Below are 121896 nucleotides of genomic sequence, written 5' to 3'. Positions count from 1 at the left end.
GGAAGGCAGCCCCTGGCAGTCCTGCTCCGTGCCACTGGAAATCCTGCAGGTTCCTGCTGCCATATGCTGCAGGTTGCTCGGGGAGGGAAGGCTCTCTTGTGCCTCTCAGGTTAGCCTTTTATTCCTCGTAACAAGTTCGGGACTGGTGATGACAGCTTTGCTCCTAAGGGTGAGACAGTTAATTTAGATTGGGCACCTGTTGCTTCCTTGTCCTCTCTGGCTGAGGATACATCTCCTTTAAATACCGTATCCGTTAACTACTCCGTGCACAAGAAATCAGACTGTGCAAAGGAGGTGAAGAGGTACAACATGTAAAAAACATGTCCTCCCACTCTCCCTTTTCCACAGGATAGGCGATGTTTGACTTCGCACTCCAGGAAGCAGCTGAGAAATCCTTCAGATGGTTAAACATTTCAAATGGTTTGGATGGCTAAATGTCCTAGATTTTTAAAATTTCACAGAAGTACTTGAGTTACAAAGTGGACCATGAAATATTTATGGAGATGTTCTTACCCTCCCACTACTGGCATCAGAACAAATAATGGAGTAAGGAACAGGAGGTGGGAATTTTAGGGTAACAGGATAGTAAATGAGTGATGCTAGGTTTCAAAATTAATTTCCTATCCTTATAAAGGAAAGGCTACGCTTGTCCAGTTTTACTTTCCTTTGTTTCAGAAAATATTTTATTTCTGTGAAAATTTGTCCTTTTGATTTAATAGCATTTGTATTTCAAGTGAAGCTTTCTCTCTTAGGGGGCTGAGGTTCTGGTGACCCTGGCCTGAGCCTTGGACTAATCAACGGTCACCAGGGGATCCAAAAGGGAATATTGCCAGTGCTGGGAAATTACCATTTACTAAGAGGCAAATGTGTATTCTGGAAATAGAGCTTCTCATTCGGCAGCATGAAGTGAGCGATTTTTCTTTCACTCTGCAGTGAATATGATGTTGGTGAAAGGTCCTGGCCTGAGCACCCTGGGAATTGAGCCGTGTGTAAGCCCTCAGCAGAGAGGCAAAGGATCCTGGCTACAGGCTGCTCTTCTCATCCGGTTTCAATGATGGAAGAGGAAACTGAGTTTATACAAAACCTAGCCCAACCCCCAGAAACATCTAGCTTTGTTTATGTTCAGAGCTAAGCCTGCGACTCACTGTTTGGAAGAGCTATCCAGACATTTCTCCATCTGACTGACTTCACATCTATTCCTTGATCTCATCGAGAGATCTGGCTTTTAGCTCCCGTTCATGACGTCCCACTTTTCTCTTTCTCTCTCTCTTTCTCCCTCTCTCTCTCTCTCTGCTCTCCAGAGTCTGAAAGATCCCTGTATAACGTGATTATGCAACCATGCAAATGGACACGGTTCTTTTCATTTACTGCAAACCCTGCTCCGTGTCTCCCGTTAGGAAAATAAAATCCTCTGTGAGAGATACGCCGCAGAAGGTAGCAGGAAGGGAGTTTTGTGTGTCTGGGTCTGAATGCTTGAAGGAGGTATTAGAGATGGAAACAGACTATTTGAAGTAAACCGGTGTGCCACCATCTCTCCACAGGAACCAGCATCAGTTAATAGACTCAGACAGTTCTCCTCTGAATCCTTCCCCCCTAGGAAATGGCAGATACTCGCCTTCCTGGTTGTTTTCCTCAGCTGGAGGTCTCCCCCCTCTCCCGCCCAAGCCGAGCTGCAGGGAAATGCGCGGTGCGGCTCTCCCCGAAGGCCAATTTGCACCCTCCCACTGTAAACAGGCAGCTGCTTCTCCACTTTGCGCCCAGGCGGGAGGGCCCCGGGGGGCACTTAAACACTCCCCGCTGCCGCCGCTGCTGCTGCGCCCGGCGCTCGGCCAAGGGCTCCCAGCGCCCGGCCCAGGCTGCCGGAAGACGAGGAGGAATGTGGCAGTCCCTTACACACGGAGGGAAGGGAAAAAAGGCCCGAAGCTTGTACTACTTGGTTAAAGATTCAAGACGCCTCCATGGCCACCCCGTGTTATCCTCAGAAGTGAGGATGTCCCTCTCCACAAGCTGTTCGGTTCTGGTGGCCTTTCGCAGCACAGTGCCCCAGTCCCTTTGCCAGGGTTCTGCGACCCTTATCCCACGGGAGGATCCCATGGGTTGTGCTTGGATTACATGTGCTAAGAGCAAAGGTACGGGGCAGGCTGAGGTCTGCCACTGCTGTGGGCTGCAAGCTTGTGCCTGTCTTTCTCCGGCAGCATCTTCCTCACTGCCTGGCGGTGGTGCAGGGCACATATCAGCTCTCCCCGAGTTTCTCCTCAAAAGCTGTTTCTCCGTCTCACTGCCACTTGAGGAGGGTCCCATCTATCCAGAGAGCTCCTCTTATGGAGGAGACAGGGCTCCCTCGCAGACTGGGGCAGCAGCTAGCAGCTACAGCGTTCTGACAAGCGGCGGGAGGGAGGGAGGAAGGAAAGGCTGCAGGAGCGGGGCCGCCAGGCTCACAGAAGGCACTGAGCAGCGGTCCCCGGCAGGGAGGGGCGGCGGCCTCGGAGAGACCTCCGGGAGGAGAGGGCTCGGAGGGACCCCCGGGGTGGTGGAGGGACCCCCGGGCTGGGGGAGGGTCCGGAGGGACCCCCGGGATGGAGGAGAGTTCGGAGGGACCCCGGGCTGGGGGGGCTCGGCGGTGCCGCCCTGCAGGGGGAGCCCCGCCCGCAGTTCCGCGCCCGGCCCGCAGGGGGCGATGGCGGGCTGGGGCTCCCGCGCCGCCCGAGCGCGCGTCCCTTCCTTCCCTTCCTTCCCTTCCTTCCCTTCCTTCCCTTCCCTCCCTCCCACCTTTTTCCGCCTTTTCCTCTTTATTTTCATTCCAATTACACCCACTCCCCTTTTTTCCCCCCCTCGTTTCCCTCGGGGGTGCGTGTCGTTGTTGCTGTCTCTCCCCTCGAGTTGCATGCGTCTCTCGCTGCCCTGCTCTCCCTCCCGTCCTGCTGCCTCTGTCAGCTCTGTGTAGCCTGGCGTGTTTCTCTGTTCCTCTCCCCGGCACTCAGCCCTCCCCCTGTGCAGCTCTCTCCATGAAATGGAGCTGAACAATTGCACCGGAGCAGCTTTTTCTGTTCCTGCCATATGTCCGTGTGCCGAGGCACCATTGCTCTTGTGGTATTTTGGATGCATTCGTGCTGGAAATACTAGGACAATAACAAAACTGTGGATCTCTGCCTGTGCCTTTTTGGATCATAATGAGATTTGAAATCCAGCGTGAATGAGATGTGATGGATGGCTGTACTGATATTTTGAGCCGGTTTAGTTCAGAGTCATCTGAGATGCCCAGGCTGGATAAAGGGGAGCATGGCCCTGGAGATTACCTGCCATCCAAGCACCAAGAGGACAAACCAAGTCGCTGAAGTGACATTATCCTTTCTCTTTTTTTTTTTTTTTTTTCCCTTTTCCTTTTGGAGATAAATATGGTTCTGCCATATTTATCAAAGAACTAATCAAAGAGCCTCTAGTAATTGCCCAATTCCTTAAATATGAAAAGATGATGCCTGAAATGACAGTCTCTGCCATCAGTGCACACTGCCCCATTCTGTTAGCTGAGGCTGCCTCTGCAGCACCAGACTGTCTCCCCTTGTGCCCTGATCTTCCCCCTTGAAATCAATCCTTCCTGGAGCACCTCATAGTTCCGACCCCTCTCACACACTGGGAAGCACAGCCTTGGTTCCTTCTTCTGTTAAAAAAGGAGCTTTGAGGCTGGGAGCTGTGCTGCCCTGTAATTAATGTACACTCAGCCTCAAATATGCAGTGACAACAACTTAAATGTCAACATTCCTAGTTAATCCCTTGCTAACAAAATGTGCCTGGAAAGAGGATGGTTCTGCATAATCTCCACTGAACAAGATCTTATTTTAGCAGTACAAGCACTTGGGAGATTTCCCCAGTTTGACCAATGAGACCAAAAGATTGGCTTTGATAACCACAGCTGTAAATGATGCGTTTGATCCTCTCAAGGAAGGGAATGGCTGCATGTGGCAGAGCACACAAACCCTGCTCTGCCCAAGCCCTCCTCCAGAGCAGCGGCAGGCTGGCCTTCCTGGGTTGGTGTCTGTGTGACAAGGGATGTGATTCCTGTTCTCTGATGTTCAGGGAGATGTCCACAGCCTCTTCCTGAGTCACGTTTTCCAGGCTGAGCAGCCAGCAGTGTTAAAAGGGAAGCTACAGGGAAAATCTTATTTTAATACATAAAATGCTCCTTGTTAGAGCATTGAAGCAGGGACCACGGCCACAGACACAGTGTTTGGATTCCTCTCTGTGTGCTGAGACCAGCCTCACGTTTATCCTGGGGAGCCCAGGCAGTCCCTGAGAGTGTTGGTGTTGTCTCCCTGTGGCTATTTTAAGCCTTCAGTGTAGGAAAAGGCAGAGCACCCAAGGTGAGGAGATGAACCTCCTTATTGTTCCAGGCAGCCTGATGGTTTCAGCACCCTGGCTCCCTGCAGGCAGGATTCCTGGGCTTCCAAGGCTGGCATCCCCAGACACGGATCAGTAGGTTCCTCCCCAGCAGGCTGTGGAAGCAGGGGGACACTGACACAGGATTTCTTGCCTGGGGTGGATTGCTGCCTGAGCTCTAGGCCCAGCCCAGAAACACAGTAGGAAAGGTGGTGGGCCATTCTTCTGGGCATCAGCCCAATTTAACAGGCAGTCCTTGCATCCCCAGGTTATCTGTGACTGTGGTGTGCAAGCACATGTAGAGGAATTTGCCATTCTGCCTGTGCTTTTCAATCACTGGGTTCCTGCACACCAGCATCACCTCATGCTCAGTGATAAAATACCCACTTCTTCCCTTTGCATTTTATGGGTTTTGTTTTTCCTTTTTCACTTTGTCACCTCCTTTCTGAAGGATGTCTGAGGGGTGCTCTCCCCACCATTATTTCAGTCTCTCATTTCAGCCTGACTGTGTTCACGCTCTCTTCCTTACACCGCCTCTCTTTTATTCTGCTTTGTTCTTCCACCACCACCTGTCACCAAAGCCTCTTCCTTCCCTACTGTGTTATCTTCTGGAGACCTAACCATCCCCTCTTTCTCCATTCCTCATCAATCCCCTCCATTATTTTCTAAAGTATCTTCATTGTCTCCCTCTTTTCCACTGCCTGGCACTTGCCCGTGACTTCGCCACCCCTCCCCAGCTCCCCTCCATGGAAACACTGCTCACCAAAGTCGCAATTCCCCTGTGCCTGTTGAACCTGCAGCAGCACTGCCTTCCACAGCCCTGCTCGTGCCCACTTGGTGCTCTGCGTGGACAGGCTGTGCACCCACTGCCACCCCTGTGCTGGCCAGCTCAGCCCAGGATAGGAGGATTGTCCCTGGGGAGGCTGCTCTTGTCCTCCAGCACCTCCTCCCGTGGCACTTGGAGACAGGTTAGAGGGCTGCCAGAGCTTTGAGCTGGCCCAGCACAGCTGTGCTTATGGGTGGAGCTGCCCTCTTTTCTGAGTTCCCCCCCTGTCACCTCTCTTTCCCTAAAAGGAATCCTTCCCCAAGGATATATTTGCCCCGGTGCTCCTCATCACTCCTCCACGGGGCTCTGGGGGCTGCAGCTGTTGTCCCTCTGCACTGCCCCTGCTCGAAGCTGCCTCCCTCTGCCTTGTCTGCTCCTCACCTCTGGGGCCCTGAGCACTGCTAAGGCCACCACGCTGCTGGTCCCCCTGATCCCAGTGGGATGATCCCACAAGGGCCTCGTTCAGCTTCAGCCAATGTGGCAAGATGTGACCTCTGGGCTAGGATGGGCTCCCTAATTATTGAGTAATGGGTCTAAGGTGTTTGAATCCCAGTAACTGTTAGAGATGGCTTTGTGTAGCCCTGAGCCACCCTCTTTACCATCTTGCTGAAACAAGTGTGCTGCAGGCAGATTCTGGAGATAATTGGGCATTTTCAAAACCTCCATTCTTCTGCAGAACTTGTAGTGCTTCCATCTTTCCCTGCCCTTGCCTTATTCCTGTCTCTTTCCATCTACTGTGACTGTTTTCTATTTTTACTCTTGACAAAGGGTTGTGGGCTTAGAGGCTGCTCTTGTAGCTGTAGATGTAAAATGCCTGCTGTGTGGTGTTTGTCATGAAAGAACCGCTCCTGGAAATTAACTAATTCACAGACCTAACTCATTAACTCTGCAGCCCCACGGAGCTGTGGAGGAGTGTCTGTGTGGTTTCTGTGCCGAGGGCACTGGGCTGGAGGAGAGGGACAGAAGGGAGCTGGAGAGACCCATGTCTGTAATCCCAGCTCTTCTCCTGGCCCGTGCCATGGTTAGCAAGTCATTTCCCACCTCTGTCCCCCTTTCCCGTGCCCTTGGTCTCTTCTGCAGTTCAGCTGATCAGGGCAGGAGCTGTTTCTCATTGAGCCTGTCCGGTGCCTCGTACAGGGAGGCCTTGACCTTGGTGGGGGCACTAATCACTCCTGTTGTGGAAACAATAAGTACTGGAGAGACAGAGAGTTATGGAGGCAGAAAGCTCCAGATGTCAGTTTGTTCCCGTCTGGATGTCCTCCCTTTACTACCCCTGCCTCCAGGAGGATGGCTGCATGGCTTTGAGAAGCACAGGTTGATTGCTCCTCTATCTCTTCTCCTTCCCTCAGGCCCAAACCCAGTCCCACCTGGAGACAGTGGCAATATTCCTAGAATATTCCAGAAACACACTGGAAGTGGACCAGGTTTTCCTACGCTAAGCAGCATAGTTTTAGCATCAACCCACGTGCTTGGAGTACACTGGGAGCCAGATGAGGTCACTCAGACTATTTCAGGCTAGATGTTTGATAGGAGAGGTTTCCCTCTGTGCATCGTCCCACAGAGTGCACACTGCCTGCCCTGGCCACTCGTCCTTCCGTGCATGTCACTGGAAATCCCTTGGGAGCTCTGCTGGCCATCTCTGCACCTGTGGATGGGATGAGTCCTCTGCCCGGGGGCCTGCTGAGAGACTGCCAGGAGCTTCCCTGAGCCACAGGAGAGTCACCCCTCCTTCTGCCAGCAGCCTGTCCCCAAGCAGCAGCACAGTGACTACGGCCTCTCCTTGTTGGCATGGTGGTTTGGACTGGGGCTTGCTGAGCATTACTGGGTGGGTTTCTGAGGCTTGGGGCTGGCAGAATGTGCACACTAGAAGTCCCAGTGGGCTGAGGTGGTGACAGCTGGTGCTGTTTGGGATCAGGGATCACGCCTGATGTTGTGGCTGCGTGCGCTCCCAGCTGACACTCGGGGCTGAGCGCTGCTGGGAGCGCATCCAGCGTGCGCCGAGGCAGAGGCACTCAGGCTGGGGACCTGGAATGAGGAAAGGAAGCAGAATAATTGCTGGACGAGGAAGGAGATATATTCAGCTCCTCTATATAAGCGTGCCTTCCCGCAGGATTGCTGGGCTCTGCTTGCCAAATGTGAGCTCTGGCCACCAGGGACAAGAGAGAGGGAGCTTTTCTGGCAGTTGATGGAAACTCAAGGAGAAGGCTCCGAGCCAGGCAGTGCCCACTGAGAGGAGGGTGATGATGGCTGCTGGGCTGGGGTTATGGGGGTGTGAGTACTGAGGCATACCTGGCACTGGGGCAGGTGACAAAGCACACCTGAGAGCACCTTGGGATGAACTCTCCGGATTCCCCAGCCAGAGGCAGATCTCCTGATGTCACCCATTCCTCCTTTTGCTCCCCCTGGACACTGCAAACATCTTCACACAGCGAAAGGTGGTGCAAGGATGTCCTGCCAGTGAAGACCCGAGTCACTGTGCCCGTGCAGCACCAGGGAGCCCTGCAGACTTCAAAGCTCTGGCCTCAATCCCATCAAGTCATGGCACCTTTTTGGAGCCACGCACAAATAATAAGGGCGAGGCTCGTTGCAGAAGGCACACTGCTGAACCGAGGAAGCAGGACTAGTACTGGACCCAAGCCAGCTCATGTCCCATGAGCTCTGCTATGCCTGCACGCTCTGGTACAGATTTAGCAGCAGCAGAACCCCGTGCTCTGTACTGCATAGGTGTCAGTGTCACCAAGGTGGCAAACACTGTGGGACCATGCAGACTGGCTCTGCAGGGCAGTAGCTGACCTGCCAGATGCGTGAGGTGCTTTCATAAGGGCAGCCTTGTTGCCAGGTGTCATCCCCATCACTGTAGAGATGTATCCAACTGTGATTCCCAAGTACCTTCAGATCTGACCCTGCTTTTGGCAATGCCGCCTTGCTTCATAAGGATCACTCTGGTTATTGCTGTAGCTGGTGACTGTGAACCTGTAGAGAATCCAAAGACAAATGAAAGTTATTGGAGTGTTGAAAGTCTCCTCTTTGTAACTTCATCCTGCAAGAATTTAGGGTTCTGTCAGAGCAGATGGTCAGATGTCAACTGTGAGGCAGAGCCAGAGCCAGAGATGAGAAGATGTAAGGATTAACCTGGCAAAACCACTATCTGTGGTTCAAGACTTGTGCTTTCAAGTCCTGCCAGGCTACCTCCAAGGCTGGAGGTGATGTCTGTCTCCTGTACGTGGCTGGCACATGACCTGGAGGCTGCACTCCTCTGCACACCGCATCTGCCAGAGGTCTGGAGAACCAGCCACACACTGGTCCTTCCCATGCCCACTCAGACAAGCTCTTTCTTTTGTCCAGTGCTCAGAACTGTGCATTATGTCAGTCTGAGCTTGCCCCACAGCACCTCTGCAGTCACCCAGATGGTCTGGCTACAGCTCATGCTCAGTCTGGAGAAGGTAGTTCAGAAGCACAACAGCAGAGAGCCTTTACTGCAGCAGAGGTTTTTTTTCCAGCAGCTGCCGTTGTTAATTTGCCTGATACTTGGTCGGGAAAAAGTGAACAAACACCAATTAGCAGGAAAAACAGTAGATATAACCTTTTTGGACTTCAGCATAGCTTTTGATAGTGCTTCTCACAGTCTCCTTCTGGACAAAGTGTCTGGCACACAGATGGATAACTGTGTTACACAGTGGGTGAGCAACTGGCTCACAGGCTGGGGACAAGTTATAGCAAATGGGGGGGACATCAGGCTGGTTCCATCCTGGGACCAGTGATCTTCAATATTGTCATTAACAACTTGGACACAGGACTGGCAGGAATACTGAATAAATTCACTGACAACACTTAATTGGGAGGAGCTGCTGACTCCCTCAAGTGTATACAGGGCCTGCAGAGAGACCTTGAGAAATTAGAGATGGGTGATCACCAACTGTATGAAGATTTACAAGGGCAAGGGCTGTGTACCTGGGACAGGACAGCCCTTGTTGTGTGCATAGCCTGGGGAATGAGAGGCTGGAGAGCAGTGCCATGGAAAGGGCCCTGGGGGTCCTGGTTGATGGTAAATTGGATCTGAGTCAGCAGTGCCCTGGCAGCCAGGAGGGACATCCCTGTCCTGGGGGCACCAGGCCCAGCATGGCCAGCCGGGCAAGGGAGGGGATTGTCCCGCTCTGCTCGGGGCTGGGGCAGCCTCACTTCCAGTCCCGGGGGCAGCTTTGGGTGCCACAATATAAAAAAGACATGAAGCTGTTGGAGAGTGTCCAAAGGAGGCCACGAGGATGGTGAAGGGACTGGAGGGGAAGCCTTCTGACAAATGGCTGAGGTCACTTGGTTTGTTCAGCCTGGAGGAGACTGAGAGGTCTCGAGACCTCACTGTGGTCTTCAACACCCTCATGAGGGGAAGCACAGGGGCAGGCACTGAGCTCTTTCTCTGTGACCAGTGACAGGACCCAAGGGAATGGCATGAAGATGAATCAGGGGAGGTTTAGGTGGGATGTCAGGAAAATGTTTTTTGCCCAGAGGGTGGTTGGGCACTGAACAGGCTCCGCAGGGAAGTGGTCACAGCACCAGGCCTGACAGAGTTCAAGAAGTGTTTGGACACTTCTCTCAGGCACGTGGTGTCACTCCTGGGGTGTCCTGCCCAGGGCCAGGAACTGGACTTGATGGTCCTGATAGGTCCCTTCCAATCCAGCATTTTCTATGGTTCTTTGATTCTATGATTCTGTGAAGTTTCAATCCCCACACTGTCCCCACTTGTGGCACCCAGGCTCTCTGCTCTCTGACTCTGGGTCCTATCTGCCTGCTCTAGGTTTCTATGGACCAACACACATATGTACACACCATTCCCCTGCCTCATCCCAGTCCCTGATCTGTTTTGCTGGCTTGATGTGTGCCCTTGAGCTTGCCCTGCAGCACTGTAGCTTCTTGGGAGCTTCTGTGTGAAATGTGGGGCTGGGGATCACTGGGACCAGCCAGAGGGGACATGAGGGACCCTCCTGCAGCACAAAGCATTCATTCACAGGTGACTTTGGGGCACTGAGAGTGACTGGCTTAGCCTTTGAGCGTGACTGCTGCAGAAGCAGTCTGTCTCTGTGCTCACCAGGTGTAATCGAGCTCCATCCACCTGAACCCAAGCGAAAAGCTGCTGCTGTGCAGGACGAGCAGCTGGCACAGCACAGGAGCCCAGCACCTCACCCGACAGCCCTGGCACGCCCCTGCCTGGCAGAGCCGGGCTGGGGCGCTGTGTCCGGGCTGGGTGCAGGCAGGGGAAGGCTGTGTCCCTGAGCTGAGTGAGGGCTGGGAGCCGGAGCACTCTCAGCTCCAGCCCTGGTTCCACCGGCGGCGAGAGGGGCGGGTGGGTGTGTGTGTGCAGCTGCAGCATTGGGCAAGAGATGCTAATGGGAAACAGAATCAATTCAAACTGCCTGGTGGTGGGAGAAACACTAACAACATTATGGCTTGGAGCTTGTAACAGTCCTGCTAGTGAAACAACTGCCGGTGAAATTACGGGGTTTTTTCCCTTTCTTTTTTTCATTAGGACACAGAAGTTTTCCAGCTCGTTGTGCCAGGGCCAGCAATATTCTTCAGTGTCAACGGGGGCTCGGGTGAGCCAACATATTTTCTGCCAAGGAAGAAGAGCAGTACGTTGTATCCCTTTCCAATGTGCTCGTCACTAGGAGCACTCCATGTCTCCTGAGGCCATGGGCAGGCAGAGGTGCAGGGGTGTCCCTGGCAGGGCACCAGCGGCTCTCAAGGGCGTGCTGTCCCCCTTTCCCAGCAGATGCCTGCAAGGCAAGCACATTGCAAATGCCACCCTTTGGAGAGAGAGGCTGTGAGGGCTGGGGCGAGTCCTTTTTCTCCTCTGGGAGGTGGCAGAGCACATTCTGGATAATCATTTCATGCTGCTTGGGAGTGGTGCATAGTTTGGTTTCTCTTTGGTTGTGTTAATTGTGTGGTAAGGTGCCTAGAGCCTTCTATTGGCATCTTTATTTATTTAAATACAAATGAAGAAGGCATTAAATCAATTGTTCTTTTTTCTTCACTCTCTCTTGCCTTATCATTGTTTCTATCACGTACACTTAGCTGTACAGGGCTTTTGCTTTTTCAGCTGAATCAGTGAGATCATTAAGTGAGAGTCCCGGGCTGAATTTCCTGCAGACTCAGGGAGGCTGCCCTGAGGAAGCACACCTTACATCCCTGGCTTTCCCCTACTGCTATTTCACCTACATTACAGGACATTTCTTAACTTTACTTGCTGACCAAGGCTTCATTCTGTGATCCTCTGCAAGCCCTAACCGTCCTGCAATGCAAAAATAAAGAAAAGAGCTGCACAGTATGGCAACAATTGAGACTAGAATACATTTCTCTTACTCCTTCAGCTACTCTGCCTTTCATCTGGATGGGCCAATTTACATGACTGGATCGACCCCTTTACTGTTTTAACCTCTAGCTCCTATAGCTAGGAGCAGAACCCAGTATTCCTGGATTTGATAATTCTCCTGCTATTTAGCAAGTAGTTTGTAACCAAATGGTAAACTATGAGTTGAGGCCTTCTCTTCTCGCCAAACTCCATAAAATTTAATTACTCCTGGAGTTCAAGTGGTGGCATGTTTTGTGAGAGATCTGGAAGCCTAGTATGCAGCTTTCAGATAGACACTGAAATTGAGCTTCTGATGTTTTCCCCTCCTTTTTTGTTCCCAACAATTTATTAAATTCACACATTGCAACCTTGCTGGAAAACTCTTGCGTATGTCAGCAATCTGCTCATCATGGTCTGCCAGAGATTAAAATACCTGTATGCTGATTTGAGGGCATTTGCTATGAGTATGGACTAGTGAAATCAGAAGTGTGGGGTTCTGAGGTGTCTGCCTCTCTGGTTACATGGCAGGAACAGGATGAAGGCAGCCTTGGTCCTTCCCAAAAATCCAATTCAGACTGCACCATGCAGAGGTCAGAGCAAGGGAGGCTCTTCATTAAGGACTGAGCTCCCTCTGCTTAGAGTCTTGTTTGCTTTTAAACTTTGACTCTTCTTTGTCTCTGGCCAAATCTACTGCAGAGGGATGCTGGCCTCATTGCTTGCCCTAAATTCTGTTGTACTTACCTCATTACTCTCCTAATGACAAGCTGACAAATGCCTTTGCTTGATTTACTGGCAGTGTTACAGGTGTGTGGAACACTTGTCAGTACCTTGCTACTACATGCCTAATTTTTCAAACGGCTGGGTGTGCTAGCTTCCTTTGCAAGCTGTCTCTGCACACTTACCTGGTATAATTCCCCTGCCATGGCTTTATCACATACTTGCACCCAAAGCTTCCAGAGCTATGCCCTAAGATTTCACAGAATCGTTTGGCTTGGAAGAGACCTTAAAGATCATCCATTTCCAAGCCCTCTTTCCATGGTTCCAAAGCCTCCTTTCCACTAGACCAGATTGCTCAAAGCCCCATCCAACCTGGCCTTGAACACTTCCAGGGATGAGATATCCACAGCTGCTTTGAACAATTTGTTTCAGCGCCTCACCAGCCTCACTTCACACGTCCAAGAAAACAAATCAGACCCTACCTGCAGGTTTTGATGTAACTGGCCTTATGGTAAGAAGTGAACAGTGAAATGGCACAGTGCAGCAGCCCTCCAGCTGCTTGTGGGTATTTATGGGTGTCCTGGATCAAGGAAGGTCCAGCACCCACCCTGGGACCGGCAGCAGGGCAGAGGTGTCCCTGCTCAAGCCCTTCCCAGGAGCTCCCATCTGCGGCAGCCCAAGGGCGAGGTTTGCACCCCACCTTTTCACCCTCATCTCCTGGTCGTTTTAAACCGGGCAAGGACATTTTCAGTGATGAAACCCCAGGCAACAGAGCTGGCCACCACCTGCACGAGACCAAACCGAGGTTTTGGAGCGAGGGAGAGCGGCAGGTGAGCGGGCTCCAGGCCCCGCACAGCGATGGAGCGGCAACTGCTCGGGAAGGGAAGAGCACCGACGTTTCGCACACACATTTCTCCACCAGTTGGGCAGAGCTCCTCTGCTCTTCTCCTGGCTGTGTTGCTAGGAGAGGAGCGCTCTGCCCTCCTCATGGCTATGAATAGCTCTCGCTTGTTTATCCAGCCCAGCTCCGCCTGCTGGTTACAACCACAGCCGGCACCACCTCACGGCGTGACACCACCGGCAAACAATGCACTGCCAGGGAACGGCCCCCTCCGGCTCAGGACGCTTCGGGATCCCTCTGCTGCAGCCACCCTTGTCCTCCTCTCGCCACACTCCTGGGCGCATCCTCTGCCTCCAGCAGAACGGGCTAAACCCGGCCCAGCCGCGCAGTGTCACCCCCCGAGAGCGACGCTGAGAGCCAGGACCTGAAAATCAGGGCATCGGCTCAGAAATCTGGCTTGGAAACACACACACATGATCACTTCAGGGCCCTTTTCTGCTATTCCAGTGTCAGAGCCTTTCACGAGCTACAAAAGTTACTTTTCCTTTTTTTTTAGTGAAGGCTGATCTTGAACAAGCCCATGAATTGAAAACCAGGGACTTCAAGAAAAGTAACAGATGGCTTGAAAATTGGCAATAATGGGATTCCTGAGATTTTCTTGAGAATATTTTGTCTGAGGTCTGACCAGGAATGAAACATCTCTAGCAGTGATATTAGATGGTCTGTATTGACAAGGGGAAATACTGATGGGGCTGAGCAAAAGACTCTCCGGAGCGCTGCAAAATGTCACTTCAGGACATTTACTCCAAGGGACGGAGGGACAAAAACGAGCAATCTGCACATTATGAGACAGGATGTGTGTGCACAGGCAACCACAGAAAGCCGTGCAAGTTCAGGGTAGCAGAGCAAACACAAAACTGCAGCTTTTGGAACAGCCTGGGAACTCAATGAGAAGAAAAGTGCTGGGCAAGGCAGAGCAGCACAGATCAGAAGAGATATGGATGTTTGCTGCACAGGTACAGGTGAACCACCCCTTCTTTTTCAGCATTTTGGGTTTCCCCATGTGCCTATTTCCTTGGACATCTCGTCTTTCTCCACCTGGGAATTTGCTTGGGATGAAATCTCAATACTGCATATGCTCATCCAGAATTTCCACATGCCCATCAGGCCTTTCAGATAGTTGGACTGCTGAACATCCAGAAATTCAGGATAGGTTGACTGCACACTGGGGAGGTGAACTGTACAGCATTCACACACTATGTCTAATGAATCCAAAAATTGTCAGACCTGCTGTGCATGTGCTGTGCAGATGATCTGCATATGTACAGTTTGCCCAGCGTGCTCTGAAGGTGTCTGCTCTACCCTGTACTCACAGAACATCTATATGGTGCAGGTGTATGTATTCCTGCTTGGAAAACAGGACAAACATTGGGGTTTTTTACACATCCTTCAGTGCAGCAGGCAAGGAAACCTTGGTATATTCCCTGTGTGTGGGGGTCAGACTCTCCCATGCCATGCTGCTTGTTTTACAGCAGTCACCCATACAGAGCTGGGGTTGGGGTCCTGTTATTTAAGACATTGTACATGCACACAGTGAAAAAGGGTTCTTTTGCCTGCTGCCCCCTAAATCTTCCAACATGATTTGAACTTAGAGATGTGCAAGAAAGGGACATCACAATTCTTACTTGAGAGATCAGCCAAATAAAGGGAAGCTCCCAGTCTCCTAAAGCAGGACCCAAGTGGAGTTTAGACACCTCAGTGCAAAATGTGATCCTTTAAATCCTTGCTTAAATCCCCATGTGCTGGGGATGCCCAGACCCCTCACACCCACCAGATTTGACAATGAAGCCCCATGGCTCTGCTCCGCACCTACCTGGGAAAGGCTCCCACCTGACAAGGCTAAGCACAACAGCAGCAGTAGGAAAAGGCCAGACATGAAATTCCTCTTTGTTAGGGGACCATAACTCCAGGATGGGCTCTCAGTGAGCCCCCAGAGAGGCTGACCCTTCTTTTTTAGGTGCAGTGTCCAAAGTATCCTCCCCATGGAGGATATATGGAAGACCCAGCCTGCTCTTCCTTCTCTCCTGCAGGGCTTTCCTGTCTGCATGTCCCATGGATGTGCTCCAGCTCCCAAGGTGCTGGCTGTTTTGGAGAGGGCATGCTCACCTCTTCTGCCACAGGCATTATGATTTTCCTAAAAGCGTTGTGGCTTCCCTGGGCACACACACACCCGGGAGAGGAAGCACCCGCAGGAATCAGCAGCCCGGCTGTTTGAACTTTCAGCAGAGAGGAGGGAGAAGCCCATGCTTCAGTCCACCTTCTAACTTTTTATCTCATGTCTCTTTAACAAAAAATTCATCCAGGAGCTGGGCAAAGGGACCCACGTTTTCCTTCGTACACGGAGTGCCACGAGATCAATGAGATTAAACATGTGCTTACATGCTGTCCTGAACTGCGGCCATGAGGAGAGCAATGGGAAAGTAAACAGAAGGGAAACGTTATGGAAATGAAGGAAGAGGGAAAATCCACCCTGCCAAGAGCAGCAGCTCTCAGCTAGAGAGCTGAAGATATGGCCTCACCCAGAGCTGATTAGGCATTAGGAAGTCCAGGGACTGGAAAGGAAGACCAAGTCATCTTCATCAAGGTTGAAAAGCGACTCAAAAGAGTGAGATTTGGAGCAGTGGAGAAAGGCTATCCACTGGGTGAAACCATTCCCAGAGAAGGTAAACTTAGCTTAAGTTGTTTCACCCCATTAGCAGAATGTGGATTCTTGAAACAATCAGGCTTCAACCTGTGACAATACAGGGAGGCTTTTTTTCCCTTTAAAGACTCCAAAACCTGGAGATGAATGTCAGGCTCTGCAGAAGCCTGTGCACCAGCGGGCACAGGCTGTGTCCTGCTGTGGAGACTGGGAGATGAAGCTGGACATGATGACTACTCTGTCCATACTCTGGCTGTGCTCCCAACAGGCTGAGTGTGGCAGTCATCCTCTCTGGAGGACCTGCAGTGCCAGCTCCCAGCACCTGCCAAGGCGAGAGTGCTTGAGCAGCCTGTTTGGGGCTGACACCTTGGCCTGTTTCACCGATACCTTGGCCAAGGCTTTGGTGTGAGTGCACCCCACCAACTCTCAAGTGCCCGACTGCGAGTGGTTGATTTGGTTTTCCTTTTTATACTCTTCACATAGCCTTCGAACCTTTCGCCCAGATCTCTTGGAGCTATACTGCTCTTCCAGCTGGGAAATTTGTAGGTGTGTCTCTGATTTTCCAGCCTTCTCTTCTGTCTTTACTCTTCCCCTTCTCTTTTCTCCTCAGTCAACCTTGGTTGTAGTCTTCCTTCACCACTTGACCTCTATTTCTCTTTCCTGGGAAGAAACCTCATTTGCATCTGCCCTAGTATCCAAGCTACAAATTAGACCTGGTTAAAATTTCTTTCAGCAAAACTGCGACTTGAATAAAACTTTTTTCAGTTTTGGGGGAATTGTAGGGGGTGAATCTGTTTTTGGGAAGTGTCTTTTCTGTTGAGCACTTGAGTTCAAAAATTCTCCCTTCTGTTACAGGTTCAGAAGAAGACCTTGAGTAGGTCACTTCATCTGCCCAAATGTTTTACCACTTGTTAAATTTAGATAAAAATACTTGTCTGGGTTAGTAAAATGTCTTTGAGATCATTGGACAACAAAAGCTATCCAACTGGTGATTATTATGATTATTATAATTACTTTTATTAAATGAAACCAGCTGATTCTTGTGCAACACTCTTCTGGGCTCCACCAGACCTTTACTGGTGAGACTCGGAGAAAAAAAAAAAAAATCTTTTGTTATCCCTGGACAGGGATGTGTTTTTTGAGATTGAGTTTTGTGGTTTTGTTACGAAACTTATGACAGTCGGTCATGTGGTTTGCTTTCTGGGCTGACTGAACCCTGCTGAACCCGTACGCAGGGCAGCAGAGTTTAATGATTCACAGGGGCTATGTTTTGGGTTGGCTTTTGCTGGACGGAAGCCGTGCAAACCTGCATGGCCGGGGAACTCTCTCGGCTGAAGTCACTGAAAAAACTTCGCTCAAATCTCTGCAAGCCTGGACCCAACATGGCCCCGCCATTGGGCCAGGCCTTTTTTGGGCGTCTTGGGTTCAAGAGCCGACCGTGCCTTGTGACACCTAGACTTTCTCCCTGAAAAAAATGGGCTTTCCCTCTGTTTACAGTAATGGGCAGCTGCAAAATTTTTTGGGAGTCCACGAGGGCTTGGTTTTTTGTGATTTCTTCCTCGCCTTTTCCCCTTGCCTCCCACCAGCGCGCTGCTGCGGGATGAAATTGACCCCGCGGCCCTTGGCGCTGGGTCTCCGGCCGTTTGGCGTGCCCGGTTATTCGCACGACCTTGGCAGGGGGAAAGCGGGGCGAATTCCTGGCCGGCTCCTCGGCAGATCCTCGAGGAGCCGGAGCGCTGGGAGCCATGGTTCGTGGCGGCGCTGCCGAGGGTGGGACGCGGCGGACCTGTGCTCTTTACTCGGCGGGTTTAGCGCTGCCTTTGCTGCCGGAGGGAGCCTGGAATGCCCCGATCCCTCCCGGCCAGGGGGAAAAGCGGGCTCCTGCCATGTTCGCGGGGAGGCGGCGGGCGCCCTTCTCCCTGCCCCGCGCCTGTCACCGGAGTTGGAGTTCGCATGGAGGAGGCCGGCGGAGGAGGAGGAGGGAGGCGGGAGGAGGAGGAGGAGGAGGAGGAGGGAGGGGGCCGCCTTGTTTGTGGCTTGTCAGCAGCCGCTGGAGACAAGCCTCCATGTGTGAAAGCCGCTTGGCATGAATGCCTGGGCCGTACCAAGCGCCGCGGCGCCCGCGGGGGGAGGCGGCCCCGCCGCCCCGCCGCCCCGCGCAGACAAAAGGCCCGGCACGGCTTCCCCGTGAGTTGCCCCGATGCTGCCGTAGCGCCCGCCCGGCGCAGCGCCCGCTCCCCGCCGCCCCCGCCATGCCGCCCCGCGCCCTGGCCGCCTGAGACAGGTAAGCGCCGGCCGCGGGCGGGGGTTCCGAGCCGGCGCCGCCGCCCCCGGGGCCGCTCCCCGCCCGCCGCCGCTCCCCCGGCGGCGCGGGGCGGCTGCGGGCGCGGGGCGGCCGCGTGTGCCGCAGTCAGCCCCCGGCCGCTGCCCGGCGCCCCCCGGCTCGGCGGAGGAAAGTTTTGCGGCGGCGCCGTGCCTCAGTTTCCCCCCCCCCCCCCCCCGTCTCGGTTTGCCCCCGCCGGCGGAGCGTGGGGTGGGACCGCGCCGGCCGGGGGGGATCCCGGGACCGGGCGCGGAAGGGACAAAAAGCGCCTTCCACCTGTTGGCTTCTGTTCCGGCGGCTTTTATGGGGGCGGCGAGCCGAGGAAGGGCCGGGGGGAGAGCCCGGGGCGGCCGCCGGCCCCGCTGCCCCGCGCCGGGGAGAAGCCCCGCGGGGGAGGGTGGAAAGCGGGGTCTTTTGTCAGCCCTCCATCCCGCTGCCTCCGGAGCCAGGCAGATCGCCGCGGGGATGGGAGATGTTTTTTTTTTTCCCTCCTGGATGTCGGGAAATTAGATGAGATGTATTTACAGTTGCCGTTTATCAGCAAGTAAATATCGAGCTCGGCGTGAGAGCAGCAACGTGAAGCCTGCTTGCTTGCTCTCTTGCCGGAGGTTTTGTAGCTGTTATCCTACTGTTGGTGAGGTGATAATGTGCAAGAGCCAAAAAAAAAAACCCAAAAAACAGCAAAGCGGGGTGAATCCCTGCTCCTCACTCACACCCGGGCTTATCACAGTGTCTGTACCGGCTTTGGTTAAATTTGGAGGGATATTTTTTTCATTGTGGCATGAGACACAGGAAGCCTCCTGAAATGCTAGGTGCATCCTCACAACGTCTTTTAAGTTTGTCGTGTACCATCGTTCAGGTTTCATTGATTCTAGTTGTTTTGTTAAAAAATAACCGACAAGATTCTGAGCTGCACAAATGTTCGTCATCCTAATGTCCTGGCACAACCTATGCGAGGCAGGAGCTGGAAGAGGGGGAGAGAGTGAGGATATGTGCTTTCCCAGTCAACGCTGGGAGGAGAGCATCATGTGTTGAAGAATATGAGCAGGAATGGGAGATGGGGGAGGGAGTCTAAATTGTCCTGAGACCCTATTCAATCCAGCAAGGAAGATGGAGGATCTTGCTGCTGCAAAAAAATGTACGGCAGAAATCTCAGCCAGCTTCTCTCTGACTTGTTACCTCCCTTCAAAAAATAAATAAATAAGCAGGAAAAGAATCAAAGCAAAAACCTGTGATTTGCTGTAGCGTTTTCCACGATACCTTTATCCCACATGCCTTACAGTCAGTCCAGTGATGGAGATATGTGAGAAGCAGGGAGAGAGACTCTGATTTTTATCGTCACAGGAGGGGGAGAAGTATCAGATCATGTTTGAAAGGAGACTTGTCAGGGAATGAGGTAGGGAGGAAAAATGCCTGTTCTAGGCGGCTGGACCTGGGGAGAAGAAGGAGGTGGCTCCAGCACCTATGGTTCTGAAGCTGGGTGGAAAATCCATGGAGAGGGGATGTAGACAGATGGGAGAGAGGGGAGGAGAGATGTCTAAGGAAGACCTTGGACCGTCTCCTTGGAGGGCTTTAAAAAGAGGGGAAATTTTGAACTGAATCAGGGCACAGGCAAGGCTAAAGCACAGCTAAGCTAAGTGTGATGTAGCAGGACTTTCCAGTGTGGAAGAACACAGAGGCTGAGTTTTCTAACTTGGCAGAGTTTGGGGCATTTGGTGAAGGGAAGAGATTTTTGTAGCTGGAGTGATTGTGACTTGGGCAAGAATTACATTTGAGAGAATGAGAAGAGAGCATGTGGCTTGCCTTTTCCATAGGTGGCTTCTCTGGTAGAGAGGCCTTCTGTTGAAATATCTTCGTAAATTTCTGTTTATTTTGCTGGAATCTGACAGTAGCAAGGAGAAAGTCATCTGTCCCTTGTGAAGTGTGGGGATGAAATAAGCCTTTATTGCTTTATCGATGTTTCCATGCACCCTGCACCTCCACACACATGGAAACAACAAGTTTGTGCAAACACACCTGCTTGTGTTGCACATCCTTCCTCTTGAGGGGCAATGTGCACGTGTTGTGAGCGTGGTTCCTGCACGGACATGGCCCAGCTCTCGTGTTTTCCTCAGTTTACAGGATAGCTTCTTCCCTCAGCCTGCTAGCAGTAGTATATGACAGCCGACTTTGCGATAGCACCAACTGCACATGAGGTGGCTGAGACTTAAAACCAGTGTGTGACGTGTTTTGGCTTTTCCATTCATGGCAGCATTCCCATGATGGTGCAGGGACATACCACAGGCGTCTCGCATGCACAAACGAAATGTTACACACATGCACATGCAGAGGACAGATCTCAGGTCACATGTACCCCAAGTCACTCTCTTTGAGAAGAAGCTGAAGCAGCAGCAGCTCGTTGCAGGCAGAGCTCACACGCTGCTCCCACACACGCAGATCGCACGCGTGCACGCTCCACCTTTCCTCTCCAGGATCACCTGTTTGAATTCCAGGTGGGCTGGCGGCACAGGGAAGTTTTGCACCCTCCTGGATGGGGATTTGATGGCCTTTCTGTTCCAGCTTGGCGCTGGACAGGCTTGAACTGCAAAAGCTTAACAACAGGGAACGCTAATGAGCCCCTGCTTGGCATGCTGAGAAGAAAGGCCAAGGGCTGAGTGGGCATAAAAACAGTGGCATGGAGCCCCTTGGCCAGAGTCTGAGCCTCAGCATGAAGGCTGGGGAGGGAGCAGAGTCTCTGGAGTCGGGAACAAGACGGCAGCGCTGCAGCAAAGGCAGGAGAGGAGACCATGTTGGGGGGAGGAGAGCAGGCTGCTGTTTCCACATCATCTGAAAACTCAACCTGCTGTCAGGACAGAAGGAAGGCTTGTGCATATTTTATGTCACTTTTCTCCTTCTAGGACAAGCTGCTGATCTGATCAGCTATGCACTTTAAAATCCTTGACGCGCCAATCAGCAAGTACGACTCGAGGCCAATAACCAGCCTTGGCCTCCTGCCTCCGCTCCTTTGTGGACATCCCATGCCGCCCTTCCCCGGAGAACGTGTGCACAATTAAACCCTGCGCGGCGTTCCTCAACTGCGGCATGGGATGTGACGAGCTGCATGGAGACGGGGACAGAAAATGGCAACGTGTCAGGGCTGGGGGGGGTGGAGGCGGGGAGGGGAGTTGGCCATTTCTTATGCTGTTTGCTGATGTCTGGAAGGAGACTAAATGGGTAAATCGGTTTTCCTTTGAGCTGGTGGTGTGCTGTTCCAGTCAGCTGCTCTTGCTTCAGAGGTCTTCAGTGGCAGCTCTGGAGTTGGTGGGGCTGGCAGTAAACAATTGTGTTTCAGTCCTTCAGCCTGAATTTTGTTGGGGGCTGTGAGACAAGAGATTCCTCCTCAGCAATTAGTTATTCAGTGCTGCTTCTGCATGGCAGAGCCACTTGAGCCACTGTGGATGGGAGCACCACTGGTGCTCCCTGCCCTATGCCTAAGGGTGCAGGGAGCCCAGGCACCGTAGTTTTGAGTGCAGTCTCTCACACACAAACATGTAACTCCTGTGTCCCATAAGCCAACTCACTGCCCTAAACACCATTTTGGGACACGTGGGGAAGCAAATATTTTTTCTATGTGATGCAGGGTTGTGACCCTAACTGAGGCCCTGCTTTATCCTTCACTTGTCCCGTGTCGGACGTGGAGGTCTCACAGAACTTGAGGTCCTGGCACTGATCTAATGGTCAGCCTTAGGCAAATTGCCTTAAAGCTGGCGTGGAGCTTCCTGCTGCAATCTGTGAGATGGGGTGATGCTTGCCCAGCACCCCAAAGGGCTGTGTGTGCCTGTGCAGACACCGTGGCGGGCTCGCACACCAGCCCACGGACAGAGCGTGTGGTTTTGCACCGAGCGTGACTCACGCGACGGTGACTTCTGCTCGAAGTACACGCGCACTCTGTTGGACGGTGAATTCTGTTTTGTCCTTCCAGCAGAAAACAGCACAACTTGCCAGTGACATGGACTGGACATGTATTCCCATAACAACAATATTATAAACATATGGCAAACCTGGTGTAACAACTGCTGTCCGTGTCTCCACGCAAAACAAGGAGCTGGTTAACAAAATCTTGAGGCTGTCTGAGGCTTTATCTCCCCAGACTGTGATCTCATCAGCTTTCCCAAGCTAACCTCAACCTGGTCACTGCTGGGATTGTAAACTTGGGATGGGTGGTGGGGGTGAGAGCAGTTAGCAGGAATGGCTATTTGTGATTCAGTCCACTTCCCTGTGACTCAGAACTGAGCCATCCCTCAGCAGAGTATTTGGGGATAGTACTCTTCAGATGTTGAACATCAGCCTAGTTCTTAGAAGTTCTGCAGTACCTGGGCTTGCCTGCTTGCTTGCAACTGGGTTTTTCTCAGCATCTTTTGTGAAAACAAAACCCTAAAAACTACTTCTGACTATTAAAGAAAGACGCCATGGTAATTTTTGCCAAAAGAAGAAGGGGGAGTGGTCTTAGCCCTGGGCACTTTGCCAGATTCGAGCTCAGGAAATTGCAGTCTATCTAGGTAAAACTCCCTATAGTTCAAATGAAAAAAAGTATTCATCTCTTACTGTCTTAAAGGGTAAGCACTGTGTTCTCTGGAGCCTTAAACAGACAGTACATTCTGGCTGGAGAGGTGGTTACAGTTGCTTGCTGGGAGAAGAATTTTTTATGCAAAAACTGGGGCCTTTTTTGCATTTTTGGGATGCTTCTAATTGCAAAATACTGTATACATTTTAGGTTATTGCAAAGCTTGAATGAATATGTGGCTCAACATACAAATGCAAGGAAATATGCTGGTGTGCTGTTTGCACAGGGAGCAGGCACAGCCAGCAAATACACGTCTTTTCTGTGGCAGAAAAATAAGGACCAGTTTTTTAGTCTTGCGCGTGTGCATCTGGGGGCTGGATTTTGTATGTTTAGCAGCAATTGCTTTTGTAAGCTGCTGCTGAGGCACGTAACTGGCTGTGTGCAATTGCAGTAATGGAATGTGAAAATGCAACTACACACAGACCTGTAATCTTGCATGCAAAACACTGCTGGTCTAGTTCTCCAGGTACCAAAAAATGGTCTGAGATTGTACTTGCCTTTGCATTTAACTGTGTTCACCTGCTTGTTTCAGGTGACAGCTGTGTGTATGGAGTGCTGAATGATTATCCTTTCTATTTTTGCTCCAAGAAGAAGGAAATTAAACCTTTACTAGTGATCATGGCAGTGCATGTGTCGTGATAAGTCCAGGATGGAAGTGGCTGGGGGGTTGCAATGAAAATTCCATAACGCTTTGAAATCCTGGGGAAATGCACAGGTGAAGGAGAGAAGAGTGAGCTCTTGTTCCTCCTACAGATGAAGAGTATTGAACTGCTGAGTTTGTCAGTGCTGTCAGGATCTGACCTTACCTTCTTCCAAATCCAGTACTTTCAGGGCCCCCCAAAACAGAATGTGCATTAGGGCACAGATGGATGCAAGGCTGAATATCCACGCTGGGAAGCATCCATATCCTCGGATATTCCAGCCCAGAACCCCCAAAGTGTGAAGCACATCTCCTCCTCCTCACTCAGTGATGTGTCTCAGCCCTGCCCCAGCGAGATGCAGGCAGCTGGGGGGGGACGACACAGTAGAACAGCTCACTTTCTCTGCACTTCACTCTCCAGCTTCTCTGGTGACAGTGATAACAAAGGGCTGCTCAGCATTAGGTGATATGGATCTCTCTCAGCCCACTAAACTTGAGTCCTGCAGGCTTCTCACTAGCCCTCGGGGCTTGGGTGTCACTGAAGCTCCCAGCCTGGGGTGGCCTGGGACAGTACCCCTGGGGACTGACAGCTGAACTTTCTCCACGAGTTCTGGAAGCATGGATTTCTCCTTACTGAAACCCGTGATTTTATTTTGAGGTTATTTCTTGCCATCCTGGGTCGTTGACTGCAATCACTTCCATTTTGCATGCTGCTCTTTGTAATTGAATCTATCGATGTATATTTAATCCACTTGGCACCGTGGTTGGTAACTAGGCACTGCTTCCCAGCCTTCTGTCACTTGTTTTCACAATTACTGTCTGAAGTTGGGGTGGGTGCCTGTCGCTCAGCTCTTTGCCCAATTGCTAGACTGCCTGGGAAGACCTGTGCTTGACAGTCAGGTGCACAGCTGGTACAGCTCCTGTCCTTCCATCTGGATGTCAGCCAGGTGTGTAGGACTTGGGTCATGGAATCTAAGCCTGTTGGGTTTAATTCTCTTCTCTGCCACTGATTTGCTTTGTGTGATCATGGGCAAGTCCTTTAACCTCAGATGGCCTCAACTGGGTTATCTGCTTCAGAAAGGTGTTGTAATGCTTAATTATTGCCAGCTCTTCAGAAACCCCTGGTGGGAAAAAAATGCATTTTATTCATAAATATCGCTGACCTTCCTAGCCTTTCTAAGCCACCTTGGTAGTGTTAAGAGATATTATTTTTCCAACCTCAATAATGTTTCTTCAATTTTTCATCTGTACATTCACCCACTCTCTCAGCTGCATGTAAAAATGCCAAGCTGTCTGAAGCCATGGAAATATTTTTATAGACTTGACAGCCACGGCAAACATTCCTCCTTGGCAATAAACAAACAAAGTACACAGCCTGCCATTAACATCAATTTATAGCAGAGAGACCTTTGTCACTCATTGATGAGGGAATCCTAGACAATTCTTGTGCTAGCAAGCCATAAAGTAGTATTGTCTGAGATTAGGAAAATGCTGGATCCTTTGGGTTCCTGTGTGCTGGGAGTAACTGGGAAAGCTCTGTTTGCCCAAGTGCATGTGGGAGTTCAAGCAGGCACCAGGTATTTGGTTTATTCAAGGCTCTTACAAACTCTGTTTGGCTTGGGTGTACGTGTGCTTGGTGTCTGTTTGTAGGCAAAAAAAGCCTGTTTTCCATAGTGGCAGCTGAAACACAAAAGTGGTACAAAATAAACTGGATAAATTTTAGACACCTAAAAAAAAAACCCCTGCAAACAAAGGACATCAGTCCGTGTTGCAGGAGCAGAGCCCCTGCCATGCAGCTTCCCGTGCACCCTCCTTCCATTTTCCTTGCAGCTGGCTGTGGGCTGGGAGGGTTGGCAAGTACCTGAACCCACACTGCAACATCTCCCTGTGGGCAGCTCCCCACGTAAGCACTCAGACAGTGCTCATTTTGGTGTGTTCTAGGTTAATTTACCCTGAATACATCTAAACACAGATCTTCAGAGACGTTGGTGGTGCTGGCAAAAAAAAAAAAAAAAAAGCAGGTACCCCTCTTTTTCTCTCATTACTTTGGGTTATCTCTTACTTTTCTAGCAGGCTCTCTTCCTGCCATCTTTGAGTAGTGGATTCTCTGTGGTGTGCTCAGGAGAAGAAAGTCTAGACTGTTCTTCACCTGTGTCTTTGATGGAAGGCTTACTTAAAGTAGGGAGCCAGGCTTCTTTCTACCACCTCACTCATTCACTGCCCCTCTGTCTCTGTGCCGTAGTTCTTCCCTTCTTCAAATGAGGATGACAAGTCTTCACTCTGCTTCCACAAAACCTTTGAAAACTAAGGAGAAAAACATGCAGGGCATTTGTCTTCCCTCTCCAGGAAATCATAAATCCCTCCCCTCTCCCCTCACCCCTCTCCCTTCTCCTTTCTACCTTTTTTCCTCTCTCCTCTCCTCTCTCCCCTTTTCCTCTCATTTTAAGAGTTGTTATTATTATATTCTGTCCCTTTAGGTCTCCTCTACTTCCACTGCTCTTGCAATCTGTCTCTCTCTGCTGTTTCCATATCCCCTTCTATTTGCAGCTCTCTTCCTTCTGTTCATGTCATTTTCTTCTCTCACCCTGTATCTCCTACCCTCCCCCACTATTCATGCGCCTCACACTCCTATCGCTTCCCTCTAGTTTATCCTCCAAATTCCTCCCTGATGTGTGTCTCCACCGCGGACCCCTTTTTGTTGCTGCTGGCTGTGTGTCCCTGCGGCCTGGGTGCCTGGGAGCTGCGGGCAGGGCTGGCTGGCCAGGCCTGGGGGAGAAGGACAGGGTGTGGGATCAGCTGGACAGCCCCCTGTTGCAGCCCTGGCCGGCCAGGCAGGGTGGGGGTTGCCCTCTGAGGGAGCAAGGTGAGATTCCCTCCATGTGTGTGCTCCTGGCTCTGGATGGAGCTGCCTCGAGTCTCGTTCTGAGCTGCAGCATGGTTGTCACTTTAATGTCCGAGCACTTTGTTTCTGCCTGGAAGCTTGATGAAGTCTGTAGTCTCAAATGTTGTCTCCTTACGTCACCTTACCTCCTTGGGCATGACCTTTTGACTTTTGCTGGTCCCGCTGTCCTATTCCCATTCCCCTGACTTCTCCCTGGCTCTAGACACTCTGTCCTGAAAACATGGGTTGTGTTGTGCCTGGCTGCCTGTTGATGTCTCTGGTTGTTGAGAGGATGACTGTCCCATGTGTCACTTCCAGCTGAGTTCAGGGCCCTGTGCATCTTGATGGAGAGTTGCATTGAGCCCACAAGCCAGTGCCCAGCAGGTCAAGACAGCTGTGCTGTGTTCCTGGGAGACCCCTGCTTAGTGTCCTGCTCTTGTAACAGGACAGGAACAACAGGGTCACTGCATTAGGGAGAACCCCTCTCCCATCTGCCTGAGAGAGCCACCTGATCCCACGAGGAGGCTATCCCACTATCTGATGTGGGATGGAGTTTCCTCCAAGTCAGCCAGGGTGGTGGGGGTGTATTTAACCACCTCTCTTCAGGGACAGCGTTTTGGCTGCAAGGATCAAGTCCAGCGGCAGCAATTAGAAAGTGGTGGGCTCTTTTTATATCCCCTCATGGACTCTATTTTCTTCCCACATAGAGGACATATGGCATGGAGAAGTCCCTTTCTCAGGGCAGGGAGAGAGGTGGCTGCCTCTAGGCTGGTGGGAGAGACAGCCAAACCAGGACTCGTGAGGTGCTCCTGACAGCAAGGCACAAAGAGGTCAAGGAGATGGCCACGTGCTGAAGTTCATCCAGTGTCCTACAGGACAGGGCATGGTGACGTTTTGGCCTCCAGTGGAGTTTAGCTCTACTCCTGGGTAGCACATTTCCCCCTACCAGGTGTCACTCAGTCCCAGGCTCATTAAAGTCATGAGCCTCAGTTTCCCTGACCAGACAGTTCCTGATTTCTCCCCTCTGTCTCTGCAATACTCCGACCCTTCCTTAACGTGCTGGATGATCTCCCTCATGCTTCATGTGAGGTGCTGTGCACCTTTTCCTTTTCCCATTTTTCCCACAGCCGTTTTTCTCCCTCTCCATACCTGCTTCACCTGTTTTACCTGCTTTTTCCCTCCTTCTCTGCCTCTGGGCTAGGTCTCTCTCCAGACTGTGTCTAAAACCCTCAACCTCATTTGCCTTCCCATCTGGCTTCCTTGTCTCTGTGGTCATGCCCTGAGCTGTCAGAAGCCAGGGGAGGAGGAACCATTGCAAGAGCAGGGCAGAGACTGGAGGGTGTGAGGGAGAGCAGAGCAGGAAGGCAGATTCCTAAACCAGAGTCCATCATTTGCTGGTCTTTGGCCTCTCCCAGGTATGTGCTCTTAGCTACATGGCAGAAGTCCCCTTTTCCCAGAAGTGTGATTTTCCCGTTGCTTCTACTTCACTATTGGCAAGCTCCTGAAAGGTTAATGAAGTCATTCACTGCAAAAGGAAAAAGCACATCTTCCCATGTTTTGCATAAATTAATCTTGGAGATTACGGAGCAGCCGGTGCACAGGGCACAGGATATGCAGCTATGTCCTTGAATCTTGTCACCCAAAATGCAGCTCTGGGAGTATCACGTAGGTGATACTGTGCTCTCCAGTCCTTGATATCAGCTGAGGCTAAAATGTAGGTAAAAAGCTGTGGCCTCCTCAGTCATCTTTATTCATGTTTCATTGTGTGTAACGGAGACTGGGGAGGAGGTACCAGGAATGCCCACAAGCCCTTCCTCCCATTGCGGTGGATCCTTGTTTCCCACAGATCCTCTTTAGAAAATGCCCTGTATCAGGTTTCATTCCCCCTGGATTTTTTTTTTTTCTGCCTGAGAAGTATGCAGAAAATCATTCAATTGGTTTTGAACCACATGAGTGGGAGCAGGAACCAACCCCAGAAGATAAGTGTTCTGACCTTTACCGCACTCAGATAACTGAAAATAATAACAAATAAATACATCTTGTTTCTAAACCTCAGACTTAGGTATGTGTCCCTAACTTATTCAACAAGAACCTGAGCTCCTGGGAGGGCTGAGGTTATGAACCTGGTAGCTGCCTGCAGTAAGCAGCAGCCCCTTTGCTTTCCTTTTGTAAAAGGAGCTGGAACCAGTCCAAATATTCAGGATGTAAGGGGACAGGGCCAACATCCCCACACTCCTGCCATCTTGCTGCTGGGACCCTGCATGTTTTCCCATGGTTAGTGTGCTGGGAGAATGAGAATTTGTTTATTTCTTGCCTGTGTGTGTTTCTTTGTGCATTTTGCCTCTTGTTTTCAAATATAGGGTTGACCATTTCGGGCTATGCAGGGCTGGCTACCAACTCTGCATGTATGCAGACACTGGATAAGATTATGGGATTTGCTCAGAAAAAAAAAAGTGCTACAACCTCCAAATCAGCGAGTGTTTGAAAAAAAGGGAACCTGTCTAGAAGGAGGACATGCTGAACTGTTACTTGCAGCGAGCTCCCCAGGTCTGGGTCTTAGGTCACTGACTCAGACTTCCATCATCTCTGCAGATGCCCCTGGGGAGGTCCATCTGAGACAGCCTCTCTCTGCAGGCCGCTGGTGACAGTAAATATTTGTACACTGCATGCTGAAGTGCTGATATGGGGCTGGAGTCCCATTGTGCAGTGTGCTGTCCAGACCCTGGAAAGAGACAGTCCGTGTCCTGAAGGATTTACTGCAATCCCAAATTAGAGCTGGAAAACGGGCTTTTTGTGCCTACAAACAGACACCAAGCACCAAATTCATGGTGCTTTCTGTCGTGGCTGTGGCTTGATGTTCCTTCAGCAGGATGTTGCTTCCCTTCCCTTCTCTGCTACATGGGAAGATTGTTTGCTTGGTTTCTGCCATCCAAACCACCAGCGACTGTAGAGATGCCTGTATGCAGACGGTGGGGAGGATGTAGGGAGGTTTCTGGCATTCAGTCAGTGTAAAGCACCTTATTTATTAGAGTCTAATGCCTGTTTGGGATGTACTTCTGATCTAAAGCTCCTGAATTCCTCCCTTTTAACGTTAAAGAAGCCATTCAGAGGCCCCCTGGGCCCAATGTGTGCTTCTGCTGAAGACTGCCCTGATCATATATCTGCCACTGTCTTGCCCAGACTTTGGGTTCAGTGATTTTGTTTTCATTAGAAGATCTCCTCCAACTCACCTCTTCCTTCAGGGGTTCCAGTGGATACCCAAATAAATATGATATTCAGTGGGCTGTGCACGTGTTTCCATACACTACTTCAGTGTATGGAAATGTGCATTTTCAACATGCAACCTGAGACGTGCCCGGATGTTTGCATTTGTGTTGTGCATTTGTGTGGACGCTTGCATTCATGTCTGCCAGTGTATTTGGGCTGGAGGAGGTAGCAGCGAAGCCTCTGGCAGCTGGGAAGAAAGGAATGACAGGCTTGCTAGGGGGAGGGAGGAGAGAGTTTGGTAGCTAAGATGAGGATTGGGTAACAACTGGAGGGGGAGATCAGATTTAGGATCCATGTTGCTCACTTCAGAAAACAGGAGAAGAAGCAGTACATTGTTTATTGGGGATTGTGTTATTCCTGTGCATTATTTATTAGACTTCTGCTAATGGTACTGCATAAAGAAGTGGCACTTCTACAGAAATTTCACAGACAGCTGGAGGATCAGTTCCAGGAGGTATTGTAACCAGGTCAGGTTGGTGTAGGGAATCCTGCTGGGCTCAGTTTTGACAGGCTTTGGAAAAGAGAAGATTGTTCAGGAGGCATTTGGAGGGGAGAAAGGGGGGGGGGTGTCTGTGACTCACCAGGGAACAATGATTGCTGTGAGGATAAAGGGGCAGGCTGGAAGAAGACCTGGAGACAATGGTGAATTCCTGGGTTCAGTAGCTTCAGGATTCCAGCCTGAGGTACAAGAAAGCGTGAGAAAATGATGTGTTTAGGATGAAGCTTTAGGAGTAATAAAGGCAGTTGGTGCGAAAAGCCAGAAGTAAGGAGGAAGCAATGCTGCACCTTGAAGTGGGTCCTGTAAGGCTTGATTTTGAGGCAGGAGCTGGAAGAATGGATGTGCAGTGACTGTAGCTGAACCCTTCCTGAGTTACCTGTCGTATCTGTTAGCACAGACCTGCTGGTTTGCAGCCTCTGCAGATGCAACAGGCAAAGCAGAGGTGTTGAGGTACCCAGGGACAGGAGACTATGTAGGTTTGTGAGTTCATAGTGCAGACAGATGGGTGCCCCCAGCTAGTTTTTGGATACTGGTCCTTCTTTTCATTTGCAAGATGTCCGGTCACTTAGGGAGGTGGGACTGTGTTTGGATAGGTGGCATTCTTCTTTCCCTCAGCCATGAATCTGAAATCAGCCAATACTGGAGGAGGAAATCGTGCCGTTGGTGCAAACTGTCTTTGGGTGAGAAGCTAACTCATAGTTACCAAAATACCCAGACAAAATGTAAAGGTTTTATTTTTAAGGTTTGTTTTACCTCACCACGTTCAACCATTGGGTGGGGAACACCCTCCTTACTGCTTGTGACTTGTTACCATGAGCCAAGAGCAGGTCTAAATGGAAGTTGCCTTGGTGACACTTCAACCTGAGAATCTCGGTGCTTAGCTGGTGCAGAATTTTGGGGCTGGAGGGGAGGAGGAGAAACTGCAACATAAACACAGCTCCATGGGCTGTCCTTTATTTTTCTGACTGCAGTATGAAGCCTACTTTGTTAGATACAATCGCACTGTGAACATGGGAATTCCTGTAGCACAAACAGTAACTCCATTAGCCAGTCAGCCCCTGCCCTCAGCCATCACATACTGCACAGCTGAGCTACCATTACTGAGTGGTATTTTATCTAATTTTAAGCAGGATTGATGCAAATAGTTCAATGAGCACCTGTGACCTTTGGCGTGTTGAAGAGTTCTTTTGGGTTTTATTTTTCTTTAAAAAATATTGTTATTGTTTTAACACTGCACTGCACCCTACAGCAAACCTCCTTATTGTGTGCAGCTATCCTGGGGGTGTGCGTAGTGCTAAGTGCACTGAGAACTGTAACAATAACTGTGTGAGAGTGGCCTGGAGGTTTGGAATTAACCAGGCCATGATGGGACACGATTCTGTTAATCTACTGTGTCATTTGGAATAGAAGGTGACTTGGGCCAACCAACTGAAATGCCTTCAGAGAGTGTTTCTTCACTTTGGGAGAATGTGTCATCATCTGAGATCTGGGACTCGAGTTCTAGCGGAGATTATCCATTGGGAAAGGACAGTCCATTTTGAAAGTGAAGTGCTGATGGGTCCAGGAATGATAAAATCACCCTTGGACTTTTTTTGTGTGTGTGTGAACTCCTAGAAGTCATCTATGTTGGTATAAATGAGATCATTTGGCCTAATTAGTTCCAAGCTTAATTAGCAGTAATTATCCCAACATGGGAGTAATACTCGAGTAGGAAGTACTGAGTCCTCGATTAGATAGATCTCTAATTGGTGTTACAATATTGTAATTAAAGCATGCTTGTACGCCTCTGCCTCTGCAAGTGATTTGTTTTATGTCTGATTAAGCAGGGAGTCCGGCAGCCTCAAGGAGGCCAGGACATCACCACTGATTGAAACAGTGTATTATTCTTTGTTATAGGAAAGAAATGATGAATCACATGTACTAGGAAACACTGTGGGCCAAATTAGTCCTTTGAGTAATTGCTACTGGAGTTAGGGAAATTACAACAGGGGTAAATTTGGCCTCAAGTGTATCAGCTCTATCTGTGTATCACACAGTTAAACAAATACTCATTTGAATGTGCAGTCTGGCAATTACACCATCAGACAAATGCAAGTGAGTTAATCTGCATTTGCGATCACTGGATTGCAGGGGTGAGTTTACTGCTGGGTGATGGTTATTAGGTTGCACATTCTGCTCAGATTTTGTGGGAAGTGGTGCTGTAGGTCCCAGGATGCAGCTGGCATAGTTTCAGATGACCACTGCTGGCTGCAGTGGCCTCTCCTTGTTGAGGTGAGACCTGGGAGGTACCGCTAGGGCCACCAGGAGCACCTGGCAACTGGAGGAGATGGACAGACAAGAGTCCTCTTCCAGCAGTGTTACCTTCAGACTGGCTGGTCTGATCTTCCCTAGCAGAAGACCCTTCAGAATATCAGGTAAACATGTTTTTAAAGAAGTTTAAAATGAAGAGAGTGATAATGGCAACTTTCTGAAATTAGTCAGCATCAAAACACGAAAGCTTCCTATGTCTTTTTAAGAAACCACCTCCTTAGGAGTTGGCAAGTGTGCTGCTTTATTACTTATCTGTTCGCTACATGAGTGGGCGACTGTACTTCCTGATTTGGTTCTCCAACATAGAGAGATCATCAGCATAGGTCTGTAGAGGACAGTAACTCCTCGCCTACAGAAAGTAACAAATAGGAATGCATGTATCCTCTGGCTGTCACAAAGGATTTCTAAGCACATTCGAGTCACATCCGAAGTAACACGTCATCTTATTTCCATTTTGCAGCTGCAGAAACTGAGGCACAGATCAGTTACTTCTCTTGCTGCAGCTCATGGAGCTGGTGTATGTGGCAGCACCAGGTCTCATCACCTTCTGCTTCACCCACAAAAAAATCTTTCTTTTCCAGGAGGGAGAGTCCTCCCAGAAGGAAGGAGATGACTTGAGCGAATAAAGTACACCGAATTCTGTTAAAGCAATATTAGGGATAAGAATTTAAACACCCCATACACAGGAATTCAAAGCAAGGGTTTCCATAGCAGCATTGCTTGGCCATATTGTATATACACTGTTTTGCATTGTGCTGGTGATGTCAAAGGCATATTCTAATATCTGTGTGTGCAATATGTCTGAATCAGAGTTGCTATGAAACTTAAGGGAGAATTACACCATGGAGGCATATTCTTGTATGATGTTGGGAGGAAATAACAGAACTAGGTTTTGCTAGGATTTTTCTCCAGAGATATTTTTTCTTAGAAAATTGCTGATTTGCCAGAATTGTTGCTATTTTCAGGAAAAGGTGACTCCAGTTTTGTGTTTCATCTTGGAAAAAAAAAATGAAGAAAAAATTTAAAGCTGTCAAAATGAAACATTTCAATAAGGTAAAATGAAGGTTTGCATTTAATTCATTTAGTCAGTTTCTAGGTAGAAATTTTGAAAACTACTTTTTCGGTGTTTTTTTTTTTTTTTAACCTGATCAGCTGTAGAACAGTTATTTGAAATTTCTGAAAATCTGGAAGGAATAAAAAGCTTGTCTTTTCACACTACATAGCCCTGAACTGTCCTGGGAGTGGCAGGTGGCAAGGGAGTGACTGCATCACCCAGCACCGTGTGTGCCTGCCCGGTTGTGTGTTGCAATGGGAGCTGTGGGAGAGGTTTCCCACTGAATACCTCTCTAACTACCTGGTAAAGGCACGTAGCAAAAAATGCCTGCTCCAAAAACTGCTCCAATCTTTCACAAGGCTCAACTGTCTCTAAAAGCCCCCGGTATCACCTGGGTATCATAAGGTTAAGCCTCTGGACCCGGGAGTGTTTTGGGTGGGAGCCACTGTTTGTCACATCGTTAAACCTCGATTCAGCAGGTGATGGGATCTCCGAGGGGGAGCTGCTGCCTTTCCCTGCCCCACACTGGGGGTCATGGGGCCTGTTCTTCTCACCTCCCCATGCATGGACAAAGAGAGGGCCTCCCGAGTGGCACCACAGCTCTTCCCTGTGCTCATCTCTCTCTGCCCTTCCATGCTCTGAAGCTCTCCTGGGAAGCAGGAGGGATGTTGCACCCTGGGCTGGGAAGGAGTGCTTGCACTCATGGAAAAGCCCTGTGAGTTATTTTGGCATCAGTCTTCCTGCTGGCAGCAATGTTTCCTCACTGCCAGCATTCCCAAATGTTGGTGTAGCCTGTATGCCAACGTCTCCTTTCTCCCTGCCCCCTCATGTTGCAATTGCTAATTTCTGTGCCTGTGCCTGAAGAGCTGTAGTTTAGACTTGCTTTCCCATGCATTGAAGCCATTCTTGTTTAGGGAAGAAACTGCAAAAGGGGTGTGGGAGAGAGAAAAAAAGAAGAGAGATGGTTGTTTTTTTTTTTCCTATGTGGCAGTGACGAATGCTGGGTATTAGAGAGACAAGCTGACAAACATCTGAATGAGTGGAAGAGACTTCTAACCCAAAGGGAGGAGTTGTGGTTTAGGTTAAAGCCACAAAGGAAGTGAAGGAGGTTACCACTTTCCTGTCTGTGGGCAGGAGGTTCTCCTTGTGCTCGTTTGAAGGCTTAGCTGTAGCTTATTCTTCCCTAGGAACATGCTCATCTGTGTACTTCTTGAAAGGCATTCGAGCTGGCGTCTGATCTTGGGAGTGACAAACATCCCCTTTATACTCAGAAATCAGCAGGAGCTGGGAGCTAAAGATCTGGGAATCACAGTCTAATTTATGGAGCCAGATATTCTAAAGCATCTTGTTAGGCCATGTGTCTTGGTTGGTGCTAGATCATGTAGTGTTTTTCTCTGTGCTTCTTCCTCTTGCTGATTCCACTTGGATTTTTTGTTGTAAATATCTGTATGTACCTCTGGGGCTTGTTGGCTCCCCACAGGCCTCACTTGTCTCATGTTCCTGAATGATTGGCAAATTGTGTCTCCATTCTGCCTGGATCCAGCAGTCTAGCATGCTGATACAGGACAGATTCGGAATGTCATTGGGTTCCTACCAGCATTGCCTGTGATCAGGATTTTCCTTGATTTTTCTGAGCTTGCTTTTCTTTTAACAGTGCAGAGGCTTTAGCTGTATGCGGTTGCAAAGTTTGTTGTCTCAGCTCTGCAGCTTCACTCTTCATCTGAGAGAAGAGGGTGAGTGGTTTTAACCCTGGTGTGCTGCAGAAGGCATGCCAGGAGGGAGATGAAAGAATACAGGATTGCTCTTACAAGAGCATGAGCCTTCTCCTGAGTCAGAGGAGCATGGGCACATGAGCCGGCAATCTTAATCCGAGCTATCAAGTGGTGACTGCACAGTTAGAGCCACTGTCAGTGACAGTGGCTTCAGTGTGTGCTGCCACTGCCTTCTGATTACTGTGCACTGCTGTACATGAAAAGAGCATCTGAAAGGTGGTCCCTGAAGAGCTGTTTTGTGGTCTCTAACCTTCCATTAATAGCTCATCTTAGACCCTAACTCTGGCCTTGGGATGCAGCAGAGTTATTTCATTTACCAGGTGTGAAAATCATATTTTGCCATGTGAGGTTGGTTGCTCTCTCAGGTGTATTACAGCAACTGGGGTTTCTTTTTTTTGTTTGTTTGGGTTTTTTAATGCTTTGTTAAAACTACAAGATATCATTAAAGATTTATATGTGGCAAATGTGCCCTTTTTTGCGGAGTGTTTCCTTTTAGAGACCTTCACGGTATTGATTTCAAGTAGATTTTCCTCCTCTGTTTTAAAACGTTTCCTTTGCCTATGGATTTTCAGCATTACTCACTGGAGCTGTGTGCAGTACATTCCCCAGACTATACTGTCAAGCCAGAGTCCCCTACTGCTGCTCTTCAGGGACCACTTCTGAAGCTGGAAAGACCATTCATTTGCTGTGTTCACTCAGTCCTGCGCCACTTTCCCGCATCACATCCTTATTAGTCCAGGATGTGCATTGTCATCTAACTGAGCCATGGGTCTGCTTTCACTGTGTGCCAGTGGATCCCACACCTAATCTGGCAAGAGCCTTGAGCTGGCCCTTCCTTGGACTGAGCGGTGTTTGTTTGGATGTTTTAGATGTAAAGGGAAAACAAGCTGTACGATGGGGAGATGAAGAGACCAGAGTGGTAAGCAGCTGATACTGTAAGATCATTTGTTTTTGGTGTCAGCATTTCATTTCTCAAACTCATCCTTGTGGCCACTAGAGTGGGGAACGGGGATTTCTGTTTGGAGAGGGCAGAGGACTCAGCAGGAAGGCTGAGAGTGCTGGCCCAGCACAGATCCTAGAGGAGCAAGGTTCCACTGCCCTTTCGAGGAGTGGGGTGATGTCCACCAGCCATTTCTGTGCCCCAGGATAAGGCCTCGGGATCCATGTTCTGCTGGTGGCTGAAACATCTCAGTGAGATCCATCTTTTGGTGGATCGTATCTGTAAGATGCTGAAGACTTGGATTCAGACCTTAAAGCATCTGGCTTATGGAATTTGGCTTTGTTTACTGTAGTGTTATAGCCTTAGGGCCACAGAAAGTGCAGCTTTATTGAAATCATTGGAGTTGTGCTTGCTTATGGCAGCAGGGAGCTGGGGACACGTTTTTTGGGAACATGTTGCCAGGAACATAAACCCTTTTCCTTGGGAGATGCTTTGTAAGGATGACTCAAGTAAATGCCTAGGAAACATTGTCCTAATGGAAACAAGACATTGGAGTGATCAGGTCTCAGAACAACCCTTATTTCTTCCTCACATCTGTGACTTTCAGCACCACCATCCTAAGGCTCAGTTCTTCTCTCCTTCCTCATTATCATCATAGTTTTGAACATCATATACACCGCCAAGAGCAGGAATACCCAGGGGAGACTTCAATCTCTGCATATGGGGGAAATAAGGACTTGGAAGAGGAAGCCAGCTGACTTGCATGGGATCCAGGCAGGCTGAAGTTGTGTCACTGGACAGAGCAGCAACAATCTGTGATCGGATTCTAAAGTGGAAGGTATCTGTGTTTCAGCATTTAAATATCTACAGGAGATTCTTGCTACACTCTTTGATGCTGGATGCTCAAATAAAACCAATTACCAAAAATACACGTGATTTCTAAGGACAGTGCACACAGTATTACCTGCATTTCTTGCATGCTGGATGGACTGCTGGCATTAATTTTCTCTTGGTTTGACAGAGAGGGCAGGCAAAAGATGCAGGTTGTGTGTAGGAACAGCCCATGTTGTAAGCAAGTCAAGGCACAGGGAGTGTCCCATCAGAGCTCCGTTACCAAGGCTGGTCCCTTGTACAGTACCAGCTCACATGTTAAATGGATGCTCTGAAATAAAAGGGTATAGGTGGAAAGAAGCATGCTGTCCTAGGCATCTCTCAGGACCTGCAAGGCAGGTATTGTCAGCAGATGTATTCCTGCTGGGGAATAGCCCGGTATGATTTAAAATAAGCTGGCAGATTTTGTGCTCAGATGGATGAGGAACATTCACGCAGTCTGTTATTGCAGTTCAGCTGTGAGAGGCCGGCACCACTAATGGAGAGGGACTAGCAAAATGTTTGGGGAGGAGTATGTCCAGTCATGACATCTGTTGCTAAAGTGGTCCACAGTTTGCACCATAAAAGTGCATAAGTAAAAATGGAAAAGAAAAAAACGAAGCATTTATATAGCTAAGCCAAAACTCTCAAGTGCCCTCTAATAATGAAGAGTCTTGGGTTTGCTGGTGTTGTCCTCTATCATCTAAGACCTTGCAGATCTGAAAGCTGATGATTACTGCAGGAGAAAGTCAGCACCATACTGATGATAAGCCAATGCCTAATCTAAAGAGCAAGGGGGGAAATCTTCGTGTTTTCTTTGGAGGCATCTCTCTGTTTTATGTAATTTTGGTACAACACCTGAAAATCTGTGGCTGGTACTTTTGAAATGTATTTCTTTCATCAAAAGCTATTTGAAACAACAGGTTGCACCTATCCATTCAGTCTAAGCTCCCTTGACATTTTTAAATGACAGATAATGAAAACTGTCTTCATTATAACTCAAGCAATTTCATCAGACTGTCACAAGCAAACAATGGCAAACTAAAGACTGAACAACCCTCAGCTCTACTCTCCTAGGTACTTGTGTTAGAGTACCTGGAGTCTTTTCAGCTTCTAGGAAATATAAGAGGTGATATGTCTGCTGGGAAGGGTTCTGTGTTGCAAGGCATTAGAGGTCAACAGGAATATGTTAAAATCTGTCTGGGAGCCAGCGGTCAGATGGCATTAAAATGGAGCACAAATGTGAGAATGATCGTGGGTGAGAGACATGGCTTATCTAACTGAGCGCTGAATTCTGCACTGCCTTCAGTTTATGAATGGATTTAAAGCATGGTGCCAAACAGACCATATTGCAGTTGTCTAATCCTTAGGTGACAGAGGCAGGCATGATTGTAGGCAGAGCTGCATCCAAGAGGACTCATCAGAACAGCCCAGTCAGCCTGGCATTATTGCTACCTGATCTGTGGGAATCGGTCCAGGCCCTGGATCTGAACTGCCGCAGGGAAACCTGGTTGAAGGAGCAGCTGTTGAGGTATGGTACTGGCTTGTCTTCCCCTGCCTGTCTCTCCCCAGACAACATTGCTGCAGGCTTGCCTGGGCTGAGCATCAGTCACCCAGGTCCTTCCCCCCTTGCCCAACCCCCCACTCCCCAAATGTATAAACTTAACCAAGCTACCCCCCACAGTTAGATTAGAGGGAGAGTGGGAGCAGAAAGGGCATTTCACAGTAAAACATAATTTCTACAAGATGGCCACAGTACAGGAGACGCCAGCACCAGGGAGTGAATTATAGGGGTCCGGAGAAGAGAGAGGCTGTGGCAGAAAGAGGGTTGTTATTGGAGGACACAGGGAGGAAAATGATGGAGATAGAGGGTGTAGATAAATAGTTAGAAATGGCTGCAGCAGTGTGATTTGGAAGGAAAATCAGTCACTACTTCAGTCACCAGTGGTGATCAGTTTAGGGAGCTGAGTGGTAAATTACAGGCAGGTTAGGACTCCAAGAACACCCGTGACCCTGTGAAATGCCGGAGAGAAAAAAGTTGCAGTAACAGTGAGTAAGACTCAGATCTCATCTAACTGAGCATGAGTATCTCAAGGTGAAATAGCAGAAGGAGAGGAGGCGGGAATATTGATTTCTGCCTTGCAAAACAGACAACAACGCCTACTTTTTCATAGCAAGAATTTAACCATTCGCTTTAATGGGCCAGTCTGCAGTACAGTGGGGGCTTGGTTTCTTTGTGCACAGTCTAGAGGGGAATTCACGCCGAAGTTGTTTATATTTTTTGTAGCCTTGAAGGAGAGACATAAGCAAAATTTTACCGTCAAACAACTCTGTGCTGCCTGTAAGGGCAGCCTGAGTGGAATCTGTCCATGTTGCTGGCCTGTTGTGCAGCAGGCGGGTACCCTGAGCAGCTGGATGCTGGAGGAGCAGTGCTGGAAGGCACAAAAAGCCCGTTATGTCAGGAGAGCTGTTGTATGTGTTGGCGACAGATGACTTCTTCTGTCTGTCTGAGGGCAGACTTAGCCTCCTATTTATCCTGTGAGAAGGATGCTTCTAATGAGAGGTGCTTTCTTCATCTGGTCCTGGCTTTCTCAGAAATGTTGCTTTGGGAATGAAATTTTGTTTGCTCGGTTTTACACCATGGAGGTGCACATGCATGCCCCAGTGCTGTGGGCAGGCAGCACAGAGAACGTGGCTGTGTAAGGGGGCTTGATGGCTTGTACCAGGCTCAGCAGGTGGCTGAAAGGAAGCAGGAGGTGAGTTTGGCAATTTTGTGAGCTGCTGCCATGTCTGTTCTCATTGATGTCAAAGATGGCCATACACATACAAAGGGAATGTAAAGTCATGGCTGAGAATCTTAAAAGGTTCAAGGGTCAGGCAATTCCAAAGGCAAATTCTCCTGGCAGCACCACAGCACTCGGTGTGTGTTAGCAGTTCCCTGTAAAGCATGGGGACCATGTGGTGGAAGCAGTATTCCTGTGCAATCATTGGTTCTGAAGTCTTCTCTGTGCCAAAATTTCCCACCTTTGTTTGGTATGAATTCATATTTTTCCATGTGTTGCATGAGCATATGCTCCCCCAGATTCTGTTTACCTGATTTCCCTTCTGAATCAGTATCTGTTCTCTCCCTCGTTTTCTTCTACCTGTGTTTTTTTAATCATAGGAGATAGAGATGAGCATTTATCTCTATGGCTGCATGATATTTGCCTCATACCTGCTTATTGACTTGAGAAAAGACTTTCTAAATAGGGCAAGAGCGTCCTGCAACTGGAATCTTTTAATACACGGGATTTGTTCATCGCATCAGAGTTTTTGATGGGAGATAATGTCTTCAAGTGGGGCAGATCAACTAGAAGTCTCTGTGGATGTCCAGAAGAATATTTTAACCACAGGCACAGTCCCATGTTCCAGCCCAAACCTGATTAAAGCTCAGATTGTTTGGGTGTTCGCGTGAACAGGAAAACACCACATCAACTGTTTCTCTCTTTTCAGTGCAGACAGGAAAGCGAGAGCAGGGCCTTTCTTGCCCAGGTGAATTTGCCTTCATCTGCACACTGTTGCCTTGGGGTGATGTGCAGCCAGTGCTGGTCAAATCCATCAGCCAGTCTCATTCCCAGCTCAGCTCCATGCCCTGTGCAGCCAGCCGGATAGTAGTCATTGCTGTAGGTGACTTACAGGTAGTTTTTTTCACCAACACTGGGAACAGAGGTGGGGTTTGCATATGTGTGTGTTTTGGGGGGATGTGTGTGACTATATGTGGATATTGACATTGGTATAGGTAGAGAGGCATTTCCCTCCTCTGGGAGGCTGTGAAGTCCCACCCACGATGGGATGCAGAGGGACTGTCCACATGAAATATGTTAAAAATATTCTCTGGTGGTTTGCAGGATGGAGGCTCAGCAAAACTGGAGACTCGGGTTAATGTCTAATACTAAAAGAAACTGAACAAGAAAGAAAGCCACAACAATCTCTCCCCCTCCCCCAGGCCTGATTTCCTAATCTTTTAGGAATGATTTACAATAAATAAAAGATTTTTTGAAAGAAGTTTTTTTTTTCCAAGTTAACAATAGATGTTAAAGTACCCCTCCCTGTGGTCCTTTCCCATTTCTTTCACACTGTCCAGCTTTAGACTTCATCCTGCAGCAAGATTCATGAAGGCAACTCCCCTGTGCCCATGCAGAGAGATCACGGCGGTATGCAAACCATAATCACCTGGATTCCTTACAGAAATGGGTTGTTTCCTTTCGAGAAGGCTCATTAGAGCATGCAGCAGTGTAAACCTGAAAGCTTGTAAGAAAATGGTTTCATAGAGACTGATCTCTCTTGTCCCACAGCTCCTCTGATCATTTACACGGGAGCACAAAAGAGGGCAAAAACCCGCCAAACCTAAAGCAAACAAACAAAGCAAAACATCCACCTAATGGTGTGTGTTCTAATTTCCAACAGTGATGGTGTTTTACACCCACTTTGTGCAGGTGTACACGAATGCGGGGTCGGGAAGCAGTGTAGAGAGCAAAGCTCTGAAGGAGTTAGTGGAGCTTCCCTGCTGGAAGGTTATAATCGCACTGAAAGAGGGAAATCTTGCCTCGGTAGACGGGAAATATGTGATGCAATTTCAGCACAGAGTTGCTAGAGATAGAATAGCCCATAAACTAAAAAAAAAAAAAAACTGTAGGGAACACGTTGCATGGCCCAAATGTGCCATGTCGAAGCTAATAGCAAGGGATCCCGTGACTGCAGGAGCAACAATGTACTGGCTACATGATGCATGGTGTTGACATCCTTTACCTGCAAGGAGAAGTGCCCGTCCATGATTCTGGGAGTAGGGACTGTTGGCATATTCTTCCTACTGCTGACAGCTTTCCTTGAGGCAAGGTTTTTTAAACAGTATTGATTGAAAAGGCCCAACCTACTGTTGTATTTGAGGTGAAAGTGTTTCACGTGGAATGACTGTGTGTGTGGCTGGAGAAGGCTCCACTTTGGAGAGTTGATGGTGAGGAGCAGGGTGTGACTTCAGAAAAGGGTAATGTCTCCAGCCTTGACATGCTGAGGATCCATGTCTCCATTTCACCTTCCCTCAGTCCCATCTTCAAAAGTTCCTGTTTCTCAGATGTTTCCACCTCCTCCAGTTGTGCCAGTTCAGCTGCTTGTGGGGATGAAATCTACATCAGGGCTGGTCTGGTGTTAAGGTTTTTTTCTTGTTAGTAGGGCTTTTAAAAAAAAGTTGGGTCATTTAAACAGCTCACCTATGCATGTAGCTACATAAATAGTTTAACTGGCACAAGTGAGCGGCAATAACTGAGAGAGCATGGCAGGATCCTCTGAAACTGGGTCTGCTGCAGATGGAACAGTGAAACAGAGCCACAGCCCTACACGCTCTCAATGTTATTTGCATGAGTAGCTCCATTGTGCTTCAGTGGGACTCTACTTACACATGTAAAATTAAGTGTTTGCAGGGCCAGGCCCTTGAAGAGAATAAAAGCCGCGATCGGGGTGTGCCATGCTCTGAACCATGTACAGAAAGTGTCATGCAAATGTATTTTGCTGGCTGGGCTATCTTGTCTGGTCTGTCTGCTCTGAAGAACCAGAGCTCCTGTGGCAGCTTTCCTTAGGCTTGGTTTGCTCTAATGGAAGAGGGCCCTGCTTTTGAATAGACGGGCTGATCTCCTGCCCTCGCTGCAGACAGGGAGTTGTGAGGAAAGCGTACACAGTGTGGTGAGAGCTGTAATGCTTCCAAGATGTTCTTGGATTTGCCGGAGTGCTCTAAAGAGTCGGGACAGCTGGTTTCTCTGGGGCAGCTTTTATGCGCTTGGTCAAGGAGGGCAAGGCCCCAATACAGGGGGCTGTTCTCGAGGCTGGTGGGGACAGTCCCACCACATCTGGGGCTCTGCTACCTGAAATCCCGACTTACAACCAGTTAGGATCGTTTTGGAGACTGTTGTTGTCAGTTCCCATGGTAAAACCCTTCAAGGACAGCCTTGGGAATTCACTGCTGTGGCAGATTCCCAAAGGTGGTGGGTGAAGCTGCAACTTAACTCTTGCGAGTGAAGCAAATCACCTTGATCGCTGCTCTCTGGAGCCCCAAAGAGAGGAAGGAAGAGACTTAAAGCCGTTGAAGGGGAGAGGCTTGGTGTGGTTATTTGAGACCGCTGCCTGCAGAGTTGCACAGTCATTTATAACTGTTTGAAATGTGGGGGGATGGGGTCGGGGGGATGGGAGGGGAGTCGAGGAACCACAGCATCTGCAAACTAGTAGCATTTTGCGCTCGTTTTACCCGGTCTAACTCCTAAAGGGACCAGACAGCGAAGTACTGGGTCGGAGGAGGGAGAACAAAAAAGGCAGTTCGCTAACTCCTTGTATTTTATCACCGCTGTTGCATGTGTCGGGATTTGAGGCACAGGGCAGGATTTTCAAAGGTACATTTGGAAAACGGAAGTTGGGTGCCTGGCTTCCTTAGGCTCCTTAGAAAAATCCCAGCCTCTGCTGCCCAGGGCAAACAACTTCCTTTTAAGCAAAGCACGATGGGTTCCTGGTGTCGGTGAGAGTGGGACTGGGTCTTCTGTCGGAAGCACTGTGAGGTACATTCTCTTCCTTGCACCATGCTGGGCTGCCTGGCCGGCATGGTGGGATGCGTGAAGGACAGGAGGAATTGCGGGTGTTGCATTAAAAGAGACACGTATCAATGTATAAATGGGCGAAGTTTAAACATCGCTTAAAGGAGCATGTGGAACCGATGGCAGCAAAGGTGGTGGTTCCAGTTTCACGGACACTTCAGCTGTAGAAGGTGCTGGCCGCCATCACTGGAAAGATGCAGGTGGGGCTGGCGACATTGGGTGGAAGGACTTGTCAGGGATCAGATTTCCACCTTCGGGTCGGGTCGTGGATCCTGGGAACTTGTAGCCCCAGGGACTTGTCTAGAAAAGGTGTCAGTGGGCTGAAAGTCTGTCCAGCGGGAAGTGCTTCGGATCTCGGGTCTGCAAACCAGAAGGGACTGAAACCCCACTATTAAGAAGTATCTCCCTGAAGGAAGAGTATCTATTTGGGGTAAGAGGTGATAATTAGATACTGTTGCAATGCTCAGGAAGCTGTGAAGAGTTCTCCAGCAGTATTTGCGAGTGACCAAGGACAAGGGAAGGAGAAGAGAGGGACAAAAAGAGAAAAAGGGATTGAGGGCTGAGCAAAGAGAGGAGGTGGTTTTATCTGCCAAGAGCAACGCCCAGCGTGAATGTTGCGCTAAAAGGGTCTTCTTCCAAAGACTTGAGTTACTTAAAAGTGGGAGTTGGACAAAGAATGGGTCGTTTGAGGATAAAAGGGGAGGGAGGACACTGCATTTCTGTTCCCTGATGTTGTATTGGCTAAACAGGTTATTCAGGCAGCGCGGATAAGCAAAACTGATCCGCTGACTTTCTCTGTTCGGCTGCATCGGTGTGCCACCGGTGGCTTGGAAACCTCTTCCTTACGGCCACGAGATCGCCCATTTTAAGAACATTTTGTGGAAGGTGAAGGATTAGTGGATTTTGAAAGCCGTCTTTTCACAGAGTAAGTCTCAGACTGAAAAGGGCGGGGGATTGCTAAAAATTTTCAAAACTCTTCACTGCCAGTTTGAAACCAAACTACATTGATGTCTAATCCCCCAAACACGGAGCATTTGTCCAGGATGGGGCCCTTGAGCATTTTTAGGAGTTGATAGGTTGTGTCTGTTTGCCATTACTGCCTGGTCCCTCCCTGTTCAGTTCCAGGCTTCTGCTTATCCCGGCGCTTTCTCTCATCAGAATAAAGCCCCCAGGTCACTCGGCGGGTGGGCAGTCGGGGTGCTCAGCCCCCGGGCAGGAGGGACGCTCTTCTCCTCCGCAAACTCCCTCCGCTCTCATCCCGCATTCTTCAGAAACGTGCGGAAGGGACATGTGCCAGCGGCCCGGGCCGCTCCACGATGGTCCAGCGGCTCCCCCGGCCGTGCCATCGGGCTGGCGGCGATTCCCGGTGGCCGCCTGGGGTCCCCAGGGCGCGTGGACTGCCCCTCGCCGGGGGGGGGGAGGCTGAGGCGGGGGTACCACGGCACCGGGGTGGGCCTGGGCAGGCCGGTGCCGAGGAGGGCGGGCAGGGCAGCAGACTGGGGCCGGGCGGCGCCATCCCCTATCCCGCATCCCGTATCCCGCATCCCCTCCGGGGCGCCGCGCGCGCTGCCCCTCAGGGGCCCCGCGCGCCGTTTCCGTTAAGGGGGTGCCGCCGTTGGGGGGGGGGGGGGGGGCAGGGTGAGGGCGGGCCCCCCGCGCGCGCCGCCTCAGGGGGGAGCGGCAGGGCCCCTCCCCGGCCCCACCGGGGGCGCCTCCCCTGCGGTACCTGGCGGGCACCCGGGAGCGCGGGGAGAGCCCTTCCCGCCGCCCGGGGAACCGGGGGAACGGAGGGCGACTCTCGGCGCCCGACTCGGCGGAGGGGGAGTTTGGGGTGGAGGGGGGGGGATGGCGGAGGGGAGGCGGCCCCTTTAAGAAGAGCCCAGGGCGCGCGGTCTCTTTAAAAGGGGAGAAGGGGCGTGGCCGCCGCGGGGCGGGGGCAGGGCTATGTTAATGAAGGGGCGGGGCCGCGAGGGCGAGGGGAGCCTGTCTCTTTAAGAGCCCGGCTGGTACCACCGTGCGGCGAAGGGGGAAGGGCCGCAGTCCCCTCCCTCCGGCCGGGGAGAGGCGGGGCGGGGGGGCCGGGCGAGACCACTGCGCGGCGCGGGGAGCGAGAGGCGGTCCCGCCGCCGGCCGAGTGAGTAGCGGACGGTACCATTGCCGGGGCGGGGCGCGCGCGACGGGCGGTACCATTCCCCTCTCCGCGGGCTGCGGGACGAGGCGGGAGGGGGGCGCGGGGGGGGGGGGGTGGGGGGGGGGAAGAGCCGGTGTGGGGAAAAGGCGGGGGGGGGGGGGCGGGGGAGCGGGCGGGGGGAGCGGGCGCGAGGGGCTGCGCTGGGCGGTACCATGTGCGCGGGGAGCGGGGGGGGGGGGGGGGGAGGCGCCGGCGGACAATGGAGCCTGTGTGTGTGTGCGGGAGGGGGACGGAGGCGCCGCGCCGCCCCCGCCGGCCCCGGGCTGAGCGCGGTGAGTGCGGGGCGGGCACCGGGCGCCGGCACCCCGCACCGCCCGCCCCCCAAGTTCGGGAGGTGGGGGTGTCCCAAAGGAGGCGGCGAGGGGAGCCCAGGGGTTGCACGGGGTGCCTGGCGGGGGGCTGTGTTCCATGGAGGGATGTGTGGGGAGCAGGGGATGCTCTGGGAACTGCGCTTCCCTGAGGGATGTGCTCCGCGGAGGGATGCGTGGGGAGCAGCGGGTGCTGCGGGAGCTGCGCTCCACGGAATGTGTGGGGAGCAGGGGATGCTCCGGGAGCTGTGCTCCGTGGAGGGAGGTGTGTGGGGCATGGGGATATTCTGGAAGCTGTGCTCCGTGGGGAGCAGGGGATGCCTGGAGGATCCGTGCTCCGTGGAGGGACGTGTTGGGAGCAGGGGGTGCTCCAGGAGCTGTGCTCCATGGAAGGAGGTGTGGGGCATAGGGAATACTGTGGGAGCTGTGCTCCTTGGGGTGTGTGGGGTGCACTGGGAGCCCTGGGGGCTGTGCTGTATGGAGCGGCACATGGAATGCTGTGACTCGCGCCGTGGTGCAGGGGATGCCCCGGGGGCTGTGATGTATGGAGGAATGTATGGGATGCCATAGGGGATGTGCTGGGAGGAGGCATGTGTGGGCTGTCCTGGGCCGCAGTGTGGTGCATGGGATGCTCCAAGAGCTGTGCTTGGTGGAGGGATGTGTGGGATGCTCGGTGGTGCGGGGGATGCGCTGGGGCTCTCTGCCGTGTTGAGGCGTGTGTGGGGTGCTCGGGGCTGTGCTGGGGCACCGGCGCTGTGGGGTGCAGCACTGGGGTGATCTGTGCTGCCCTGAGGCGGGTGGAAGTGCCTTCGGGCCGTGCTGTGGGAGAGGACAGTGTTGGGTGGACTAGGGAGGTGGTGGTGAGATTCCAATCTCAGTGAGGGGCTGGGACACAGGATGGGAGGGGCTGTTGGATTGGGAGTGGGGACTGCCCTGGGAGAAAGAAGCTGCTGTAAAAGTGGGGCGGGGGCTGTGTGTGTGAACGCTCTGGTTGAGCTGAAGTGAGGGGCTGGGGCACAGGGATCCACAGCAGGGATGCAGGGAGTGGGATACACGGTGAGACGTGCAGTGAGAGGGTGGGAGATGGTGTGTGGGATATTAGATCACCTGGGACGTGCCGTGAGGAAGGGATGGGAGGCTGTGGTGCAGGAAGTACTGAACTATGGGACACTACAGGAAAAAATGTGGAGAGCTGGGTGAAGAAATGAGTATGAGGTTGGCTGGGGAGAGTGGTACATGAAGGGAAGCATGTGAGGAGTTGGGACTTGAGTCATTGTAAGAAAGAGATATGGGAGTGGGATTGGGGAAGCACTGGGAGCCAGAATATGAGATAGGAGGTGCTTTCAGCAGGATGGAGGTGGTGCACATGGTCATGAGGGAAATTTTAGGGCTCCAAAGCTGGGAAGCAATGTAGATAGATCAGGGGAGCAGGAATCCAAGGAAGCTAAGCCTGTAGTATCAAACTAGTAGGTGGGATACTAAGTGTGGGAGGGGATCTTGTACATGGGGATTGAGGGGAAGAGCAGTATCTGACAAGGCAGGGGAAATGTGTTTATTTGGAAGGATTCCTACTAGGTAGAGGAGAGGCTCTGCGTGTGTATACATGAGAGGGAGTCTGTGCTCTGGCTGGCTGCAAAGGGGGATGAGAGGCTAAATCTAAAGTTTCATGAGGTAATGACTTAGATAATAAGGAAAAAAAAAAGAATAGTGGAGACCCCAAATGCTTAGGGAAGTAATGGGACAGGTAGATGCATGCAGGCAGCAAGGCTCCACTTCTAGGATGAGAGAGAACCCTGTATTTCTGTGTTGTCCAGCCGCCTGTCCCTGTTCTCAGTGTAGGTGATGGGTCTAAAAAGGCCTCTGAAGATGGAGTGTTTGGGATGTGGAAGATGGATTTTGCTCAGGGAGGGTAGGCAAGGCATGAGGAGACAGATGGGAAGAATCTGATGTGACAGTCAATTGTGGGTTGCTATTTGGGTGTAAAATATTAAGGTGGGATGATTACATGATTAGTGCTTTAATAGTAAACTACATGAGAAATCAGAAAATTATCATGTAGCAAAGAAAGAATGAAGTAAGTGTCAGATGGGAGCTGCTTGTGGAGTGATTCAAAGCCCACCAAGGTGAAAGGAAAGATGCTTTTATTCTTCAGATGTCAGACCTGACATGGACTCTGAAGCTGGTCTGGAAATAACCATGAACCTCATTTTTGGGAGAGTGACATCAAGTCTTGTAGCCCTTACCTGGTAACGTAACACCTCCTTGGTCTGGGCAGAGAAGAAAGGGTTGTGCCAAGTCAAGTTTGTCTCCATAAGCCTCCTTGTTGGTGATTGGTTGCTTTTCTGTCAAAACACAGTTGGAGGAAGCGGGGGAGACAGCTCTTTCTGTTTTTAGGGGTTCCAGTGACATTTTTATTTTCCTTGAAAGTATTTTGTCCTTAGTTTCTCTGTGAAAAGCCCACACAGACATTGGATGCTCTGAAGGATCCTTACATGTATCAAGCTTTAAAAGCATGAGGAAAAAAAGCGATGCAGATTTTTTTTTCCTGTTTTGTTGGAGTATTTGATCAGTGATTGCTCGAGATATTACAATAAAAACCGTTGGAAAGCTAGGCAAGGCATTATCTGGAATCAAATGAAAGAATTAACATACTTAAACAGCTGTATTCCCACTTCTTTTTGTTTTCCTCTCTCCTGCTTTGTATGAGGTCTGTCATGGCCAGTTTCTGGCTGAGGTGGGGTGTTACAGGTGTGGAACCGGGAAGTTGGTCGGGGCACACACACAGAGTCGTTTTGTGTCCATCCCGCGGCAGAGGAGCTGTGCTTGCAGGAGTGCACACGCCTGCATCCCATGGCACAGGGATCTGCTTTCTTGCCTGAACTGCAGGGGTTGTTTTCCTGAGGTTTTATAGCCATTTTGGACAAGTTGGCATGATGGCTCTGTTACACAGTGTGGATTTTTTTTTTTTTCTTTTAACAGTGATCTCCAAAGAGATTATTTTTAATGAATGTGTCCTTTTTTTCTTACTCAGTGCATAAAAATGGCTCAAGGGCTCATATTCTTTCCCTGTCTCCCTTGCTGGCCTCTCCTCAAACAACAAAAGAAAGGCATCTTTCTTTTTTTGACTTGGAGTTAGCAACGATGTTAGTTTTGGGATTTTGGAATTTTCTCAGTGGGGCAATTGCGTTTTTGTTTTGTTTTGTTTTTTAATCTGTTTTTTTTGGGTCGGGGTTTTATTGTGGAGAGGGGTCTGGGGATCTTGGATCTCACTGCACTTGTGTGAACTCTTAACACCTTAATTGAAGGGGTGGAGATGCTGAATCACTAACAAAGACCTCCTTTATCCAAAATGTTAATCAATCATTGACGTTAAATAAGTGTGAACAAAACCAAGCAAAAAAAAACCCCACCCTAAACAAGTTTTTGTGTAAGTCCCCCTCCCATTCAGCTGCTCATCTTTGGTCAGGTTAACGTGATAAATTCTTTTGGAGATGTATTTTGTGCCTGTGCACTTGGTTTTTGCAGTGTTTGGTAAAAGTTCTGTTTATGACTTGCCAGTGTAGTTTTCCCAATACAGATTATTTATCTCCTAGATGTCTAAAGATGTTCTGGGAGAAATTGTGATTTGCTCTGGTGTGGGGGAGTAGCTGGACTATGATAGTAGTGTTGTGACCATCTTTTTGTATGCTAGGTTTTTTTTTTTTTTCTTTGTTTGTTTTGGGGAGGTATTTTGCTTTTCTCTCTTGTGATGAGTTAATTTGTTTATTGGTCAACACAATCTTCTAAGCTAGGCAGGACCTGAATTTTAATGTGGAAGAAAATAAATGGGTTCCTGGTCCTACAACCAGAAACTTTGTAGATCTCTTCTGGATATTATGAATACAAAGGGTGTGGACTCTTTCTTCCCTGTGCTTTCCCCCTCCTTCCCCCCCCATCTTACATTTCATCTTTACAGTTCATGTGCTTGGATTGTTTTCAGTTAGGGTTAGTCCACAGCCAAACTGCGTTTGTCACCAAATATCCAAATATAGAAACTGAGGCGACTGTAAGCCACAGGGCTAAAATATTCATATACTAGAGCTTTTCTGAGCAGTTTATATGTTTGATGTGGATAAGAATGGAGTACCTTTGATCCATATTTCCCAGCTATTCAAAGGCTTGCTACACTGCAGCACATTGACTTCCCATACCTATTTCTACATGTTTCTTCCTAGGTGCTGTTTCTTCCTCTGAATTCTTGACATGCTGTGTCAATCTCTTGCCTCACAAACTCTGCCTATGGCTTAAGAATTTTGCTGGTCTTTCATAAATTCAATAGGAAAAAACCCCAACCCCAAACAGCAACAACAACTTTATCCTGTGAAGCAATTACAGTCAAATGAGTATTCAAATTAATTCCTATCTTAAATGTGAGCTGTGCTACCTTGCAGGGCTTTTTCTCTTCTGTTTTGTAGAAGTTTGTCAGAATTTCTTCATAGCAATGCAGGCAGCCTTCATAAAATCCTTCTAACTCGTTTGTGTGGCCTTGGACTTCACAGAAATCTCTGTGCCTCCCTAAGGTCTGTGGTCTGTTTACATAGATATGAAGTCCTTTAACCCAGCAAGTTTTGCTGTGGGCTTGGATTTCCTGCTTACAAGCTCTGCTGGAGTCCCTCTAGTCTTCCTGCTGGCAAAATAAAGGTGTTAACTCAGTTCTTCAGAGCAATTTCTGAATGGAATGAGATTTCATTGCTGAATTTTTGTTCAAGCAGTGCTCTGCCTATTGTATTGAATTTAAAAGAGCTTTCCCCTATGAACCCTTACTTGTCTGTTAGGTTGTTTTTTTTTTTTTGGTTTTTTTTTTTTTTACTGCTTTAAAAGTTTAATTGTTTTGGAGCTTGACCTCTTTGGAGTAGGGACTATACAAGTCCAGAAGAACAGGAACTTTATTCATAATTAGGAAGTCCAGATAATCTTGAAGAACTTGAACAAAAAAAAAAATCAATCTGTTGGGAAATTTCTGAAGGGTTGCCTTTAAGACCATGCAGGCTCATAAACACTGGTTGGCAACAATAGGTGACATTTAATGTGCTAAATCCAAGTGAACTGTTCCATTCTTAACTTTTGATTTATATTTTTGAAGAAGCAGGGGTGTGCTTTGTGACTGCACCCTTACCTGCGGGCTGAGCTGCCCTCTCTTCCTATTCCTGTGAGCACTTCCTTCAGTGCTAGAGTTGGTTTTTGAGGAGTCCTTGGTGCTCATCTGTTTTGACTCTGCACCACCCCGCTGTGTGTGCTGGTGCTGCTGTTTTGGAGCAGCTGGATGCTGGAATGGATCAGGGAGCTGATCTGGATTAGAAGTAGCCTGGCAAAGAAATGATGATACTTAGCCTGCATCAGTTTGCCAAACTGGTTTGCTGTTTGGCCACGGGCATATCAGACAGTGTGGTGCAGGGGTGGGAGTAAATATTGGTACCAGCAGTTCTCTAAGCTGGTATCGCTGCCAAAAGGAATGTTGAGCTAACTATATCCCTAAGAGTCTGCTAAACTTGCTAAATGTTTTTTACACCTGTTTGTTGCAGCTTCCCTTGCCTGAGAACAGTTCCTCCAGCTTACCTTGTTCTTTTTGCCAAAAATCATCTCTGAACGTATATGCAAGGTGTCAAAAGAGAAGCCCTCTTTAAGAAGCTTTAAGCAGGGCCAACAGAAGAGTGTGGTGGCTTTGCTATGGAAGAGTTTCTGCTGCCTCAAGACTTTCTGATGATACAGAACATGTACTGTAAATTGACGATAGACTATTTAGTATGGTTGCAATTAAGCAGTGAAACTCATGCTGTGAGAATCTTGCTGAGGAGCAAGATTTCAACAAGAGTTAAAAAGCATCAGATGTCTTTAAGAATATGAAGAATATTCGTAATCAGTGGCAGTAGAAATTTTGGAAGAGGTATTAAGCCTGTGGTCTAAACCTTCTTTTTTACTTTGCTCTAGCAGTTGTGCTTCTATATTGGGAAAGGGAGGGATGGAATAGCCTGTTGTGCCTGGATTTGCTGCAGGCTTCTCACACTCCTCTCTGGAAACTTAATTGAGAACCAGGGTATGAGATGTGCCATATCTGGTTGGATCCTGGTGAACCATCCTGAAATCTGGTCTGAGTTACTAAATTCTGGCTATCGTGAAGTGAACTGCTGCTTCACAACTTTTTGCATTTTCTTTATTCCTACTTTTATGGGTTGTTCTTACTTACTCTTTTGCAGAGTTGAATCTGAGCACTCTGGTTTTGATCTACTTTGACAACACTAATTGAATTTATTTTAAATACTGTTATGAAATCGCAGTTAACTATAGCTGAAGAATGAATGTTATCTCTTTAGAGAGATCCCTTTTTTTTCAGACAGACTTAAAAGCAGAAGTGGGATTTTCCTTGTTTGGCCTCCAAGAAGGTGCTTGTGGAATAGGGAAGGGAGATGAACAGTGCACCTGTAAGGTGTTTGGCCTGTTTGTTTTTTAAAGCCTAGGCAGAAGCGATGAAATCCTTTTGAAGGAAGGAAAAAGTGCCTTTTACCATTGACATGATTTCTTTCAACAAAGAAAGATGGAGCAATGTCCTCTGAGATTTCACTGAAAATTGGGTGCTGTAGTCTTGAAAACAATGCTGGTTTTACGTGCTCCTTAGTGGTACAGTCAATGGCATAAAGAGTGGATGATATACACAATAATTTAGCTGCATGTGGAATCGAGGGAGAGCTTGCTGTTTTCTGCATTGAGTTCAGAGCAGTTGTTGTTCAGGCACAGATAGCCACACAGCTGCCTGTTCAGCTCCTAGCACTGGCAATTACTCTGAGCTGGGTGTCTTGTTTTCATGGCTGTTTGGCCTCTTAAGAAAGCAGTGTCTCTGTGTTTTTCCTCCTCGGCTTTCTGGTGAGGCTCTGCCTGCATAGTAGCAGAGCAAGAGAGCTTTAAATCACTGACCCACCCAGTCAGTGGATGGTCTCCGTGTGCCTGTGGTTGTCCTCTCTGCCTTCTGAACAAAGGGTGCAGATATCTGTTTTACCTTATCAGCGGGGTGGCTGGGGCCCATGGGCTCTTTTAAAGCCAGGGTTGCTTGGATTTGGTGGCAAACTTGGGAACAGAGGTTGGCTCTTAACGTGCCTGTGATTTATCTACTCGACCATGTTACTTACGCTCTACAAATTGCTTTAAGTCTGTGAGTCTGCCTGTGTATGTTGTGTCAAGCTATCTTTGCCACCTTTGCAGTGTGTACAGAGTTGTGAAGACCTGAACAAAAATTTGGTTTAGTGGTTCACTGATAAAAACACTGGGTTAGATCAAGCAGTGCAGACTGTTTTCAGGTTGCTCAGAGCTCTGCTTTCTGCATTTTGCTAAACTGACTTCTTCAGGTGTCTTTTATCACTGTTCCACTGCCTGTGAAATGGCAATGTTTTATCTATGTACCAATCTGGATTTGTTTGAGGATTGATTAGAAATGTATTTGCAGTGTAATATAAAACCCAAGTTGTAGCCTGTTGAGGTGAGCAGCCACAGCCTCAACAGGAACAGCTGGTACAATGGACAGTTGATAGTTCTATGTATGGAGAAACTCTTTTCAGGACTTCTGGTGGTGGAATGGAAGTTTTCTGCCACATTTTATATGTGCGTATGAGAAAAGAAGTAAAAAAACTTCAGGTCAAAATGATTTGACAGCTTGTTAGCAAGAAAACGATTTCTTCTGCCTCTTGAAAATAATAATTTTATATATATATGCATATATACAAAAAATATTTAACCTTCTTGTAGTTGGAGGATAGAAGGTTGAAACTGTCAGGCAAATAGCCACCATCCAGCAGAAATGCTTCTGAATGCTTTAGTGAAAGCCAGCTTTGATTTGACAGTTATGAGGCTTTGAAAATAGCGCTGTGTTTATACAGCACAGTAAATACTTTGAAGTGCGTTAGGCTGTGCTGTACATGCGTGGCTAACTAGAGGAATATTAAATGCCTACATCTTGTGTTGAGTGAGGGAGGATCCTGCAGCAATTGGAATTGCATGCTCCTCGTACTTTTATAAGATCGTGTCAAAGCAGTAGATTTGATAATAGACCTGATTATACAATTGCTTAATTTCTTGTCAAAATAACATTTTTACATGCAGCGTTCTGAGATCTTTGAGGTGACCTCATGTTATTTATCAAATGTCAGTTTTTCATCCCAGCAGCTTTGATATAATCATGTAGCATCGTAGAGTACCATGTACATGCAGTTTTTGCTTGCTGGAGTTCTTTGAAGTGCCTTACTCCTTAGAAGAGTCATTGCTGTGTGGAAGATCCTGCATTTAATAACTGGGAAGCCAGTATGGAACCACTGCACTGTGTCACTGAGGGTCGTGCTGCCTCTCACATGCCTAATGTGGGGCTAAAAGCAAAGGAATGAGAGATTCAGTGCACCAGGGACAAGCACACCCTGGCACACATTTTACTCAGCAGTAAGCTGCAGGGGATGTAGTAACTCTTCAGCTCTGCTCCCGTGGGAATGCTGGATTTGTGGTGTTGAGCTCCCCAGGTGCCTGAGAACAGCAGGAGGGCTCCTGTAAAGGAGCAAAGCAGAGGGATGGCTGGTGGTGACAGTCCTGAATGAAAACTGGTCTGGCAGGCACTGCTGGAAGGTAGTGATGCTCAGGGGAGCCTTGGAAAAGGGCTCATTTGGGAGGAGAGAGACCAGAGAGCTGTAAAGGTGAAGGTTAACAAGAAGGAAGGTGTATGGCTTGCCCCCAGCAATTCTGACTGGTGTCCTGTGTCATGTCCCCTTGCAGCAGGGTGGGGAATTACTGCTTGCTGTAGCACTGGGTTTTTCTCAGAGGAGCTCTGTCCTGTACTGACCCATCCCAGCCCCACTTAGCTTATGAAAACTGACAAGATTGCAGCCCAAGGAGTTACGCCTGAGGATTGCTTCTTATCTTTCATTCTGGAAGCCTGTTGAAGGGATGCCGAAAGGGAAGGAAAAAGCACTTGGGTTTTTTTCTGTGCTGAACTGATTAGTGACTTGTTTTTTCTAAGCCTTTTGTTTAAGCAGTGTGGTGTTAATACTTGTAGAAGAACAAACTGCTGTCTCCTTCATCCTGTCTCCCTATCCAGTATTTCAGCATATTTCCCCCCAGCACCTTTCAACAGATTAGTTTGTAGAGAATGGCCTGCTGGCAGGCTTGACACAGGTGTCTTTTACCTGCTGATGTCCCTATTTAAATTTTTGAAAAAATAAACCCAGAGAAGTAAGGGGAAGGAGATTGCCTGTGGCTTCTCCTAACTCCTGAAAAGTAGATGTAGTTTTGACAGAAGCCAAAGCTATGAAAGCAGACCATAGAGAACTCTCATTACCTACTGGACTCCTGCATGCAATGCTGACTGATGCTAAGGCTATTAACTGCTAATGTGATAATATGTAGAAGCCTGTCATATATTAGGGAAATACTGTTAAAATGTTTTTTGATAAATCCCTTATTGCTCGAGCTTTTGATCTTTATCGATGTTTACAATAGCTGGGACTCCATGGCAGCCCGGCTGCTGCTCAGGTAAGCGACGCTCCACGTAGGGAGCTCCAAACTCCACTTGTAAAGTACATAGACTGCTCCCAGCACTGCTAACAGAGGTGGAGCTGAAGTGATGTTGGCAGCTGTGCTGGAGTGTGCCAGGGCTGAGCTGAGGTCAGCGCGATGTCGTGACAGGGTGCGCGACGGTGTCCCCGACGCCCCGGTTGACCCGCACCTGCCAGTGCCACTGCTGCTGGTGAGGCTGAAATGGCAGGAACACTGAGGGGAAGTGTTCATAATGTTCCTGTACAGAAGCAGATAGCTGTAGCTTAGGCTTTGAGGGGTTTTTTAAAGAATTTTTCTTTTGGCTTTTTCCCCAGACTGATTTCTGGAACTGTGTCAGAATCTGCCAAGAGCTTGTTCCAGTCCCAAGTGAACCAAGTAGTTCAAGTGTTTTTTCCATAATAGCAGATGGGAAATCGAAAAGCTCTCAGTGTTTGTCTGTGTACACCTTGAATTTGATCACTGGTGTCCGTAAGTGTCTGTCTCCTCCACTGCTTTGGGGAAGGAGTTGTACAGAGTCAGAAGCTGTCTACGACAGCCATGCATCCCCACGGGATTAATAATGCACTGAAGTGTTATTAAAGACATCAAAAATAAAGTTTAACGGACATATAGTTGTCTGTTTGACAAGAAGTGTTAGTGTTATTCACAACTCTTGAAAGTTATGCTTGTGAGAGTAGCGGGCAACATGTCTGTTGCAAAAGACTGTTTTAGAATGATTTTTAAAGTACCTAAAAAGAGTGATTACTTATACAGCCTTTATATCATGGCTACTGTTGGTTATCCATGTACTTGTCAGAAGGAAGAGAATAGTTGCTAGAGATACCACTTTCTCAGAAAAGGGGATAGTGACATGAGAAACTCATAAAACACTTAATTCTCCGAGCCTTTGAGTTTGTATTGTGTTTGTCAGTGATTGTCTTCGTTGCACATTTTAAGGATGTAGAGCAAAAGGTTGGATTTTCTGTGGCCTTTGTTGTTTTGAATGGACTTCAGGAGAGATGTGTTCTTTGGGAAAGGTCCACGTGTGTGGTTATAGGGTGTGGGGGGAAGTATGGGAGGAAAGGTGTCTGTACTGTCTTATTTGAGAGGTGTGGATGGGCAGGCACAGGTGGGCTCAGCAGAGCTGCATTGTGTGACCACACTGTACTGCATTTGCATGGGCCTCATTAAATATTCTTAGTGTTTCTGGGAGGCTTATCCTGTGGTGCTAATTTCTTACATTAAATGAAGCAACTCAAGGAAACTTCTCTCCATGTAAAGGCATAGAATCTTGCATGCCCTTTCCCTATCTGTGTCTGTTGATCTTCAAGGTGCTAATTTTAGGTGAGCCTGTCTTTGCTCAGACCCTTTCTCTGTGCTTCAGGGCTGGAGGTAGTTGTGGGCAATAATCTACTCATTTAGAGTTCAACAGAGATGCTTACACACTACATGTGCAGGAGAAGGTATTTTCCCTGTGGAGGTTGCAATACTGCCTGATAGAGATTGTGTAGCCCTTACATTCATGTCACCTAAACTTATTTTGCTACAAGTTCTTGATTATTCTGTTTATTGAGAGTAATTTCTGGTATAAAACTATGAGCAGAGAGATAATACTGTGCAGAATTTGGAATAGCAGTGATTTCTCTGTGGTAAGATGGAATTATCTGGGAGACTGTGAGAACTTTGTGTATCATTTTTTATGTTATGACATAAACATAGGAAAGTCCATACTGTTTCAAGATAAGTTAGGACCATCTAGAAACTGATGACTTGGCTGTGAGTTGCTATCTAATCACCTTAGATGAACAACTTATCTCTACCTACCCTTAGGTATCCAAGTTACCTATCTGAAGGTACCTGAGATATTTTCTGCCCTTGTTTAAGAAAAAGGGCAGAGGGACCTGGCAGAAGATGGGCACAAATGTATTTCAATAAGCATATATCTATCCATGCCTTTGCCACCAGTCAGCACTGCCTCCTTTGTGCCAGTGAGCACATGGACACCTTGTGGGGTGAAACAGGAAAGTTGTCTCCTGAATGTTATTCATATCTTATCTGGAGTTAGTTTTCAGCTGTATCACAAGTGCTGGAAGGGGTAGAGTTGGATAGGCTTATTCTGGTTAAGTTGCTTTCCTGGGTCCAGTACCGAGCTGGTGTGCAGAAGGTAAGCTTGCATTTTTGACAGACCTATTTGAATGATGATGGGGGTCAATCCTAGTAGTGTGACAGGCATGTGCTTTATCCATTCCTGGGAAAGGATGAGGAGGACAGTTTTTGCTAGGAGGCAGAGACAGATTTAAAGCTGTATTTATTAGGGTAGGGAGCCCTGTCTAAAAATTAGGACTGCTTCGAGTGATTGAAGTGTCTTGTGTCCCTATATCCTCAAGTGTCATAGGGAGATGTATGGGGTGTAGAATATTCATGTGATTTTATCTATTTGCTTTTACATGATCTTAAGGAAGTTGGACAGTTCAATAAAAGCTTTGAATAACACTTCCTGTGTCCTCCTTGTTTGCCAGTCACTCTCCTTATCAATGAGGTGTGTAATCAAGTACTTTATTAAACAGCAGCTTATTAAAAAGTAATGTGCAGCTCAGCTGCAAGTGTGGAAAATACGCAAATGCTCAACAAAACTGCTAAGTGCAGCACGTGATGAAAACCAGTGGCAGCTCTTGGGTGTAGTGGAGTCACCTTTTGCCAGTGCAGCTATTCTCCCTCTCATGTGGTTGAATGAGGGTCGGAGAAATTGGAGGTGCCCTTCCCAGTAAAAATGTGCTGAAGGAGCGCGTTGGCTGATTCATTGCCTTGCCCCACCTCTCAGGTCACACAGGGAGTCCACTGGTGGATGCACTTGCAGAAGTTTGTTTCCTGGTGGCTGTCAGGATCAGCAGTTGCTCATATACCTCCTGCTGCTGTTATTCTTGGTTCTTTCTAAAGCTTCTGTTCTTCCCTGAGCAATCTCTTATTCCACTCTCTCTCCTTCCTTACCCACTCCACTGTCACAGATACAATTCAGGGTGCAGGCTCAGCTTGCATTCAAAGTTATCATTTGTTTTCTGCAGCAGCAGGTCTCCAGCCTTTTTTCTTTTTCCGTGCTGATTTTGAGCTCTCACCACCCTCAGTCCAGCTCAGACTGACAGTCTCAGAAAGGCCAAGGGGAAAATAGCAGTGTGCTCTTTCTTGTATGCAGAGAAAGGTTTCTTGCCTTTAATGCTTCATGTCACAGTCAGCCACAAGTCTGATACTTTTATCTACTTGGTATGCCCTTATTTCATCTCTCCACATTCTCCTCCTCAAAGAGGGAGAAAAGACTGAAGTGAATCAGTGATAACTGATTCAGCTGTTCCTGCTGGAATAGCCATAATGCTGCATACTTCCAAGTATTTGACCACTTTTCACTATCAAGCTTCTTCAGCTTAAGGCCATAAAGTAGGAATTAGCCATTTTGAATTTTTTTAAACCTTCTATTTGCAGTACTGTAATATGGTGGCTGGTTTGTAGAAGTAGAGGGGTGGCCAAAATATTTAACTGAAAAGTAAAGTGAGATGTGCATTTGCATCTTGTTAGTTACTCTGTGGTAGCTGCTTTGTGTGCATGCTCTCAGCCTTTTGCTCTTAAATTCACTGAAGCAAACTGCCTTGTGCTGACAGGGCTAAGACCATGCAGGTGAGCAGCAGAGATGGGACACTAGGGAATGGAATTGCAGTGCAGTAACTGGGTAGCCTAAAAGATGGATAGTGCCCCTCTTGCAGTCCTCAGCTATGGTCTGCAAGGCTGTCCTTCCCTGCCAGGCTGGGACTGAATGTTTCAAGGAATAGAGCTCTGAGCAGTGTTTGTGATAGATTCTTTCCATCCTGATGTGTGCTGGTGTTCACACGCTTTCCTCTTCAAGGGAAAAGGTGATTTCTGTCCCTGCTCTGGTAGAGGTGTGTCAGTATTGGCACTGGCATGGCTTAGCCAGTATTGTTTCATTGGGTGGGGTGGGGGAAAGAGGAGAGGAGATATAACTGGGTAATTGGATTCAGGGATGATAGTGCTGCTGTGGTGAGTTTTACTGGATGAAGCAGCTTGTTGCGATAGGTGTTTGTTTCAGCTTCTGTCTGCAGGTGTGACTTGGCTAGATAAGGATGGTCTATCACGTTGATGATTTCATTGTTTGATTTGGCTGGACTGGGTGGAGAATGTAGCTGCATTGTTTGGGACTAGCTTTGTAGTTTGGTTTTGTGAAGTGGATTACATGGCAGCACATTGCTACATTATTAAGGTGAAGCTGCAGTAGATAATAGTTGGAGAATGTTGGAGGAAAGAGAATATTTACAGGCTTTCACAACGCATAACTAGTTGAGCCTCCAGCTCCTGTGTTTCTGTTAGGAGATCTGGTCAGCAGAATGCATTGGGATTACACAGAAAAAATTGGTAGTGATTTCAATATGCAATTGTACTTTCAACTGCAAGGCTGTCCATGCTGTGTAAATAGCTGAGAGTGCTCTGAGACCACACTGGCCCTGACAGTGTGAATGTTATCTGGATTCATACTGTCTTGCAGCCTCTACAGTTTTCACAGTGGGTGAGGGAGAAGCTGGCAGGTCACTGCTGGTTTTTTTACTAACCTCAAATTTACCAGTAAGCCAGTCTTCAGAGCCTGTGTTTCCTTGTATTGCTGAAATTTCAGGCACTTAAACTTGCTTTGGATTCCCTTCCTCCTGTAGGGTGTGCACTGAAGTGAAGTAGGAGCTGCCAGAGCAGTAGATAGTGCTTCTTCCTTCTAAAACCTACCTGGTTTTCCCTTAGATGTGATTGCCTGGCTTTACCTGATACTTGATGTTTCTGTTTATACATTGTCTGGCTGTGGAGGAGGTTGCATATATGAAGCAGAAGGGTTTGGCAGGAGTTGCTGGGCACATTGTGAGGGGAAGGTGAGCCTTTGAAGAGAGATGGGTGCAGAGAAGGGAAGGTGACATGTCCAAGCTTTGTGCCAGCTTCTATAAGCACAGATGAGCTCATGGGAATCCAGCTGGCTAAACTTGGGAGTGTTAAAGCAGGTCTGCTCTATTTCCCCTCATGGGCAGCCTGAATCTTCAGTGTCTTCCAGTCTGATGGTGGCTTCTTGGGTGCTGATAAATCTTTCCAGGCTGAGCAGAGGCTTCCCCTTGGTGGTTCAGAGCAACTTTTGATTCCTCTGCTTCTGTGGTTGAATGCATGGAAGGGGTGCACAGCTTGGCTGTGAGTTCTTGTTGATGAAATTTTTCTCTCTTTTTTTCCAGGTGACTGTTTTTTGTGAGACAAGTGGTTTGCAACTCATGGCCTCCATGATGAGTACTGCAGTGTCGTGACACCAGGGGTCTTGGTAAGCTACTTGTTGGAAAAACAAGGATCTATAATATCTCCACAAATGCAGATCCATATGTTTTGTCTTTGCAGTTAAAGTTTGAATTAATTTAAAGCCATGTAAATTGTAGGCTGCAAGCAAGTGGGATGGGGCTACATTTTCACCTGTTCTCACCTCCTCTTCTGAGCTTGTAATGATAGTGATGTGGTTACATGATCAACCAGGTCAAGGGGAAAATCCAGCTGAATAGAAATTTCTATTGTTCCCCTTGGATTAGTTCCCATTCAGATATTTCCCTGATGTGGTGAGAATGAGTAGCCAGCTGAACCATCCCATTTCTCTGCAACCTTTGCCTGCCATACCTTAAAGCCATCCTGAAAATACAGCCTTGGATGTAGCTTTCCAAAGTGTCTTGAAAAGTGGTTTGACCATTCACTGTCACTGACCCTACCTCTAATTTTAAAGCAATGATACAGGCTTTGCTATGGCAGGCAGACTCCAGCTGCAAAAATACATTTCTCTGTGCATGGAGAAAAATCATGAGACATGCCATTTCACGTTATAGAAGATGGTACATTCCCTGTGTGCAGAAATAAGAAGCTGAGGAAGTTGAGTTGCTGTTGTTCCTCCAATGAATATATTGATGTATCCTTTATAGCTCTCTCTAGTAAGAATAAATTTAAACTGAGATTGGAAAACACAGTTCCCTTGCACAGCGCATCACTTTTAATATATGGAATATATGTGTATAGAATAATAAAAAAAGTAAGGTTAAAAAATTGCAGCATTCTCCTCCCACCCCTGGGTGAAGTACTTGAAAGTTTGGTGATGTCAGGAATACTGTGTAGCCAGGGTGATTGTGATTATTCATGTTTTTTCTTTGCACTGTGCAAGACTGGGAGCCTTGAGACGATTTTCATCTTGTAGTAAAAGGTAACATAATGTATAAATATCCAAATGGAAAAGCAGAGGATTAAACAACCAGAATACTTAAGTTCATCATGCAGGCATCTACATCCTGCTGTAAGCATCAAGCTCTGCTCACTTTTATGCTGTTACTCCTGTTCTCATTTTTTTTTTAAGCTGGAAGTCACTGTATTTTCAGTCATATCTTCACCTTAAGTGAGGGTGCAGAAGTTTCACAGAGTTCCACTGACTTTTACAGATGTGTCAGTCTCTTGGAAAGCAAGAGTTGGGTGCTGTTGATAATGTTACAGTTTTATTTAACAAAACAGACATAGGAGCCAAATTTGCATGCAAAGATGATGCAATTTAGATATGTGTGAAGAGGTTCTCTCTCCTCTTTAATGTATCTGTGTAGAACCAGCTGTAATTGCAACATGATAGTAGGAACAATAGGGATAGGGTAACTCCAACATTGTTCCCAAAATCAGTGGGATAACCAACTAATAGCCCCAGAGAGGCATGTGGGTCCTCTGGAGTGTGTGGCTCAGACTAGAGTTCATCTGACTGCCTGATAAGAGGCCTTCAAAATGAGACATTTGCTGCAGAAACGTTCCCCACATTAATAGGTTTGTGCAGCACAGTGGAGGTGAGAACAGGCAGTAGGATGACTTCTCTGGCTTATGAAGGAGATGTGTGGTAGAGAACAATTTTTGTAGGTGATGCAGAATTTCACATGACTACTGCAGAGTGGATCACTCTCATATTAAAGTAGAGCAGTGCAAAGTCACTAAAATGTGTAACAGCACAACCTCACACCTGTACAGATTTGGGGAACTGAAAAACCATGGTGCTCAGTACTACAAGTTGCTGATAACTCTACTTGGCCAGAGGTGGTCATAGAGTGCCCATGTCTTTTAATCCTCTGGTGTCATCAGCACATAAACCAATTTTTTGTTTTGAAATGCAGTTATGCAGTTTGAGCAGTAATTTCTTAATAAAATTCAAGACACTTCCATCCTAGTAATATTTATTTTGTTTAATTTGGTATATATAGGAAGAAACTACTTCTTTGGTGCTGAAAAGGAATATCGGGAATATTTACATTTGAATAATATTTAGCTAGCAATGCTTAATACATTAACAATAAATCTTGGTTAGATTCTAAATTAAGTGGATTTGCATCTGAGTAGGTGAGATGAACAGGAGAGATTTTGTTGAAACATAAACAAGACAGAAATTTGTTCCAAAGTAATTTAGCCCAAAGCACATAAACAGTAATGTTCAATAGCTTCCACCTCCAGAAACAGCTTTATGTGCCTTATTGCCTGCGTCATGCATATTGTTTCTTAGAAAGAAGCTGAAAAAGCAGCTGCTTTTCTTGTGCCTTTTTTTAAAGCCTCAATAATGTGTAGTGTGTTGCTGAGCAAATTTAGATGAGTATTACTCCAGTGCTTTTTTTGACCTTTCTAATAGATATGATGAGTAACTAATCCCTCATGTTTTCAGAGTAATCACACAGAGCAGTAACTTACAAGTGGTCAGGAAGGCATTTTGTTTTATTTTTCTCCCTTTGTGTAACCCTTAGCACACATCATTGATCTAGGTATATTGGGCCAAAGAGACAAAAGATTTAAACAGAATTTGTGTTCTTAAGAAATATCAGATTACTGCCATCCACAGGGGAATTTTGGATAGATAAGTCATGTTGGGGATTTGTACTTTTGTCTTCCTACTGACTGCTGTGAGGTGTCTTTAAGTTGAGCACGGATGCAAAATCTAAGTGTTCAGACACAAGGTGCTTCTCTGTTTTGTTGACTCCAGAATGATTTGCTTTGGACAAAGGGAAGATGGCCTCACTGCCTGTAAACTGAATGGCCAGCCAGGGCTATCTAATGTCTGAAATTCACGTCTGTCTGAAAGCTCTTCTCTGTCTTCTTGGGAATGGGGGAAGAATTGCCATGCATTGCTCCACACCAGACACATCTGCTTGGGAAGTTCCTCATTGGTTTTCTGTTCTCTCCTTGTTGGGGTGGTTTGCAGTGTGCCCTGGAGATGCGAGACTTCCCCTGGGCAGCAGGAGGCACGCATCTAGAGAATGCTGCAGCTGCAGGAGGGAAGTGCCCAGTGCAAAAGCAGCGAGGAGCAAAGAGAAAAAAGGCAAGCAGGCAGCCAGCACTGAGAGAAGCGGGTGGCAGAAAGTGCTTCGACGCTGCCTCTGGCGGCACGCTCCCCAGAGGAACTTGACGAGAACCCATCTGCGTGTGTGTGAGACTGTGAGCTCAGGATTTCTGTCAATGCATTCCAGTAACCCCAAAGTGAGGAACTCCCCGTCAGGCAACACACAGAGGTAAGGAGAAGAGCCTGCAGTCAGCTGCTGTGGGTTGGTGCACACTGCCATCCCTGCTCTGCTGCTGGATTAGCTCAAGGACGGTGGCAATGTTGCTTCCTGGTCCCTCTGTGCTCCCATTGGACCTGCTGAGGCTGAACAGTAGCTGCACAGTGCTGGTGGTCTCCATGTTTGCAAGGCTCAGGATGAACTGAAAGCTGTAGACCCATGAGGTGTGGATTCTCTGTTCCTTGTGCTCTCCTCCCTTCTACCAGGTGCCTGGATTGGCTATAGGAGAGTAAACCTGCTGTTTCTCTCTTGTTTTTTTCCCCTTCCTCCTCTTCTAATTATCTATTTCCCAAGGGGTAGTTGGGCAGCAGAAGGTCTCTCTGTCTGTACTTTCACACAAAATGCTTTCTCCATATTATTGGCTTGAACAGCCTGGAGAACTGATCAGCTGAGTACTGAGATCCTCTGTGTCAGTCACCTGCCGGTGCAGCAGGTCAGCATTTCTTCTCCACTAATTTGGAAGGGGAAAAACATGAAAGCAAAACAGTGTCCAGGGACTTAGGATGGTTCTGATTGACAGCATACTTGAGTTTGATTATTTACTCCTAGAGGTCATCTGGAGCTTAACAGTATTTCAGAGGGAATGCTTCTGAGTCCGATGTCTGTCCAAAGGAAGAAACAGCTTGTGTGAGTCCCACAGTGAGGATGCTAGCAAGCACTGCCTGTTGGAAGTGATAGTGAGGATGGCAAAACACAATGCAGAAGATCTGATAGCAATGGAGTAAGTGGAGGGTGAGGAGGGAAGGGGTGCCTAATATCCGTAGAACCCAGAGGAGCAAAATACTTTCAGGATGCAATTTGCTGGATGGAAGAGGAATGAAAGACTCTGAGTCTCCTTTGGCAAATTGAGGAGGAGTTATCTGCCCCATTTTGCAGGAGTGTTCTTGGAGATGGTATCCTTCTCTTTCCTTATTCAGGGGCAGGTTGTAGCTGGTTTAATTGTTTTCACGGTCAGAGGTTTGTGTTTCTCTGGCAGCTCGCCCCAATGGATGACGAATGCTGCAGTAATGCTGGGTTTTCCTTGTGCTCCCTGTAGAACTGGATAGGGAGGTGCAAGGGAGGGGGTGTGGGGGGGTCTGCTCTGATCAGAGCTGCAGCATAGTTGGGATCCAGGAGAATGGTGAGGGGAACTTTACTGTGCCTCGTTTGTTTACTCTGAGCTAGTCTTGGTGTGAGGTGCTTCTCTGTGCACATAGAAACCGTTGTCTTTATTGACAGAGGCGCCAGAGGTGGCTCCTCATGTGACAGTAGTTTCTGGGATCTGGCAGGTCTGTGGTTTGCCCTGGTGCCTTCTTGAGCAATGAGATCCCATCTTGGATAATAACCCTTTCAGGGCATGTTCAAAAAAGCACCTGCATGACTCTAAGCTTGCAGGCATTTTTTATTTGTCAGCAATTGTCTTAGCTTGTAAAGGTGACAGTGGTTGTTTCTACTTCACTCTAATCTGTTCCTACAGGGCTGAATGAATCAATGGTGTGATTTGTCACTTTTTCCTTTTTCTTTCTTTTTTTTTCTCTCTCCCCAGTAGCCCCAAATCAAAGCAGGAGGTGATGGTCCGTCCCCCTACAGTGATGTCCCCGTCTGGCAACCCTCAGCTGGATTCCAAATTTTCCAACCAAGGCAAACAAGGGGGCTCCACCAGCCAATCCCAGCCCTCTCCCTGTGACCCCAAAAGTGGAGGTCACACCCCCAAAGTGCTCCCGGGCCCGGGTGGGAGTATGGGGCTGAAGAACGGGGCTGGAAATGGTGCCAAGGGGAAGGGGAAGAGAGAGAGGAGCATTTCGGCAGACTCTTTTGAACAGAGGGAAGCTGGGACTCCTAATGATGACCCAGAAATCAAAGGTATGTTTGCTAGGGTTCATGTGCAAGTGCAGACAATCAGTCTGAATCCTCTGTGAGATGGAGAATTGCTCTGCAAGTATTAGTGAAACATTTGTTTGTCTGAGGTTCTGCAAGTTCCAGCCAATGAAGTCTAAAGGTCTTGAAAGCAGGCGAAGAGGAGAGGTTGTCATAGCTGGCATTGGTAAATGTCTTGTTCACGCTTGGTTAGAGCCCAGACCTGACTCTGGTGGGAAAGTTCCTTTGTAACTCTTAAACTCCCCCAGAGGATTTAAAAGTACAAATGCAACCTGTTGGTCTCCTTCTGGCCTTTGGCCTTTCAGGAACTGTTCTGTTGTAACTGGGGTTTTAACAATATTCAGGTCTGTTTTGTCAACACAGATACATAACCCCCGTAGCACCCTGACTGGTAACACAACCCAGAGAGTTAGTTGGGATTTCTGTGTTCTATTCCTTGCTCCAACATTGCCTCTGTGAGGCAATGCAAAACCAGACCACGTGTTCAGTTGTCCATCTTTGTTGTCCATTTGCGAGGTCACCTAGCTAAGGTGGCTGAGCAGAAGAAAAAGTAAAGTTTTGCAGGAGTGTTTTCTTGAGGCAGACATATTTATCTTTGTTCCTACATAAAAGTGTCGTTTTCATGCTTTTTTATGTGGTCATTAGAGAATTCAAAGAGATCATTTGTGGGAACTGCCACTTTCATTGGAAATGGACACAAGAGGAGCTTTCTCCCAGTGTTACTTGAAGGACACCAAGGCTTTAGAGGAAAGATGTGTGGTGTAATAGAATTGCCTTTAGTGGTGCTTGAGGAAGATGCAGGAAATTTCAGAAGAAAGAAAGCTCTGATCAGTTTCCAGAATTGATTTCCAAAGAGATCCCAAGATAGTGATTCCCTTCTTTACCCCTTTGTCCCTTTCCAGACTGCAATTCTGCTGATCATGTGAAGTCCCAGGAGTCTCAGCACACACCACACTCCATGACTCCTTCAAATGCTTCAGCCCCAAGGTCTTCCACACCTTCCCATGGTCTGACTGCCACTTTGGAACCAGCAAGTGGGCAGAAGACTCCATCCAAAGTGGTTTACGTCTTTTCTACTGAGATGGCCAACAAGTAAGTAGGTAGCTGCTTGAATGTCTTCTGGGAGCAGGAATTACATTTGTGCTCATCTTTTAAGAGATTATCAAAGGCACTTTCTGCATCAAGTAGCAAAAAGTCATTGCTTGTTTTGGGGATGCTGAAGAGGTTGGAGTGGACCATGTCCCTAACTTCTTTGCTCTGGGGAATGATTTTTTACTTCTCTGAGGTATGGGTATTTTTTTTTTTTTTGGCAAATACTGTTGGATATTGTTTTGCAATCCATGCAGTGAATAGCAGCCAGGATGGCTTAAACTGAGACATGAACCCTGAATGCTGATGAGTTTGTAGACATAAGCATTTTTCTTTTGCTACTCATCTAGAATGAAATATGTGTGGCTGAGTTTTTCTCCCTTTTGCCAGCTGAAAGATAGAAAGGAGGCCAGTTAAGAAAAATTGATTCTTGGCTTCAACTGGATATGTGCATCTGCCTGTCTGTCTTTGCAGGGCTGCAGAAGCTGTGCTGAAGGGACAGGTGGAAACCATCGTGTCCTTTCATATCCAGAACATCTCAAACAGCAAGGCGGAACGAAACACTGTACCCTTGGTAGGGAATACTTGCATGGGGGTGAGAAGGGGAAATGGTAAATGTGCCTCTGTGTGGTTCAGAGAGAAGGATGATTATTTACACTCTGAAATAAGTTTTAGGAAGACAGACAGTTGTCATTCAGACCGTCTGCAAATAAATGTCTTGGGTTATCCAAAGAAGAGCTAGAGTCTTGCAGTGTTTGGGTAGTGTATTTCCAACCTCATATGGCCAAGGTCATATAGAGCTTCCAAGGTCATATAGAGCTAGCACAGACAAAAGGGGTCCCTGCAGTAATGCCTTGAGCAAAGTAGTTTTCTGCATTGCCAGGAGGCCACTGTGTAATTGCTGCATGAAGGCTACCCTTCCCTGCCAATTTTGGGCTGGTGGGATTGAGATTGGGTATTTTGTTTGCACTGCTGCTTATGTGACGTGGCTGTAAGAAGAGCAAGTGACTGAGTGTGGCTTTCTCTTGCAGAATCCTCAGATCACTGCACTTCGGACTGAACCCAAGCCCCTGCCACAGCCCCAGCCCCCTGCTGCCCAGGACCAGAACCCTCCCCAGAACGCCAAAATGCAGCCGACTCCACCCGTGTCAGCGCCAGTATCCAAACCCACTGGCCCCCCATGTCCCATAGATCAGGACAGTCCCAGTGTGGAAAGCAAAGTGATGTCTGTGGGCAGCCCTGCCAACTCTACCCCGTTGCAGACAGAAGGATTCGGGCAGAGTTCAACCCCCAATAATCGAGCAGTTAGCCCAGTTTCCCAAGGTAGCAATAGCTCTGCTGCGGACCCCAAAGGTCCTCCCCAGCAGGGGTCTGGTGGGGACCCATCCAGTTTGGGTGAGAATCCCGATGGACTGTCACAGGAGCAGCTGGAGCACCGAGAGCGCTCGTTGCAGACCCTGAGAGACATCCAGCGCATGCTCTTCCCTGATGAGAAGGAGTTTGCAGGAGGACAAAGTGGAGGGCCACCCCCAAATGCTGGGGTGCTGGATGGTCCCCAAAAGAAACCTGAAGGGCCGATACAGGCTATGATGGCTCAATCCCAAAGTTTAGGCAAAGGGTCGGGGTCTCGGACAGATGGAGGGGCTCCGTTTGGCCCTCAAGGACACAGGGACATGCCTTTTTCCCCAGATGAAATGGGGCCACCACCAATGAACTCCCAGTCAGGAGCCATAGGTCCAGACCACCTGGACCATATGACTCCTGAGCAGGTGGCCTGGCTCAAGCTGCAGCAGGAGTTTTACGAGGAGAAGAGAAGGAAGCAAGAGCAGGTGGTTGTGCAGCAGTGTTCCCTGCAGGACATGATGGTCCACCAGCATGGTCCTCGTGGGGTGGTCCGAGGTCCTCCCCCTCCCTACCAGATGACGCCTGGTGAGGGTTGGGGACCTGGGGGTCCAGAGCCCTTCCCTGAAGGCATGAACATGTCACACTCTTTGCCCCCCAGGGGCATGGCCCCTCATCCCAACGTGCCCGGGAGCCAGATGCGCCTGCCTGGTTTTGCAGGAATGATGAACCCTGACATGGAAGGCCCCAATGTCCCGAATCCCGCCTCACGGCCTGGGCTTTCAGGAGTTAGTTGGCCAGATGATGTGCCAAAAATCCCAGATGGGCGAAACTTCCCTCCTGGTCAGGGTGTCTTCAGTGGCCCTGGCCGAGGGGAGCGGTTCCCAAATCCGCAGGGCCTGCCTGAAGAGCTCTATCAGCAGCAGCTGGCTGAGAAACAGATGGGCCTTCCTCCTGGTCTGAACATGGAAGGCATCAGGCCTGGCATGGAGATCAACAGAATGATGCCCTCCCAGAGACACATGGAGCCTGGGAACAACCCCATCTTCCCTCGCATGCCGGTAGAAGGACCGATGAGCCCCTCTAGGGGGGACTTCCCAAAAGGAATACCCCCACAAATGGCTTCTAGCAGGGAGCTGGAGTTTGGGATGGGCCCCGGCAGCATGAAGGGGGACATGAGCATGAATGTCAGCATGGGCTCCAACCCACCCCTGGTCCCTCAGAAGCTGAGGGAGGCAGGAGTCGGGCCGGAAGAGATGATGAAGCTGCGCCCTGGTGTCTCGGAGATGCTCTCCTCTCAGCAGAAAATGGTGCCGCTGCCGTTCGGGGAGCACCCGCAGCAGGAGTATGGCATGGGTCCCAGGCCTTTCCTTCCCATGTCTCAGGGCCCAGGAGTCGGTCTCCGGAATCTCAGAGAACAGATTGGGCCCGACCAAAGGACTAACAACCGGCTCAGCCACATGCCGCCACTACCTCTCAATCCCACCAGTAACCCGAATAGCCTCAACACTGCTCCCCCTGCGCAGCGCAGCCTCGGCCGCAAGCCCTTGGATATCTCTGCAGCCGGTCAGGTGCATTCGCCAGGAATCAACCCCCTGAAGTCCCCCACGATGCGCCAGGTCCAGTCTCCCATGATGGGGTCTCCCTCGGGGAACCTCAAGTCCCCTCAGACGCCCTCCCAGCTGGCAGGAATGCTCGCGGGCCCCACTGCTGCAGCTGCTGCTGCCTCCATTAAATCCCCCCCTGTCTTGGGGTCTGCTGCTGCTTCTCCTGTCCACCTCAAGTCTCCGTCTCTCCCCGCACCTTCTCCTGGATGGACTTCATCTCCAAAGCCTCCTTTGCAGAGCCCTGGGATTCCCCCGAACCACAAGGCGTCTCTAACCATGTCTTCTCCAGCCATGCTGGGGAACGTGGAGTCGGGTGAGTGCTGCCTCCGCTAGCCAGATTTGGTGCTTTGGTTCGTGTCGGGTCATCCAAGATGTGCAGCAAAGGGAGGGAGGCAGGTTCCTGCAGCAGGACAAGAGCTGGATGGCCCTTTCCCTATTTGAGGGAGGCTGTGCCAAGGGTCTGGTGGGTGGCCGTGCAAGTGGAGGGTGATGGCTTCTCCTCCTCCTGTTGTATTTGTGGGTTTGCACTCTGCCTCTCACGTGTTGAGCTGAGGGCTGATCACACTTGAGGATGTAAAAGCAAAAGGATGGGGTTAGGAGGTATGAAAAGGTGTGGAGGATTGATGGGAGAAATCTCTCCTTGGAAGGGTCTTGTGCTGTTCTTCCATAGCTCATTGTAGCTTTTATAGTCATTGTAGCTTAATGGAGAAGATCCCGTTGATGTTATTAAAGCACTTTGGTATAAAAGGCTCCTACAAAGTCATGCTGAGCAGTTGACCAGCTGTGTATCTAGGCATGGGTCAGGAATGGTTGGTCCTTTCTAGGTTTACATTGCAGACAGGAAATTGTGATTCAGTTGTTCAGGCTTCAAGCATTTTGATCTAACCACCACTGTACATAACATTTGGTTGTGTGCTGAGCCGTGCTGTGACTGGGACCTCGGGGTCCCGCTGCTGGCTCATTTCTGCTCTCACCTTCTCAAAGCTCTCCCGCCCTTCAGTCCAGGCTTCCACAGCTCTGGGCAGCCTTCCCGCCCGGGAAATTCTCCTGGCTGGGAAAGTGGAGCCCTTTGCCCACGTTGCCCTCTAGTGCTGCCGCGGATAACAGCGGGGACCAGAACCGGGATGTGCCTGTGGGGTCGGCGGCTCGGGAGGGCACCCAAGTGCTTCAGTCTGTGCCTTACTTAGTGCTTAATGAATGCTTTGACATGCAGCTCTTCCAAAGCATGGATCTTTTGGCATTGCACTATTTTTTATATTCCCTATTCTCATTTCCTCTTTTGGTTGGGAGGGGCTGAGGAACGTGCAATGAATTTTCAGTGAGAGTACAGCTTCAGTTTAGCATCTGTACATTGGTCTGGGTGGCATAAAATTAATCAAAAAGAAGATTGGAAGCGCAGTTAAGTTACTTCTAATTTTGTGAGAGGAAAGGATGACATTAAGCTAATAGGTGCAGAGAATGTTTCTTTGTCTGGAATAAGCAGCTAATATCTATATGAAACAAGAAATACAATGTAAACAGGGAGTTTTACTTGTAGCTCCTGATGAAGCTGGTCAGAAATGTGCTCGCATGTCTCAGCATATCTGCTACAGCTTTCCTTGTGCTGCCTGTGTCTTTTTTGATTTTAGATTTTAATTTTTATGGCTAGCTCTGGTACCTAAGTCTGTCTTCAGTGTATGGACATTGAATAGTAAGATTTTCAGACTAAACTGGTAATTCTTCATGTGGATTTGTGGAGGCTCAAGATGGTTCTAGTTACAAGTGTTATGCAGTAGGATAACAGATATTAATCATCTTGACCAATAGGCTTATTTTTCTGGTTACCTTTCATAGTCATTGACTGCATTAGTCATGTAAAGTCTTGCAATAGAAAACATTTATAGTTTTTGAGATTTCTAGGGGAAAAGAGTTTGATGTAAGGAAAACAGTAAGAAGGAGAAAAAATTAAATTCTTTCTCTGTCTTTTCTTTTTTTTTTCCTAAGGCGGTCCACCTCCTTCCACAGTCAGCCAGTCTGCTCCTGCGACTCTCCCTGGAAATCTTCCCTCTAGCAGTCCTTACACAATGCCTCCAGAGCCAACCCTCTCCCAGAATCCCCTCTCCATCATGATGTCCAGGATGTCCAAATTTGCCATGCCCAGCTCTACGCCACTCTATCATGATGCCATCAAAACTGTGGCCAGCTCAGATGACGACTCCCCTCCAGCACGCTCCCCAAACTTGCCACCTATGAACAGCGTACCAGGTAAGAAAATCAAAGGAACATAGGCACAAGTTATCAGGGTGATTTTATGGAAGTCTCATGAAATGAAGACAGTGAGATGGGGAAAAAACTTGAGGAATATGTAGCCATGGAGGGGTTTTTTTGAGGAAGAAGTTGCCATTCTCTGAAATGTAGCGATGGAAATTCTCCTTGCAACTGTTTTTTTTTCTGTCCAGAAAGTGTGTGTTCTTCAGAAGGTGTCTAACATGGAAAACAGTTGTATATGGGAGAGATTGCCCCTCAGGCAGACTGGAATTGTTTGTGTGAATGAAGGCTGCTCATGGGATTAAGGGCTGGATCTACAATGTGTTATCTAGAGGAAACTTTACCTCTCCTGTCTCAAGGCAGTGCCATAGAAGCTTCACTGTTTTTGGAGGGGTTTGTTCGAGTTTTTTTTTTTTTTTTTGACACTGAATCATCAAAAATACAAAAGTAGGCTGTAGCACCTCCACCCTCTTGAATTAATAGTTGAAAAAGGGAATGAGCAGATGTTTCAAGAGAATTGCAATTGGTAATGAATTCTTGATGTGTTTACCTGTAGCTTTGCAGTGTGTTTCACACGGTAATGGCTGAATATATCTGGGGAAAGCTGGCTAATTGAATAAGTTCATGATGGTAACTCATTAACCTCATTGATCACTGCCTCTTAGTCTTATGAGGGTTACCTGATTTATCGCTGCTGAGGTTTGAAAGGAGTTCTGGTCGCTTCCCAGTGGACAAGTGCCCATATGCTGATAATCTGTCATAGACATGTTTGCTACTGCCTGTGTCATCCAGACTGCCAGGGAGGTAGTAAAAGTATGGCTTGGATTGAAATCCTACTTATGGAGCAGGCTTTAGTCACCGCATGATAGGGCAGTGACAAGCTTTGGGCAGTGGCTGTTCGAGTGGCATCAAATTCCTGGTTAACACTTTTCAAAGCCACTGCTGATGTTTTTTTTACTAGCACTGTTTTTTTGTGTGTGTGTGTGAACTTGGTAACCTTGCAGAAAGCTCTCTGACAGCTTTATTGATTGTTACTGGTTGTTGTCTAAATGTGATCCCTTGTTTCTTCCCTAGGAATGGGCATTAATTCTCAGAATCCTCGAATTTCAGGTCCAAACCCAGTGGGTCCAATGCCAACCCTTAGCCCAATGGGAATGACCCAGCCTCTTTCCCATAACAACCAGATGCCCTCTCCAAATGCTATGGGACCCAATATACCTCCTCACGGGGTCCCCGTGGGACCCGGCCTGATGTCACACAACCCAATGATGGGGCATGGTTCCCAGGAGTCTCCAATGGTACCTCAAGGACGCCTGGGCTTCCCGCAGGGGTTTCCTCCCGTACAGTCCCCTCCACAGCAGGTGCCATTCCCACACAACGGGCCCAGCGGTGGACAAGGCAATTTCCCAGCGGGAATGGGCTTCCACGGAGAAGGACCTCTGGGGCGTCCTAGCAACCTGCCCCAAAGTTCGACAGATCCAGCACTTTGCAAGACTGGAGGCCCTGGAGGTCCAGACTCCTTCACTGTTCTTGGAAACAACATGCCTTCGGTTTTCACTGATCCAGAGCTGCAGGAGGTGATCCATCCTGGAGCCACGGGAATACCTGAGTTTGACCTGTCCAGGATTATCCCATCGGAGAAGCCCAGCCAGACACTACAGTATTTCCCTCGTGGGGAGGTGCCAGGCCGCAAGCAGCCGCAGGGTCCCGGGCCTGGCTTCTCCCACATGCAGGGGATGATAGGAGAGCAGACTCCAAGGATGGGACTAACATTGCCCGGCATGGGGGGCCCCGGGCCGGTGGGAACTCCGGATATCCCTCTCGGCACGGCTCCGTCCATGCCCGGTCACAACCCGATGAGGCCGCCGGCCTTCCTGCAGCAGGGCATGATGGGGCCGCACCACCGCATGATGTCACCAGCACAGCCCGCCATGCCCGGCCAGCCCGCGCTCATGAGCAACCCCGTGGCCGCCGTGGGCATGATCCCGGGCAAGGACCGAGCCCCCGCCGGGCTGTACAGCCACCCGGGCCCTGTGGGGTCACCTGGGATGATGATGTCAATGCAGGGCATGATGGGACCCCAACAAAACATCATGATTCCCCCCCAGATGAGGCCCCGAGGTATGGCTGCTGATGTTGGCATGGGAGGATTTAGCCAAGGCCCTGGAAACCCAGGGAACATGATGTTTTAAGCTGCTACCATAAGACTGGATGTTCTGATCCTTGTCAAGATGAGATTCCAAGTCCTGAGGGCTTTTTTGGGAGCTTCAGGAGTACAGTTTGGCCATGCAATAGGTGAAAAGAGACCAGAGGATGCTTTGGGAAATCTCGAATGTATGGAATTACCTGAAAAAAAAAAATTCATTTTAACAGGTTGTTTTTTTTTTAAGATTTATTTTTTAAAAATTATTTTTGTGGACTTGGGTATCCCGTGACGGCACCTGCTTTGAGAATCTGTAGCTGTATTTTGAGAATTGCCATTTGTCACAAGTTGCACCATTCTCTGTATGTTTACGTCCTTCGGACTGGCTTCTCCCAGGACTCTCGGTTATTTTTGGGGTTTTTTGTGTACTGTACTATATTGTAAAAGGGATTTTAGCAGAGACTTTAGTCTTTGGGGTGAGAGGAGAATGGGATTCTAGGCTGTTTACTTTAGGTGGAGAATCCATCTTCAGAACTTCGGACTATTTTCCTTCAACTCCAATGTATAGAAAAACCAAACTACGACCTCAGAGCAGAGTATTAATGAAAAGCACAAAAAGGAACTTAAGTTCAGTGAGGGGAATCTTTTAAAAGAAATAAATAATAAGTTAAGGACATATTTTTCAAATTATGGCGTGCTGTCCAGCACCTTCTGTCTCTCCCTCCCACTCTTTATTAAATAGGCTTCTCTCTCTCTCCGTCCCCTTCTGTCTCCTCCTATGGCAGCTGCAATACATTGTGTTATTTTGGGGAGTAAATCTAGGAGAGCCTCTCCTCACGTGGGGACTCTTCCCACTTTTAGGAAGGGGCTGGACTTGGACACTGTTACATCCTACAGTAGTCTCTCTCACTGTTTCCTATTCTCCTTTTCTTAGAAACCCCAAGTGATTTTATTAATGTGGGAGTGGAACAGACACTAAAAGTTATCCAGGATTTTTTTTTGTGGTTATTTTTTTTTCCTCCCCAGCGTAAAACGTTCTGTGTAACCTCCATTAAATTTGGTACAAAACCACTCGCCAGGGCTGTGGTGTCAGAAAAATAAAATATATTGTTTCTTACAAAAATGAACTGTCTCCTTTATCCAGTCCAGTTGTTTCTGTGTAGATCAAACAGCTGGCCAGATGACTGTTTGCTTTTCCTTGTGATCACAGCCAGCCTAGAGACCAGGTGCGCTAAACTTTGACAGCTCCTAAAAGTCTGGTCAATAGGCAGCTGTGTGCTCCTTTTGAGGCAATTCTGTTAACTTAATCCTGAACTGAGCTTGTTTTCCCTTGGAGTGAGGTCTTATTTCAGAACACCCCAGGAACTATACTTAGAGACTTCCTCAATTTGTTGAGGGTCAAGGAACAGATGAAACTTGTCTCCGTCACTTCCTCCTGGAGAGTGTCTGCAGCGCTGCAAGGTACGTGGGTTTGAGCTCCCCCTGAGCAGCAGTGTCAGTCTGCAGAGGCACTGGAATTGTGTCCCTCTCTGGGCACTCTGGATTGGGTCATTGCTGGCTCTGACTGCCAGCACTGAGAGCCTGAGATGGTGGGGAACGGATGAACTTTAATAACAAAGGTGAGACAGAAATTGTCAGTGAGCAGATTTTTATCAAGACAGCCCTGCTGAGTAAATTGTTGCTTTGCCACAGTTCTCATCGATTGCTTCCTAATCCCCTGTCTTTTCAGACTTGCCTTTTGAGAGGATTTCAGCAAGGAGGTTTTATGGTCCTGCTTCTGAGGAGTGAAAGGCTGCATGACAAAACATGGTTTGGGAGTTGAGCCCTGCTCCTGGAGAATACCAGCATGAGCCAGATATGGATCTGTAGGCCAGGATGTGAGCTCTGTGGCTGGCTGTTCTCTGGTCCCCCAGCACTGTATATGGAGTGGCTAATCTGTTCTTCCTTCCACTTACTGCTACTTAAAATTATTTCAATTAGTAGTTTCTTCAGAGGGCTGGCCATCAGTGTGAAAATGCGTGTGGAGAATGAGTATTTTTAACATGCTTGTGTGTGAGAATATTTTAGAGTTAACTGATCCTTAACAGGTGGAAAAAGAATTCCTCTTGGTGGCTGATTTACTAAACTTTTGTTGCTGGTGTTATAAAATGAGTGAAGCCATGCACTGTTGGAGGCACGCAAGCCCCAGAGCCTTCTGTTGTCTGCTTCCAAATTCACCTTTGTGCTGTCATGCAAATTTACGATGATTTTGGGTGAGAATTACTCTTTTGACAAAGTGTAGGATGTCTGTTGTGGTGCTTCCCTCTGACAAGACAGGCAGCGTGAAGCACAGGCTTGTCAAGATTTTGGAAAGAGATGACAATGACACAGTAAGTGTTATTTCTGTAGAGCGGAATTACCTCTTCTTTAAGTGGTTGCACAGCTCCCTTTTGAGGACCTTGCATGGGAATTGTTACAATGCAACCTTTTTAAGTGTTGCCACTTCTGCCATCACTCCTGACTGTTTTTAGCATGTTGAACAAAGCGAAGTTCTTGATCGACATAGAAATGAGCTGGAGGTTTTGGGATTTTTTTAAACTGTCGTGGGGCCTCCTATGCCTCTTAAGATTTTGAATAGCAAAGGATTTGAGGTGGCTCTGACTTACTCTAGGAAAATTAGCATAGGAAATTCACTGTTTCAAAGCCACTGAACAGTGAGAGGATACATTTTAAATATGCTATGTAATTAAAGTTCCTTCTGTGTCTATCTAATTTATGATGCTGGCATTTGGTATCTTAATGAGATTTTTCCTACAGAAAGTGCAGAAGATGTAGATTCTCCTGAGTCTACATAGGTGCATTTTGCACCAGCAGATGGACAAGAGTTGCGGTCTTAGCTGGCTCCAGTTGTGAAAATTACTCTGTAGATATGCATAGATGAACTTCTTTGTTTTGCTCTGTTTCTACTTCTTCCCTTTTTGCATTGCAAATGGAAAAGCTTTCTAGCTGTCAGCCTTGCAGATTCACCTGAGGATCTGTAAGTCAGGCTCTGTTCCCTCCTGCTTATCAATAGTAACTGTGACTCAGCTTTGGTAGTCATGGTACAGTTGAAGATGGAAAGTGGGTTGCCATTTTTAGTTTTCTTCCCCCCACCCTCCGCACCCTTTTTTTTTTTTAAGCTTTCAAATCATCCTCCTCCACCTTTGTTTGAAAGAATGAAATAGACTTTATTCATACATGCTTGGCTGCTCTTCCTCTCTAGTAACATGGGAGGAAACAGTCTGCTGTTCAAATTATCTCATCCCAGATGGCTGCGCAGCCGGAGTGTGGAGAGACTTAAAAGGTAAACCCAGCAGATGGTGAACTTCTGAAACGCGAAGTAATGTGCCTGCTAAATCAAAAGTTTAAAATATTTGAAATCTGTTTGTTTTAAATTAGTAGACTTGCACTCAGGTCATCTGTGAAGTACGCTGGCAGTTTTAAGCACCGTCCAAATAAACGTGAGATTTGTACCTGTATCATGGGCTAGCTAATCTGCCAAAGAAGATGACGGCAAGGAGCCAGCCTTAGGAGTTTAGTCCTGACATCCTTGAGGTGTCTAATGGGACACATTTTGGAAGACAGACCAGTGTGTGGAGATCTGATCTGCATCAGTCTTGGTTGGGATTTGAATGCTGGCAGTGCTTCTGGTACAATACGTGTGTCCTGGATCAGAGTAGATGTGGGTGCCCAAATCTTTCTGAGGGTAAGTTGAAACACCCCATTTTTTTGTTCCCCCAGAGTGTTGGGACTATTACAAATATGGTATGTGCAGGGCTTAATTTTGAGGTGCTTTGTGTGCTCTCTGCTATGCTGGTTTTCACTCAGGTGGCAGGACAGGCTACATTTTATTCGTGGTGTCATTCTGTACTCATGATGGTGAATGCTTTCCTTGTGCAGCCTCACCAGGCTGCTGGTTGCAACCTGCCCCCTGATGTGACACTTCTCGAGGAAAAGTGATCCATGTTTGATATAGGCTTGTATTTACTAAAATGTACTTCACTTTGTCAGTGGGTAGTAATTCTTAACCTAAAAATAGTTAATGACACAGGAAAAAAAGCAATGCTGTTTTGTTTCAGATACTGGGAAATTGTTGCATTTCTGAGAATTTTTATTCTACATTCGCAGGAATGCCTCAGCCCTTCCATGCTGTGTTTGCAATACAGTAGCTCCCACTTACCTTGTCTTTTAATACTTAAACTCTTCCACTGTCCAACCAATCCTCTTGTGAAATGATCATTTACACTAGTTGTGGTCAGAAATAACTCCTTCATCCTGTGGCCCACAGCTACCATGGAAGTGCTCAGTGGGATGGACCATTGCATGGCCCAACCACTTTGACACTGAGGGGAAGGGTAAGGCTAGAACAGGGCAGAGAGGGCACTGCAGAGACAATGTTCCCAGTGGTGTCTTCCTCCAAGCCACTGCCAAGAAGCTGGTCTGCTTTTCTCATGTCTTCTGCTATTACTGAAATTTGTGTTACCCTGCCTAGAGTGACAGGAGGATCTTAACTGTGTAAAAGCAGCGCCCTTTAGAAATCTTACCTGCCCTTGAACAACTTGTGCTGCTGAGTGTTCTGGCTTATGGCTGTGTTGCAATTTTTTACCTGGCTGCAGGTCAGTTTTGTTGGGGATGCTCCTAGTTAATATTAAAGAGTAGGTATGTGAATTCCCCTTTTGTATGGCCAAAATTCCAAGCAGTCCATGCCTCACAAATAACTTGTAATCGTAGACCTAATATTTTCATCACTGTTCCCCAAATACTTGAAACTGTGTATAAGAGAGAGCTTGATTAGAGCAGAACACACTGTTCTTAAGGAGGGGTAGGCATTGATTTTTATGTGGTGGCATTATGGTTTCAGGCTGTACAAAAACTTGATGGAAAATCACAATGTTTTGTTTGCTTTTTTGACAGCTTCTAATAGTAGTTCAGTGAGACCTCCAGCAATGTATTTAGTAGTTAAATTATTCTGTTCACTGTGCATGGTGTCAACATGTAATTGTGGTGGGGACAGGCTAATGAAAGAGTAGGGGTAAATCCAGCCCATTCTTCTTAGGGAAAAGGTGCTGTAGTGCCTCCATCACATTAAATTATTTTTTCACTAAGCAAGAAGAGGTAACACAGAACCTAAATTGCAGGGTCATTTTAATAAATGGTCCCCCTATTTTAACCTCTGCCTATCCCAAAGGAAGTAGGGACCAAGTTTTATTTACTTATTGAAAAGAGGAGATCTTTTTCAATGAAATAGTCAGTGAGATCGAGTGCACCCTCAGCAAGTATGCAGAGGACACAAAGTCAAGTGGTGCCGTTGACACAAGAGAAGGACCTGGACAAACTTGAGAAGTGAGTCTGTGAGAACCTAGTGAGGTTCAACAAGTCCCAGTACGTGGTGCTGCATCTGCGTCAGGGCAATCCCAGACATGAGACCTAGTCTAGGAGAACTCATTGAGAGCAGCCCTTTGGAGAACCACTTGGGAGATGTGGTGGATGAAAAGCTGGACATGAGCCAGTACCATGTGCTCACAGCCCAAAAAGCCAACCATGTTCTGGGCTGAATCCAAAGCCCTGTGGGCAGCGGGTCAAGGAGGGGATTCTGCCCCCCTGCTCTGCTCTGGTGAGACCCCACTGCAGTGCTGCATCCAGCTCTGGGGCACCCAGCACAAGAAGGACGTGGACCTGTACAAATCAGTTCAGAGGAGGCCACAAAGATTATCAAAGGACTGGAAAACTTCTGTTACGAAAACAGGCTGATGGAGTTGGGGCTGCAAAGCCTGGGAAAGAGAAGGCTCCAGAAGGACTTTAGAGCAGCCTTCCAGTGCCTAATGGGGGGCTTATAAGAAGGAGGAAGAGTGACTTTTTACATGGGCAGACAGTGATAGGACAAGGGAGAACAGTTTTAAACTGAAGAGGAGAGATTTAGGTTAAATTCTTTACTGTGAGAGTGGTGAGGCACTGGCACAGATTGCTCAGAGAAGCTGTGGATGCCCCATCCCTGGAAGTGTTTAAGGCCAGGTAGGATGAAGCTTTGAGTTGCTCAAGTGGATGGCATCCCCGCCCATGGCAGGGGGTTGGAACTGTATGATCTTTAAGGTCCCTTCCAACCCAAACCACTCTACAGTTCTGTGACTCTGCCAACATTGTGATTCCTAGTACTGTCTTATGGGAAAAGCTGTCATCTCAGCCAGAAGTACTGCTGTTGGCTAGTGCTGTATTCCTCTTTCAGGAAGGACAAAATAGATCACTGCTGCCCAAAGCTGAAGTCAATAACAGCTTTAAAGCACATTAAGCAGAGCTCACCAAGATTGTGTGTTCTTGTACTTGGCCCATTTTGGTTGTTCTGCGTGTTCATGACAGAATTTCCATGAATAGAGGAATGCAGGGAAGAGGTTTGGAGGCTTTCTGTCCCTTTGGAGATGTTTTCTGTGCATGCAAATGCCCTCAGGAAGATGGGGTAGCTAAATGCTATGCAATGTCTGCAGAGAGCTACCCTCCAACATGCCAAAAGAAAGGGAAAGGCACAATGGCTTCTGCAGATATCAAACAAAAAAATCAATATTATGTCAAAGCTTTCAAGTCTGTTAGCACAAGCTGGCCTTCATCCCACAGTCCCACCATATGAGGAAGAAGTATGTTTTGTCACATATTCCTGATACAGATGGGCAATTTTAAATGGTCTGTTCTCGCCCTTGCTGTTTTCAGCCTCTCTCTGCTTTTGTGTGGTCATCTCAGAAGTAAACTTGAGCCATTCTGTCACATGGTTTCTTTCAGCTTGCTGCTAACAGTGTAAAGTGACACTGTGCCACCCTGTGTCTGGTAGGAAAATGTCCCCTCATCTAAAATACATTTGGAATAGAGAAAGCTAGCAAGGACATAAAGAAAAATAGTTGAAGATTGTGACAATAAACTAATTTTAATTTATGACACCTTAATTATGAGTTAGTTTTCCAATTCCTGTCCACTTTGCAGCATAGGTTATTGTACTCCTCTGGAGTGACTGAGTACTGTGAAAGAGCTTCCAGAAATTCTTCAAGTGGGCAGAGACCTGCTTTACAGCCTTTCACCACTTGCTCCTGCAAGGCAAAGAGACAGAATCACAGATATTTTGCACTGTCAAAGCCCTTTTTTGCTGCATGGTGGAACCACAAGCCCAAGATTTGTAGGAGGGACTTCCCACGGGATCTCACCTCTCCACGGTAAGCCACACGCACAAACCACTCCTTGGAGTGCTGGTGCTGGTACAGTTCCAGGGTCACATCAGCAGCATAAGGTGGCCACTTGTGATCAAAGGTGCCCAGTGCCAGCAGGAGAGGAATAAGAGTGGAGTCATGAGCAGCATAGAGGAACAGCTTTCTGGAAAATATAGAAGGAAAAAGAAGAAAACAGACCTGAATGTCAGCTGTGTTCCTCCATGGATAGGCAGTAGCACTCAAGCTTTTTCCAGCAGGTGAGCACTCCTTTTTATCCCACACATTCAATGTCTTTCTGAACCAGTTTTTCACAGTGCCATCAAGTTAGAATTTATAATGATTAGAGGAGGAGTTCTGTGCTGTACCTGGCCTTTTCAGCTGGATTTGAAGGATTTACTGCTGCTTTAATGTTCTTCTCTAAGGTATTGAACAGAAGGCCAATATTCATCTGAAGAATTTCTCTAGAAAAGAAGCAGAAATAAATTTACTGGTTTTAAAACTTTCACACAATTGTACATGAAAACTTGAGAACCTGCTTTTCTCTTATGATTTGATAACCTGCACTGAGTGTAGCTAAGAACTATTAAGTGCAATTAATATGGCCAGTTTTTAGTTCAGCTGGGGTACAGTCACCACTCTAATGTGACTGCAGAATGGGAGGAGAGAGGTGTTAACAAGCAGTCTCATGAGGTGTGGCCAAGTAAAATAGCAATCTAGAAACTCTCTGATTGTTCTCTAGGCTATTTGGTTTCCCTGGTATGGTTTTTGAGTGTGTGGGTTTCAGCTAGGGAAGATGACTGCTGAAAACAGCAGCTGAAGTGCTTGGGGTCTTTGGTGAAGAGGGGCAGGATTCAAGAAAGTGGTTGTTATATTTAAAAAGTAGCTTTTATCCTCTTATTAAACAGAGGGATGATCTTTATACAATATCTGGTGGGAAGAAACTCCCTCTACCTAATGAATACATCAGTGGAAATGGAAGATGAGTGTGACCAACTCTCCTGGGTGTTGTGGGACTGGGGTAAATCAGTCTTTCATTACCTGAGATCTCTAATAGATCGTAAAGAAAAGACAGTCCTATACTACCACCTGAGAAGAGCTGGTGAATGTGGCAGCTGCAAATGAATCTGAAAGGAAAATGACTGCTAGGCTAGCAACTCAGCCAGCCTTTACAAACAACTGTGGAGGAGGTAATTAGCTGCACGTAGCAGCAGATTCTCTTTGCAAGTAGTTACATGTGTGCAGGACCTGGCATCACTTTTTCCGCTAGCGCCAGCGCTTCTCAGCCGAGCTGTGCAGGTGCCATCCCTGGGATAAGCTTCCCAGGCTGGAATTTGGACTGTACTTGTGCAACTGCAAGGGCAGCCTAAGGGCATGGGCTGGAACCACCTCCTCTTTTCTTTTGCCACTGGTTCACTTAAACCCCTGTGGCAGCTGAGGCCTTCACTGCCTACCTCAGTGGCAACCTGGTCTCCTCAGTGTGCACTCCTTTTTCCTAGGACTCAAGGCACTGAACTTTACACTGAGACGGCTGAGGCACAAACCTCATGAGTGGGCTCTGGTGAGGGAATGCAGCAGATGGGAAAGCATTTCTGTCTGCTGAAGTAAGCTGGTTTAGCATATCCACCCTGGGTAAGACAGCGCTGAGGCCAGAGGCATGGACACAGGCAATCACCTGGAACTGTCATCCAGAAGGAAAAGCATGGAGTCAACACATCGGCGCTCCACCGTCTGCTGGAAGCTCTTCAGCACAGGGCAGCTTGGCATATTGTGCACCTGGAAGGAGGAGATGCAGCAGAGTGGTAGGGTTTGACCCTTTCTGAACCCAGCCTGAAGACACATGGATGACTGCCCACAGAAAACAGCTGCTCATGTCACACCATTTGTACTACAGTGTTGTACTACGATACTCATGTGAGGTTTTTTAGGATGGTTTTAAACACACAGACTTGCTCTGTGTACTAGAAGGATGAATGTTTGTTCTTTAGGATCCAATTCCATGGGGAGTGTAACACATTGAGCCATTCAGCTGACAGACCAGTTATCATTAGCTCCAGCAAAAAAGAGGTATTAAGGAGGGGTAAAAATGTGCCAACTTCCTTCCAGTAGCAGAAGGAGTCTGGCTCATAGGTAGTGTGCTGGAACTGGGATTAAGATGACTGTTGAGCGCTGAGTGCCAAAAAAGTGAAAGCACTTTATAATGGGTAAGCAAGGCCCAATGCCTCTACTAGCCCTACATTACACTTGAAAGAAATACTGGATTTCAAGGTAAGAACAAAAATACTGGAGACAAGTCTTCATCCATCCTACAGCAAGGCTGACCCCACAAGGTGCTTTTTCAAAAGGCCATGCTATTTCTATAAGCATTTTGGGTTGCATAGAAAGGTACTGGAGTGCACATTAGTATCTGTGGGTGTTGGCACTGTGATTTCCTCCATGTGCATGGTAAGGGGATGTTTCTTTCTGTGACAGTGCAACGGAACAGCTCAGCTCACCTGCTCAGCAAAAATGTTATCGAGGAGGATAAAAAAATCCACAGACTCGTCATCATCAATGCCCATCCTCTTCTTAATTTTTTTCAAGTCATCAGAGATACCTGGCTGATGCATAGCATTCTCTGACCTATCCCTGTAAAGGAATTAAGAAAACCAAAAATTTTTCACACACCAGGCTTTCTATCTTTTGTTTTTCTTATCACCCAGCCCAGTGGAGTTGTCCCACATCAGTAAGGGGTGGAAGAGAAGCACTGCAGCATACTGAGGGATTCCTGATGTTGGGATTCTGAGGTTCAGAAAGGACAGATGCTGTATCCAGATTTCAAAGATCAGAGCTGGCTCTCTGCTCTCACAAAGGCAGGAGGAAAAATTAAGATGAGATGTGAACACCCCAGAAGTGCCATGTATCAGCTAACAGATCTGGTCATACTGGAACAGTACAGGTCTGTGTCTTCAGGGAGTAGCCTTTGACTGCCTCATGAAAGAAGCAGCTTTGAACTGATTGCTGTATGGTATGGGAAACACCTAGATAATCGCTTGTAGCCTAACTCCAGCTTTTGCTTTGTTAGAAGCCATTTGCATCTTTATGCTGCTTTAAATTTTATTTTTAAAAATTTAGCTGAGAATATCCATGCTGGCCATTGTACTCCCCAGGCAGTCTGCAAACTGAGGCAGTGCTTATGCATCTCAAAAAGTCTACCTTGATATGGTCACAAAAGGTGCAGTTGGTGGGCAGAGGGGGGCAGGGAGCAGCAGACCCTGCAGTTTACTCCTTTTTTGGACAGGTGATGTTACTCAAGGAGGCTGAATATGCTGCTTCTAGGGACTGTCACCTCACCACTGTGTAGACCAATCCTTTGCCTGCAGAGTCAAGCATTGCACAGTGAGCTCTTGCAAGTGAATTCTGACAGCTCTTGAATTTTGGGCAAAAATATGCTAATGTACAATCTAGCCAAACTGTAATATATCTGCCTGTCTTTTTTATTTTCTGCCCTGTGCCCAAACCTGGCACAGGCATTTCAGAGTACTTGACTCTACAAACATGAGTGTTCTATGTAGGATCTTCCTTATTTCACTTCATTAGTTTTCATTAAATGTGTCAAGGCCGAGTATATTTCAGTTTCTTCAAGGTATGAATGTGACAGGACTGTTGAAATAACCCCAAACCAGAAGCTGAATATAAAAAGGAGGCCCAATATGTTCACACTTGAAAGGCTTGTTAAGGGATGTAGATGACATTAATTCTGCCCTGCAGCAATGCTACAGACTAGCTGTATATTAGCTAGTAATGAGTGTTTGCTAGACACAGACTAAATTAAACTGGTCTTTCAAGGTAAAGTCTCTGTGTTATTTTCTTCTGCTGCCACTGCCTGGTGTATAATTCCGCTTACCAAGTATTTTATACAAATAGCTAACCATTCCCAAAGAACAGTAAGTGGTAGGGATAGGGAAAGAAATTGGGAAATGGGAAGAAAATATGCTGTTGTAAATTACTACTGCTGAAACAAAACAGCAGTGAAATCATACAGGGAGATATTGCTGGCAATTACCTGGTCAAGTATTTCAGGCGTGGGCAGTTCTGGTAATTAGGGTAGAGCATTTCAGAGCTTGCTTCATCAGTGACAATGACAACGGGTCCTGTGGAACAAGAAGGAAGTTTCTGTGATCATAGTGCATCTGTGTTTCTTTAGACTGCTTTATAATCACTCCCACAGTCTTTGTGCTCAAGTCCAGTGTTATAAACTAGCAATTTCCCCTGAGCTATCACCTGCAACACAAGCCACTGTACTTGTTTCTGTGCATTTATTTCCACAGGGATGCCTGCTGTGCACCTTGTAAAGCTTCCCAGTTGTGTGTTCATTTTTCTTAGCGCCAAAACTTAGTCTCTGTGTCATGAAGTGTAAGGAGCTCTGGCAACTGAATGTGGAAGGAGCAGATGTGAGATCTTTAAAATGCAGAGCATATTTTTAGAACAAGTAGTTACCAACTGCAGGATACAGGTAAAAGTTACTCCAGATACTGAACTTGTATCCAAGATACTTGGGTTTCCCTGAGAAACCTTTTTCTGATGTGTGAACTTTTTGCCTTCTTGATTTTGAAGAGGGTTAACACTAACCTCCTCAGCAGGTCTGAAAGAGCAGCAGAAAGATACGCAAAGAGAGGGAACAAGTGACAAGCTGGTAAAGAATCTACAGGACCAGGAGAACTGGGGAAGGGAGCCAAGTGCAAAGACCCAAGGAAGAAGTAACAACTGGGAGCCAGAGAGATGCAGAAGGTGTGTGCATCTAGGGAAGACTAAGCAAGGAAAGGCACTATTCAGAAGTCTCCACAACCTTCTTTCTGCTGTTGGTACAGCCCAGCTAGCACGCAGCGTGTGGACTCCAGATTCCGGAAAATATTAGTGGAACGGATGCTGAAAGAGAGAAAGCAGTTTGTGAGGCAGCACTTTCTCCTTCATGTTAACGTGGCTGCAGCTGGGGAGGTCTTGCTGGAACTGAGGATTCTGCTTCCACCATGGCTTTGGAAATCTGCAGTGGGACTCATCTTTTGTCACTATAGATATCTTAGGTAGACACCTATAATCTGAACTGCCCTTTAACTGCATGTCAGAGATAGTGGAGATAACAAACTGGCACTTCTCTGGTGTGGTTTTTTTATCTCATCCTAAGCCAGATGCTCTCAGCATTACTGATGTGAGTAGTAGGGGTTGCTTCATCTCAGCTGTTTACGGTGAATTTAAGCGTGCTCCAGAAATGCCTGTTTCTCTTCGCTCACCACAAAAGTGCATAACAGCACTGCCAGTGGCTCAGCATAGGTGAGATGAATCCCTGGCATCACTCTCAGGACTGCTGGGCAATTGGATGCTTTGTGTCATGAGTGAGTTCTAGTGGCAGGCTCTGCAGGCTGAGCAAAGATGAAAGCCCAGGGGGACCAGACAGTTTGCTGTGGGGTGGAGAAGGATATGCTAGCCAGAGCTTCCCTAGCACAAGGCTACTTGTTAAGAGGCAGGAAGAAAGGAAGGTCCAGGAAGGAACTGAGAGACTCACAAGACCTCAGAAGGCTTAAATGTTGGTGAAAGAAACTTGACTTCTTCCACATAGTTTCTCCTCAGCCGTTCCCCCAGAGTGAATGTCTGCTGCATCCCCACTTTTGTCAGCTGTCCTGCGACCACACCACCCTAAGAGCAAAGAAAAGGAGAGGTCTCCAGTGGACCATGGAAATAAAAAAGTCTACAGAGGAAAGAGGAACCCACCAAGAAATACACTCTCACCTTAAAAACAGTCTTTTGGTATTCCTCATCCAAGAGTGAGAGGGGTTGAGGTCCTCCATTAAGGTCTGTCACCACATAATCAAACTTAGTCTTAGCAGGTACATCTAAAAGAGTGGGGTGCCATTCCACCTGTTTGTAAACAAACAAACAAACAGGTTCAGTGGAAAACTTTCAAGGGCATTAAACCAAGGACTTTTAAGAGCATTAAACTAAAGCTGGAGTGTTACAGTGTGCTGCCTTGCCAACAACACAACGCAGAAACAAAGGGCTCTCTTTAAACAGCTCATAGAGAAATGAGAGCAGTGCTACTCTCTGGATTTGCAGATTTGATGTGCAGGAGATGCAGTACTTGCTTTACTCCCCTTACAGGAGAAGAATCTGTAGGAAATCACAATTGCTGCTCTTTGTTGCACAGCGAAAAGCTGCTGTAGGAAACTAGCTGAGCTAACCCCTGCTGGCTCCCCAGGCCACCTCGGTGGAAGCTTGTGGTAACACCGAGGCAGGAGCCACACCTTTGCTGAGCACCCGTTGTGAGGTGCAGAACTTGGCCTTGGACTAAAGCCTCAGGCTGCCCATCCCTGTATCCTGCCCCTGAGGGCTCCCTGCAGTTGCAGCAATTGTTCCCTTTGCTGTCATCTGTCCCACTAATGTGCTATTGCTGTTCCACTTTAAAGAATCACAGAATTAACTAGGTTGGAAAAGACCTCTGAGATCATCAAGTCCAACCTGTGACTGAACACTACGGTGTCAACCAGGCCACAGTCCCACATCCAGTCTTTCCTTAAACACCTCCAGGGACCGTGACTCCAACACCTCCCTGTGCAGCCCATTCCAATGTCTAATCCCCCTCTTTGTGAAGAAATTCCTCCTACTGTCCAACCTGAACCTCCTGGAGTACAGATTACAGACTCTCCTCTCATCCTGCTACTTATCTCTCACCCTGGGAGAAAAGCCTGACCCATAACTGGCTACAACCACTTTTCAAGAAGTTGTAAAGAGTGATAAGGTCACCCCTAAGCTTCCTCTTTTCCAGACCAAACACCCCCAGCTCCCTCGGTGGCTTCTCTTAACACTTGTGCCCCAGACCCTTCCTCAGGTCCGTGGCCTTTCTCTGGACTCACTCCAGTGCCTCAATGTCCTTCCTCAATTGAGGGACCCAGAACTGGACAGGGGTGACCACTGTCCTGCTCCTGCTGGCCACACTATTGCTGCTGCAGGCCAGGATGCCATTGGCCTCCCTGGCCACCCGGGCACACCGGGCTCAGTTCAGTCGCTGTCAAGCAGCACCCCCAGGCCTTTTTCCACTGGGCAGCTTTCCAGCCGCTCTTACCCAAGCCTGTAGCGCGGCATGGGGTGCAAGCTCCCAGATTCCCATGCCTTCCCCTCGGAAATTACTCTCGGTATCGCCTCGAGAAGGGGAATAAACGCCAAACCACCGGGCTGCCGCGGGCAAGGCAGGAGCTCAGCAGCGGGCGCGCCGCCGGCTCGGGGTCGGGGCACCTCTCGCACCACCCCTGCCCCGTCCCGTCCCGTCCCGAGCTCACCGGCTCTGCCCCCGGGATCGGCCGCAGCGGGGTGCGCGCCCCGTGCCGGAACACGACCTGCACCAGCCTCAGCTCCAGATCCCGGCGCCGCCCGCCCTCGCCGCCGTCCCGCCCGGCGGCCGCCGCCGCCGCCCGCCGCCGCTGCGTCCAGGCGGCCAGGCCGCCCAGCACCCACAGCCGAACCCCCCAGCCCATGGCGGCCCCGCCGGCCCGGCCGCACCGCGGGGAGCAGTGGGAAGCGCAGTCCCCGGCTGAGCCCCGCCTGGAACCGGGTGCAGACGGGGACCAGGCGCGGACTGCGGCTCCCGGCGGGCGCCGCGCAGGGGAACCATGCGGCGCTGGGCGGGACCGGCCGCGCCCCCGCCCCGATGGGGACGCGGCCGTCGGCGCAGGCTGCCGGCATTCACGTGTCTCCGCTCGCCGTCTTCGTCTCGTTATCTTCTCTGGGGGACCCGCCGGGTGCCAGCGTGCACAATAACCCCGTGTAGCGTTCCAGCCTTGGGGAAGAGTCCACTGGGAAAGGATCTGGGGCTCTGGTCACAGCGGTTGAACTGAGCCAGGTGTGCCCAGGTGGCCAAGGAGGCCAATGGCATCCCGGCCTGGAGCGGGAATAGCGTGGCCAGCAGGAGCAGGGCAGCGATTGTCCCTCTGTACTCGGCCACACCTCCAGTGCTGTGTCCAGCTCTGGGCCTCTCGCTTCGGAAAAGGCCTTGAGGGGCTGGAGCGAGTCAAGGGAAGGGTCTGGAGCACGAGTGTTGTGGGAAGCCGCTGAGGGAGCTGGGGGTGCTCAGTGCGGAGAGAAGGAGCCTCAGCGGGGACCTCACCGCTCTCTACAACCACCTGAAGGGAGGGTGTGGGCAGGTGGCGTTTGGCCTCTGCTCCCAGGGAACCAGGGACAGGATGAGAGGACACGGCCTCAGGCTGTGCCAGGGAGGTTCACGTTGGGCATTTAGAGGAATTTCTTCACAGAAAGGGTGATTAGACACTGGGATGGGCTGCCCGGGGAGGTGTTGGAGTCATAGTCCCCAGAAGAGTTCAGGGAGCAGGGCAAGGGTGAAGGAGAAAGAGGAGGAAGAGGATGGTGAGCTGCACAAAGGCCAGAGGGAGGAGCCGCTGCAGGTGGTGCGAGGCTGGCGCAGACACCAGGACGTGCAGAAGGGGGATTTTGGTCACCTCCTCGTTTTTCTCAAAGCCCTGCAGTTCTGAAAGGGTTACCTCAGTTTTCTGAGCTTAAGAGTACGTGAAACACAGAGGCACAACAAAAGCAGAGAGAGAAGGGGAAAAGATATTTCAGAAGCCAAGAAAATAACAAATGAAGGAATCAAGCCTAAATCTTCTGTTGTAAGAGAGTGAGGGGTCAAGAATGCTGAGGGGAGAGGGAACAGGAAAAAGTAGTTAAGAGGGGGAGGGAGGGAGGGTGGAAGAGAGATAGAGGTGATGTGATAGAAGTGAGCAGGGAGAGAGGCTCGCACTGATTTTATTTGTATTTCCACTCAAATATTAGCCTGGAAGAAAACCCCGGTTCCTGTGAAGTTGTGAAGACTGGGACTGCAGGGTCCCTCCTGGGTGGCCCTGGCTGCTGCCAAGCAGCATTACTGGTGAGATATATTTTAGAGTACACCACGCCACAGCAGGTGCGTGCAATTAGAGGAGAGATCTCCAAAATAGCAGGCGGCTGTCAATTTTTTAGCAAATGGTGTTGCCCTGTTTTTTTTTCCTTTGTCCAACTGTGTAGAAATTTATTCTAAGATGCACCATCTTTACAGAAACATTTTCAAAGGACCTGTTATTTTTACCCTTCTGTTGCTTTTTGTGACCAGACGAGGAGCAGAAGGCTAATCCAATGGCCACCAGGGGTGAATTTTTTTTCACTGAAGGAAAGCAGTGAGCTCTAATGAACAGGCAAGTTTCAGGAAACTTTCCACTCTGAAAGCAGAGCGCAAATTTCCTCCTGGTTGGAATTTAACCAAAATTGCAATGATTGCTATCTTTGCGAAATATTATGATTGCTATCATTTGCCTTTTACAGTGCTGCAAAAATGTATCACACCTCAGAACACTCTGGTTTTATAAGTTTGTGTTTACATCTTCCTTTTTTTTTCAAGAGGAAACTGAGTCATAGTGAGCTTTGTAGTTTGACCAAGTCATGCAGTCATTGTGTGGCTGATACATCGATAAGGTGTGAGGCCAACTAGCATGGTTAGATTTTTTTGTTCCACAACGTGGATAAAAATTAAATAATGCTTAAAAAATGCCCACAAAAGAAACAATTTAACGTAATGAGTTGGTGTGGTTTATTGTTTTTTGGACTAAGTGAACACCTTGTCCCTGAACAAAGGTAAAGGATGGCCAGGCTCTGAGCAATCTGGTCTAGTTGAAGGTGTCTCTGCCCATGGGGGCTTTGGAACTGGATGATCTTCAAGGTCCCCCTTCCAAACCCAAACCATTCTATCATTCCATGACAGATCTTTTTCTCCTTACGGTGTAAATCAGAGATTTACCATAAAATGTTTCTATGGTAGAGGCACAAATAGCATTTGGTTGCCCCTTAGGGAGGTGGGTTTATTTCCCCCGCTTGGTAGGGGTCAGAAAATAGACATGTTGCCTTGACTTCTTTGGTTCCTTTCCCAAGTGCATTTTGCTCAGCAAGGAGAGTGAACTGGAAATGTTCTCCCACAGCTCTTCACCACACAGGCTGCAGCTGGGCTGAGAGCTTGGCTGCTGGAGAAGGGTGGCTTAACCAGCCTGGTGTGACTGTCCAAAGTGGGCCAGAAGCAGCTCCTGCCAAGAATGATATCTCTGTGTGCCAGCCTTGTTTTGGGGCAGCTCCACCTCTGGGTGGAGTATGGGCTGCTCTGCTGTAGCACAAAGTGTTTTCCTGCCCTTCCAAAAACTTCTTCCACCCCAAAATGTTCCCATGACTGGCTTTCTGAGTGCAATGAAGGTGCTTTCACTCTGGTCCCTTGAAGTGATCCCAGGTCCTGAAATCTCAAATGCAACATGGGCAGGAGTTTGTGCAGGATACATGTTCAGGATCAGAGGCTGCTGCATCCTGCAGCCAAAAGAGCTTTCTCCGTTCCCATCTCTGGAGCTAATGGTGGTGTCTCTGTGTCCTGCAAGGACTGCTGACCACAGTGGCTATTATAAACCAGTCAGTCTGGACATGGAAGCTGTATTGCATTCACAAAGGGCTGAACTTTATAAATAAATTGTTTGAGTGTGCTGTGCTGCTTCCTGTGGAGCCATATCACTCTTGTCTCCTGCATTCTGTCTGTTGTGGTGAACCTTGTAGCCAGCTGCTTTGTGAGCAAGGCGCCTGGGGAAATGGAAGGAATGTTTCCACTCCTAAAGTCTGTGATCCTTTGGGGTGGATTTGGAAAATATAAACCCCTAAATACCACCACAGACCAAGCCTTCCCTGCAAGACACCATTCATGGTACACTGTAGAGATCTGACGCATCTTGTCTCATTTTCTGCATGCTTTCACATCAGTGCTTTACCTTCCAGCAGTGAAATGATGTGTGTCAATACACAGAAGTCATAATTTAATTTCTGAATTCCTGCAGGTTATGCGGGAGAGTCCTGGAAGTCAGACTTGTCATATTTAGGGCTGCCATTCTGAGGGGACTTTCGGAGATTTTCTTTTATGTACTTTAGAAACAGGTCATCAGACAGTTGGTAGTTTCCTGCCTCTTTTACCTGGGAAGATGTGGCTTCCCCTCTCTTTTCTTTGTCATTTCCAGGCTTGGGCATTTGGTCATTGTCCGTGTGGCAGTGGGAGAGCTGGAAGCTGGCTGTGCCAAGGTTCAGCCCCTGACCAGTAACCCAGCACAGAAGATGCATTCCCTGCCTTCTGTTTTTCTTTTGTTCCAACTTTGTCATCCTAAACTGGATGATGCCTGCAGCCATCTGCTGCATTTGGTAGTCTGCGGCATCATGCCGACTCAATTATGCGCCGCTCTGGGAGAACAGCAGGCTGGTTTTCTCTTCAGCTTTGAAAGAGTGCTTTTCCCTTGCACAGGAAGGCTGAGGGAAGTAGGAGCCTCCAGAAGCAAGCTGGACAAGCTGTTCCCAGCCATGTCAGGTGGACTCTGTGCCTGTGCAGTCCAGGTGTGGTGGGAGAGCTGCCAGTCTGTCACCGTGCCCGAGATGCTGCATCCTGGGACTCGGTGCTCTGATGCCGTGGCAGATGTACTCCCCTGTGGCAGCACTTAACCATTTGGCACTTCTGAGCTTTTTCACCTCATTTACTTTTCATGGATATATATTAAACCAAGGGTATTTCTATTAGACCAAATGTTTTGGGATGACGTGAAATTAAATAGGAGATGGTGCAAGTGTAAATTACATTTGTTTTCTTTTTCAAAACATCCAGGAGACAAGGGCTGCAAAGAAAAGGGCTGCTGTTGAGCCTTACAGTGGACTCCTAGCAAAGTTGTTTTGTCATGCTTTCATACTCAGAAGTGACCACGCAGGAGGATTTATGTGTGTGATTCAGCCTGTGACATCAGTCTGCTTCCTGTGGTGGGCAGAGGAGACATAACTGAAATCTGGGTGGAAATGTTATCTTTTTTTTTTTTTGTCTTACTTTTTTTTTTTTTTTTTTTTTTTTTTTTTTTTTTTTTTGTCTTTCTTTTTAGGATAAATTTTGAGACTCCAGGACTGCTTCGTGTTTTATTCTTTGCTTTCCCTGCAGGTAGTGGACTTCATGGGTTTCAATGTGCAGCCACTCATGTTTGCTGTTTGAATCCTTCTGGGCTGTCCATAGTGCCCTGATCCTTTTTCCCCTTCAGTAAATTCTCCTCTTCATTACATGAGAATAGGGGTCAGATCAAGTGGTGGGGAGCTAGAAAACAGGGACTTGTGCTATTTACATTTAAGACATTTCTGGCCCCACCAGCTGTTCCGTGTGTATTATTTTCAGAAGGGCAATAATCCACAGGAGGTCAAGAGGGTGGAATTGTGTGAATATATTGGGTGGAGGAAATCAAGACGCTTGGGAGTACCCAGGCCTTGTCATGACAGAGAGTCTGGATCCCAGATGATTCTGGCTGGGAGAACTCGAGAGTTCTCAAAGTGCTGCTTGCATGGCTAGGAAAGGCTGTTCAGCTGGGTGTTTGTTAGCTGTTTGCAAGAGTCATCTGTGTTTACATTGCTGGCAGGACCACCTGTTCTTTTTTTGAACAATAATGTGTGTGTGTGTGTATATATATATTGCTGCATTTCTGCATTTATTTTTAGCCCTTTCTAAAAAAACCCAACAGGTTTGAAAGATGCTGTGGATTGTGAATGGTGCCTGGCGGCATTGCTCACATTGATGGTTGTCAGAATTTCCATGCCAAATCTCTGCTTTGAAAGCTTTAATACTCATCCTTCTATTCTTGGTCCTGCAGCTCTCATGCCCTGGAAAAAAAGAAAATAAAATAAGAAAACACAGAAAACAATGAACTTTTTAAAACCTACATTTTCCCCTACAGGTTTGTGGAAATCAGACTTGTTGGTCTAAACAAGAGCTTTTTCCAAGGAGACATTGAGTCTTGTCACTTTATTTTTCAGCACCTAATTGCAAATGTGTGGCAGGTCTCTTTAATGTGTTTCATATAGTCAAATGGAGAAGCTGTTTTGCATATCAGACTGATACAGGCACTGGATGGTGTAAAATGTGAGGGAGCCAACAGCAGTTAGCTCCCCACCACCAGCTCTGAGGAAGCATAAAACCTGAATTATGGCAGAGGTTGAGCAGTCTCCACATCTGGGGTGACACCAGTTGCAGAATCACAGGGTGAATGCTCCTCTTACCAAGAACTAGCAGAGACATGAGACATACCATGTTTTTTTACATTCATAAATAAAGGACATGCATTTTGCTGTTTCGTGCAATCAGCAAGAGAAATCCAGTACAAAGCAGCAGTTGATAATTTTAAGAAATACATAGTTATCCCTTATTAATTTTATGGTCCATATTTTGGAAGTGTCTCCTATCCATGCAGTGCAAAGCAGGTTGCAGTTGTTAATCTGCACCATTCCCTGGTGAAGTCCTACACACAGCCTGATGATTCCTGGTGCCCACCCAGAAGAGATGATTTGGGAGGAGCTTTAACAGAGTGCCCTGGTGCTGCTGAGAATCCATGGCAAAACAGGCAACAGCACACAGCAACCTGACTCATGCAACAGTGCTAGAAGGAGTGAACTGCATCTCTTCTGAGGGTTTCCCCAGGTTTGGAAAGCTGTTGCAATGTTGGCTGCAAACAGTACATTTGTATGCAGGCAGTAGGCACTAATTCAAAACACGAAGGTAATGAACTTGAAGCTGTGTCCTGGTGCACAGTGAGGAGCGTGGAGGGAGCACTGGGAACTTGAGCTAAATCAAAGTCAGGGTAATTTCTCATGCAGCATTCTGCAGGCCGTTCAAACTGAGATTATCTTTTGGCAGATGGGAATAACACTTATTCCCTGGCTCTGCAGGAAGGCTGTGAGGTAGCAAAAGTACATGCAGAAGGCTTTGTATATGCAAAGCTCAGCTGTTTTTTCACACTGTATTACCTGTTTGAGTGACAGATACAGCCTTTCCTTCAGGTGTCTTCTGACAGCTCTGGACCCTTATGCTTGTGACAACACTGCTCTTACAAAATGGAAATAGTTGGGTTGCTTTTGTGCATGTTGCATGGGTACACACACAGTGTTGCTGAATACACAGAGTTTAAACTCTTTTATCCTGATTTGTCTTCCCCAGCAACTGATCTTTCTGAAGACACAAAGGTTTTTTATTCTGGTTCCCCTGTACATTTATTGCCCATCTCAGGCCATGGCACTCCTGTAGGCTCTCAGCACCTCCTTAGTGGGAGGCAGGGGCCACTATATTTTTTCAGATGGGAATTTCAGGCAGGCAAAGCCAAAGATGACTGGCCTGCTGTCAGACATAAAACTTCTTGGACTAGGAACCTGAGGGCACTCTCCAAATTTCCAGGCTGGTGCCTGAGCTGCTTGTCCAGACTCAGTGTTATCTTTTGCTGCTGTTCTGATCCCATCTGGCTGTCAGCTGTACCAGCCAGTGCTCCGTGGGTATTCATGCTGCTGCCAGTTCTCATGTCTCAATTGGGAGTCATTTAATGCGGGTGACTGAGATTCCTGGAGAGGAAGAATTTGAAGTATCCCAGACAATGGTATGGCTGACATAGTTTTTGTCATAAGACTATGTTTTAGTATTAATTTTAAGGATTGTTGACACACATTAATTTTTCTTGGGCTTCAGGGTTTGTGGTTTCAGCCATAAAATAGGGTCAGAGGCACAATAGTCCTGGTATCAGAGTTTAATATCCTTCTCTTGTAAAAAAATATAATAAATGGGAGGAGAAACATATGTTTTAAAGTTTCCAGTGATGGTGAGATTTTAAGAAAGAGGCAGCACAACATTTTTCATGATCATTTGGCATTTTTGAAGAAAGATTCCTGGTACAGCCTGACTGTAAGGCAACAGAGTCAACACCTGAGTCAGAGAAGGGAAAGGGGCATGTCTCCCTGAGAAAGAAACTTGATTGCATGATCTCTTACTCTCAATTACCCTAATTTGAAGTGGGGAGCTAATGAATATTGCTAAATGGTTTGAAACAAACAGCAGCAGTGTGGACAAAAAATAGTCATTATGAGCTGCAGTGTATCAACCACAGTGAATTTTTCACAGATTTGTAGGTTTTAATGCTGGGGTGACTGCTCTGGCTGTTTGCTTAGTGTAGGGGAGAGGACTTTACCCAGTAATTTCCAATGGGGTCAGTAACTTCTATTGGTACCAGTGCACACCTTTTAAAATCCCATTACAGTAATTAGAAATTAGCTCATCCCTAGACTGTGCTTTCCAATTGTTAATTAAAATATTACTTCTCATTGTACGAGTGCTTCTGTTAGAAGAGCAGTCAGCTGTCAGAAATGTTGTTCCTTTTTGCAAGATAGCAGGATTGAAATCCTTCTCACCTTTGTCTTGGGAAGTGAAACAGAGCAAGCTGCAGACTCCCACTGCAGGCCAGTCTGTGGTGCAGAGATGCCGGGGGTGACAGGGGAGGTGACACTGCATGGAAGTACAGAGCAGCCAGGCCTGTCTGTGTCTGTGTGTCTGAGATGCTGTGGATGTGTGGTGCTGTGAGGTGGATGTGCTCTGCAGCCTCGCTGCTTGCTTAGAAATGCACCTGGTGTGATGGCAGCCCTGATTTGGGGTGTGGGAGGAGTGCTTTGGAGTGTGCCAGATGTGCACTAGGGCAGGAAAAGGGATAAAGTATCTCATGTTTTTTCCTTTTATGATCTGGAGCTCTCAGGTACCTCACTGTGGTGTGCTTGAGTGGTCAGAGATATCCATCAGGAATCAGTGAGGATTATTCTGAGTTCTCTTTCATTTAATGAATGTCTTTGTTGTTGATTTAGGACTGAGTACTTTAATGAACTTTTCAGAAAGTCCTCAAATTTGGCATTTCTCTGGAAATGTCAGAGATGAATCTCGTGAAGCTAGAGATAGGGAGAGCAAAGTGTAATTATATCTTAAGAAAATACAAGGCCACATAGGGAAAAAATAATCCAAAACTTCATTTCAGAGGAAAAAAACAGGTGAGAAAAGATTTCTCATGATCTGCAAGGGTTGAAAAAAATGAATTGAACTGAATGTGAAAAACTATTATGAATTGGAAGAAAGTGCATTTTTCTGTGATTATACAGCAAAGGTGGTGGTAATTTCTGCTATGTATGTGTACCCAAGTGCTTTCTTGAGTCTGGGCTGAAGTGGAAGAAAAGCAAAGTGGGAAAGAAAACATGGTTTCACTGGACTACATGATTTTGCAATGTCTAATTTTGGACACTTGTTTCTGAAAAGTCTTGCTTGTAGCCTGGCACACATCAAACTGGTTCTGTCAGAAGCACTTTTCAACCTCAAACTTTGTTCCCAGGCCGAAGAGCTGGCACGACATTTACTCCAAACCCCAAACAAATAGCAGCAAGTTTCTGACCTCAGGCTTGCTTCTTGCTGCTAATCTGATTCCTTTTAAGGGTAGGAGTGGGTGGTTAACATGATTTCTAGTGAAACCCCGCTTGCAGCTGAATATGAGAGTGTTGGGTTTTGCTGGGGCTGTTGATAAAAATGTCACGGCCACACACCCATATCCAGTTTCTAGGAAAATCTTCCAATGTGTCTTTTGCATCCTTTATATTGTCATATGGCTGACCATCACTGAGATGCCTTCCTAAGATTATGTTCATGTCCAATTAGAGCTTGAAATTTAACTCTCTTGTGGGTCCCTACCAGTTCATTTTGACCCCTTGCTTGGCCCCATCTGCTTTACCCCTTCCTGTCTAAAACAACTTTATAGTAAAGAGGAGCCCTTGCATATGAATAGTGAGTCACAAACCCTGATTCTGAGTAATCCCTGAGCAGCTCCCCGCTGTGATCCAGCCCCAAGAGGAGGAGATGTCCTCTCAAAAAATAGCAGGGGTCTGCAGCAGACTTGGTCTTGCTCCTGCAAATGCTGCAGAGGGGTTGTTTTTCTTGCCTGTCATGTGGCAGCCAAACAGAGTTTGTAATACAGAAATGAAAAGAGAAAAAACTGCCTAATCTTCTAATAAAATGTAGCCACCTCGAGGGAGGAGAGTGACTTAATGTAGCAGTCCTACAGGCCTCAGTCAGGGAATAATTTTAAAGGAATATGTAAATATTGCAGCTTTTCTGCATTTTGCTTTCTGACTTGCTCTGGGGGAATACTTTCTTCCAACGTACGTGGAATGATTGCATTTATTCCCCCAGAGACCAGTGGGTTTGTGTTAATGGGTTGGCTATGAAGCCTGACATGTTAGAGGACAGGGGAGTGGGTTTTATGCCGGTGCTGCAGTGTGTTCATAGAATCACAGAACCACAGAATATGTTGGGTTGGAAGGGACCCATTCGGCTCATCAAATCCAACTCCTGGCCCTGCACAGGACACCCCAAGAATCACATCATTGTCCAAACACTTCTTGAACTCTTGGCTTGGTGTTGTAACCACCATTTCCACCAGGCAGTACATCACGCTTCTCTTAGGTGTCTTCTATTACTAATTTAAATGCATTTAACTGTCCTTAAAATGTCTTTTGGTAAGTATTTATTGCATAACGTCTCCAGTGGAGGTGTGTTGTTTGGTTTGTGATTGGCTACACAGCACTGGATTGGTTACACAATATTGTTTGTGCTTCCTGAGGGCTGGAGGAGCACAGAGCTGCCTCTGGGGTGGATATTGGCCCATATGAATTTAAAATTTGGTTTCCTTGACTGACATTTACTTTCTGAGAACTCTGTTGCCCGTCAAACTCAATTGCTCAAAGGTCTGTGGGAAACCAGTGGTGGTATGTGAATGTGGCCTCAGCAAATTCATTTTTTAAAATGTGAACCAATGTTCACTGGAGGAAAAATGAAGCATTTCTGCATTATTTGGCTGCAGTGAGTCTTACAAGCTCATTTGATCCTCCTTCTTTTTCTGTCATCAGATTTTCATGACAAAGTTATATATGTATGGTATTGCAATTCCCGAGCTCCCCAGAAAGATCTTTAATCATCTAGACCATATAAGCAACGAACACTTCAGGCAAAAGCAAAGCTATTAATTTTGCACTTCAAAGTCACAGTTTTTTCCCCCTACGAAGTGTGTCTTATAGAGCTGCCACTCTCCATCCTCATTTTTAGTCTATCCATACCTCTGGTGCCCCAATAACCCGAATCACTGAAATGTTCTTTATTCACAATTATGTACAGAACCTGCCATCAGCCCTGTACAGGATCCCCTCCTGTCACCCCTGCTGGGAGGAGGTGCTGGATTCCCTCAGGGGCACTTAGAGCCTTCTGGCCATGCTGCGTGGTTGCTCTGAGCCTCCCAAGGGAGCTCCCCTGGGAACAGCAGTTCCCCTTGGCCTGTGTTAGTCCCAGGCTTCCCAGGAGGCAGCAATGCCAGCAGGGAAGCTGCTCTGGAGTACCTGCCATTGCTGTGTGTCAGGCTCTCTGCTATGCTACGCTGACTTTTGGAGTTCTGAATTTCTGCCTTCCTTGTACTTTGGCCATTTGCAGTCCAGTCAAGCACGGTCTCATTCCTGTGAACACACAGTGCTTTTGTTCTTTCGGGTTTGGGTCTTCCTAATTCACTGGCCTCAGTGATGTCTCATAGAAAAGTGTTTGAAGGGAGATTGTGCAGTCTGTCATCTTCTTCCCTTCTAACAGTCTGAAACTTTATCAGCATGGAATTTGCTTGAGTATTGTCTTGCCCACATATTCTGAAAGAGGAAACAACTTGCTTGATCCACGTCCTCTAGATCAGCCATTACTTTTAAACCTCTCCCTCAATTTCTCCCTCAAATTTCTCTTAGCCTGCTCAGCTGTCCCACTGTGCTGTTCATGGAGAAGAACTCAGAGGCATGACCTTGTCTCAGTTCAATACTTTATTAGTTTTGGCATTCTATGTATTTTTAAATATAGGTTTTCCTTTTATAGGATTAAGTATTTCTGCTTTAAAGGCTTGTTGAAACACGTTTCTCTGTCTTCCTATCTCAGGCTCAGCAGCTGATCAGCACAAGACTGTAGATCAGAACTGACTTCTGGCTCCTTCAGACATCAGCTAGAGGAGGAAATAGTTTGAGGTGTACTGACCAAGGAAATAACTGGGGTTGGCATTTCTGTCAAATGTTGGTTCCAGCTGTTGCTGGAGAATTCACAGTTCTGAGAGTCTGAGCAGTCCCAGCAGGTAGAATTGGAGAAAAGAGAGGCAAGAATAGAATGAAAAACTCTCATGTTTCCTCTTTTCTCCCTCTCAGAGCATTGTCTTTGTAATGCTGCCATTTAAAGATTGAGTACCTATCCAAGGGCTGAATTTAATATGTAATGTTGATTCAAGTTGCTACTAGAAGATTGTCTACCCATCCATCTGGTACAAAGCAATATATACTAAATCTGTCTGAAAGGACAGGTCAGCCTGTAGTAAATGTGCTCCTATCATAGTGTGACAGCCTGGCCAGCCTTGACAGCGGGTTCCAAGAATCACAAGTTTATGATCTGTCAGCTAGTGCAAACATCCATCCATCAAATATCCCCCACTTGTTATACCTAGAAGACAGAAGCCTGGAGGCATTAAGAAATGGGTGGCAGAGGGAAATTATCTGTGTTGATACATTCACTCTCTAGGATGAGAGAGAGCTGGGATGGTTGTACTCCTCTGGTCTCAAAGATCACCAAAACCCCACCTGTGAACGCGGTTGGATCACAGAGGTCTGAGACAGCACGGAGGAGATCCTTGTCCTCTTTTTTTCAGGTCTACCTTGCCCTCCAGCAGAGACTGTAGCTCAGAGATTTTAAAGATTGGGCTATTGCTTGCTTTAAACCACAAACACTTTATTAAACAAGGTCTGTGTTCATGCTTGAGTGGCTTTACTAAACATTAATGTCACTCCGTAGCCAAGTGTTCCAGGGGGAGTGCTCCTGACTTCCCCATTGCCTGTCTCTCGCAGCAAGGTGGCACCCTAAGGGACAGGCATGCTCAGGGCTGTACACATGCCAGTTAAAAACCCTCTGCAGGACCAGTCCTGCCTTCTTGCTGCTCAGGTGGCATCCTCACCCCGAGCTGAAAACCCCCAAACCACAGCTCCTTAATCTTAAAGGGTCCCTGTAGTTTCTAATGCAGTTAAAGGTCCTTGTCCCAGTGTCCTCATTGAATTCTGGATTCATTCTTTATGTCCCCTCTCAGGCTCCTTGCTGGGACCCAGTACTTTATTGGTATCCAGCTCCCCAGCCTTCAGAGTCCCACAGGATGGGAGATTGTGTGGAGAAAGTGAAGAAGGGCACTTCCTTTGGGTGGACAGAGAGATCCAAGGCCAGAAGGAGGGAGCCTGTGAAAGTTGGAAAGTGGGAGAGCAAAGGATAAATTTCAAAGGAAGGACATAACTGAGGGAAGAAAAGGAATTTCTTTGGGCTGGGCAAATACATCTTAAGAGATTTGAGTACTCAAAGGATCACTGCAGAGATGGTTAGCAGTGCATTCTCTCAAGGCCTTGTCTCTTAAAAAGACTTCAGGGCTCATTTACTGCATGGACAAGCAATCAGATGCATGGGGGACAGGTCTTGCTTCCATCTTCCTGCTGAGTTGGCTTCACATCACAGGTGTCCTCTCTGCGATCAGAGGCGTGCTGGGATATGCAAGGAGATGCAGGGAGCAAGTGTTTGCAAGAGGAGGGAAGCTCTGCTCCCTGACCAGCTCCTCCTTCCTTGGTAATGCAGAGGCAGGCAGGGGAGCTGGGGGGTTCCTGTTAGCCAGTCAATCAATCATTTCCCGATGTTTATTATTTATCCCCCTGGCTAAACCCTCCTCTCATTCCTGCCACTCTGGGCAATGGGAGTTTTCATGATCTCTGAGCAGCAGAGGCTGGCAGGGAGCCTGATCCCTGCTAGAAGCTCATTCTCAGCCGTGTGAGAGAAGAAACATCCACAAGGAGAGATGGAGTTAGAACTTTATTAGGAGAAACCTAGACACGACTGACTAAAATCTCATGTTAAGGAAAACACACAGGTCTTTTCAGGATTAAAAAATACAAATATATAAAAACTTACAAACAAAAACATGGTTTCCCCCATCTGAGTGTGAATGTGTATTTAAATGTACAGGGAGCTGTACCAGAGCTGTGTATCAGGAGCAGGGATTCACTTTCAGTGGCCCTAAGAGAGGGAATGGCTCAGTCCCCTCATCAGCTGGTCCCAGGCCATTTGCTTGTGCAGTCCAGTGTTGGGAAGCTGTGGCCTGTGTCTGAAAGGGCAGTGCAGGGTAAACAACAGGGAGCAGCTTGGCTTTGTTTAGCAGATCTTTAACAGAGGTATGTCAGCTCTGCACTGAGGAAATGTATCTGGAGTGGGAGCTGCCTGCAGACCTCACCCACCAGACTCACAGTGCAGCCTCGGGCCCCAGGGGCTGCTCTGAGAAGCTACAGTGGTGGAAAGACCCTGTCCATGGGTGATTTCTAGCACTGTGTGTGCTAGGGATGGAGTGGAGAGGATAGCCTGGAGGCAGAGCAGAGACTTGCTGTGGGGACAAAAAACTTGACCTGTGCTGGCTGGCAAGCTTGAGAGAGCAGGCAAGAACAGAATGATGTGCAGGACCTGAGCAGGACTCTTTCTGCTTGCAGAGGATGCTGGAGTGTTTTGGTAGGTTGGTGAGAAGACACAGGCTGTACCTTTTCTGCAGATAAACAGAGGATGCTTTTCTCTCAAGTGGGCAGCTGGCAGCACCCTTTCAGCAGAATCCAGATTGCTTGAAAGATGAGTTTCAAAAAGGGGAAAACCACTTTGTTTCTACATGATACTTGTGAGATATCTGTTCTCACAGGAGAGTCTCTATTTCTGTTAATGGATGTCTTGCTTAGGATTGATGACATAAGTATCTTGGGAAAATTCCCCAGTCTTCATCAACTGGTCATCTAAGTGATTTCCCTGGGGCCAGTCTGCTGTGCTGACTTAGGAATGAGGAAGGGATTCCACTGTTAGACATGAGGCAGCTGTGCACTGGGGACCACAGATGTCCTTATTTATGGGGAGGAGTTGTTATATACACAGTGTCAAAAAATTCAAGTAGGATTTATTGTGTAGGTAAACTGGTATAAAATATCTGAGCTTGGGTAGAGAAAAGGAGGATTAGAAAGAGCCAAAATGAAGCAGATGAGAAAATCTCTCTTTCAGAAAGCCGACTGGCGTGTTTCTGCTCCCTGCAGGTGAGAGAAACTTCAGCTCAGTATAACTGCCAAGCTGATGTTGCAAGTGTTGAATAGAGACCGCAGAGGATGCAGAGGTCCAGTCAGTCTGTTGAATACAGTATCACAGTGGATGCTCACTGGGCAAGAGTCTGCTGGCCCCTGTCTACCAGGCTAAGGGTGGGGAGTATCTAATCCCTGTGGATCCCATGGCGAAAATACAGCTGAGGGCTTCATATCCCAAGACTGGTGTCTCTCTTCAGTGCCTGTGGCTGCCCCTGCCGTGAGCTGTGAGAGGTGCTGTCTGGACAGGATAGAGAGAGGATATTAAAACAGGGAGGTTAGGGGCGAGCGTTTGGAGTCCACTTTGTAGAAGTTTTACTGAGCGCTGGGACAGCTCCTTCTCTTCATCCCTGCTGGAGACGGGTCACACAGACAAATCATCCGACCTTGCCTTGCTGCTGGCACGGCTGGCCTTGCTGAGCCGGCGTTTCTCGTTGAAGTAGTTCTCAGGGAAGGCAGGTGCTGCACATTCACTGGCCACCTCTGGACTCTCCACGTAGCTGGACTTAATGAAGGGCCCTTCCCCAGCAGCATCCTCCTGGCCGTGGACCCTCTCAGTGGCGAAGTTGGCGGTGTTCTGCTGGGAGGCCACCTTGTTGCTGAAGGGGCTGATGAACTTCCCGTTGGGACTTGACAAGCACTGGTTAAAATCCGGCGGCGGGGTGTACATCTGTGCCCTCTCCGCCTGCGGGGCAGACTCCAGCCTGCCGGGGGCTGTGCTGGGGCTGGCTTTGTAAGACCGGGAGCACCTCTCCTTGGCTTTCTTCCAGCCCAGGTGGTACAGCTCGGCCAGGCTGAGGAAGAGGGAGAGCACTGCCACAGCCAGCATGAAGACGATGAACACGTTCTTCTCCGTGGGGCGGGACACGTAGCAGTTGACAGGGTGGGGGCACGGTGCCCGCTGGCAGATGTACAGGGTCTCCAGGAAGATCCCGTACAGGACGTACTGCCCCACAATGAAGGCCACTTCCATGGCAGTTCGAATCAGAATGCTGTAGACGTAGGTGTTCAGCAGGCTGCCCCTGAGTATGATTTGGCCTCCTGCTTCATCCCAGCCAGACAGCTTGGTCTCCTTCTCTGCCACGGAGCACTTCTGCTGGTAGTATGTGTCACCACCATTTTTGTTCTCTCGGGCCTCTATTTCTGCCTCCTTCATCTTCCTCTTCTCCTCCATGCGCACCGTGTGCATGGCATGGCCCATGTACACCAGGGACGGGGTGGAGACGAAGATGATCTGGAGGACCCAAAAGCGGACGTGGGAGATGGGGAAGGCCTTGTCGTAGCAGACGTTCTCGCAGCCGGGCTGCTGGGTGTCGCACATGAAGTCAGACTGCTCGTCCCCCCAGGAGGACTCCGCAGCTGTTCCCAGCACCAGCATCCGGAAGATGAAGAGCACGGTCAGCCAGACTTTCCCCACCACTGTGGAGTGTTTGTGGACCTTCTCGAGGAAGTCTCCCAGGAAACTCCACTCCCCCATTTCTGCTCACCAGGAGGGGTGAGAATTCTTGAGAGCTGAGCGCAAGCCTCTGTTGGGAAAAAACAGAGAGTGGTTCTAAGGAGGGTTAGGAAATGCCCAGCTGGTAATGGATGGAGTGAAATGGATTTTTTTGTTTTGTGTCAGAGGAAATGTTTTCGTTTGACCTGAAATGAATGATGTCTGGTTTGCTGAAAACTTTGTTTCACATCCGCTGGAAACCTTGTGTTTTGTTTGGGATTTCTTTTTCTTTTTAAATTCAGTTACTGAAACAAAACGTGATCTTTTTTTTACATAATTCATCTACGGCCTGCTAAATGAGTTCCTAAAACCTTGAGGGTGAGCCAGATTTATTTTTGGTTCAGAAAGTCCTTTCACTGTGATCTGCATATTGCATCCTCTGTGGACTGGATAGTTAAAGCAGCATTCATCTGTCTGTAGACTGCACTCTGGGAAATCCTTAGTGGGCTGATCCCCTGGGAGATAAGAGTGGAATCTACAGCCTGGCCTGAGCAGTGGCACTCAGATGTTGCCTTTGTGTAATACCTGCACCAACACCTGGAATGTGAAGTGTGTGCAGCTCTCGGTTTCCTTTATGAGCTCAGTGCCACCACTGAAGCGCAGAGAAAACCTTTCTGTTGCCCACCCGCTCCCCATCCGTAGGTTTTGCTTTGGTTTTGCAGTGTTTTCAGCTGCAAGTGTTTCATTTACAAGCTGCAAATGTTTAGGGGAGTGTAAAGACTTTGGTGGGCTGTGCCAGTTCTGGAAACCTAATCTGCTGCCACCCTGTCATACCTCTCTGAGAGGGAACTGCTGCAAAATCTAAATGGTGGGTCTTGCTCTTTCTGCTTTTCTTAAATTATGAGGAAAATTTCACAGTTCAAATGCAACAGACAAAAGTCTCCTTGAAGTGCCTCCCAAGGACCAGCAACTCTTGGGAAGTGCTGTTGGTAGGTGGTCTGATGACAGGAAAGGTTTGCTAGACTGGGAGAAAGATTGTGAAGTGGAAATGAAGGAGAGCCTGCTTCACTTTTTTTTTTCCTGACTCTGACTGACTGTTTCTGGCCAAGTCACTTAACCTGATGGATAAAAAGAGAGCCGTGGGTTTAGTCCATTTGTTGTGGGGCTCTGTGGGAGTGCTTGAGCAATCATTTGATCCAGTTAAGCTCACCATACTTATCTTCCCAGGGCACTGCAAAGCTCTCCCTGGTGAGAGTTAAGGGCTGGGTGCTATAAAGTGTGCACTATTACCTTGGAGCTAATGTCCTCCCACAGTCATTCTTTTGGAAAATAGCATTTTAATAAGTAAGTGTAAAAATAATCATCATAATGGAATATTAAAAGCACTAGTCGAGGTAAATCCCAAAGCCACAGGGACCAAATTGTTAACTCTCCTTTATTGTTCCTTGTCCTGTCTTTAGGAGCCAATTATTTTTATAGTGCAAAGAACATTTGTGGAGAGCAGACACTGTTAAAAGCTGAAAATTTACTGTAGCAATATTGTGTAGATTTCCTGTGAGCAAAAGCTGGAGAACAGATACACTTGTTGAGGGAAAAATATCCCCTCCTCTAGTTATGTGAGTGATATAATTTAATGTAGCAGCACACACCATAATTCATCCCATCGTTTGTTCCTGTGCTGTGTCCAGCTGCAAGGATGGATGGGACAAAGATCAGAAGTTGAATCTTCGAATTCCTGGTGCTGCTGAGGGCTGCCCTGGGGAAGGTGAGGATTGGCCAGGAAAGGAGACAGGGCAGTGGCCACTTGCTACCCCACCACCTGTCAGAAGCCATGTGAGCAGGGAGAAGAGACATACAGGAAGCAAAGGATGGGGTTTGGCTCTTTCCTGCCCTGGCAAGCATGCTGCAATCATGCTGATGGAGATCCTGGTGGCTGCTTGGCATATGCAGAAGCTTTGGTCTGCTGCCAGCCCAGAGCTGGAGGAGCAGTAACACAGAAAAGTCTTTCTGACTCCTCTCGTCTGCCACTGGTGAAAACTGGTGAATGTGTGGGTCTGCCTTACCTTCTGAAATGGCTTTGGTGCAGTTACTGCATTCTGGAGAAATTTGCATTTGGCTTCATTCCAGGAGCACCAGGGGATTAAATACAGGCAGATAAATCAATGATGGGAAATATTTACAGAGTGTGGCACTGAGATCAGTGTGTTTGCTTTTTTTCCCCAGAGTTTTGAGAAGGCAACCAGCTACCTACAACTCAGTGTTACGTGTGTCCAACATCACTGTGCTGTAGCCCAGCTGCATGTGTGGAATACTCCTTACAAGCAGCACTTTTCCAGGTGAGTTTATGTTGTTTACACATGCCTTTTCTTCTTTTACCTTCCTTGGTGGTGTAAATATGAACACAGTTCTCCCTGGCTGTGCACAGGCTGTTTTTACTTACTGCCACAGGGAAGTACAATCACAAACTGAGCCCCTCTTCCCATCCATTCTACTATGTGCAGGTTGTTTGGGGTTTTACAACAGCTTGCTTTCCCCAGGGATGGCTACTAAGCCTAGACACTTGCAAATTGTAAAAATCAGGATGTGCAGGACACAAAGTAAAGCAAACATCAGCGCAAGAGGAATCCAGAAATAAAAAATGTTAATGGATGCAAGAAGAACAGCAATTTACCTGTCTCACACATGCACAAAATATTTCAAGAGGTTGTAAATCAGAAGGATCTGAGGCTGGTAGTCATTAGTCTTAGGCTAAATAATAGGGACATTTCTTCTGCCCTCCCCTGCACAGACTGTCTCAAAGAAGGGACTGCCTGGAGGTGCCTCCTGATCATCGTGCTACAGCCTCATAGAGAGCTGAGGTGGCTGCTGCAAGGGCGTAGGTGGCCACAGGGGAACAGATTTTGGCAAGAGAAGGAGTTTCCCTCCTAGAGCACCATTTTTTGCTTAGACATTTGATACTTATTAGTGAGCTATTTTTGCAGCGCCAGACCAAGGGTCTTTGAGAGCAGTTAGTTCTCTGCTGCCAGCAAGAAAAGAAGGACTGTCACCTCCTGACAGCTTTTCCTGGCTATGCAGAGCTGCCCCTGACCTAGCCTTTCTCCTCATAGCTTTACTATTCTTGGGAATTTTCCATATAGTTCCTTTTCCTCAGTCCCAGACTACTGTTGCCCTCACATGCTTTGACCTCTCAGCGACTGAGCATCTGCAGCCTTTTATATTCCTAGTTTGGGCTCAGTTGGACAAATCTCATCTCACTCTGGTGTGACCAGGCAAAAAACACCTCTGGGTATTTTTGTAGGATCTCAGCACCTAGTAGAAGACAGTCTTGGCAGCAGGGTCATGCATATTCACGAGCAGCTGTGGGCTGTGCCACTGCCCTTCCATGCTTTCTCCTGGCAGCTTTCTGCTGGATCCACACAGGAGCTGGGCACCGTCACGGGACCCTGGCGCCGGGAGAAGCGTGTGTGACACAGAGCAGTGCAGCTTGGCACAAACCCAGCGGCGTGGCCAGCCCGCCTCAATCATCACCTGGAACGCCACTGAAGCTGAGGAAAACTGAGCATCACCCCACAGGCCAAGCATGGAGTCTGCTCAGCTCCGGGCTGCCTTGTGACTGCCAAATTCCACGATAAAAATACCCCAGCGGGGAGGGCACCTGCTAGTACACCAGGCTGGCTCGCCAGCCATGGGCTGCTCTCTGCCATTCCTTTTTTGCACTACCTTTATCTGCGGGAGGGGAAGTGTCTGCTGCCCTCTGAGCAGTTTTTCCCATCCTTTTGGTGATGCCACGTGCTCTGAAGGACAGGCGAGCATTTCACATCAGTGCTGCTCGCTCCAGCCAGCACGCTCATTCTGGTTGGAGCTAGCCAGGGCTCTGATGAACAGCTAACAAATCCACACCAGAGAGCCAGGAGGACTGTTCCTGTGCAATCAACTTTATATGAGTTTATTTCCCTGGGGGTCGCTAGGAAGAAAGTTTTTCCCTCTTCCAGACTATCAGCAGTGATATAAATAGCTGAGCTCAACACTTCAAGCTAGCTTTTCCCACAAGGAAGGTGACAGGAGGTCGCCATCTCTGCAGGATGTTTCTAAAATAGAGTGGAGAGTCTGATTATAACACTGTTTCTGCTCTCCCTTGCTGGGCTCACCTCTTCCCCATGGCAGATCCCAGGGGCAGGTGGAGAGGCTCTCCAAGGAGGGCTCCTTTGTGTGAGGCAAGCACAGTTCCCAGGGAGGGGGAAAGTATTGGATTCAAAGCCATTGCATTTTTGCCCAGTCTCTGTGATTTGCTTAATCAGGTACAACTGTGTGTCTCTGGGAATTAATGAGATTTCACAACGAAGTGGAAGGCCCAAGATGTTTTAAGAAGCTCACATTCCAGACACGTGGCTGTGTGTGGATGCCATGCAAGAAGTGCATCCCCTCCAAGCTACTGAGTGAGGAGGCAGCTGTCCCCTCTGGGTACTGGACATGTGAGCAGTGACATTGCAGTGGGGCATCCAGGCTGGCTGGGGCATGGTCAGTGCCTAGGAATTGCTCGTGGCTTTTCTCCCTCCAGCTGTGTTCTCTCATACAGGTCCAGGCCAGCACGTGGCACAACAGATCATGGTGGGTGTGTGGGCAGAGATCTGTGCCCTGTGCTGACACTTGTTAGGCTGAACTCAGACAGGAGTGGGGCCCACACTGCCAAACTCTGCACTCACAGCTGTAGACACTTGGGAAGGACGCTTCAAGCTCTGCACTGGAGGTTGGTTAAAGCTGCTTTACTTTAGCATCTCCAGCCCCTTGTTAGTAGCCTCAGCATCCCATGCAGTGCAGATGTTGTCACCTCTGTCTTGCAGATGGTGGTCACTGGGATACAGAAGGGACAAACTGCTTGTTTGAGGTCACTGTGTTAGAGACAGTCTGGGGACAGAGCTCAGAGGTTGTGACTTACAAGATTGTGTCCTTTTTTCTACGCAGCACTGCCTCTTAAACCTCATGACAGCAATACAACACTGCTTCTACAGCACATCTGCTTCTACAGACCACAGCCCTTCTCTCCTGTGCCCTCAGACAACACTGACTTGGTTACCTGAGAGAAAACCCTGTCCTGCTGCCCTTCTATAGAGGGTACACCTGGCAGAACCAGAGGTGTTTTGTTTTATTTGATTTTGTTTTGCATTGTGGGGACACATGGCTTACAACATTAAATGATGGATAGAGTTAGAAATGCACTGTGCAAAGTGGGTGCAGTGCTTTGGATTACAGAGGATTTGTGATGCTAAAGCCCACCTCAGCAGATATCTTTTTGTTCAGAGTTTTCTGGCACTGGCTCCTTCCTATAGCTATACAACAGATGAGCAATCATATGTGCATGCATATGCTTATGATAAGTTTCTGCCTGAACCAGGCCAGTTCTTTAGCCAAATTTGTAACTCTGATCTGCACATGAACCTGGAATAAATAGCCTCATACTTATGCTTTTAAAGAAAAATAATTGACATGTTTGCATAGGTTCCATTCTGGTTCAAGTCCTGTGTTGAGGCAGTATCAGAGTGACTTTGACTCTAGAGCTGAAATCTCATGGGAGAAGAACAGCGCTGTGTTAACAGCTCTTGTCCTAGAAGACAGACATCCAATGTTTCTTATCTTTCTGCTCCTCCCAAGTTCACTGTAATTTCTGGAAGGGTCATACTGGTATCCAGACCACTGGCCCTACTTGTAGTTGCAGACAGCTTGTTATTCCTTGACGAGGTGTGCTTTCCCCTGCTCTCCAAATGTGGAAAATCTCAGAAAAAGAGAGTGGGTGAGAAGATAAGGCACACAACCCTGGCGCACACAGGGACACAGACAGAGGGGAATCACTCAACACCTTCAAGTGTGTACATCAGGGATGTGTTACATGCACAGATGATAACAATATGTAGAATATTTTCATCTGAAGTGATAGTGGAAGGTGCAGACTCCCAGTCAGTTGAATTTTTATTGGTTGTCTGTCCAGAACATCTAATGCTATTCCTCCCCCTGTGCTTTCATATATCCAAATATTAAGGCCAAGCTCTGCCTGATGTAGTCCCAGGAGACCAAGAACAGAAGAGACCTTGAACTCAGATGAGTCAAGCTGAGGGATGAATTTATCCCACTATATTTGAAAAGCTGGCATCAAATGGTTACATGATAGTGGTATCCAGGCTTACATTTAAAATGCAGGGAGCATCTGCTAATTCTCTTGGGATTCTCTCTTGGCCTTAGAGAAATGTGGATCCCTAGAGACCACAACAGATGTGACAAAACTGGACTTGGGATAAACTAAATGAAGGCTCACTGTGCTTTTTCTAGGGAAAAAAAGAGCCATAAATCCTCTCTCTAATGTAAATGGTGGAAACTTGATGCTCTTTCCAGTATTTCTCTGTACAGAGAGAAGCTGACCTGTATGAAATTGCAGATGAGACTAAAATGGGCAAAACAGAAGTGAGGAGATAGCCAAAGAGGGCACAGGGAGCTCTGGAAAACAAAAACAAGCTGAGAAATTTGGGGGCTGCTGTGGTAAAAGCTGTCCCTGAGCTCTGCTGAGAGAAGCTGATCTCAAGCACTGCTCAGTCTGTGTGGAAGGCTGGTGTAAGGAGATGTGCAGGGATGGCAGGCCTCACACTGGGCACAGTATAGCAGCAATTTAACCTGCCCATGTGATTTTAGGCTCGTTCACAGACTGCATGAGATGCAACTCGTTATAGTGCTGAAATAAAACAGACTGGAGAGGTAATGGGAGAAGGAGATAGCTCTCATTCAGACTTTTCTTATCCTTTTTTCCTTCCTCTCACCCCAGTATCTCCCTGCCTATCAGTTCCCTGTGGTTTCCCAAGAGTCAAGCACCCCCAGAGAACGTTGCCTCAGTTTTTTGGCAGTTTTGACCAGCTATCTCTATACAGCACCCAAACTGCTAATTCTTTCATCCTTAGAAAGGGGAAATTTTCAGCCACTATTTCCCACTTATTATTACCTTGTCAAATCTCATTTCTTCTTTCTTTCCAAAAATCTGCAGGATTCTTTTCACACTCCAGCCTCATTGCTGTATTCTTGCCTCAGTCTGGCTATGTGAGTGGATTATTTTTTGTACTCAGCATATGCACCATATATATATATATATATATATATATATATATATATGCACAAAAACACACCCCCCTTTGAAACCAGCTAATACTAAATTGGCAAAGCCCAGCAGTAGGGAGTTAGGAAACGCTGGGGTTACTGTTCTCAGTAATCTTAAATCAATCTCTTTGTGCCTGTGCCTCTTAGAGTCCTTAACCACATCCTCACATTGTCACCTCATTCTTTGCACAGGATGCCTGCCTTGTTCTGTGCCAGCCTGGCGGGGGCTTTCTTGAACAGCAGCTATTCAATGTTTTGTTTTCTCCTCATTGTTCAGTGGGTGGCCTGTGCCTCATTTACTGTACATTATTCAAGTCCAGCTCTAAAGACAGAATTATTAGTTTCCTCATGGGTTTTCCTATGGCTTTCATCACAACAGTATCTGATCGCTTCACAGTTATAAATCTCCTTATTTTCATTACCACCCAGAGGTGAGGAGATGGTATTAGATCAGCTGTGCAGCTGAGGGACTAAGGCAGTGAGAGATCAAGATAAAAACTGTTCATTAATTTTGGAAGCTCTTTGGTGATGTGGTTAATCTGTTGGTGCTTTTTTTCTCAGTGTACTTAGCAGTGTATAATGTGTATTCAAAGCAGGGCTCTGTCTGGTTTGTGCTGGAGTGGGAGAGTTTATCACTTCCACCAGTTGCACCACATGTAGAAGTCAGATACCCAAAAGACAAGAAATGGGCATTTGTGGGTAAATGTGGCTTAAGTGATTTACCTCATCATGACAGAGGAAATTGGACTAAGAAGCGAGAATTAACCCCAGTCCTCTTGGATAGCCTTATCTGATTACAAACTGGAGACAGTTTTTCTCCCATCCCACTATTCCCTCCTTTCTTCACCAGACATCTGAGTGCAGCAGAAGACCCTGGAGCTCTGCAGGCATCACCCTTGCCAGACTGCTTCACCTTCCAAGCCACCCTGTGCCCTGACCAAGGCATCTGTCAGCTTTCCTGCTTCTAAGGGCGAGCAGTTTCATATGGAAATTCTCAGCCATTCTCAAAGCATGTTCATAATGGCATAAAAAATGGAGAAAGGCAGAAATCTAAGTGTAAACCCCGTGGTTCTTACACTAAAACCCCCTGACCCCTCTTCAAAGATACACTAGAGAGACTTAAAAGCGTGCATCTCTCTGCTCATTGCATACTGTGTGGCATGAATATTTCTTTGTTTCAGGGAAGAGCTAGCATGCTGAGTACTGCTCACAGAGATCTCTCTGTTGCTTATCAATAGCAATAAAATTGATCCCCCCCACCACCAAATATTTAAATCTTTCTGTTGTCCTGTGGGAATTATTTCTAATGTTAAGCTTCTATCCTCGTGCCTCATACAATAGCACCCAAAGTACGGAGCAGTCTCCAGACTGTGCTCCCTAATGGCATAGGGTAGTGCTGAATTACTAATTCCTCCTTGTCTATTTTCAGTGCTGCAAGATAAGTCAGAAAGTGGGCAAATGTGTGCAGAATGTGTGAAATCTGCCTGAAGGTCAAAAAGAGAAGACAGGCTAAGGTATGAAGTTCTGTATTTTCTGTCAGAGCTTAATTTTTTAATGCCCATATAATACTAAAAATATTGTGATAATATATACTGTTGAGTGGGAAAAAAAAAAAAAAAAAAAACAACAACCAACTCCAAATACTTATAGTAACAGGAATACTTAACATAGTTCCCAAGTGACCAGAGCCTGATGAGTATTTTAAACCCTGAAGCCTCTGGAATTCTCCTAAAGTATTGCTCTGCTCCCAAGGAAAAGGGGAACAAAGTTAGAAATGTGTGCTCTTCTCAGAGTAGATTTTGAAAATAGCAGCAAATGCAGAATTTTTTGGCTCCTGATACAAATGCTGAATACTGTGAGGCTTCTGAATAACTGTTTCAGCTGCTCCTAGCTGCACACACATTTGCACACACATGTTACATGCATGAAGTTCTTTAAAGAGAAGAACACATCGGCAGCAGTAGGGGAAAACTTTCATCCACACTGCTTCACCAAGGAATTTTGATAGGTTTATTACCATGGAGGGAGAGTTCAATGTTTGAGGCTCATTCAGCACAGGGCTTTTTTAGGTGAGGTTTGTCCAGAAAAGCCACTTATCCTCTAAAGGTTGTTATGGTACTTGAGGGACAGGGGCACTGCCTCAGTTTACCTGAGTTGTTAAAACCAGAATGCCACAAAGCTCCTTAGACATGACAAATGGACAGCCAAATGAGCCTTCAGGAAATCAAAGGAGCCACCACAGATCTGAGGTGGCAATTAGCAGCCTTTACACTCAAGTGAGATTGCCTCTTTCCAGGTGGGTGTATTCCAGGGGTACCATATTCTCGAGGCGGGCTATTCCTTGAAAAAGCAGTGTTGAATTGTGGAAATGTAATTGCATAACTATTCCAAGTACAAAAAGAGAGGAGAAAGTTAGGAAGGCAAATAAAAAGAAGCAGCAGCTGCTGGTGTGGGAGAGGACATTTGTCCCTTCAGGTCTGCGTGCCTCCTTGCTGAGGCTGCCACGGGCAGTGTGGGGATGGAGGAGAAAGGCATTCGTTCCCTGGCGGCCGCAAGGAACGTGTGACTGTGAGATACCAGCAAGGCACTGCTCTACACTGGAGTTACATTCCCAGGCTCCATGTCACACAGCAGCCAGGACACAGCACTCTCAAGGAAAAGAAACTGCAATATTTTGAAAGCATCCCGTGCACTTCAGAATACAGGTGGTTAATGCCGACACTTGATAAAGCATTTATACCCCGAGAGCCTCTCCTAGGTAAGAGTTCCCTTCACCACTGTCCCCCGAGCAGCTTGACAGCATGTTGAAATGGGATCTGACAGAAATGGCAATTTGCACTTTATACTGTCTGAGGGAGGATGTTTGGGGCTCTTGTGCTTTCCTACACATTGGAATCTATTGGTATCTATGTTCGTCGCAGGGAAGTTACTTGTTAATTCTGTAGCTGCCTGTGGCAAAACAGTTTAATTTTTAAAATGTCCCAAGCCCACCATGTTACTAGTGGGAATGTTTTGAAGAGAAAATGAAAGAAAAAGTAAATTTCTTAAGTTATTTTTTGGCCATCCTTCTTTTCCTGCCTCTCCAAATCCCTATTTCCCCTCATGCAGTTTTCCCCTTGAGTGTAATAACTTGATCTACCGTCAGCATTCCTGCAGTTCTATTATTTCCCCCTCAGCCAGTAAGCAGGTTGCTTACCTGATTCCCAGTGTCTTGTCTTCAGTCTCCTTTCCTTGCTTTAGCAGTTTCCCTTTTTGCAGTGAAGTTGAACTCCTTGTTCTCCTCAGTTGCTTCGTTTTATTCCTTTAATATGGTTCTCTCTCTCTCTCTTCCTCTCTTTTTCTCCACCCCCTTTCTGTGTCACTTTCTGTCTTCCCCACTGCCTCTCCGCCTTTCCCCCTCTTCTTTCTTCACCTACTTTTCTTGTCTCTCCCACCCCCTCCAGACTAATCTTTCTATTTTCAAACCTGGTTTCTTGTTGTTTTTCCTTTAAAGACCATGGATCTCATTCCTCCCTCTCCATTCTCAGCCTCTCCCTGTGCCACCCTCCTCATGCCGACAGGATGCATTCGCTGCCAGCTTCGCGCAGTCCCTTTCAGCCACTGCTCCTCCTGCTCCTCTGCACATCTTCCCACAGATAACACTCTATGGTCTAAGCTTTCCCCAAATGAAAAGAGACAGCCTTGTCCCACAGTTACTCCAGCCAGACCCTGGAAAGCTTTTTCCACACGAGACAAAAGACAATTCAACCAACAAAGGACATATTTCTGACTTGTTCAAGCTTAATCTGTCAAAGTAGAGTTCATGTGGAGCTGGGTCTTCCACCTCTTCAAATCACACAGAACATGCTCTGCTGGCTTGAACCAGGGGCCCAGCATGGCTGCAGCCTTGTCCTAAAGGGCACCAAATGCTTCCCAGAGACTTTTTACATGCCCCCTTACTGATAAGTAGAAAATAATCTGCCTGTCAAGAGAGGTGTTTTTTGTCACACCACCCTACCACCACTTCCCCGCACACACAGTCAGACTCATGAGCATTTGGGCCTCTCTTAAAAATGTTTTTGACTTATCAAGTGTCTGAAAGTCTTGTATTTAATGTGTGTGTCAAGCTAAGCCTCCAATTCCTGTACATCAGGAATGGCCCAGTGAGGAGGCAGAATCAGAGATGCCTTCTGGCTTTGATAAAGGTCTCAAAGAATCAGTGGCAGGAGAGCAAGATTTGCACAGAAGACTCTGCTGACCTGAGAACCAACTTGCTGCACACAAGCTTTGGTGGTTATCCCTCCAGCAATCCTTCCCAGGCTAGATATCTCCCACCCAGAACACTGCCTGGTGGTCTCTATGCATCAGTGAGTGTAGATCATGAAATAAAAGCAGTCCAGGGACTAAAACACAACACTGCCCAACTCTTCTAATAATTTTTCTCCAGCTAATTTAATATCTCCTTTAGTCACAAGATTGAAGGCCAGTCTACAAAGGGACAGTTCTGTGCAGAGGCTCTCTGGAAGCATGTCCTGTGTGGGCACTGTCACTCTGAAGTTAGGACTGCAACTCTTTCCAGGAGGGCTGTATCCTCACTGAGGGTTAGTGCAGGATGCAGGACAAAGAGTGCACAGTAAATTCCCAGAGCAGCTCAGTAACCTTCTGGTATGGAGATATGTATAGTCACCTGCTGCTTCATTTCTAACCTTATTTAAAGCCCTTCTGTGGCTTTTAAAAAAATAGAAATGCTTCTGGAGCTGTTTCTCCCTCTCCTGTGTGGCAGTTGTGTATCTGCAATGGAAATTCATGGGAAGGAGAATATCTTTTTGTCTTTGTAGAGTAATTTCATAAAGCATTATTATGTAAACTCATGTTGATTTTATGCCAGTGAGATTGTCAAGGAATTCATCATAGAAGTGTCCAAAAAAAAGGTGTTAATAATACAGGTCCAGCTCACAGATGGCTTTGGGATAGGCTAGGGATAAGGCTTGTCAAGTGTTTTGCACATGCTGTAGAGAGACAGGTCCTGTGAGAGAGCTGTCTGAAATGCACTCACCTCCCTGCGTGGCTGACACTTTGCTGTACACTCAGGGTGATCAGGTCTGATTCTCCCTGCTCACTCCTTTGTGTTTCCTGCCCAAGGGTTGTTCCTGAGTGTCATACAGAGGTAATCCTGAACCCAGCAGATACAGTTCTGAAGGGAGGAGAGAAGGTTTCTGTCCAACATATGCATGATGCACAGGAGGTACCTGTTGAGAGCTCTTTCTGTTTTGGTGCTAGTGGTAACTATTTGGATTTTGATGCATGGAAAGGAAATGGTAGAAGGCAGACAGGGAGGCAAAAGACAGAAAGGGGAGTAGAGATGTTGTGTAGATACTTCAGCCAGCCCCTAAATGTGTCATCCCTTCTCTACTGCACCCTCTTCAAGGGAAAACAGAGGAGTCCTGGCAGCTTCTCCAGCCTGTCAGCTAGAAAAATAGCTGGTTTGCTCAATCTTTAGCAAGGAAGAAGGATTTTGACTCCCCTCCCCAAGAACCTGTTATGCAAAACTTGTCTGACTTGAGTGAGGAGAGCAAGTGGAAGAGAATGCTGCCCCAGACAGTGGGAATGAGGAGAACAGCTGACAGCTTGCAGATCACAGCAGTTTGTGATGCTGTGCAATTCATTTTGAAGGAAAGCAGAAATAAAACCGGGAGGGAAAGGGAAAATAAAACATGTACTATCTTTTGATCAAAACTTAAGAGCTTTTTTGGATTAGGATTCCTGATCCCCTAGGTAAAAGAAACAGAGCAGCCCTTATCTACCTGGAGTTCAGTAAACCGTATGATATGGTGTCCCAGAAGAAGCAAATTAATGTAGAAGATTCAGCTGAAGAAGACAGGGATTATTAAATAAATCCTCAAGTGAGTTAGAGACTGACAGAATTGATACACCAGTTCCTTAATAGGTTGAAGGGAAATTATCTGTGAGGCTGCTTAAAGATTGCTCTTAGGACTGATCTTTTTTTTTTACATTTTTGTTAATTACCTTGGCATGGAACGTAGGAATACTAATGAAATCTGCTGGTGAATCCAAGCTGGGAGGTACAATGAGGGCAGAGGTGGATTCCAGCACTGCCAGAGCTGAAAGCTCTTTTTGACTGGAGTGATCAAGGTGAGGTTAAGTGGGAGAGTGCAAAGTCACACACTAGGAGCTCGTTTGAAGAGTAACAGGAATCTCTATCTCCCAGGAGAAGGAGATGGAGAAAGATGGGGAAAGTTCATGGTTCAAAGGAGGAGGAACCAGTGAAGCTACGTGGGGTGAAGAAGGCAAGCAAACTTTGAGGATGTAGCAGTATTTCCAGTTGCAGTGAGTGGAAGTAGTGTCATCCAAGAGGATGAGACTTCTCCAAAATAGTGTCTGCAGTGCTGCTTCCCCACATGCAAGGAAGATATCCAGCCTGGAGCAGGTGCAGAGGAAGGCAGTGGGGTGGTCAGAGGGATGGAAGGTGTCTCAGCCAACAGCAAGCTTATTTATCAGTCACAGCAGTGACTGCACAGAGATATTTGAGCTGATTTGAAAATAGATGTGCTACCAGTTTGAGCTTTTCAGCATTAATTATTTTGCACTGAATTTCATGCTAGTGCAGCTACACAAAGTAATTAAACCACGGTGTGATGTGCCTGCAGGGTGAATACTATAAGGGAGCTTAGTTACTTATTCTGGCAGAACAAAGGTTAAGAGAGGAGAGATTTGCTGCCTATAAATACTTTTAGGGATTGGGGGTTGGGAAAGTAAGTGCTCAGGAGAGAGCAGAGCTTTAGCATAAGCTAAAGGACAATGTAGCACAAGAATAAATAGATATAAATTGGCCATGAATGAATTTAGGTTGGAAATCAGAAGGTTTCTAAGCAACAGAGCAGGCAAGGAGGTGCTGGAACAGCATTTTAGCAGGACAAGTTAGGGTGGGAGCCTAATGAGATTTAGGACAGAGTTTAGTAAGTTTAGAAAAGGCCATTTGGTTTGTACTTGCCCGTTATTCAAAGGGATTGAACCTGATAAGCCAAGAGGTCCCTTTTTCATTCTATTTCCTGTACTTGCTTAGTGCCTTATCAGATCTGCACCCTTGCATACAAAAGCCAGGTAAATCTGGAGCAGAGTTTGTGTGATGAGTTTTTCAGCATTGATCCCAAGGATTTTTAGTGGAGGGATTCACTCTGTGCCTGAGATTTAAACAAACAAAAAGAGCAAGCCAAGACGATGCATGGAGAAGATATGCAGTAGTATAGATGAGAGCTCACATATGAAAGAGTTTCTTCACATAAAATAGGTGTTCCCAGAGCACCTGGCTTTGCTTGGAAGGCTGTTTCAAATGCAGCTGGATGCTCTCTTGAGATGTGAAAACTGAAAGAGATTGTCTGAAGGACTTTTGTCCTTGAGGAGGATGTCAGGTTTACTGCATTGGGAAATTTCAGAAAAAAACCACCACCCAACAGTGGCTGAGTTCATCTCTGCTGCCTGGCCACAGCACTGCACTTATTCTGGTTCTTCATAATGTGCCATGCTGGACAGGCACCTCTCTAAAGCACCTTAGAACCTTCTCCAAGGCACCAAAGGATGGTACCTTCCTGATGAAACATTTTATCTCAAATCCTCATGCATGGATATGACTGAAAGGGAAGGCCAGAGAGGGAAATTCTCTGTTATACTTTAGACCTCTGGAGACAGTTTGAAGGCATCCTCCAGCAGGAGGCAAATTCCCAAGGACAGGCTGGGCCCAAGGGAAGAGGAGTAGCAAAGGCTCCTGAATAAGAACATTTTATAGTCACAGTTCCTCATTTAGTAAAAACCCCCAAATTATACAGTATGGATGGATGTTTTCATCTTCCCAACCCAGAGTTCCATACCAGCACAGAGTGAGAAAAGAGGAAACAAGAAACAGCCAGTTGTGAAATATCACTCTGTGTCAGACTCATTTGCCAGTAAAGTTTTCAGCAAGAAAAACTGGAAGAGGTTTTCATCTTGCTGAGAAGAAATTTCCATCTATCCCAAAGTAAATGCTCAGCTGTCAGCTTTATGTTACTGGAAACAAAGTATGGCCCTCTCACCCCTCCTGCCTCCACTTCTCAACTCTGCAGCATCTCTGAGTAGTTGAGAAGTGCTTTGCAGATGATAATGAAATTGCAGCTCCTATAAACACTCTCCTTGTTTTACAGGTGGAGGAACCAGACCGTGGAGAGCATAAAGGATTTGTCCAAAGGATCAGCAAGTCATTTTAAAGCAAGGAGTCCTCATCTACCTAGCCACCAGACATTCATCTTGTTCTGCAAACGTCCAGCTGGATGAATTGCTGCTTGACAGAAATACATGTGTATACATATATCCATAGATAAGTTTCCAAAAGAAGAAAAGAAAGAACAGACCTTTACCTCTTTTAGTAGAGAGAGGAGCAGGTAAAGTTGACTGAAGGGTGGGTGAGCTTTAGCACAGCCCTTTGGTCTTGCTGGAGCCCACCTCTGTGCCAGTGTTGGGCTCCCAGAAGAGATCCTGAAGTGTCTGAGGGAGGACACTGCGGGCAGGCTGAGCGAAGCCCCGTCAGCTCCCAGGAGCTCAGCCTGTGGTCTGACACTGTCTCACTGGCTGGAGATCCCCTCCAGCCTGGAGGACCAATGCTGGGGGGGACTCACCCCTGAGCTGTTCCTGACATGCACTGGCAGCTGTCTGCCTGCTATTCTTTTAAAGGGTCTTCGTGGACCAGGATAAAATGTGATCTTACGCAGGCGGCATTGTAAGCACAGCTTGGCTCAGGTTCAGCTCTTCCTCTGGCTCCCAGCTACTCTATTTTTATTGAAGGAATTTGAGGCTATCAGAAAGGAAGTCAAATTGTTTTAGGAAAACAATAGAAAAGCAACTTGAAGTTTATTAGCTTCCTGCCCAGGGCCTGTGACCAACTTGTCAAACTTATTAGAGTGATGGCAGAACTATTTATTTAAAAGGGCTAGCTACGGGACCTACAATTTCATTCCTGTTTGGGCCTCAGTGAAAACAAAGGAAAGCCATAAAATAATATCTGAAGGGAGCAGATGGCTACCTGGTAAATGGTGTAAGGTTGGCCTGTGAGCCATTCGTGGTGTTCACCAGTGCAATGTCTTTTGTGGGATTTGTTATCAAATGAATGGACTTGCATTCACAGGCCAGTCCCATCACCCCAAATTCCTTACTGTGGCTCAAATTTTCAAGTGGAAGCCTCACACCTAAGAAAACAAATTTGGCAGGAAAAGGTCTTCATTTAGAGCCACTGAAAGGAGAGAAACAATGCAGCAGGTCTGCAGGAGAGCCAGGAATAGAGCCCAGGTGTCCCTGACCCTGTTGGACTGCTGGAGCCCCTCGACTGCAAAAAATATTTATATCCTTCACAAGCAGCTGCAGTCTGCTTCCCCATCCAGCTCCCCCAAAGCAGCCACACCATGAAGTCACTGGGGTTGGTGAGAAGAACAGGCAGCCAAACCATCAGAGTCACAGAGTGTCTGTGAGCTGG

The 121896-nt window shown here is 47.7% G+C and overlaps 3 protein-coding genes across 10 annotated transcripts; 1 reads left to right on the top strand and 2 right to left on the bottom strand.

The window, feature by feature from the left end:
- Positions 1-18020: 18020 nt before the first annotated feature.
- Positions 18021-75218, top strand: BCL9 (BCL9 transcription coactivator). Of its 6 annotated transcripts, XM_053970563.1 has the most exons (10): positions 45991-46038; positions 60882-60964; positions 63893-64199; positions 64797-64968; positions 65773-66089; positions 67007-67196; positions 67668-67767; positions 68225-70454; positions 72125-72385; positions 73463-75218. In XM_053970563.1, exons 4-10 carry the CDS (start codon positions 64931-64933, stop codon positions 74578-74580), a joined length of 4254 nt encoding a protein of 1417 aa, XP_053826538.1. In that variant the 5' UTR covers positions 45991-46038; positions 60882-60964; positions 63893-64199; positions 64797-64930; the 3' UTR covers positions 74581-75218. The 6 variants fall into 6 exon arrangements, with proteins under 6 accessions (XP_053826535.1, XP_053826536.1, XP_053826538.1 ...); XM_053970560.1 differs by lacking the exons at positions 45991-46038; positions 64797-64968 and adding an exon at positions 18021-18086; XM_053970561.1 differs by lacking the exons at positions 45991-46038; positions 64797-64968 and adding an exon at positions 39132-45297.
- A 6222-nt stretch (positions 75219-81440) lies between these two features.
- ACP6 (acid phosphatase 6, lysophosphatidic) lies at positions 81441-89304 on the bottom strand. Its single transcript, XM_053971870.1, has 10 exons — positions 89044-89304; positions 87500-87628; positions 87276-87406; positions 86562-86641; positions 85779-85866; positions 84229-84361; positions 83409-83509; positions 82102-82197; positions 81734-81899; positions 81441-81619 (listed from the first exon to the last, which is right to left on the bottom strand). The coding sequence occupies exons 1-10, from the start codon at positions 89236-89238 to the stop codon at positions 81479-81481; spliced, it is 1260 nt and encodes a 419-aa protein (XP_053827845.1). The 5' UTR covers positions 89239-89304; the 3' UTR covers positions 81441-81478.
- A 13232-nt stretch (positions 89305-102536) lies between these two features.
- Positions 102537-121054, bottom strand: GJA5 (gap junction protein alpha 5). 3 transcript variants are annotated; one of them, XM_053971872.1, is made up of 2 exons: positions 120782-121054; positions 102537-105357 (listed from the first exon to the last, which is right to left on the bottom strand). In XM_053971872.1, exon 2 carries the CDS (start codon positions 105306-105308, stop codon positions 104196-104198), a length of 1113 nt encoding a protein of 370 aa, XP_053827847.1. In that variant the 5' UTR covers positions 105309-105357; positions 120782-121054; the 3' UTR covers positions 102537-104195. The 3 variants fall into 3 exon arrangements, with proteins under 3 accessions (XP_053827847.1, XP_053827848.1, XP_053827849.1); XM_053971873.1 differs by having other exon boundaries at positions 120788-121054; XM_053971874.1 differs by lacking the exon at positions 120782-121054 and adding an exon at positions 115597-115679.
- Between the last annotated feature and the right edge of the window lie 842 nt (positions 121055-121896).

This window comes from Vidua macroura, chromosome 2 (genome assembly GCF_024509145.1).
Source record: "Vidua macroura isolate BioBank_ID:100142 chromosome 2, ASM2450914v1, whole genome shotgun sequence".
NCBI lineage: Eukaryota > Metazoa > Chordata > Aves > Passeriformes > Viduidae > Vidua > Vidua macroura.
The sequence above is the reverse complement of the archived record's forward strand: the minus strand, read 5'-3'. Positions and strand labels throughout refer to the sequence as shown.

Coding starts and splice junctions, on each gene's coding strand:
- BCL9 (XM_053970560.1), top strand. CDS start 64,147: ATGCATTCCAGTAACCCCAAAGTGAGGAACTCCCCGTCAGGCAACACA. Junction 66,090..67,006: donor TGATGACCCAGAAATCAAAG/GTATGTTTGCTA, acceptor GTCCCTTTCCAG/ACTGCAATTCTGCTGATCAT. Junction 67,197..67,667: donor TCTACTGAGATGGCCAACAA/GTAAGTAGGTAG, acceptor CTGTCTTTGCAG/GGCTGCAGAAGCTGTGCTGA.
- GJA5 (XM_053971872.1), bottom strand. CDS start 105,308: ATGGGGGAGTGGAGTTTCCTGGGAGACTTCCTCGAGAAGGTCCACAAA.
- ACP6 (XM_053971870.1), bottom strand. CDS start 89,238: ATGGGCTGGGGGGTTCGGCTGTGGGTGCTGGGCGGCCTGGCCGCCTGG. Junction 86,642..87,275: donor TTTAAGCCTTCTGAGGTCTT/GTGAGTCTCTCA, acceptor TCTCTCTTTCAG/CATCCGTTCCACTAATATTT. Junction 81,900..82,101: donor AATCCAGCTGAAAAGGCCAG/GTACAGCACAGA, acceptor TATATTTTCCAG/AAAGCTGTTCCTCTATGCTG.